At 43.5% G+C, this 124,993-nt stretch overlaps 2 protein-coding genes across 5 annotated transcripts; one reads left to right on the forward strand and one right to left on the reverse strand.

Annotated features, from left to right (window-relative positions):
• Positions 1 to 5,258: 5,258 nt before the first annotated feature.
• TRMT44 (tRNA methyltransferase 44 homolog) lies at positions 5,259 to 38,000 on the reverse strand. Of its 3 annotated transcripts, none has more exons than XM_059721541.1 (11): positions 37,673 to 38,000; positions 30,026 to 30,143; positions 28,354 to 28,573; positions 25,404 to 25,472; positions 19,494 to 19,601; positions 16,656 to 16,727; positions 11,457 to 11,563; positions 10,230 to 10,413; positions 8,746 to 9,037; positions 7,827 to 7,943; positions 5,259 to 5,745 (listed from the first exon to the last, which is right to left on the reverse strand). In XM_059721541.1, the coding sequence occupies exons 1-11, from the start codon at positions 37,998 to 38,000 to the stop codon at positions 5,513 to 5,515; spliced, it is 1,848 nt and encodes a 615-aa protein (XP_059577524.1). In that variant the 3' UTR covers positions 5,259 to 5,512. The 3 variants fall into 3 exon arrangements, with proteins under 3 accessions (XP_059577524.1, XP_059577523.1, XP_059577525.1); XM_059721540.1 differs by having other exon boundaries at positions 8,746 to 9,148; XM_059721542.1 differs by lacking the exon at positions 37,673 to 38,000 and having other exon boundaries at positions 8,746 to 9,148; positions 28,354 to 28,544; positions 30,026 to 30,112.
• Positions 37,984 to 121,294, forward strand: LOC102569403 (peroxisomal acyl-coenzyme A oxidase 3). 2 transcript variants are annotated; one of them, XM_059721538.1, is made up of 18 exons: positions 37,984 to 38,095; positions 47,824 to 48,008; positions 51,047 to 51,280; positions 52,599 to 52,673; positions 58,819 to 58,908; positions 66,278 to 66,421; positions 72,265 to 72,353; positions 87,786 to 87,882; positions 88,166 to 88,348; positions 90,217 to 90,339; positions 90,977 to 91,097; positions 91,597 to 91,719; positions 94,005 to 94,118; positions 98,028 to 98,143; positions 101,654 to 101,828; positions 102,685 to 102,752; positions 103,520 to 103,606; positions 118,055 to 121,294. In XM_059721538.1, exons 1-18 carry the CDS (start codon positions 37,999 to 38,001, stop codon positions 118,172 to 118,174), a joined length of 2,241 nt encoding a protein of 746 aa, XP_059577521.1. In that variant the 5' UTR covers positions 37,984 to 37,998; the 3' UTR covers positions 118,175 to 121,294. The 2 variants fall into 2 exon arrangements, with proteins under 2 accessions (XP_059577521.1, XP_059577522.1); XM_059721539.1 differs by lacking the exon at positions 88,166 to 88,348.
• The last annotated feature ends 3,699 nt before the right edge of the window (positions 121,295 to 124,993 follow it).

Consider the following 124,993-nt stretch of genomic DNA (forward strand, 5'->3'; position numbering starts at 1 on the left):
CAAAGCTGAGGAAGGAAAAAGTATTTTTGAAAATATTTAATCCAAGCTAAGAACCAAGGTCTGCTCTTGCCTACAGTATTCCAGGACAACAGTGCATTTCCTACAGTGGGAAGAAAAGCGTATTTCTTTTAAAAGGACAAAATACTGCTTTAGGTGTTACAGTCTATATTCTCCTTGTGGTGGGGAAATGGAAAGGCAGTCAGAAGAAGTGAAGAGTTCAAAAGAAAAGAAGCACAATTTTGTATTAAACATCTATGCAACTTGAAACCCCCATGAACTACTGATGTTTAGGGCCTGAGGTTGGGGGGTGGGGAAAACCCAGACATCTCCTGTCAGATCTGTGTTCACTCATTGAATAATAAAATTACAAAGCCTAAAACGAGGATGGAATCAAACTCGCTTCACAGCTGTTTCCTAGCTGTCTCTGTACTCTTCAGGAAATGCAAATACACAATTAGGAAGGCTTCCATTTAAGGAAAAACAATCCGAGTACTTAACGTTCTAGTGATCCATCTTTAAAAAAAATTGCAACTATCTAGCTGTCAGGCAGCACATTCAATAGAAGCTAGATCAGGTGCGTTTAAAAAGTGCTATGGTGCAACTCTAGCAGCATAAAGAAAGGGGAATTAAGGCATATAAGCTATTTGATTTTTGAAGCCATTATGCTGGGGGGGGGTTTTAATCAACACCTGGTATGTTCTGTTAAAAGCTATAATGCAGATACTTTGTATCTATTTATTTCTGAACCATTAGCAATATATAGCATGTCCATCCATACGTGAAACTGTTAAAATTTCTCTACGCATGGGGGGCGGTAAGAGTCAGAAACACTTTTGTCTATGTAGACTTGTTCAAGCAGTTGTAATGAAGTCCTATGGAGAAAAATGGATCTGGGCTACAATTATCCACTACATTTCATCCTGCAGGGTATTTAAAGAGCCCAATTAGAACTAGCTTAAAGTGATCATTCTAGGAAGATGGTAGTTGAACTCTAAAGCAATTTTGTGTTTTGTTCCATACACAATAAACATAACAAGTTTCTGTCCAATTAACATTCACTAAACCTGCTCACAACATGCAACACCTGGTTACACATATAGACTTTAGACTGCTAGTCTAGGTGGGTTTCACAAGAAATTAAATGCAGTGAACATCACTAAAGAAATACAAAAATTATATAAAGGGTACTATCCAGTTCATATAGTAGAGAAAGGAGTTTAATAATGTGACATTATTGTGTTTTGGGTGCAGCTTCACTCTTTGTATTAAAGTATCCTTTAAGTTTACTTTGCTAAAAGTGTAGACTGGATTGAGCCTATTCCAGAACAGACTTTGATGAAAGCAATGTCTTTGGCTTCAGAAGCTATTTGTCCCAATATCTCCTTTACTTGCCATATAGTACCCTCTGATATCTACTCAGTTTTGACATCTTTATCCTGACTGCTGATTGTGAAATATTTTCTATTATAATGCCTTTGTCAAAGTTATTAATCATTCACTATTTTACAATTTATTGACAGCTTTATTCAGCTAAAAAAAATGTGGTTCAAAGATTCTTTATAATACGGACATAGATCCAGCTGGTTTGGCATGGAATCTGAAACACAAGTGGCATTCTTTCATTACGCCTACCTTGGAGCCAGTAGTTGCTGTCAAGCTGTCTGCAATCATTCTGGGAAGTACTGTTCCTAAATCTGTGGTATCTAATAATTTATATCATACAGTAATGATGGTTGACAGCAATATCATAAACACAGATCATCAAAGAGACACAATAGCAACTTTCATTAGTTTGAAACATGTTGGTAAGGAAGCTATCATGAAAATACATATAGTCACCCAGTTAATGTAAGTGTTCCCTATTGGTATTTTTTCTCTCTTCTCTTTGGACCTGATCCAAAAGTTGTGATAAACCCCAATGAATACAGTATAAGTCCTAAAATAGGAAATAAGTGACACCCATTTTCACATAATATGTATACCTATATTACTGGTTTTATATGCACATTTGTAAAACTGGATAATGTGCTAATCAGGCATCTCCTAACCAGGTTGTTTCTGAACTTAACTGGTGAGATTTCTAGTGATAGGTGACAAGACATTATCTGCAGGAAGAAAAAAAAAAATGAAATTTTCCTTTAACAGTATAATTCAAATAAGGTCATTAACAAAGCAAGTAGAGATGGTAGCAGAAAATATAATGGAAAAATATCTAGTCAGCTTAGGGGGACGTTTAAATCCTTTCTTTTTTACGGTTGTCTTCAGTCTTTGCAGATGGAAGCGCTATCCCCTATGTAATCTCTCTGATTCTTGCCAAAGTTGAGTGCTCTATTAAAAAAAATAAACATTCGGAGATGGTGGACCATGGACAAAGTGATGGGTGAGATAAAGCAACTTTCTGTCCTGAACAGCCCCTGATCTACATCTGGGAATTATTTATGAGACTAACCTTTTGATAAAAGCATGTGAAGAGGGAGTGTGTTTCCCCCAACACTTTTCAAGTCAACAGGGAAGTTTCTGTAATTGGAGGAGATTTGTTGACTGTTTTGTCACCTGCAGCGATGCCAGGCAGGGAGGCAGAGAGCTATCATGCATTCTTGATGATGACACAGGCTTATGGATTGGTATGTGGGAGAGTGTTGGTAACAAAGACATATATAGAGGAAGTTGTTCTTTACAGCTCACCAATTATAAGACTCAAAAAGGGGTGAAAAAATACATTTAAAAATACCTCTTGCTAATCTAATCCTGTATATATATCCTTGTACCCTGATAAGACCTCAGCATCCCATCCCCTCCTTAATTTCCTGTTCTTCAGAAACCTGACTTCCTAACCTACCAACCCCAAACTTAGGCAAGCCTTTCTGCATGAAATCACTATTCTGGTTTCTGAATATGTGGTCCCAACCTAGGCAAACACTTAAATACTTGTTTAAGATTAAGCAGGTGCTTAATATATTTCCTGATGTGGCCTTAGAGCAGGGGTGGGCAAAATGGTCGATCCAGCCAGCAGCCAGACTCCCATTTCCCAGCCGCCCCTGTACATGGCTGGGGCCGGTCTCCATGAAGACCCCAGCCACAGCTGTGCATGGCTCTGCCTGTACCCCAGACCAGGCTGCCACCACTGCAAGGAGCTGGGGCAGAGCGCAGTCACCTGCCCAGAGCATGCAGGCTACAGATTACAGCTCTGCCCTGGCTCCAAAGCAAGCTGTCCCCATCACAGTATCCCAGCAGCTCCAGGGCAGGCCTCTGCACTGCTCTGCTATGCACCCTGCCAGCATGGCTGGGGTATCTATAAAGACAGGCCCCTGCCATTCGCAGGGACGGCTGGGAAATGGTGTCCATTGCTGACTGGGTCTGGCCTGCGAGCCAGACTTTGCCCATCCCTGCCCTAGAGAAACTTGGGTGTAGGGAAGTGGCAAAACCTGAAGGAGTTGCACTCTACCATTTCTAGGATTTTCTTGCAATATCCTCCTCAAATCCCACTATGTGGTAGAGATGCAGTTTAGGGAGCGCACCCACAACTTGAACTGCATGTTGCCAGGACTGAACATTAGTGATCCAAACAGAAAAAGAGTGAGAGGCCCAATGCAGTATATGCTGCTGAACAAGAAGGGGAACACTCGCAATATCCACATTCCCTAGAAATGGAAGGTAGCAAGGGAAAGATTATTTGTCTGACTTTCCCACTAAGATGGCGCCTGGCTTTTTCTGCAAACAGGGGCCTGTGACACTCTGATTGAAGGGAAAGTGTTTTCAGAGTAGTTTTGGAAAATGTTGTCACCTCTTGCATCCTCCATTTTATCTTACACTAACTCCATGATTCATCTTCTTTTAAATTATCACTCACATAGCACTGCTCCCACCACTCACACTGGCATTCACTTTTTTGCTGTACCCCCTCCTTCCACTCAGTCAGGTGTGCCCACTTCCACTTCCAGATCCATCTCTCCAATCCCACTCTGCACCTTTACTGTCACAAGCAAATTCTTTTAGTGATACTGCTTTCCTTCTTCCTGCCATTTCTTCAGACCATTGCTCCTCTCAGCAGCAGTTAGTTAAACACAAAATCCTGTCTCAGATGCCCATTCCTTACAGATAATTCAAGAGATCCGTTTCCCAGAACTCTTGATGGAGCACATGTTGTCAGGCCAAGAATTGTTATGGCAACTGGATAGTGAGACCTAAACTCTCAAATCACTTAACAATGGATTATTCCAATACAGGAGCTACAATAAAATGAAACAAAACAAAACAGGACTTTTGCTGCTCAGAGAAAGACTTATTTCACCAGGGAGCACTTTATGCAGTCTGAAGCAGACATGCTCTTGCCATACGATATGCATGCATCCTGTCACTCTATAAACTGTGTGTAATACTCTTCATCAATGATTTTATAGACTTAATCCTGTTCTGAAAATGAAGGACAGATAGTGCTCTAGAAAGCCCCAGAGCAAATGCCTTGGGGTCATTCATATTCATTTCCCAACACTGCAGAGTACCCATTTTGTATTTTACTTCAGGGGTCAGAAATATACAGCCTGTGAGCCACGAGAGCCAGCCTGTGGAGCTTGAAGTCTTTGTCTGTTCCTGTGCCCATGCCTGTACCTGTACCTTTCCCAGGGCCAGGTAGCAAGGAGCTGCACCAGGGCTGGGCAGCTGGAAGCCGTGCCTATAGTGCTTCCTACAGCTCTGCACTCACTAGCTGTGATGTGAGCACAGCTTTTAGGCAGTGGGGAGCTGTGCTGCAGCTTGGGCATAGAGGGGCATGGGCAAGGGAGTGGCATCAACAAGAACTCAACTCCCAGCTGCCTGGCCCCTGCCTGGAAGCCATGCCTATCACAGCTGGGGAGCAGGAGGCTGGGAAAGCAGCAGCGGCCTGGGCGCAGGCAAAGCCCCCCCACTACTAACCTGCTGCCAGAACCACCCGGCTTGCATGCAACGGGAGTGGTTTTGAGGTGTTCTGGCTTGCAGCTTGTTAAAGGTTGCTGGCTGCTGCTTTACTTTAAACCAGTTGAAACTAATGAAGTGGGCAGTGGGACCAATCCCCATGCTCCAAATTCCCCTTTACTTAGAGATGCCATTTAGGAGCTGGAAAACAAGCATCTGCATGGAAAGTCTATCAAGCAAATAGCTGACTTTCTAGGGAATATGGATGACAAGCCACGGAAGCTGAAAGGGGCAAAAAACCCAACTCTTGAGACTGTCCTGAGATTCAACAAAATACGTTGCAAACTAGTGAGCAGACAGATGACACATTTTGAAAAATAGAAAGGGAAATTCTATATTTTTAGTTGCTGAAATAAAGAAAATACATATATCGTACCACTGTTTCTTTCAATGTAACAATCTCCAAATTAAAAAATAAAGATGGTTGTATAAGGAAATAGATTAACAAAATAAATACAAGAGAATTATAAACCATTTATACAGTTCTGCATGTAGTATGCAGTCCCTGAAATTAGTCAGAAAGATATTGATGCTGGTTAAGCATAAAACTGACAGAACTTTATTATTGCATATGCTTTATCTTTTTCAAAATCTGAGATTGTCTCAGCTCCTCAGTCCCATGAGCATACGGGCAGGATTCAGAAGTCAAAGAACAGCCATCAGGGTGATGAATGAAAAACCAACAGAGGCGTGTTTTGAAAGCTTCAGCAGAAAGCCTTCGTTTGATTTCTGGTGGGGTTTTCTTGGCCTGTTTCTTTTCTCTCCAGTCACGGATCTGAACTCTCCCATTTATAACTGAGGTTTGAAAAATAAACAAACATACAAAACATTAATAGAGGGTCATGGGAATTACACTGGCAAAGTGCAAAGTCTCTCTCTTTGTATAACAAATACAAAACAAATGGATCATTTGAGCAAAACCCAGGGCCCAGGTTTAAACTCTTGCAGTTACAGAAATGCATACAGAGCAAATAGAGGTAATTTCTCATAGTAGCCTCTGTACCTGCCCATTCCTGGATGCTTTTATTATTATTATATAAGACAGTCTGAGGGCACCTTACACAGTGGGTATTTGCGTCATGGCCTTCCCTCCTTTCATGCATCTCTTTTGAAGAGCCTGACACTGGACCACTATATGCTGTATGGCCCAATATAAACTTCTAGTGATGCTACTAGTGCTCTTTCAAACAGTGTTGCTATCGAACCTGATTCTGCTCAACAGACATAGCCTAATATAAGGAGCATGGTGGAGAGAAGAATAACCCATCACTCCCCCAAAACATGCACCTTCTATAGTGGTACAGAATTCTCCCAATTCCAGTGGCTGGTATAAGAAAGACAGATTACATGTGGCTGTGCTATCTTAAGTGTGGCCCTCTTTGGAGCTGGCTCCCAGGATGGCTGTTAGTAAGAATCCTTTTCTATACTTACAGCCATATCATAAAAGCAGAATGACTTCGTGGTCTTTAGTGAAGCTGCAAAGGTGAGAAATCTCCCTGCAATTTATCCATGGTTGTGTGCATCTTCTAGTCCTGCATCCAAATCTCTGTTTCTTAGATAGTGTGTAGTGTCCAGGACATTTGGCTTTATGGAAAATAGAAATGCTCCCCCTTTGCTAGGGGTCCTAAATCCTGTCCCACCCTCCCACATAATGGAACTATACCATTTCCACCACAAAAAGATTATATCTGGAAGATGGATGAATTCAATGCAAGATAAGAATGAATTGCCTCCATTCTTCTCAATTTCTGCTTTAATTTTGAAGCATCTCTGACACTGACAGCACTAACATTGGTCACAAAGCTCCACTCATAGTACAAACAATAGAAGTGATAATACAGACAGGATGTAGTTGTGTAGATTCTGGTGTCATCCAACCTGGTTCAGAGCTGTCCAAGTCCACAATCCTAGTGTAGGTGCAACACTGTTTTGGGCTTTTGGTTTTATCCCTCAAAAGTTCCTGTTGCATGGACATATCTAGAGACTTCTCCACCTACTCAACTGAGCCCTGGCAGCAAATATGGCATTTTCTGGCTGTCTACTAAGTAATCTATTGGTACTTGGTGACTTACTGGATGGATAAATTCTTAGGCATGACTTATCATGGGTAAATTCACTTACATATTGCTGCTAACTCATTGCTGGAATCATGAATATAAACACCTTTATAAAAATACCCTAAACTTTTTACTAACCCACATTCCAGCTTTCCAAGTAGCTGGCTTCAAGTGATATTATTCTGCTGCTGGTTATCAATGATGTAAAAATTCTACATTTACAATAGTAAAATGAAATCCTAAGGAAATCAAAATAATAATTAAAAAGGTATTTTGCTGTTAACTTCCTATTCTGCCAGCCTGCTGCAGCCTGTAAAAATCTGTCAAGCCTCATATAATTAGAGGCTCTTGTCTAGGCCAACTCTGCTTTCTGCTGGCAGTTCTCTCTGTAGGGCTTGTTAAGTCCAGACCAAGTCTTAATGAAATGCTCCAGTGCACTTCCTCTGCATCTGACTTCCTTCAACACTGTGGTCACTTTAGAAAACAGAAGTTTCGTGACCTAGTCAAACTGTAGCATCAAGCTGAGAACTCCTGTTAGAAAACAACAGGCATATCGGGCATACCTGATTTATGCAAGAAATATGCCAGACAAAATTACTACACCACCTGGCAAGGTACCAAGCTCATCCTGCCATTCTTGTTTCTACTATTGCCATCTAGGGAAACACAGGGGCAAAAATAGAAAATTCTGTTTGTTATGGCTAGACATCCAGTACTGAGAAGAGTTAATGTTATAATCTTTCAATTAAGTTTATGCTAAAAATAGATCAGGCAAACAAGAGCTGGTTAATGAAAAGAAATAATCTCTCTGTTCTTTACCTTCAAATACCTGATGATTGTTCTTGAGCAGTGTTTGCAGACCCCCATATTCGCTCTTTAGCCTCTTTAATGTCTCTTTGTCCAAATGTTCTGCTACTTCCCTCAAGGGCAGACTATCTGCAGCAAATGATAATATAGTCATTAAAATGAACTGAAAATTTGCCACACACATGATAATTATAGGCAGAATTTAGATAGTTATTGCAGCATAGCAGCTAAGCAGCACCATTTAGATGAAGCTGCCTGCTTTTTAAAAACATACTTTGTTTAGTTTCCCTACAGTGAAACAGATACCCTTTGCTGTTTGCTCTTAAGGGTTCACAGTGAAAATTTCCATAAGTAATGTGAATACAAAAGCTTGTGTATTCCTCAGTTTTACATTGCAGCAGTGCTCAGAGTTCCCAGGGTGCTAAAGACCACGAGCCAGATTCTATTCTACCTGTACATCCACAATCACACAATAACAAACTGGTATTTAAAAAGTAATTCTCTGGGAATCATAACCATTTTATGTAAACTTCCAAAGAATATACTAACACTCTCAACAACAAAATGTAAATTATTTGTTGTTATAGTACAAGCACTTACTTAATATTTAAACATGGAATAGAAAAAGAATTTGGCAATAATACAAGAGAAAAGTTCAAATAAGGAGTGCAAAAATCTAAATAGTACAGTATATAAGGAGGTTAACAAAGAAGTCTTTGCAAATTCCTTTGCAGGTAATTAATATTACTGCAATGTTTTCCAGCAGTCCCCACAATTAGCATGTTAAAAAGTCTCCTAAGAATTATATATTAAATTTAATATAGGAAACTATGACTAGCGAAACAACACTATCTACTGACTGGCAGTTATGAATCTCCGAAGTTTTAATAGGAAGAACCATTACATGTTATTCATATAAGGGCAATCTTACCTCCTCTATTCCAGGTATTCAGACTTCCATCAGGCATATTACAGGGTTTTTCTTGGGTTGCACTTAACAATAAGTTAGCTACATCCAGAACCACATCATCTACAAAATCCCGAGGAAGAGTAGCACAGTTCCTCACTTGTTCTACTTTTTCTCTGGGCCGAAATCCAGATAGCCAGATCCCACTATCATCTATCTTAGTCTCATTTTCAGGAAATTCCAAGTCTGCTGCTTTGTCAACTGCACTCTTTTTTATGTTATGATTGTCACAGTAATTAGATCCAGCTCGTCTGTCCTGTGGGATGACAATGCAAGATTGACGGCTATTGATATACTGTGTCCGCTGCTTATCAATTAGAGATTCTTGAGTAGATGGATATGTTCTGGACTTGCCAATTAGGCATACCTATGTTAGCAAAAAAAAAAAAAAAGTTACTATTTGTACTAGGTGGTGTTTTACATAAAAGTCCTGCCCACCCAATCAGCAAATATTAGAATATGGTTGGATAAACTATTTACCATGAATTTAAAAAGCAGGCCATTATCCTGCTCCAGCTGTTTTGCAGGACTTGGCAGGTACATGCTTTCTTTCCACATCTACACTGCTGTAATCTACCCCTTTTCACTGAAGGATAAGTTACCATGCTTTAACTAGAATTGTACAGAGGTAACCCGAGTCCATTTAGACACCTTATACATAGAAAAAAACCCCCTAACCTATGTGCCCACGTAATAAAATGCAGATTCTGCCCCAAAGAGCTCTTAATCTTAGCACATGACATGAGAAGAGGAGAAAAGCATCTACATTAGAGGAGAAATACATCTACTCTGAAGTAAGAGCATGCAGCATGTGATTACTACAGAGCAGCTGACATGGGGTAAAGTCCCAATGTCCTTTTTCACCTCTGGTAACTATTTTGCCTTTCACGTTTTGAATTCTAAATGGACGTTTACTGTTGGAATGTGATATTCGATAAAGGCTAAGTATTTATTTATTTGCACAGAGCAGGTATGAGTCTCATTCTGGGATGAGCACCCCATCTGTGGTAGGCTCTACGCAAACACAGAACAAAAAGACAGTCCCCGTCCCAAAAAGCGATTGCAGCATCAAGTCTCAAGATCCTTCTGGGATTCAAATAGTGACAAAACCTGTACTGGGCAAACAAAGGCAGTGTGAGACCTTGAAGAGAAAGGGTGTAGAAGAGCAGGTGCATAACAAACTTTTCTCTCAATGCCCATACATATAAAATAGCCATGTAAGAAGGGGGATGCAGCCCCTGGTGCTTATTTGGAGCCCTTTGGTGGGGGGACTAAGCATGCGGTGACAGACTTCCCAGAAGACAGAGGAATGATTTTATCCTCACTTGGAAAACATTGTTGGAAATAATGTAATCCACTGGGACCTAAGCTTCACTGCAGTCATTAGGAATAAAAGTTTGCATGCCTCAGCTAGCAGCATTTTAAAAACAATGTCATCCAAAAATTACCCTTTTTGTTGAGGGAATTCGAAGACTGTCTTCTTCTACATTAAAGCCACATGCGCATCCCACTTGTGTAACAAAATCCAGATACTCTCTGTACTGTGTCTTCTTGCTCTGCCTTCGGTTATATTTTCCATGAAAATCAAAGAAGCAACAAGGCAGTACAAAGTAGCAACAAGAATATGAAGACCTGCAAGAAGGGTATGGCCTTCTGAATAAAATGTTATAGGAAACCATTGCAATGAAAATACATAAAACTTTGTCAACAGCCCCTCAGATACAAGCAACAAAAACATTTTCATGCAGTAATAGAGCTTCCAGGCCAAGCAAGAAGTGTTTCTCCTTTGGAACTCCAAAAGTGAAACAGTCTCTGATTAAACCGAATGTTTGCTCTAGTGATTTACCATACCAGCACAGTTTAATACCTAGGGACCTAGTTCTGCAAACTACACACCACAACTAGTTGCAATGAGAGAATTCAAAGTAACACAAAGTCTGATAATAAATGTTTACTGCAATGGGGCTGAAATTTAAGGAGCAAATACCTTATTGTATTTCTTGTCATCTCACAAGTATGCTCTGTTATTAAGGGTAGCTGTCATGATGGTTATAGTAGTGAAATGCTTCTCAGGCACCTTAATGGAATCCACAAGGGGTCTGCAATGTTTTTGGGCTGAGTGCCAAAAATCCCACAATCTGGATTTCAAAGATGTTGGCATATCAGGGCAGACAGCAGGGGACCCTTGCGGGGGCCTGATCCTTGTTGAGGCTGCGCAGCCCTGTCCCCTTTTCTGCTGTGCTCCCCAAGGCATGCGTGTGGCCGCTGCTGGCAACAAGTCAAGCCAGGGCTCCAGACCACAGTGCACCAGTTGCAGCCTCCCAGCTACCTGCCACAAAGCCTGCCCGCAGCAGGGCTTCCAGCCTCTCCACCACCTGCTGTGAGCAGCCTGTGCTTCGTGGCTGGCAGCAGCTGCCCAGAACCTGGGCCAACGGTGGTGTGCTGAACAAAATGACCTCACATGCCATGCCCTGGCCTGTGTGCCAGGGGCTGCTAACCCTGGGAATATATACTGTTTTGTGCAAGCAATCATTAAACCTGCAAAAAGACATACATAGCTACAGACACAAGCTGCAGACCCAAAAGATATAGTTTTAACAGGTCATAGATGTAGTAAAGTTCCCACTAAAAACAAAACAGAAACAAATACTGCCCCTCCTCTCCCCTTTCCATACCTTGCTGCTATTACAGGTATCCATGGTGTTAGCTCATCTGAATGGTTTCCTATTAGCCAGTCAACATCTGGAAACAGGTAACTCCCACATGGTTTGACGGCACATTCCTATTGAGAGGAAGGTGCATTTTTTGATGGATGCGTTTAAACATAGTAAATTTGATACCACAGCAACAGTATGAAACCCTAAACACAAAGACAGATTTCAGGGTGAACAACAGTAAAATGTGAATGTGCCAATATTTTCCCCAATTGCATTGTAAGAAACACTTTTGCCATGCAAGGATTTTTTTTAAAACTGGTTTCAAAGAATTAATGGTTACACCCAAAATAATAGTCAGGTGTAAAGCTGCACTGACAGTTTAATATGGCTGCACAAACAATCAAATGACCTAGGAGAATTCTCCTGGGTTTGTTCTCCGGGTAGAAAAACTTACCCATAGATGCCTGAACAGACTTTTGAAAAGTTGAGCTGTTGAAGAGAAGCGAGTTTGCAGTGCTGATGCTGCACAGCCATGGGGCCCCTGTGCACACAACTCAGGGTGCTGTGCAGGCTCCCAAGTCAGCCTGGCAACAGATAGCAACAGTGCACAAGGAAGCCCTGATTGGCTGACCCAGATTGCTCAGGGTCAGCCTGCGTCTCCTGCAGCACAATGTGCGATTGTGAACGGGACATGTTCTGTTCCTTGCTGGAGCAGAGGCCAGTGAGCAAAACATTGTTTTCTGCAGGCGGAATAGGGACAGAAGCAAAGCACCCTGGCATGCCAAAGGACTGTGTTGTGGCTTCTCTCAGAGAAGAACATGTACTAATATTCACTCTTCCAGGAGAAACTCTCCTGGAAGTAGTTTAACCCCGGTTGTCCCCAAGTTATCTTTTTGCTGCTGCAGTGGCCATTTTTGCTCGGAGAAATAAAAGTCCTGAACATCTATATACTTGTTGTTTCTCCTGGTACAGAATGGTAAAATGTGACTGTACTTCTCTACCATTCTTCTGGTGTCAGTTATCCTTTCGTACCTTAATCTTCCAACTGCACCATTTCAATTGCAGCCCTTCAGGATACATACATTTGCCCACAGCCTAGTGCACGATTCAGCCTAGTAGAGATTCTCTGTTCTGCTTCTCCCAAAAAAGGACTCCTATTTCCTTAAACATATGTTTTTCCTACCAAGCAGTCCCTTTCATATGTCTCTACGGATGCTATTCACTGCTGCTTCAACTTGCCTCAGAGCAGTTGCACAGTGCACCAAATCACAGGGCTACTTGTGTGTGTGCCCATGCAGAGAAACAGACTTTGATTTGGGAGCCCTGATAGAGTGTGAGGACAGCTATGTGGTGGAGAGCTGGCAAAGAGGAGAGAGAAAACTGGATTTTTTTTTGAGAAATATGGATATTGAGCTGGAGAAACAAACAGGGATGGGAAGTGCTAAGTTTAGAAAAAAATATACATTTTAAGTATATATCAAGGACGTTTGAAGGGGAATCGGGGTAGATTTGGAAATTAAAAAAAAAAAAAAAAAAAAATCAGTCAGTGAAGTATGAAACAAGGATTTTAAGCCTGCTTTACCTGCAGAGTCTGGTGAGCTCTGGAGCCACTACCCCTACGTCCATTTAATATGTAATGCATGCTTTTTATTTATATAGACATGAATTTTATTTACCTAGACTAGATGCACGTATAGACACACATACTACGCAGAGCTTCAGAACCTAATGGTAAAATGGTTGCCTACACTGTAGGTCTGTGACAAAGTGGGAAACTACATAGCACTGGGGAACACCAATGGTGGCACTGTCAAATATACCCATAGTTTATAACTATGCAGAGAAGTAATGGGGGTCTAGTAAATGACCAATGCAAACAAAATGGTTTTATTTCAAAACTGCCATTATTTTCTGAAACATCCTTGTATAAGCACACAGTAAACCCTTAACAGTTGTTATGCTTAAGATATGATTAACTGGTTAATCACGTCTTAAATAGTGACCTGACCACACATTCATTCATTCAACGGACTGAGAAAACAGCCACAAAACAGGGAATAAGCCGCAAACTTCATAGGAGCACTGGCCACACCTTCAGGTTAAGGTGTGATGGGAACCAGCCACAAAATGTGTTTAATAGCATTATTGCTGTTTCCCATCACGCCTTAACCTAAATGTGTGGCTCCCAGCCTCAGGAGTACACTGGAGCCATTCAAGACTCTGGTGGGCTCCTGAGGCTGGGAGTACCAGTCAGCTGATCAAGGCTTCCAGCTCACTGGGAGTGCACTGGAACGCTCAACTCCCATGGCTGGGAACCCTGGTCAGCTGATGATTGGCTCCCAACCATGGGAGCGCATAGAGCCCTTGGTTCCGAAGTGCTCTTTCATTTAAGCACTGATTGGCTGACCGGGGTTTCCAGCCAGGGAGCCCTTGGAAAGGCTTCATGCATAGCTGTAGCAGACAAGGGCTCCAATGTGCTCCCCCTAATGGGATCCCCCCCACCCCCCCAGCATGGGGAATGCAGGGAACCTCTTGGCTCCCATGGCTCAGAAAGGCAATTACTCAGTGCTCCCAGATGGAAGAGAACCCATCGGCTGACCAGCACTCCCAGCCATGGGAGTAGATGGGAGCCAAGGCACTCCTTCAGCTGGGAGCCATAATCACCTGACCAGTGCTCCCAGCCACAGGACTACACAGGAGCCAAGCTTGCTCATTATCCTGAGCTGGACTGGCAATATGGCATGATTGGAATGTGATCCTCAAACCCTCATTTATGCCTTCTGCAATGCATGTGTAGCATGGCAGGTGGCACGACTGTTGGGACTGCACATCAGATCCCATAGTGCCTTAATTTAATGTCTGTCAATGGCCTTTAACACATGCACACATCTTCCTGCTCACCAGGTGGTTGTATGTAAATCCAGGTGTACTAAGCCAAAGTATTAGGTAAATGTTTTTATGGTCTGTGAACAAATTACCACCTACAGCAGATTTCAGTTTTGATTGTTCGTTGCTGAACTAGTATAGATTAGCAACACTGTACTCTGCATTTAGATAATTGTACATAATCAGATTTTTATTCATCACATTTGACACCAGTTCGGTGCTGTGATGTGCCACCTGTTACACTCGAATATAATTTCAGTATTGGCACTGAATGCTACAGATTGTAGTATTTGTCCCATAACATGTGCTTTTAAAGAAGTCACACAATATGAAAAAAACTTCTGAAGGTAACAGAAAGGTACTATGAACAGGTGTTTTCTTCTTTTACAGATCCTGTTGTTTAAGATTCTCTTAGGCACAAATGGAGGTGATAACATTTGGTTTTGTCTCTTATTCCTACACAAAATAATCCTTATATGGCAGGTCTATTGGTTTTCTGTCTGACTTATATCTTAATTGGTGTATGTTTATTTAACCAAGACTAATAAACAATATGAAAACTAATAATGATTATGTAACGGAAAAAAAGAAAAAGCAAACACTTTTCCTCTTTGTCCTATTACTATGCAGTTAAGAGCCTGATACTTCCAAGCACTGACTCTCAATGTAACTCAGGAGAGACAGGGTTCTTGGCATCTAGAGGGACAGTGCCATATGGACATGATCCTCTCCAAATGAACTGGCAAAACTCCCAAAGATGAAAACTCCATGATGCTAAGACAGGACCTAAATGAATAACTATCACTAGAACAAACAGAACCTTTGTTAGCTGTGACATTGGCACAAACATAGCTTAAAGAGAATTAAAAACACAGTAACTTGCTGCACTAGCCTTTCAGACCAAGAACAAGGAACTTAAAGAATCCTTTAATAAAATGCATAAGCAGTATTTGGAGCATAGACTGCAACAAAAGATTCTTCCCGTCTCAGACATACGCTTCACTGGGCTAGAATCATATTCCCTCTTGGTCCTATTCATTTTGCATGTTTGGCTGTACAGTTGAAACAGCTTTAAGCAGAGGGATGATAAATGCTGCCTCTTCCTCTCCTGTTGGATCAGGGGCACCACCTTGGGTGACTTGGGTTGTAATCCTTCCCTCAACCTCACATCTCCATCTCCAACTTCCTTGTCATATGCTCCAACTAGACCGCTCCATAAAATACCACGAGCACCACCTCCACCTACTTCTGCCCACTCTCTCCCCAACCTTAAAAAAGAAAAAAAAAGAAAAAGGAAAAAGAAAATGGCTATTCTGCTGTGCTTTGTGCTGAACACAGTTGTTCTCAGGGCATGCTAGGTTTACTGTAAGCACTCCTTCCAGATCACGCCTCTTAAACTTAAGCATGCTGATGCCTTAGTTGTTTGTCCCAAATGGACAGAAGGATGAAAGAGGCACTGAGATTTGCTTCACCTCAGGGTATGTGCAGTGGCATAATTTTAGGTGCCAACAGAACTTCATTGGTGAAAACAGGCATATAAGCAATACTTTTTAGTAGGAAGACAGTCAGGAGTCTAGAGAAAAGGAAATGGGGAAAACAAGAAAAAAAGGCAACTGTCCATCACTAGGAAGATTTGATAAATGCTAACAATGCGTGGCTGGATTTAAAGTGAATGTTCCTGTGCTGCAATTGTTCCTGTTCTCATAAAAATGCTAATGTGGAGTTTGAAAGATAATCCCTCTTTCAGACTCACTTTCCTGTCCAGTTTTCTAGAGGTTATTATTGTAATGACTTACTACAAATTGACTATAGCAGATGATTGTTCCCTTTAAGATTCAGCAACAATGCCCCTCAAAAATGGCACTTATCACTGTGAAAGGCTAGAGACCAGAATAACTTTCAGAGTAATTCCATTAATAACTTCTAGAAAAAAAATGCATGATTCCTGATCTTTAACATCCTTTATGATAGCAATATATGGTGCTGTCGCCCTAATACTATATATACTAAATAGGATTTGACTGAAATATCAATGGGTGTCTACGCATGTTAAGATATCACACTAATCCCCAACTAAAAGTATAAGAAAATTGAGAATATGCAATAAATAAATATCAAATAAATAAGGGTCACCTGCCCCTCAGGCCCTCAACAAGGGCCTCAATATGTTTGTCCCACAAAACATCCCCATGTTGAACTGAACTCATTGTAGCTGGCTGGTCAATAGATGTATGTGCTAATCTGTATTTGCACTAAATTTGTTTGTTGCAATAAATGACAAATTAATTAATAAAATAGTTAATGTATGATTGACCCAGGTTTTAACAATACCTCTAAATGTGTTTGAGGTCCATACATGTCCCATATTTTTCTTCGTCTCACATCAATTCCTTTGCCTGGATGCTGAAATATATAGTTAATAGTTAAAAATTAAAATACTATCTTACATTCTTTTCATCACAGATTTTCAAAGAAATTTACCCAGTCATTTCACAAACAACATGCAAAAGTCAGACCATCCACAACAAAATTAATCTATTTCTGTGAAACAGGGTACTGCTTCACTATGTAGGCCAGAAACTGAACAGCAGGTCAAACAGAGAGAGGCAAAGTAGGTAGTCAGAAAGCACCCAGTTTGAAATTTGCCCAGGGTGTAATGTTAAGAAAATGCCATAGATACTTATATGAACAAAAGTAACAAAGGTTTTGGTTCTGTGTGAAAACCTAATATGTAATGCAATAATGCTAAGCCCTTGTTCAAGAAATGAGTGTTACCTATGGAATCCTACCTAAACAGCGCCAGCTTATAGTACAGGCTCGTCCGAAACACATTTACCATTGGCAATTCACAGGACAAAGTTAGGAAATAGGAAAAAGTCTTGGGTCCTTATATGAATTTAAGGAGGCATAGTATAGCTTTTTGTTTGTTTGTTTGTTTGTTTAATCAAAACTTATCAGGTTAGCAATCTTGCCCTGGGTTCTGGAGAAATGCTACCTGTTTCATTCTCAAAGACGGGCACAGCTGGGCAGTTTTGCATCCTGGGCAGCAAGGGCACAAGAGGCAGTGGCACCCAGGACTGGTGTCCTGCTCGCCACCCCTCTTTCCCAGTTATGCTATTGCCCAAAAAGCACTGACTTTAAATACCGATTCATCCAAACATGTTTACTGTATGACAATCAATGGAATCTTTACATAAGGTGCCATGGCTGCAACCTGAACCAAGAAATAAATTAACAACCCAACTTTTGTTCTGAGACTCCTATTTACATTGGATAGACAAAATAAAGACATGAATGGAAAAAATAAAAAAAAAATAAATAAATAAATAAAAAATCAATAAATGTTTCATGGAATTCCTACAGTCTATAAGGGTGTACCAACACATCAGTCCCATGCCGGATTGGCACCAATATAAGGAAAATTGACAGTATCGGCAATCGGCTTTTTTTGGCTGATGTGACCGAGAATTTCATCGATAAACACCCCGTGCATGTACGCAGTCACAATGCAGCATGCAGGCGGCCAAGAGCACAGCCTGGCAGTGTGGAGAGCAGACAGGTCTGGCTGGTAAGTCTGTTATGAGGGAAGAGGTGTGGGCATGAATGACATGTGCCCCCGGCAGCTGGGGAGGCACGGCGGCGGTGGGAGTGTGGCAGCAGTAAGCTGGGGAGCTCCCACAGATGCCGCCAGCAGGGGGGAGGAGGGGGAAGGGGATGGCGAGTGCTGACCAAGGGTTGGTGACCACCCACAGCAGTGGCCAGCGGGGATTGTGGACCGCCCACAGACACCGCTGGCAGCAGGGTGGTGAGTGTCAGCGGAGCCTTTTTGTAGGGGGTGCACCACCATGCTCAAGGGGTGCATGTGCACCCCCTACATGTTGCCCCTGGGTGGGGGGGGGCAGATCGAGGCCCCCATGGTGAAGGAGGGAGTGGGGCTAGGGCAGGTGTTGCACAGCCAGGGCGGGGTGCAGAATGGGACAGAGCTGAGTTGCTGGTTTGGGGGGTGCAGCAAAGATGTGGCCAGCTCCTGTTGTTCCATGCACCCTGGGAGGGCACGAGGCGGAGGGGAGGATGCCCCCAGATCTGTGTGCAGGACAAGGGTGAGCTACCACTGCAGGCTGGGACTGGGCTGGGCTCTTCCTGGCAGGAGGCTGGGCCAGACTGCATTTAGGGTGGGTGGTCGCAGGATTGGGAGGGGAATTATAGGGGGCCTATGGCGAATTTTGGGGTGGCTGCAGCCACCCTCCCATAGCCCCCTCCCAGCACTGCTGCCGCCCACCCTGAGCGCAGCCTGGGACCAGCCCCCCGCTGGGAAAAGCCTGGCGCCGCCATAGCCTGTAATGGTAGCACACCCCTGCCCCAGCTGTGTAGTGCCTGCCTCTGCCCCAGCCCCACTCCCTCCCTCACTGTGGGGGCCTCAGGATACCCCCCACACCCCTTCCCTCTTCCCCCACAATAGGCTTACCAGCTGGACGCTACTCTCCAAGCTGCCCGGCTGCATATCAGCAATATCAGTATCGGCTGATATGGCTCGTTAAAAATCAGCCATCGGTATCAGCCCAAAAAATCTCTGTCTGTGCACCCCTAACAGTCTTATACATTTTTTATAACAATTAACATTCTTGCAGAAGTTTTCCTAACGACAAAGAATTTTATGAGATGAAAAAGAAAGAGCAATTCCCCTAGGTTTTGATAAAACTCACTGAACTTGTTTGTTCCATATATTTCTGATATCAAATAGCCTCAAGAACCTAAATGTTGTTGTGCCTCCTTTCTTTCTATGCACAAACAGAAATTTATTGTTTTCACAATTAAAAATTAAGGCTTTGATTTTTTGCTTTTGTTATCCCTGGGGTTCCCCCCCCCCAATATCAGTGAAGGTATGGAAAAATCTCTTGTAGCCTTGTGGAATAAACTGTAGCTTTATGTTTTAATTACTTAATTTACATTAGTCCTAAGCCAGCAACATGTTCATTTCAGAGACAAACATGTCTTCTACAAATGAATAATAAGCCAGTAATAATTTTTGTTCCTGATGACTAGGGAGGTTCACAAATATGCTCTAGTAGTACTACTGAAGTACAGTCTGTTATCAAACTCTTGGATAAATGGAACACAGAATTAGAAAAATGACCATCTCCAGTTGTATTTAAAAATAATTATACTTACCCCTTCTCTGCTTAGAATGTGAACCAGCAAACCATTTCCACATCCAAGATCCACAAAAGACTGTTTTTTAGACAAGCCTTTTTCTGCTCGCTCCTCCTCCCAAAGGATCTAAGCAAAGACAAAAATGACAGCAAATCTGTCATCTTTTGGAGCATTTTATAGCAACTAAGGGCTAGGTCCAATTAAGACTGGGTCACGTAGCCCCAGAGTGGAATCCAGAACCTTCCCGTAGATTTCTAAGCTCCTTATATAGTGCATGGACAAAGGGTGGACCTCTGGATAGGATCCTCAATAATTAACACACTGCTCAATGAGCTCCCTAAGACAGACAATAGGAAATGATGAGGAAAAAGGTACACCTGAAAGCCCACACAGTCTGGGGGCTTTAGGTACCTTATTTTATGTAGCAGAAAGACACTTCTAGCCACTTGGGATTCATATCCCAAAATCTGTTCCCCAAATCTGACCTTTCAAAGGTATGAGCAAGGCTTTTTTTAAATGACAGCACATAAAAGGAGTAGTCATGCCCCTTTTATATAGCATTCTACTGGTAAGAGCACTCCTGCCCCCATGAGCTTACTAGCTCAATGCTGCTTGGGATCAACAACAGGGTGGAAGGAGAAGTGGCATGGGGCTTTTCATGGGAGAAAAGAGAAAGAACATGATCTTACAAAGAGCCAGGTGCTTTTGTGAACTGCTACGCACCCCCAATTGCATCAAAAACAACAGAAGTTGAGATTTTTCAAGGCTATGCAGATGGGACCCAACGGACGCATTAGTATGAGATTGGGGTGTACTTGGTACTATAGTGTGAAATAGGGGTGTACTTGGTACTTCAGACAGAGAAGGAATTCTTTCTGAGCTACACATCAAAGAGCTTCTTGGCACAGTTCACAGACACTCTCATGGACCCAGAGGGACAGCCTTCCATCTTCAGTTCCCTCTGTGCAAAAATGAAGTTTATTTCCTATCCATGGGGATTTTTTACCATTTTGTACCATCTATACTTTTCCCAGAGCTGACAAAGCGACTTTGATCCCAAAAGCTTCCAGAAAAGGACAATTTTCTTGTGATTTTCCAGTTGGTTTAATAAAAGGTATCATTTTGGAACCAAGAGTTCTAGTTTTTTGTATGTCTTAGTGTGAGATAAGATCACAAACTGCAAGCAGGAGAAACTCCACAGCACCTGGTGAGAGGCACAAATGAAGCATACCCTAAGCCAGTGGTTTTCAACCAGGTCCATGGGGCGCATCTAGGGAGTCTGCAAAAGGTAAAGATGGCTGTAAAGACGGTGGCACTGACTGAAGGGGAAGTGCCCCAGTGCCGCTGCTCCAGCTCCCTCCACTGCCTGAGACTGCCTGAGTACCAGCAGAAGGCAGCCCAGTGCCAGCAGGCAAAGCATGTGCTGCTGCTGGTGCTCCAGCTCCTCCCTGTGGCCAGAGGCCACCCTAGCATCAGCAGCAGGCAGTCTGGAGCCACAAAGGGAGCTCTGCCTGCTGCAGGTGCTTGGGAGGCCTCTGACCATGGGGGAGCTGGAGCACCAACAACAGACAGATAGTAGGCAGGGTGTGGTTGGGTAGCATCACCTCATCCTGTCCCTGCCTCAAGTGAAATCCAGTGCCACTGTGAAAGGAAGATCCAAAGAGGGTCCATACCCCCATTCTCCATTTTTAGACTAAATAAAAGCTGACAACCACTGCCCTAAAGTAATATAGCAGGCTTGTTTGGCAATCAGAAAATTGTCCCAGAGGCTGAAAGGGCAGAAAATCGTTGCAGCTAATCTCAGCAGTTGTCCATGCTGTGTCAGTAAGTGGCTCTGTAATGACAGGCCCCTATTTGGGGGAAAGCCTGAGAGTAACAATGTGGAAAGTCTTAATGAAGTGAGAAGAGCTGAGCAAGGACTGGGCAACAATGTAACCAGTATAATTAGACGGGACAAGCTGTGGGAATTAGCATGCTTACACCATTTTGAGTGGTGCAATTAATACTGAAATCCCTGGAATTTGGCAAATGGCTAGTGCAGTGGCACTCAACCTTCTACCACTTGTGGGCCAGATCTGGCCCCCAAAGTGACTACATCAGGCCCATGGTACAGGGCATCAGCAACAGGCAGCTCACCCCTACACATCCCCTTCCTTAACCTGTGCTATGCTGCTGATTCTCCTCCACAGCCATCCCTGCTCTCTCCCTCAAATGAATTTTACAAAAGGTACCTCAGTCAATCAGATAGCTATTTTTTGCCTACAAAAAAAAATATTAGGACTGCTTTGAATATAGAATTGATATTTGTGCCTTGGATTCTTGTTGTATTGGCTGGTTTCAGGAATATTCACAAGCACCTTCCCTTCTGTAAATTGTTATTTTGGTGTAATTCCATCAAAATACCAGCTTGTATTTATATTTTAAAGTTTATAGATCATGATGCAAAACGTGGGCATGGTAAGCCCATTACTGCAAGGTGCCAATCATAGCTTACATAGATCAAGCTCCAGAACAGATCTTCAAAATGCAAACAGGGCAAGTGTCTAGTATACATGCTAATCTGCAAAAACACCACTGGTTAAATTTACAACCAACACTACAAAGTATATCTTTAGAAAGTGTTTCCTTAGCGATTCTGTCAATTCTGATGTTCTTAGCCTGTAGTAATAAAGCTGCATCCCCCCTAGTCCTGGTAATGCTTTTGTTGACTATTAAATTATAACACAGTTGCATTTTTATAACACTTTATCAAGTATCACAAACACCATTTTACAAATGAGGTAAAAAACAAAAGGGAGCACACAGAGGTTATAGCCCAGCTTTTGTTAAGCCACTTACGATATTTTTTAACTTTTTCCTGATGAAGTTTAAAATGTCTGAACAACTTAGGAAACCTAGGACCATTTTCATATTACCTACATTTACCCCATAAATAAGACATGCCCCTTGCTTTGGGAAGGCAAAATAAAGGAAAAAGATTTTTCCAGAATATGAACTGCTACAGCCCAGGCTCACCATAGCTAAATGCTCTTGACCAAATGCAGGGGCAGAGTCCACTCCAAATTGTCACTGACCTTCTAGCTGCAGTTCCACACTTGGAGGTTTAACCCACAGCCATAAATGGACTGGCTGCAACCTTTGGCTACTCAGTCAAAGAGTATTATCACAGCCACTACTAAATTGATGGGGAGTAAACCTGTAGCTATGGAACAGCAGCTACAGGGTGAACTCCATTCATCCATATGTGGGCTCTACACAAAGCCCAACCCAGCCCAGCATCCCTCCCAACCCCCCACCCCCATCCTGTTCCCCCTCCAGCAGCCATTCCAGTATCCTCATGCTTTTATTCTGGTGAAGAAATCAGTTTCATTACTTAAAATAAGCATTCCTATTTTGGAAGTTTCTTTTTGGGAAAAAGGTGTGTGTGGTAAATGACTAAGTGCAGTAGTTTCTGTTCTTAGAGTGTGTCCACGCTGCCAAGAAGTAGGGGGCACTAACTCAGAGCAGGTAAAGTACTTCAATCCCCAAGCTAGCTCATGTGGTTATCTCCACATTGCATTGGACACAGCTCTAGTTATGGCAGTGCAGATGGTCAGCAAAATTTGCCAAAATGCTTAAGTAATGTATGGCCCAATTTTTGAAAGGCATTATTTGGTGACACAGAGAAATGAATCACTATACTCCATTTGTCATCCCTGGCCTCCTGAACCTTACCTCTTCCAATATTCTGTTAATCTATTTCAATCCATGAACAGACTTTTTTCCTTCCCCCTGCCAGGTCCCAGATCAGTGGGGCTGGGCAGGGGTCAACCCACAAGTCTTAGACACAACCACCGCCTGCCTGAGGCCCCAGTGTCACAGCCTCTAAAGCATGGGTTCTTGCCTGTGCTCTGACAGCTGGGGCAAGAAGCCCTGCCCTGGTAGCTGAAACACCAGCAAGAGTGAGTGGCTTTGAGAACCAGCCTGGTTGATGTGGGGTGGGGGGGGTCAACCACCAGAGCTACCCCGTACTTCCCTATCAGAGAACTCCAGTACTGTGCAAAGGGTGGCCTGACTCCCCCTGCCCTTTGAACAGTATCAGGGATCTTTAGTACTGTTCGGAAGATGGTGCAGATTCTGCCATTTGAGCAGCCCTGGAGATTTCCAGGGATGCTTACAAGGTGTCTAGATTCTAGGTGCCCCTTAAAACAGTCTTAGGACAGTTCTCCTCACCCTGCCACCTTTGCAGGGTGGAAAGATGTCCTTGAACAGGGGCTGCTTTGTGGCAGTTGCCAGCTGCTCCTTGACAGCCTCCCAGAGGGCTGGGAAGACCCAAGAAGCAGCCCTCTATTGTCCCCTGGCTGCAGAGCTCTTCTCTGAGGAGTTTCTGTAACTCTCCAGCCAGGGGAATGGAAAGTCTGCACACCTCCCTTTAAGACACTTTCCTAGCTTATCCATACCCTAAGTCAACAACAACCTCTTGTTGTAGAGAACAACAAAGGCTGACCAAACACTCTTTGAAGTAGTTCTTTTTAATTGTTAATTGTTTTGTATTTATTGGTTAGTAATGCTGTCCCTTTCTTGTGTTATGAAGCAGCATAAAAATGGATTAATCAGCTTTCAATGTAGTTCTGATAAGCTTGAAAATCTGAAGTCCTATCTAAACCCTTTTCTTTCCATGACAAGTATTTAAGCTTTTGTGATCACTCATATGCAAATCCTACTATTCTAACCGTCTTTGTTGCCATTCCCTAAGCCAGGAGTGGGCAAAAATACAGTCAGCAGACTGGATGTGGCCTGCCAACTGAGTTTACTCAGCCCACAGGCTGGCAGCAGCACTCTACAGCAGGCCCTGGCCTCTATAGCTGCTACCCAGCACCAGCTCCAGCCTTTGCTGGCACTGCGGGGGATCCTGGGTGGAAGCAGCCCTACCCATCTGCCTGCCTGGGAGACAGAGTTCAACCCACCCAAAGCCTGTAGGACTGGAATACATCTCCCAGAAGCCACAGAGGACACTGGATGGAAGCAGCCCTACCTGCTGTCCCGGCATCATACAGCACCAGCATAGGCCACAGCTGAAGCACTGCTCATCCAGGGCCTGCTGTGCAGGTGGGGCTGCTTTTGCCCAGCATCCCCAATGCAGCACCTGGGACATGCAGCACCCTGGGCCTGCAAAGCCAGACTGCATTTCCCAAGTGTTGCAGGGGACACTGGGCAGAACCAGCTCCACCCACCTTGTACTGCATAGCAGGCCCTGAACAAGCCACGGGAGACAGGCTGGCCACAGGTCTCCACACTGTCTCATCCCACACCACCATCACGGTTCCTGGGAGCCATGTGAGTGTGTCTGTGTGCACGCACGTGTGCGTGTGTGTTTAAATGCATGCATCAGAAGACTGAATGGCAAGGTGGGACAGCACCAAGGCCCAAAGTCAGGTGAAAACCCGTTCCCCCAGCTGCGCACATGACTGCATACGCAGGGCTTGGGAAGTGGGGACCAGAGCATGCTACAGCCCTGGGTAGGCTTATGTCTTATGCTCTGGCACCAGCCCTGGCCCTACCGCAGGGGGCGTGCATGCATCTACGCATGCATACATGTGCGCATGTTTGTGTGTGAGGCCCTCAACAACTCACTGAAACTCACTAAGTGCCCCCCAGCCGAAATAATTGCCCAAGCTGCTCTAAGCTTTCTCTCAATCTTAGCTTAAAATAAGCAATTGCCTCATATTCTAGGCTCTTTTAAAGCTTTGAGAATTTACCATGAACATTATGTACACCCGTTTCCTTTTTATAGATTTGTAAAACCTATGAAGCTCTCAGTCATTCAATTATCAATGTACCAATGCATTGGCTTTGAACCCATTTAAAAAAATCTTTAAAAAGAACAAAATTCTGGCCTTATGAGGTATTCTGATATCTATATTGCATGTATGTTGAGAAGTCACTTACAAGAAGATATGCAGCAATGGCAACATCTTCATATACAAATTTTTCAGGATCAGTTACTTCAGGCCACACCTGCAGATAAACAAGGAAAAATAATCTATTACTCTGCCATTGTTATAAACTGTCAGTTTAGAGAGTGCATTCAAATACCCAGATTTTCATAGTCCTTTAGTCCAGTGGTTCTCAACCTTTTTTGTATTAGGACCCACTTATAAATACCAGTGGCCAGACCCAACCCAGTGCCCCTCACTCCCGTCCCTCACTGGAACTCTGCCAGCCTGCAAGAGAAAAACCACAGTTTACTGCATTTTTCTCCTTTAAAGGAGAATCCATTTTTAAAGTCTTTTCACGACCCTTTCATATATTTTTGCAACCCACTTTTGGGTCTCGACCCATGGGTTGAGAAATGCTGCTCTAGTCTTTAACCCATTCAGTACCTTGTGGACTTTAACCTTCCAGTAGGCCTGTGTGAGTAGGCAGCTATTCAATCCGGCTTCGGATCTGGCCGCTTCAGATGCCAGTGATCCGATCCAGAGCTCCGGATCAGTTTCCTGCTTGGATCCGGCCAAAGTGGCTCCAAAGCTTTGGAGCCACCTCAGAGATCCAGCCATAGGATATAATGGGGAAATCAATGAAGTATCTATAACTTTGTTGTTTTTTCTCTGATTTGGATGACACTTGCAGGGGTGGTAGTCTCTGCTGACAGCATAAAAGCTGCCAGCTTTCAAGAAGATAGGTGCAGGGGCTTGGGGGGAGCTGCAGCCCAAATTCTTAAAAGCAAAGCTGCAGGCCTGCTAGCCCCTGCTGCAGCCACGAAGCCTGACAGGTGTCAAGGAGATGGGTGCAGGGGTTCTGGGGTCCCTCTAGCTGCTGACAGGCAAAACTTGTGACATGGGTGCTTGTGCAACTGACTGTCTCCATCTTGGGGCAGTTGATTGTCTGTATTGATTAACACAAAAAACACCAAAGTTATAGATATTTCATTGATTTCCCATTATACCCTATGGCTAGATCTCCGAAGCTTTTCTGAAGCAGTTCAGAAGCTCCTAACTGGTTCGGAAAGCCTAAAGAAGCCAGCACTTCGATCCAGACATGCTGTTTCGGACGCCGAAGTGTCCGAATATTCTCCGGATCTGAAGCACGGTCCGAAGCCTCGCATAGCCCTACCTTCCAGCTCAATTAAAAAAGTATTATTCAATCTTAGGAACATGAACGAGAGACTACGTGATTTTTTTGGGAGTTGCCCAATGGAGTAATTGGCACGTGAACTTGGAGAGAGAGAGAGAGAGAGAGATAGAGAGAGAATATCTTTCATTATTCAACTCAAACAAGTTTTCAGGAAAGAGAGTTCTGAATATACAACTTGCAATGACCAAACAAAAGCACATGCCCTCTAGTAGAGAATACATGTGTTTGTTTGTTTATTGCATTACTCAGAAAGAAATCACATAGGCATAACTGAAAGAGCCAACCATTGCAAAGATTATGTGGCATTGTTTTATTACAAAAAAGTAGAATTTAGTTTAACAGAATTCTGAAGAATAAAAAATAAATAAACATAAAAAGGAAGTTAAGGGGTAGGAGACAGGATGTAGTTTTACCTCCACTTCACACCTGAGAAACTGAGGTACAGAAAAGGTTAAGCGATTTTTCATAGTCAGAATTTTCATATGAAGAAAGTCTATCACAAAGCTGGGAATTGAACCCAGATTCCCTGAGCGATAATCCACTATTTTAAATCATAAAATGAACATTTCTCTTTCTTTTATACTGATATCTGCACACCACTGGAAAGAATGTCCCTTCAACATTTGTACTGGTTGAAAAAGCACTTGTTGAATCTTCTCTGGTGTGACTTTTGAGCCATGAGTTCCAAAAAGCTAAACCCCTTTTTCAAAAAGCTTAGACAGCAATTTATGTAGATATCTTAAAGCAGCAGCACTTATAATACTAACCGAGTCTAATGACTAGCAAAACAACAAAAGAAAGGCAGTGCTTCTGTCAACAATTGCAAAGGCATCTGAGTAAATTAGGGTGAGCCTCCCTTGCACTGCACTAGCCTGGAGCAACCTAGTCACACTATGCTCTTTTCACCCTGGAGAATTAGTCCTCACAGAGATCTGTACTAATGCACTTGGGACTACATCTGGTAGAGCAACTAGTACATTTAGACTGTGTAGGACAGATGTACACACTGAAAAGCAACCATGGCATGTAAGAAACTAAGGCCATGTACAGGCGTTATATTTCTACCAGGAGAATCACCATTCTTCTGGTAGAAACGACAAGTGTATAAACAGTTGTTCAATTTTCCATAGGGGAAATATGTCCCCACCCAGAAGACCTTCAAGGTGTCGACCTGAAATATCTCTCTTGTGAGAGAGTTTCTCTTGGAACAATTAATGCTTCTGTATTCATCTCCCAGTCTGGTCCAGGACGGGAGCAGCAGTGACTACCCAGCCTGAGGACTTTGCACTGTTGTTCCCCTCCCCACCATGACCCATCTGGGAATGGAGAAAAGCAATAAGGAAATGCTCTCCACCCTTTCCACAGACCAGGGCCTGCCTGGGAGGGGAGGGGGCCTGTAGGCAGCAGCCACACGGGAGAGAAACTCATCCTTGCACAGCACCTTAAAGCCAGGACCTACAGCCCAGACCTGTCTCAGAACAATTTCTAACAGGTGAGATTTCTTTAAAATGTCCACCTGCTAGAAATGAATATCTGTTCAAGGCTTAAGTCTCAGTCGTTATCAATTTTATTCCTCCAAACAAAGATCAGTAATATAGAACTACATTGAACTCTCTTTCATATGCCCAATACATCTTTAAATCAAGAACAAATTTTAATTTTATGAAATAAAACTTTTTTCTTTTAAGTAAAATCCAGGTTCACTAAGGTATCAACCCTTGTTCTGACAGAATATAACTCTGGGATTTATGGTCTTTACACTTACCTTCACCATCTCTTTGTATTTTTCCTTTAGTTCTTGATAAATCTTGCTGTATTTTGCCACAGAAATGAGTGAGAGTGTGCTTTTAAACTCACTCTGTTTTTGCTCTAGGGACCACTTAGCCAGTTTGGACAACAGTTCATTTCCCAACCATGTTGTTTTGGGATACACAATTCCATCTGAAACCCAGCTTTCTGGAGACGAAGTTATAACAGAGATAGACCTTTAAAATACATATTAAAAAAAAAAAAAATCAAAATAAAATTTTCAAGGATTAAACCAACTTAATAAGGTATTTCAAGAAAAAGAATCAGAAGTCATTCTAAACTTAAGCTGTAGTACATTTATTTTTACATGAATCTTAGTCCTCACTTAGTCCTAACCAACTTCAGTAGAAATGAGTCAGACTAACACTAAGTACTCCTAAAAATCCTTCCACAAGCATTGGGGACAGGAACTGGAGGAGGAGAAAAACAATTGATATTGACTGGGGTGTTCAACCTTTTGGTACAGCAGGCCAGATGGGACCTCATGCGTCAGGATGAGACCCCATACCACCTCCATTCTGCCCACTGCCAAATGGGGCCCTGCACTGCCTCCCTCAACCCCTCGCCAAAGGATCAGGCTCTGCATTGCCAGATTGGGGCCCTGCACCACCTCCTTGGGCCATGCGCTGCCAGATCCTCTGCTGCCAAATTTTCAGACCCCTGGGCCAGATGGCATTTCTCCACAGGTTGAATCTGGCCCTCATGTTGGGGCTTGAGTACCCCTGATATTTATAATTTGGCTATAGGACCACAGGAAAGTAAGTTTGGAAGGGGCCTCATGAGGTCAAGCAAGAAGAGAGAGAGAGATCTGGCTGGAAGCAGAGAGCAGAGCAACCGATTGGGCAAGGAGAAGACAGTAGAGCAACAGACTGGGCAGGGAGCAGAGAGAAAGAGCAACACAGCAACAGGTCAGACAGGGGAAGGGGATTGGAGTTTCACTTGGGGAGGGCATGAGGATTACTTAGCAGCACACCTGACAAAAAGACCCCCACTGACATATGTAATCCACTTGGTTTCCAATACTCATGACTTTATCATCCCATGTTCTAGCTGGTAGCTCCGACCCCACAAGCACTTGACTTTCTCATACAACTAAACTTCAGAAGATACTCTCTTTGGCCAGATTATATGGGGATTTTTAAAATCTGAAATCAGATGAAGCGATTCAGAGTCCTATTTCATGAAAACTGGAACAGGTATATTCTACAATTTTTTTAATAGCAATTATTAAACACTATTATTGAGGAATACTAAATATCTGCTAATTCAACTAAGACTACACTATAAATACACAAAGAAAGAATGTAATTCAGTTTAAAAAGATTATTCTCATAAAGGAGTAGGGTGAAACTCCCATTGACTTCAACAATGTAAGATGAAGCACAATAAAGAACTGGATAAGCAGAATACACTCAAGACAGATCTTTGAGAACAATATGCTAATAATACTAAGTTAAAGATTAATTTAGATATGAAAACACTGACCTAGGACAATCAGTGAATATCTATCCCATGAATATAGGTGTAGGGTTAAGCTTTATAGTATGCAAACTATAATTCAGACCTGTAATACCAGAGGATAGTTAAATCTCAAGCTAGTGTAAGTGTTAGCTTCCACTGGCACTTACCATTCATTATCTTTTATGTGTTTAAGTCGAATTTGATAAATGTTGCATTTTTTCAGCTGGTATTTCCCGTCATCACTTTCTTCCAATGGTAAAAATGTCACAGTTCCATTTAAAACATCTGAAAAGATTGGTAAATGGTAGAATGTTATTTAAGATGTAGAGAAAGGATCTCATACCAAACTTCTACCCTTGTTATGTAAAGCTACTGAAGTGGTACACAATTTGCAGTATCTAGCATGCTGCTAGAAGATGTTTTATACAATTTCTAACCCCTATCCTACAAATTCTTAGGCATGTGATTAACCTGGCTGATGACAGCATCCTGAGGGATAGCCAGCACAGGTTTGTTGCAGATAGGTCACCTGGTTGTAAAAGGAAATAAGATTGGTCAAGCAAGACCTATCACCTGGACAAGGGAGAAGAGATTGAGGTCATATATCTTGACTTTAAAAAAGCCTTCGATCCGGTATCCCATGATCACCTCTTAGCAAAACTGACCAACTGCAGCCTCGGCTTCACCACGATCCGCTGGCTGAGAAATTGGCACCTTGGTCAGACCCAGAGGGTGGTGGTCAACGGAAGTCCATCGTCATGGTGCACTGTGACCAGTGAGGTCCCTCAAGGCTCTGTCCTTGGGCCAACACTATTCAACATCTTCATTAATGATGTGGGCATTGGTATCAGAAGTGGACTGACCAAGTTCGCCGATGACACCAAACTTTGGGGTAAAGCGTCCTCACCTGAGGACAGGAGGGTGATCCAGGCTGACCCCGACAGGCTCAGGAAATGGGCGGACGAGAAGCTGATGGTGTTTAACACCGAAAAATGCAAGGTTCTCCACCTTGGGAAGAAAAACCCACAGCATGCTTATTGGCTTGGCAGTGCTACGCTGGCTAGCACTACGGACGAAAAGTACTTGGGGGGTCATGACTGACCACAAGATGAACATGAGCCTTCAATGTGATGCTGCTGTTAGTAAAGCGAGCAAACCGCTGGCTTGCATCCATAGATGCTTCTCAAGCAAATCCCAGGACATCATTCTCCTGTTGTACTCTGCAGCTGGAGTACTGCATCCAGTTTTGGGCTCCACAATTCAAAAAGGATGTGGAAAAGGTTGAGAGAGTCCAGAGAAGAGCCAGCTGCATGACCAGAGGTCAGGAAAACAGACCTTATGATGAGAGGCTGAGAGCTATGGGACTCTTCAGCCTAGAAAAGTGTAGGCTCAATGTGATCTGGTAGCCGCCTATAAGTTTATCAGGGATGCTCACCAGGATCTGGGGGAACGTCTGTTCACCAGAGCACCCCAAGGGATGACAAGGTCAAATGGCCACAAACTCCTCCATAACCATTTCAGGCTGGACATAAGAAAGAACTTCTTTACTGTCCAAGCCCCCAAGGTTTGGAATAGACTGCCGCCAGAGCTGGTTCAAGCACCTACTTTGAACATCTTCAAGAGACATTTGGATGTTTATCTTGCTGGGATCCTATGACCCCTTCCAATTTCCTGCCCCTGGGGTAGGGGGTTGGACTCGATGATCTTCCGAGGTCCCTTCCAGCCCTAATGTCTGAAATCTATGAAAAAAACCCTTAACACGTGATTACTCCCATTGAAGTTAATCCTTCGTAATAAGGGTGCACCAATATATAAATCTTATCCGATACTGATAGCCAATGATTAACTAACCGTATCGGCTGATGCTGATCCAATAACCTATATTTAGTAATGGTGCAAGGCATTTTAAACTACTGGCATAAATAAATCTTTTTTTGTTTGATTTGCATTTAACCACACACATACACACACGCCTCCTGCCTGCTTTGGCCCTCGATGAGGAAGGTGGTGACTGCCTTATTCCTACACAAGTCACCCCTTCGCCCACAGCTCCTATCCACAACCCTGTTTCCGCACCCTCTGTGCTGTGTAAATTGAGGTAAAGAAGGAACAGGCCTGTGCTGAACAGCATTGCACAATCCAAGACACCTTCCAAGTCCACAAAACATCTGGTTCAGTCCAGTTCCAAAAGTTTCAGTGAAACAAAGACATTTAAATTAAACTCACAGGAGATCACTTATTAGAATATTAGAAGCAGCCATTTATAAAATTGGGTAAAGGCTGGAGGAAAATAAGGAGAACTCAGCAAATTCAAGAAGACTTGCTGCTAATCTACATGCTATCCTCCTCCCACCTCTTGAGTCTCCCCAGTGGGTATAGGTGAGAATCCATATTGTGCTGTAACGGGTGAAAATAATGGGTAAAATAGGCAGATTTTCTTTTTACAGTTTCACTTCTACAGTAGTACTAAGTGCAATGAGTAATACTAAATGAGCAAGGGCCCAAGGGGTGACTAAATGAGCAGTACTGTAGTGACTGCATTGACTTCTTTTGTTCAGGAGGATCCATCCTCAACATACAGGATTCTGACTATCCATCTTCAACACCATCAACACTGTCTACAATTACAGAGTTATCTGCTAATGATACCCATGTTCCAGTAAAATGCATAGTATATCACCTGTAGCAAAAAGAAAAAATCTCCATCATCCAGAAACAACCACAGATATATTTGTAATAAGAATCAGCAGATTAAGCAAGAGGTAACTGATGAAAAAATTGCTTGGTTTGTTTATGCAACAAACACTCCTTTCCATATGGCTGAGACCACACATTTCATTGACATGGTTCAGTCACTTGAACCAGGATACGGTTCAGCCAACAGAGCAGATACAGCAGCAGATAATTGCTGGATAAAGTGTATGAGAAAGAAATTGAACAGCGTGCAAAGAGTCTAGAGGGGAAAACTGTTAACCCAAGTCTTGATGGGCGGAGCAATATCCACAATGATCCAGCAATATGTGCTTTTGACAACAGAAGAAGGGACTGTCTTTCTTACAGAAACAACTGATACATCAGAACATGCACACAGCAGAATACTTACAAGCAGCAGCAGTAAATGTATAACAAACTGTGAAAACAAATCAAATGTCTAGTACACAGCTGTCAGAGAGAATGCTGCAAATGTATCAAAAAATTATAAGAAATCTAGAAGAAAATGAAGAAAGCCCCAAACTAATGGCAGCACTCATTTGATGCACCTCTTAGCCAAAGACTTCAGTGCTTCAGAAATAAAGGCTACTGTTGTTGAAATTGCAAAATACATCCAGAACAACTACTTGGCAGCAGCTGCTCTGAAGAAAGCAGGAGGAACCAACCTAACTCTCCCACAAGACATGTGATGGAACTCAGTAGTGGACTGTTTTGAGCAACTTATTGAGAATGGGCCTAATCTGATCACAATTTGTGAACAAAGTCATGACAAAACTGACCTGTCATAGCCAAAGTTCTCAATGTTGAGCTAAAGAGAAACGTAGAATGTCTGCTGACTATCCTGAAGGCTATTTCCGTAGCCTTATACAAAGTGCAGGGAAATCATTGTTTTATTGCTGATGCTGTTGAAATTTGGAAGGAACCAAGTAAGACCGTGAAAAAAAAATGCAGTGACAGAGTTAAATTACAAGCATTAAAAAAAATGAATGTATCAAGCACTATCTCTAGCTCCTTTTCTTGCCAATATTCTCAATACTTGGTACCAGGTTAATCTTTAACTGCTGAAGAAGAGGAGTTGGCTATAAAATGGGCATCATTCCTCCAGAATACCAACTATAATAAATTACAGGGCTAAAGTTGAACCATTCAAGAAATATATGTTTGCTGATGAGGTTTTAAAGAAAGTCACCCCAGTGAACTGGCAGAAGTCTCTTAAGCACCTGGATCTATCAGAGACTACTGAAGTGACAATCCAGCTTTTAACAGCACTATTTTCTTCTGCAGGTGTAGAAAGAATATTATCTTCCTTTGGACTAATTTATTCTAAATTGAGAAGCCGCTTGGGAACTGATAAAGCAGGAAAGCTCCTCTTCCTGTTTATTCATAGACTGGAAAAGAAAGCTGAAGACCAAATTTGCTGCATAAACCAGTATTTTAAGTCTCTCATGCTGACCTGGCTGAAATAATCTATTTAACTTTTTTTTAAAAACACATTTCACATTTATAACTAAAATAGTTAACAATTCAGAAATGCATATATTTGCTTTGTTAAAATAATTATACGCTTGTTGTTGAAGAAAAATATCCAAAATACATAAGCTTGTTGTTTTAGTTAAATAAAACAATTTAAGCATCTCTTGTTTTTGGTGATGGTTAATGTTGTCCTTCTCTTACTACAGCATGGCAAACATATTCCCCAAATATCCGAGATTAATCTAGTGAAGTGGAGATAGTTCACCTCCCAGTGACTTCACAAGTACCAGTTTCATTTAGCTTTGGTAAATAAAATAACCAAATGATGATTCATTACATAATTAATGAATTTATTAATGAATAGCTAATTCCTACATAACTTAAAAGTGTTCTACCTTCAAATTTCCTGTCAATGAAAAAAACAAAAAAACAAAAGGGAAAAAAACATAACCTGCATCATAAAAGATAATTCTCACATGCTACTGATCTTACAAATCCTAATATATTCCATAAGCCTTTTTAATGTCACCTATAAAATGCTTAGTGAGTACTATATGTTATTACTATAAACCAATTATTACTGATGCTCCTGAGGTACACAGGCTTGTTAGTTGGTAAATAAGAATAACTAGTCTAGTGGTGCTCAACTGCTCACTTGCAGACCAGATCCAGCTCACACAGTTGTATCATGTGGCCTGTGGGGCTCCTTATGGGTCCAGGAATTTTGCAGTGAAGAAGCAGGAGCAGCATTAATTCCTCCCACATTCTCAGCAATAAGGGTGCACCGAAAGAGATTTTTTGGGTTGATACCGATGGCTGATTTTTAACAAGCCATATCGGCCAATACTGATCCGATTACCAATATGTGGCTTGGCACCTTGGAGACCAGTGTCCAGCTGGTAAATCTGTTCTGGGGGAAGGGATGAGGGGGAAGGGAAAGGGTGTAGGGGGGCAGATCGAGGCTGCTGTGGTGAGGGAGGGAGTGAGTGAGGCCAGAGCAGGAGTAGGTGCAGAGGCAGGTGCTACCCAGCCGGGGCAGGATGGGGCTCAGGGAGAGGGGGAGCTCCTGCGGCTGCATGCACCCCGGGAAGGCATGGGGGCATGTGCCTCCCAGATCTGTGCGTAGGGTGAGGGCAGGCTGCTTCTCAGGGCTGGGGCCGGTGCTGGGCTCTTCCCGGGAGGGGGGCTCAGTCAGGCTGAGCTTGGGGAGGGCAGCAGTAGTGCTGGGAGGGGCTACAGCAAATTTTGGGGTGGCTTCAGTGCCCCCATAGCTCGCCTCCCAGTGCTGCTGCCTGCCTTGGGCACAGCCCAGCCTCCTCCTGCCCCCTGCCAGGACAGCCTGGCCCCAGCCCACATGTACCAGGGCACTTCTACTCAGCAACTGACTGCTACCACTGCCCTGCCGCCAAAGTTCTGAACCTGTGGGGACATGGCCAGATTGTGCCAGTTTGCGCTCACTCCATTGCCAGATCCAGTGCACAGGGTCGCACCAGTGTACCGGACCAAACCCCCATGGGATCCAACCTGTGGGCTCACCTTGTACCACACATCCAGCCCATAGGGCCTCAGAGGTACACCAGTAACCCTAGGCAATGTTTAACTATGGTCTTCCTTCTCTACACTCTTCTGACTGTAGCAGTACAGAGTAAATCAACAAAAGTTACTTTGTCAACATCCACTTGTAAATATTTTCTATCAACTTTCATGAAGGCAAAACATGCCAACAAAACAATGACATTACAAGGCTCCAGATCAGGCACGCTGTGGCCAAGGTAGAGTATTCAAGACCTACTCCTTCACTCCTCATTCAATCCAACTTGCCTAAAGACAGCAATGGGAATCCTAAGTGAGATAAGAATGCCTGATCTATAGATCTGGTCACCATAACTTTGATTACTTTAGTTCATCTTTAACCAATCTCCTATCAGATCCCATTATAAGCTTATTTCAAGCTAGATTTTCCAAAATAATCTCTTTTTTTTTTTTACTCCTAAAACAAAAGTCTACCAAGCTAATCCATAAGACTAGTAGTCCACAGGGGAAGTTTTCAAACAGACAGACATAGGACAGCTGATTAATTAATAAAAATGTGAAATGGTCGATAGCCTTTCCCCATCCACCCAAGCCATTGTTTAAACTGCAAATTACACTTTAAATGGATTTCAATAAATTACTAAGAAACCATTCCAAAGTAGCCATTCCCAAATCAATGTGAATAGCTTAGATAAGGGTTGTTGGTTGTAGCTGTGTTGGTCTAAGGACATAGGCAGGCTAGTTTCTTTGGGTAAATGTGACATCTTTTATTACACCAACTAAATAGTTGGAAAAAATGTTCCTTGCAAGCTTTCTGGCATAAGCACCCTTCTTCCCTATGCCCAAAGAAGGATTTTTTTTTGCCCAAAATTTTGCAAAGAACATTTTTTCCAACTCTTTAGTTGGTCTAATAAAATATATCACATTTACTCAAGGGACCTAGCGTAGATAAGTTAACTTATTTGCTTATTTCAAATCTGTCCATCAATATAACCCATAGTCATTCATAGCCACGTGTATTTCTGTCCCTCGACAGCATCCAGAAAAGTGTTACCCTGCCTGTCTGACCTCTGCCGCTGTTCTCTGGCCTGGGCTCAGCCCAGAGAAGAGCAGCAGCCAGGTGACAAGGGGAAAGACAGGTGGGCAGCCACAAGCAAGGGGGAGGAAACCTGAGGGGAACCGAAGAAAAAGCTTGGAATGGAGCCGGGGGGGGGGGGAATGGAGGGGAGATTCTTACCTTTCAGTCCTCCAGGAACTCGCCTGCCTGGATGCGCAACTGCTCCGAAATGGAGGTAATGCTAACACCTGCCATTTAAGTGGCTCATGCAGACCTGTGTGACCAGGCCGGGTTCACATTTGAAAAGCAGTCGATGGGACTGTGAAGGGGGAACTCCCTGACTAGGAGCAGTGGAGGGAGGACAGTGCTGCGGGTGGACAAAGCGAAGGGAGAAGTCTTTCTAGCTTGCTCCTGCAGCCATGAACAACGCGTGTCCCCAGAGGCTGGGGGGACATGGCGACTGCCCACAGGCGATGGCAGGAGTGTCAGTGGCATGGCAGCAGCGAGCGGGGACTGCCTGCAGGCAGCTGTGGCAATGTCGGCAGCAAGAGCAGGGACCATGCACAGGCAGCCACAGCAGGGTGGCGCACGGGGACTGGCCGCAGTCGCTGTCTACTCTGTTGGTGGCGGCAAGCGGGGACCATGTGCAGCCGTGTCTCCAACAAAGCGAGAGCAGCAACCGCGTGCAAAAATTGGCGGCAGCTGCCAATCTCATGGGAGGGGGGGGCACGTGCCTCCCTGTGCCCCACCTTATGTGTTGCCTATGCCTGCAGCCATACAGCAAACTCGGGGGCATCCGAACCCCAAGTCTCCAGGCTTGGGCCCGCACACAGGACGCCCACCAAAGGATCTGGAAGCCAGGGAGGATGCTTGCCAGGCGGTAGCAGATCCTGAATGACTCGCGGGTTTGGGTTCGAGGTGGGCGCTGACAGAAACAACTTCTCTCATTAAAACAAAATAAATAGAAAAGGGCGGCGGGAGGGGAGGGCGGCAGAGCTGCAGCAGGGAGCGCCAAGCAGCCCCCCGGGGCCCCACTCACCTTTGAGCACGAGCTCGGTGCGGGGCGCGGCGCGGGCGCGGGCCTTGGGCAGCAGGGTGCGGAGCGCGGCGGGCCGGGCCGGGCCGGGCCAGGCGCCGAGGAAGGGCGGCAGAGGCCCGGGCTGGCGCAGCGCGCTCCAGGCCGCCGCCAGCGCCGCGGGGCCCGCGCCGTCCGCCGGGGGCAGCACGCCCTCCGCGCCCAGCAGGCAGCCGCACAGCCGCCGGTTCAGCACGTGCGGCTTCTCCAGCCACACGCCCGCCGCCGCCCAGAAACCGCCAGGCAGCCGCGAGCCACAGTCCTGCAGCCACACCTCCCCGGCCACCGCCATGGCCCGGCCTGGCCCCGCCCCCTCACGTCTATTTCCGGGGCGGGGCGTCGCCGTTTCCCCTAGCACTTCCTGCAGCTGCCGCCGTCGCCGGGCAGGTGAGCGCAGAGCAGGGCCTGGGAGATTGGAGGCGTTGGGCCCCTCCCTCCTCCAACGGTCGCTGACGGGTCGCTCGCTGCGGGGCATGCGCCCCCGACTGAGGTGGCACCAGTCGCCCGTGGGTCGGGCACCTCCCCCGCCCCGCACGCCGAGGGCAGGGGCAGCCGGGCGGGAGTGCAGGCGCCAGCAGGGCTGGAGGGCAGGGGGGACCGTGTTTGGGGGGTGAGGAGCTGCTCAGGGCCACAAAGCAGAGGGGGCCCTCTGCCCTTGGTGAGCGAAGGGGGCAGGGGGATTTTCCACAGTAAAAAAAAAAAAATTAAAAAAAATAAACACCGAAGTATGTAGGTCTTTACAGTTAGTTTTATTATAATGATTATAATAAAGCCACTGACAGGCTTCCAAACTGCTTTAAAGTTGTGTTCAACTGATACTGCTATATATATAGATATAGATATATATATCTATAGATATATTAGTGGTGTTTTATTTTAATTGCAGAGAAACGCCGATTTGTGGGGGTTTCAATCGCAGAGCGATGGATTTTTGTCAGGGGTGTAGGTTGTAGCCTTGTTGACCCAAGGACGCTGGCAGACAAAGTTCTTTGGGTAAATGTGATGTCTTTTGTTAAACCAACTCAGATAGCTGGAAAGAGAGTTTGGGATTGTTTTAACACAGACAACCGGGATCCCTGTTGTAGGCTGCTTGCTGTTTTCCTCTTAAGCTATGGGTACTGTGGGGAGTCCCTCTCCCCTCCTCCTAGGTCCTCCCTGCTTCCTTCTGGTTCCTTCTGGGGCACCCGCAGCTTCCCTTCACCCCTCCCTGCAACACTGCCCAGCCCCAGGCTAAAGGATAGGTGGTTATCGCAGCATTTGTCAGTTAAATGTTTAACCTTTCACATCCCTAAAGCGAATCTTACTTTGCTTGATCACTTAGTTTATAGGTGAGGGGCCAACCCAGAGAAACAGTGCATTTGGAGAAAAATTATACAGATAAAGACAAAAAAATTGAAAAGTCTGAATGAAAAAAGTTGTGTAGGGGAAGGTAAAGCATAAAATGAAATGGTCAGAAGGGGAAAAAGCAAAGAAGATGGGACATGATTTTAAATATGGAGTTAGCTTTAGATGTCTCTCTATAGCTATGACCTGATAGCACTGATGTGACTATGAGGGACAGTGTATATTTACACGCACAGAAATTGCGAAACGGGTGATACCTTTCCCAGAGTTTCCTGTCCAATTGGAAACTATAGTTTGTCTTTCTTGGCTTCCGGACAACTAAAGTATATATGTTTAGGTCCTGTCCCACCTTGCCTCCTCCATGTTACTAATTCTTATTATTTTCATCTTGAGTCTTACTATACTTACAATTTTTTTCTGAAAATTTCACCTCAAGTGGGAAGCAAAGGTGTTTTGGTTATGGTGTACTTCTTTCTTTTATTTCTTTTTCTGTTGTTTGGTTTGGTTTGGGGGTTTTTTTTGGTTGTTGTATAAGACAGCTAAGTTTTTAACCCTTACAGCTGCAGAGAAAAATGTGCTCTGTGTACTGCAATGAGGACATGAAGAAAGATGGAAATTTACAGGAAAAGCAGATCTGCCTTTGCTACTCTCTCATGGCCTACTGCATGCCCTAAAGATTTTGGAAGTTAGGAATTTGAGGAGCTGATTGACAGCTCTGGTGATTTTTATATCACTCTCTTTTATTCAGATTTAATCTGAAGCCTATTTCATGGCCCACAGCAGGCAGGTCTTCTTCCTGTTCCCTTCCTTGAAGGTCCCCAGAGCTCTTGTCCCCTGCTCTCTTTTGCATCTGTGATTCTATTGGGAGAGTCCTCCTTCCTCAAGTTTTGATGCAACCTGAATAAGTAATTATAAGAACAAGAACAGGAGCCTCTTTAATTGATGGAGTGGTGAATGAGGAGGGGAACGAAGATCAACATGGTTATCTGTTGTTTTGAATCAAGCTGCTATTAGGTAAACTGTTTAACTTGATGCTGCTTTCTCTTAGGTCAGCCAGCCGGAGTCATTCAGGCCCAGGCTCCGTGGCTCATTAACTGTTTCTGTGTTAATAAGCTTGTTGGCCTTTGGTCCATAAATTTCTTCAGCTCTGAATCTAGCACTTGGCTCATAAACCAAAAGGATTCAGATTATTATGTGCCAGATTTATGTCCTGTCTCTGAAGCAGATCCTTTCCTAGTGAAACCTTTCATAGCTCTGCTCACTTACGTGTTATAGCTTCATTCATTTCAGTGGTGTTATGATAATTTGTATTAGCAGGGAATCTGCACTCCAAGCCTGACTGTCACTTGTGGACACACAACTGGAGTAAAGGTTATATAGTGCTTCCCTCTGGTTTTCCCTAGTTTCCCCACTACCTGCAGTTGCAGCCTCAGGGATGGGTATATCAAGTAGGATTAGTAACCTGAAGAGGAAATGGAGATAGAGTTGATGGGCTGTGGAAGCCAAGTGTCATGCACCTAGGAAGGTATGCAACACCAGATGTTTCCCCTCAAGGAGAACATCCCTCAAGGAGGTATGCTCTCAAGGAGTCTAGGACTTGAACTTGGATCTACCATGTGGTAGACAGAAACACTGCCACACAGCCACCAGTGCTGTACACTCAGTGGTACACCTCTACCTAATAGAATCCTATGAACTTTGACTTTAAATGAGTCCTTTTAAAAAAAAAAAAAAAAAAAAAGAGTAGTGCTTATCAGCAGGTATCCTAGTTTTCGCTGATAAAAAATTGCAAATTCTCTAATTAAAATCGCCCCAAAATCCATGTTTTTCCACAATTAAAATAAAACACCACTATATATAGGTATCAGTTGAACACAATGTTTAGTGATATATTTACAATGTTAAAGCCACTTGAAAGCCTACCAGTGCCTCAATCACTATAATAAAATTAATTCTAAATACCTGTAAATATTGGCATTTGATATTAAGTTTTTTATCATGGGAAATCGGAGCTCCTGCTGCCTGCTTCATTCACCAGGATGCAGGTCCAGTTGCAGTTGTCCCCTCTCCTCCATCCCGCACGGTTTTTTGATACTGAGCAGCCAGTGCCCTGCCCATGCCATTGCCCCTCACTGCTGACCAAAGCCCCCTAGTGCTGCTGGTGCAGCTTACTTCCCACCCACAGCCCCCTGGGCCCTGCTGTTGCCCCTCACTCCCCACCCACAGCCCCCTGGCCCTGTTGGTGCCCTTCATTTCCCACCCAACCCCCACAACCCTTCCATCATTCCCCCTCACTCCTTAACCAATCCTCCCCCCCCCCCCCGCTGGTGCTTCTCACTCCCCACCTACTGCCCCCCAACCCTAGTGGAGGGTCCCCCAGCTGCCAGGGGTATAGGGCCAGGGACCTGGGTATGAGACCCCTTACCCCATGCAGCAGCTCCCAAGCCCTGGCTGCTGCCTGTGGGAAGCAGCTGCTGCTACAGCAGAGCAGAATGTGGAGCCTGGCTCCCCCCTCCCCCATGGGTGACATGGCCGGAGTAGAGCCCATGCGGGGTAGGTCATGGATGCAAGCTGCCCGCTATGGGCTCGGGATGTTACACAAATTGCCAATTGCTCAAATCACGAGCGAGAACTTATAAGGGGGAATAAGGTAAAATGCCGCGTTTATTGATTACATGAATTAGACATAGAGGTTCAGACACACCACTCATATAGATGCACACAGATCATCATGCACAACACTTGCACACAGGTATACACAAACACAAAACAACCATTCCATTCAAACATTATAAATGCAGATAGCAGGTAGGATGGTTATTATGAGAGAAAGATCCTGTAGATAACAGCTTGGAGTGGGGTGAAACAGATGAATCTGTGCTCTGACGAAACAGCAGTTGAGAGAGCCTTGCCCAACTTGGCATTCTCAAAGTTCTCTTCTATAGGGGTTGGTGTCCTTTGTTTCAGTGCTTTGGGGTTTTTCCTTACATAGCTTCTGTTTTTGCAGTTGTTCTTTTCCCTCTTCAGCTTATTTCAGCCCAAGGTCATTTTGGTCGTCAAAGTTGGTATCTTAGCCTTGGAGTGTCCTTGCTGCCCATCTGGCAGGATCGGCGCGTTCTTTCTCCTCATCTTCTTTGTGCCCTAGGCCTGAAAGGGATTCTTCAGCCATAATTAGTTTACTGACTGATAACTGTGCGGGCCAGGTGTGATCCGGGCCCTTTTCGAACCGCGCGGGCTGTGGCCAGCAGCCCGGGCACGCTGGATCGGAGAAAACGGGCGACGTACTAGAATTAGTCACGGACGCGTAGTGGTTGATTCAAGATTGTTTACTTACACCAAAGATGTTCGCGGTGTAGGCTGGACAGTTTTCCAGGCACAACTCTGATTAAATCCTCGTTTGAGGACTACGACAAGCTCAGGTCTCTCCCACGGAGTGGTTGAGGCTCCATGGATCCTTTTGCGCGCAGGGAGAGGGATACGTCGAGGATTGCGAACGGCGACGGGGAGAGGTTAGAGGCTGATCAGACCTCTGTTGCCTGCTTGAGATGCGCTGGGTCCGGTAGGCTCTGCAGCGCTTAGAGATCTTCACACAGCGTGAAGATCCCTCCTCCTGGTGTTCGTGGAGTCCTCCAACTTGGGCGGAAACCACTCGAGCTTTTTATACGGCTAGCAAGCCAATCACTAGCCGCCACGTGTGAATAATTTCACACGAGCCAATAATGGGGCTCGAATTAGAATACAAATGGTGGGAACTCCTTGCAACGTGCATTTCTTAGCTGCAAAGAAGAAATGCACACTGCAAAGAAAGCTACAAATTGGGCCGGAAGATAATTCAGTGGCGCCAAAGCGCACACAAAACAAAAATCACACCCTTGGGTTGTGACAATAACTTACATTTGGCACCTTGTTGCTTACATAAATCTTCTCTCGTCATTCTCTCACCATTCACCCTTTTACACACACTCATACGTAAAGACTATGCAGAGTTCATTCACTTACATCAAACAGAAAGATGCAAAATGGAGTTTTCAAGTTGCTAATAAGACAAGACTAACATGGTTACATTTCTCTATTATTACACTTTATGTTAACATCAGCTGTATTCGTTCAGTTCAAACTACAGGAGGCTCCTTGCCCTGCTGCTCTCTACCTGGGGCCTCCTTGGCCCACTGGGCAAGACCCAATGCGAAAGGGCAGAGCAGGGCCAGATGGGGAAGCTCTTTGCTGCTTCTGGGAGCTCTGCACTGCCATGATGAGGCACCCCTTGCACACCCAGCAGCAGCTCCATACCACCACCCCTGCTTCTGCTGGGCGTGCAGGGGGATGCTTCACCATGGTGGCATGGGGCTCACAGCGGCAACACTGAGTTTCCCTGCCCTGCTTTGTCCTACCACACTAGGTCTTATCTGCTGGTCCACAGAGGCCCTGCAGGGAGGATAGCAGGGCAGGGAGCCCAAGCTTGCAGTGGGCAGCCCTGCCCCACACACAAATTTGGGGGGGCACATGCTTCCCATGCCACCCCCTGTGAGTGTGCAGTGGTGGGAGCCAGTTCCCCCCACCACCCGCCAACCCCCGAAAAAGCTGCCCACGGCCCCATCCCACTCCCTGCTTGGCCCTACAGCCACACATGGCCCTGGGTCCCAAACCCCACACACTACCCTGATTGGGCAGCAGCCCCAGCCCTACTTAACTCCCTTCCTCCCTCACTATGGTGGCCTCAATCTCCCCCTCCCCCCCTCCCCCACCACGACAGACTTAATTATGGGAAGCTGTTCTCCAGGGTACTTGGCAGCCATGCACATGTGTAGATGTGCACATGCACAAGGCATCTCCTCCCTGACCACCTTCCTCCCGCTCCATCCCCTAGCAGGCTGGAACTCTGCTAGCCTGCAGGGGGAAACCCACCATTTCTCACATTTTTCTCCTTAAAATGAGAAAATCCAGGTTTTGCCACATTTTTCCATAGTGAACAGAAAACCTGGATTCCTGTTTATCAGGTATAGAGCACTACATGTTACAGCTCTGTTTGTACAGGCCTGTCCAATGCAAGAAGCCATATTCGATTTGGATTCGGCCTGGATCGGGGACAGCGATTCAATTAGTTGATTCGGATTGCTGTCTCTGATTCAGTTTGGCCGAATCTGAAAATATTTGGCCGTAGACACAGCTTTAAATGTTTTTTCTACATACCTCGAGGTACTAGGTGCAGCTTGTGAACGCTGCGATGCTGGGGCAGATGGAGCATCGTACAGGCATGGGCGGAGCACGCCGCATGCTTGGCAGCAAACCCAGAAGTGGACCAGAAGTACTTCTGGTCCACTTCCAGGTCTGCTGGGAAGCGTGCGGGGGGCCTCCCGTGTCCCCTCCCCCAGCTCGGCGATTGGCTGAAGGGAGACCCCAGGTGCTCCCCACCCCCCAGACTCAGGAGGCACCATTTACCAAGTTGGAGGGGCCTGTGAGGGAGCCCCTCCCCCGTGCACTCCCCGGTGGACCTGGAAGTAGACCAGAAATGCTTCTGGTCCACTTCCAGGTTTGCTGCTGAGCACGCTGGGGACCCCCCTCCCCCTGTGCTTCTGAGAGACACTCCATGCACCCCAGCATCACAGCATTCACAAGCTGCCTGGTACCTTGAAATACATATAGGGTCAGCGAGGACCTAGTCTGGGAACTTATGGAGGGACTAGATGTGTTCTAATCAGCAGGTCCTGATGATCTCCACCCCAGAGCGCTGAGGGAACTGGCAGAGGTCATTGCAGGACCCCTGGCACAGCTTTACGAGCACTTGTGGTCCTCTGGTGAGGTGCCTGACAACTGGAAAAGGGCCAATGTGGTCCCCACTTTCAAAAAAGGGAGGAAAGAGGACCCAAAAAACTATAGGCCTGTTAGTCTTACCTTGGTCCTGGGGAAGCTCTTTGCGAAAATTATCCAGGAGCACATCTGCGAGGGGCCAGCAGGGGAGTTTATGCTTAGGGGCAATTAACACGGGTTCATTAGAGGCAGGTCCTGTCAGACCAACCTGGTGGCCTTCTCTGACCAGCTCACAAAAGCCTTGGACGCAGGTGTCGCGGTGAATGTAGTCTTCCTGGACTTTAGCAAGGCCTTCGACACTGTCTCTCACCCCATCCTCATTAAAAAATTAGGTGTCTGTGGTGTACATGCCTACACAGTCAGATGGGTTGCAAATTGGCTGGAGGGCCGCACCCAGAGAGTGGTGGTGGACGAGTCATTTTCGACCTGGAGGGATGTGGGCAGTGGGGTTCCCCAGGGCTCGGTCCTCGGGCCCACACTGTTCAACATCTTCATCAGCGATTTGGATGAGGGGGTGAAAAGCACCTTGTTCAAGTTCACAGATGACACTAAGATGTGGGGAGAAGTGAGCACGCTAGAAGAGAGGGACAGGCTACAGCTAGATCTCGACAGGTTACAGAGGTGGGCGGATGAGAATAGGATGGGTTTCAATATGGACAAATGCAAGGTGTTGCACCTGGGGAGGAAGAACCAGCAGCATACCTACAGGCTGGGGAACTTCTTTCTCATCAGCAGAGAGGCAGAAAGGGATCTTGGAGTCATTGATTCCAAAATGAACATGGGCCACCAATGTGGGGACGCGGTCAGGAAGGTAACCGCACCTTGCCATGCATCCACAGATGCATCACGAGCAGGTCCAAGGAGGTGATCCTCCCCCTCTATGCGACACTGGTCAGGCCGCAGTTGGAGTACTGCATCCAGTTCTGGGCACCGCACTTCAAGGTCCCTTCTGACCCTACCAACTATGAAACTGTAGAAAAAACATTTAAAGCTGTGTCTCTGTCTGAATCCCCAAATCAATTCAGAGAAATTAAGGGTCTCCTGATTTGATTCGGATTTGGAGATTGGGCCACCAAATCAGGCTGAATTGAATCGAGGATTGAAGCTTCGCACAGCCCTACTGTCTAGCTACACTGAGATTAAGGCTGGTATTAGTGAGATTTCACATTGTGTTACAAGCACCGTATAGAAAATTATTGCTTCTAAAAGAAATGATAGTTAAGATGAGTTTGAAATCCAGACCCTGGACTTTTGACACTTTACTGATTATATGAGATAAGTTTTTTGGACTATGAACAGAGCAAAAGGGGTGAGTACAGACAAAGTCCTTGTTTGCAGACAAAATGCTAATGTGCATTAGCTTATATATAAAACTATCTTTTGTAGCAGTTTATTGTAGTGAGGGAAAAGGAAATACCAAAGACCTGTAAGCTACAGACTGGTATTTATTTAATTTATTTAAGAATTTGTAACAGTCCTCCATTACCTCCACATCTGGGTGGGTTACCTCAGTTAAAAAACATTAACTGAGATAACCTATATTCAACTATCAGACTTAGTAATAAAATCTCTTTTCTGAGCCAAATGGTCTAGATGCATTAGTACAAAGTAGCATAATTTACTAGATATATTACAAATGTTAGAAAAGTACATTTTGATGGAAAAAGGTTTATCTTTTAACTGGGAAATTCTTTTATGTATACATAGAACCAGGGAGCAGATAGATTGGTAGTGAAAAGGGAATATTGTATCATTTTCTTTAAAATAAATCACTTAATACATATGAAGTTTCAGCCCCAAAGAGGGGTTTCTGCAAAGAGTTATGAGCAAAAGGAAAAGCAGGATTCTGAATAGTAATGTATTCTTAACTTTAACTAAGTCATCACTCCATTTTGTTGTGTTCAGTTATCTGGACCCAGGTTCAGACAATCAGAGTAACAACTTATAGATTTTTAGTGAAAATTGAACCCATAGTTTGCTGGATCAACAACGATCATAGAAACATCATTTTAGTTTCTAGCCAAGGCCAAAGCAGCTTGTCTAGTTTGAAAGAACCTTTGCACTTAAGTGAGAGGGGTCTTGTGCGTTTCTGAGAGATGGGCCTGATTACAATTGCAGGGAAAGCCTGCCATATCTTGTGGGTGGAAGATGCCTGATCCTGTGCTGCCTTAGCAGATCTTTTCCCCTTCCCATTTACTGCAGCTGTTCAGTCATACTGTACTGATATGGTGACATTTAGCAATGATGTACTGTGTGTACTTTGCAGAGGTGTGTGGGTGCCCTAACAACTTGAGGCTAGGTGCTTCAGTGGAAGATGAGGGTAGAGCTCCTGCCTATTCCCCAAACTGCTTCTCTCTGCCTTTGGTTTATGCATGACTTTTGCATTTGCAGTGCCACCGATCACTTGGAAGAATAAAGGGTGAATAAAGCCTAACTGAAAAATGTTTTTTGCCTATAGGTTATTTCAACATTAAGTGGGAGGAAACATAATGTCCTTCTTCATTTTAAGCCTTTTTACATGTATGAATCCATTGATATTTGCATAGTTTCATTTGGAAGTGAGGCCAATTAATTATTCACATATTGTTTAAAGCATGGTACTTTTTATTGGACTTTTAAAATCTAAATCTCCCTTTTAGTCATGAAATAGTACACAGAAGTGGAGGCATGTATCTTATTTGAAAATGTTCTGCTCACATTTTAATAACAGAAGGTGAACTATCCATAAGCATTGGCACAAAGACAGTTGTTTCACTTGTACCAAACCCATTGCATTACAAAAAGGTAAGACCAGTTTGAACAGGTGCATCTGCCTTGCCTGTCTCCATGCCTTTTGAACAGCTCTGTATGGATTTAATTAAGAATCCTAGTCATAGTCATTCCTTCTTTTAGAAATATATGTGAGAAATTAAGCCTTTGCAGTGTTTTAGTTCATTGCAGATTTGTTCTTGTTTGCCCTGCAGAAGTGCTTAGCTTGAAAATGGCAACCACCACTGACCTGAAGGAAGCTAGTGGTACCCAAAACTCTGGGGACATTTTGCTGCCAGACTTCCCTAAGGGACCACTTTGTGTGTACCGCAAGAAGGCTTCCTTCAACTGGAAAGAGATGGCAGTGTTTTTAGAGGGAAAAGAACTCCTCCAATATAAGGTAAGCTTTGCAAACACTGGCAAAGATTTGCTTCTTTCTAAACATCTGTGAGGTTACCTTTTGGAAAGAAAGTGTCCATTGAACTAAGATTGGGCAGATGTTGGGAACTGTTTCGTGGCCAATTTATAGTGAATTTCAGAACAAAAGTTCTTTAGCTGAACTACTCCAATATAAAGAGTTTGGTCTCCCTGCTAATGGTGGATAGTAGGAAGATGAGTAAAGACTAACTTCCAGGATTCCAGTCCTTCCTGCAAATTGAGAAGGCGGTGACCTCTTGTACCTGCATAAAACTATACTCAGATACAAGTATCTCTGGGTCTCTCAGACATACACATTTTAGAAGGTAGATCACAGAAATATTAAGTACCTTGATGTGCATCTGGCTTAGCTAGTTAAATATTAAAGAAAAATAGGTATGTTTATACAGTTTAGTCTAGTGCCAGGCAGAAACTGTGCTAGGTCCAGTACTAAAAGCAGCATATCCATGTTGCTTCAGCGAAGCACCCAGGCAGGTAAGCTCTGTTTCTGAGCAGTTAATTAACTGGGGTGCAGCACTATCCCCATAGAGCTACGCTGCTTCTGACCTCAGAGCTGGCATGCACAACACTAGCTCAATGTGGATCTACACCAGTGATTCTCGAGCAGGGTGCTGTAGGATCCTTTTAAGGGTGCTGTGGGCTGCCACACAGCATTAGCATTGTTAGGTATGCCAAAACCTACACATGATTCACATCATAAACCCAGAGATTTCAGATAGGACCCTGTAGTGCCAAAATATTCTGACCTGTTGTACTCTTTCTGAGTTCTCCATGACAACAGAACTGCTTCCCCCACCCCCAGTCAAGAAAATAGTAAAAACGAAGAGCTGGCATTTTCTGAGGGGTGTCTCGAATCTAATGAGGGATTCCTTGAGTCTAACACAGTTGAGAACCACTGCTCTACACAGTGCTGCTTTGCTCCATACAGATATATGCCCAAACTTTCTGTATGCTAGAGAGCTGCAGCGCTGTACAGGCAAACACCACTGTTCATTTGACAACATAATATAGTTGCTGATTGCCAGAGAAGTATAGGAAGAACCATCTCACTACCAGAGACCCTTTCCATTGAGACCAGGGAAAGACATCTCTTTAGCCCAAGGCACTATTTCTTCTAGATTACACAAATTAAATTTTATTTTAAGTAATCTTAGCTGTAAGCCCCAAAGCCCCGTTAAAAATCTTCCGTGGATGATAAGTCAGCTAGGGAAGAATCATTCCATGTAACAACACCAGTCACCTAAGATTAAGCCCTGATGGTTGTAGATGGTAGTTGGGCAAGATAGAATAGTTGTCTGCTTTACTTGGAAGAAGAGTGGCATTACTCAGCTACTACTAGCTGCTGAAGAATGCGATTTTGACTGAAGGTTACCCTTAAATCTCTACATTGATGGTCAAATGTGGACTAGAACAAGAAATATATTTAGACACCTACCAGGAGTTTAGATATAAAATAATGAAGCAACTATAAAAAGCAACAAGGTAAGGAAATGGAGGCTTAATAGTAGAGGCGTGGTGATACATCAGTCACTTATCAAATTGGCACCTATAACAGGAAAATTAACGTTATTGGCAATTGGCGTCTTTTAGCCGATAACATCACTGATAAATGTTGCATGCATGCACACAGCCAGGAATGCATCCCACCAGCGTGGAGAGCAGTGCCCTACCAATAAATTTTAGGGAAGGGAAGAAGCGTGGAGGGGGTGCAGACTGAGGCCCCCACATGAGGGAGGGAGTGGGGCAGGGGCAGGTGCTGCCCAGCCAAGACAGTGAATGCAACTCCAGGGCGGGATGCAGGGCAAAGCCGCAGGCAACTCATCCTGAGGCGGGTGTGGGGGGGGGGGGGAGTGAGTGGCTCCCCGCTGCTGCATGCACTCCTGGGAGAGGCATGGGAGGCATGTTTCCCCTCCCCCCCCCCGGCCCAATTTGTGCAGGGGGCTAAGGCAGGCTGCCACCCTGCAGGCTTGGGGCCATGGGCTGCACTAGCCTCTTCCCAGCAGTGGGGGCTGGGCTGGGGCTTCACTCGGGGAGGGGCAGGCTCAGCAGCTTGGTGCAGGTAACGACAGCACTGGGAAGGGTGTTTACAAGGGGGCTACAGGGAATTTTAGGGTGACCATAACCCCCCAACCCTCCCTAGCACAATCCCTGCTCAGAGCACTCTGCTGCTTTTCCCTGGAGAGCCATGCACTGGCTCCGCTGCCCACCCCACAGCAGGGGTCTCCCAAAGGAAAAGCAGCAGAGCAAGTGCCCTGAACGGGGTAGGTTTGGGAGGCTGTGGCCGCCCCAAAATTCCCCATAGCCGCCCCTCCCAGCATCGCCCCCCGGTCCCATGCAGCCGAACCTGCCCTGCCCTGCCTGCCCTGAGTGCAGCCTGGCCCAGCACCCCCGACTGGGCAGTTCCTGCCCCTGCCCCACTCCCTCCCTCACCGTGGGGGGCCTCGATCTGCAACCCCCATAACTTTTCCCTCCCCCATGCCCCCTCCCCCTCCCCCTGACTTACCAGCAGGGCGCTGCTTTCCACGCTGCTGGGCTGCATTCCTGTAAATCAGCTGTCAGATTGGTATCAGCCAAAATGGATGGTTAATTATCGGCTATTGTTTTTGGCCAAGAATATCTTTATTGGTGCACCCCTACTTAAAAGTGTTTCTCGGATAGGTTGACTTATCCAGTGCACTTGAGATTTAATTTTGAGAAATTGCCAGATACATCTTTCAAAGTGGTGCAGCCACTTAGCACTTCATGAGTCAGCAGCTCTCATAAAGTGCAGTCACATTTTCCATGTATTAACACATTTCTATATATATTTTTCTTGTATATTTCAATTTTTAAGTTCTGCCTTTTGGCTTTTTTAGATTTTATTAGTATATTAAACTTTGTGAGCAAACTACTCTTGTGACAGGAAGCCTAACTGAGCCACAGAGGAAAATGAACATGATTCCTTAATTGTTTCACCGCTTTGGTTTTACATTTCTATTGTCATTTTTTTCCCCTATCAAGAATGGAATCTTCTCTACTTTGGAAAATGATCCACTCTTTGCTCGTCATCATGGAGAAGATATAACCCAAGAGAAACTTCGTGAGCTGACATTCCTGCGTTGCAAGAAGCTCTTTGAATATGAGTTTGTAAATATGGAAGATCTCATAGTGAATCCATTAAAACTTATGATATTGTTACAGTGCCTTGGGATGTATGATTGGTCTGTCTGTCTCAAATACCTCTTAAATCACCAAGTGAGTATAGCTCATAAAAAGTTTTTTTTTAAATAGCTAAACTCAAGTAATCTGCAACTTCAATGCCTTTCTACTGATTATTTTTTCCTTTTGAGGAAAACTTTCTAAAAATGTGATGTCTTCACACACATTTTCTCTTTAAATAAGGAACCTGAGTCAAACTGTTTAAAAGTGCCAGATTGGATAGCCTTAGGGTGACATGACGATTCCTTTGAAATCAATGAGAGCTTTGCCATTGACTTAATGAGGCCAGGATGTAATTCCTAAAGAATACTACAATTGTAGCATTGCCTTGGTAATGCAAGCCTCCCCTTATTAGCTTGCCAGTGTAACTTAGCTTCCTCTTGGATGGACTATAGCTGTGTGTGAGAGGAAAAATAATCTCTATGTTCTATGAGAACATGGTTTAAAATCCATGGAAGCCCCCAGAAAGATTCTTCTTGATTTCTGTGAGCCTTAGATGTGACTTTCAGTGATTTGCCCTTCATTTGAAGCAGAAGGCTAATAGAGCAGATTAAATAGCATTGGCGTATCTTACTATTTCCATTAAATGATATACTTGAACAAATTTTTTTCCTGATATTTGGTGAGCACTACTGCTCAGTACCAATTGTGTTGGGGCTGGTGGTTCTGTAAATACCAGGCCAAGAGAGACTAAATTGAGGCCACCAACTCTTTTCTAATTAGAACACCACTAGAAGGGAAAAACCTTCTAGGGAGATACTAATTTGGCTTGTGTTTGAACCACCCACTCGTATGTCCAGACCCATTCATCTAAAAACTTGCTGGGTGCAAGGAGTTTATAAACTTTCAAAAGTTTGGAGCCCCCTGAAAGGGCTTTGGTTTCCCGAACTGCAGGTACAAGTGGAAAATGAGCACACCTAAAGCACTTATGCATGAGACTGTAACTAGGGTCCAGCAAATTGAGGCTGCCCAAAGCTGAACCTATCATAGATTTCATAGACATTGGGGCAGGAAGGGACCTTGCGAGATCATTGGGTTCAGCCCCCTGGCCAAGGGGCAGTAAGTCAGCTGGGATCACTCCATCATGAGTATTCTTGACTGATTTAGTCCTTGCATGACACAGAAAAAAGGCCAATGAATTTTCTCTGGATGACAATCACTCCAGTTCAGAGAAGCCAGGACCAGAATCATTCGTCATTTAATCCCTTAAAAGTACAGTTCAAGAGGGATTTAAGTGTTGCATAAGCCCCTGCTGGGGTAGCCGTCACCCATAAAGTTTCTTTTACCTACTCAAGCTCTCTTTCCAGTGTTGGGACATAATTTCACTCTCAGTTCCTTCATCTTCTATTTTCAGAATTTCAAGAATATGATCGAAAGTGCTGGATCTGAGAGGCATAAGGAATTGGTGAGACAAGTCGATAATATGGAGGTAATTTTTTTGTGTAACTTTCCAAAGCTGTGTTTTATATTGTTTATTGGGCTAACTGTATCTCTTCATCTTTTCTGGTCTCTCTGAATACTCCCTTCAACATGTTCAGTCTCTTTCCCTCATCTTTCTCGTAGAAAAATGTTGCTGTTCTTCCACTCTTAGACCTGGATCTGGCTACACCATCTTGAATATAATAAGAAGTTGGTATCTTTGCAGGTTTGACTGGGTCCCTGTCTACAGTTTAGTTTGCCGGTACAACCACAGCAAACCACACTGTCAGTAGAGATGCAGCTTATAAGAAAGAGTTCTTTTGTTAGTGTAGCATAAACCACCTCCCTGAACAAAATAAGCTATATTAGCAAAAAGGCATTTGTTCCAATAAAAGCATCGGTAATAGGATTTCTGACAGCATAGCTGTTAGAGACATGTATTTGGTGTTGTTTCTTTTTCTTTTTACATTCCTAACTAACAGAACTATGCCAGAAAAATTCTCAAGTTTAAACTAAGTCTGAATCTTGGGCACTGACATTTTTTCATGGGTAGGGGTCTACCCAGTTTGAGAAGGCAAGCAGCTGATTTCATGGGGAGATTATTGGGCCAGCCACCATTTTTGTGGGCTGATTGCAGCAGGGTCCTCATGTCTCTGATAGACCAAGGCAGTCCTGACCCTCCCCACAGATTGGCAGATGGCCTGAAATCACAGCTTAATTACTCTGATTAAACCTGGGGAAAGACATTAATCCATGCATTAATTCCACCATCTTGGGCCATCTCCAATCTAAGCATTCAATTAAACTGTACATGCATCTCAGGGCAGACAGCAGGGAAGGGGCCGGGGGCAGCGCAGCCCTGGTCCTGGCCCCTTCCCTGCCATCTACCCTCAGGTGCAAGTGTACCTGCCAGCAGCAGCGAGGTGGGCCGGGGCTCCATGAACCTGGATGCACCTGCTTGCAGCCCCCCTGCCACTTGCACTGAGCAGCCTGGGCTCTGTGGCCGGCAGCAGAGGCTTGTCCAGAGCCTGCGTCCTGGGCGGCTGTGGCGGGGGAAAGTGGGGGACCCACTTCACACTTATAGGCTTGGCAGTGCTACACTCGATAGCACCATAACTGGAAGAGACTTGGGGGTCATGATTGACCACAAGATGAGTATGAGCCACCAATGTGATGCCGTAGCTGGCAAAGCAAACAAAACTCTGGCTTGCATCTACCGATACATCTTGAGCAAGACCCAGGATGTCATCCTCCTGCTATACTTGACCTTGGTGAGGCTTCAGCTGGAGTATTGCATCCAATTCTGGGCTCCACAATTCAGGACAGATGTGGAGAAGCTTGAAAGGGTCCAGAGGAGAGCCACGCACATGATCACAGGGCAAGAGAACAGGCCTTATGAAGAGAGGCTGCAAGCTATGAGACTCTTCAGTCTGGAGAAGCGCAGGCTCAGAGGTGACTTGGTGGCAGCCTATAAGTACGTAATGGGTGCGCATCAGGATCTGGGGAAACGCCTGTTCACCAGACCACCCCAAGGGATGACAAGGTCTTAACGGTCACAAACTCCTGCAAGACCGTTTTAGGCTGGACATAAGGAAACACTTTACTGTCCGAGCCCCTGAGGCCTGGAACAAACTCCCCCCCAGAAGTGGTGCAAGCATCTACTCTGGACACTTTTAAGAAACACTTGGATGCCTGTCTTGCTGGGATCATTTGACCCCTGCTGACTTCCTGCCCCTTGGGCAGGGGGCTGGACCCGATGATCTAACGAGGTACCTTCCAGCCCTAATGTCTATGAAATCTATGAAAATCATGAAGCCCACTGTTTTTCATGGAAAATGCATGATTTAGCATTTTCTGCGAAAAACCTAAAATTGCAATTTCATTAGGTCTCTACTCATGGGGAACCTGAGACCCCACAATATTAACCAGTTAACCAATATTAACCTTCTTAAATCAAAGTATTTTTATTTAGCCATTGGGACAAAGCAGAGGTATCCAGCTGGCAGCTTGTGGGCTATGAGTGGTTAACTTAAAATCTACAGGCTCCTGCTGCTTTTACTTCCTCAGGTTCCCACACTTTTCCCCATGAGTCTGGGTGCTGCTCCCCCAGCCATCACTGCCTCCATTGCCTGCTTCTGCTGCCATTGCCATCTTCCAGCCAGGGTCTCAGTTTTCCCCTAATCCCCTTCCTCCAGTTTCTGCTTTCTGCAGCCCATGGCAAAGACAGTGATGGAGTAATGTAGCCCACAGGGGAAGCAACTACGGGGTGGTGTAGCCCCCAGCCGCTCAGAAGCTGGACAGCCCTGGAATAAAGGATGGGACAAAAACGGGTTTTAGAACAGCAAACAACCAGTCTATATTTTTCTTCCCATCTAATTATACGCTTCCCTACAAGTTAAGTTTTTATCTTTCCTGGAAGTTAAGCTTTCCTTTTAAGTTTCAGGAATAGAACAGAGTTCACTCAGTGTCTCTCAGGATTTCTCTACACTTGAACTTGTCACTATGGTTAAGCCAGCAGAGCCCCCTTCTGGAGATGGAGCATATCACGATAGAAGGATTTTTCTTTCAGGCACAGCCATACCTCCTCCATGAACAATATTAATTAAATGCCAAAAACAGCATAGCTTTTGCTTATGTAGTTTATTTAAACCAGGGGTGTCCAATCTTTTTGAATGTGGGGCCAGATCATGAACTTTTTATCACCCAGTGGGCCGGCGAGCCATATTCAAAGATCTCGCAGGAAGCGTTATCACATCACCACCTCTCCCCCCCGAAACGAAAGTACAGTGTTTACTTTCGTTTCCCGTCACAGCACCTAGGGCCTCAGAAAACAGCTTGGAGGGCCGCATGGCAGCCCGCGGGCCACATGTTGGACAAGCCTGATCTAAACCATGTGTTGGGTTTTTTTTCCATCGTAACTATCCTGCTTACAAGGTGTGATTTTTCTTTTTTTTTCCTTAATGCTCCTAGCTGGCATAGCTTTTGGAGAAGTTTTGGTTAAGACCAGGTTTATACTACCATTTATGTCCCCCTGAGTTGGTGGTACTCTTTCTGACTCATTCTACTGAAACTGGTTTTAGTGTTCCCCCCCATGAGGGGCTGGAGCCAGGAAGGGTATGTCTATGCTGCTGCCACAGAATGCTTAGTGAGCACCACTTTTAAACATGCTTCAACCATCTAGCCCCACTCATGCATGCCAAACCCAGAAAAGAAGTGGTGAAGCAACTCTGGGGGTACTACCTGTCCCTGCTCTTGAGATCTCTACTTCTGGCCTACTTGCGAGTTGCAGCAGGAGGTATCTTCAGTGGGTTTTGCTATCTCATTTGTAAGAGCACTGGGGCGTGCTGTAGAACTATCCTAAGGGTTTGGCATTGTCCCTAAACGGATCTTAAGAAAAAGCTTTTTTACCTATTTACTTTCTTTCATGAGCTGGGCAGGCTCTGCTCCTCAGTCAGCCCTTTAAAGTGAATTATCTATTCCATTGTAATCCAGAAACAACACAATGGGTGCATCTACACGAGACCCTACTGCGTAGTTCATTACTACCGTGCAGTAGCATTGCTGGGCACTAATCATGACTCAACACTACGCTGCAGTAGTAACCAGCTACTGTGTGGTAGCATTGGAAAAAAAGATGTGCAGGGATGGTACTGCACAATTACTGCAAAATCATTTCTTATTTACATAAGCAAGTACTAAATGCATAAGTACTTGCTGCGGGTACTAATTGCATAAATACTTGCATAAGCAGAGTTCTAGCCTGCAAAAAGGCTGGGAGGGAGCGGAAGGAGGGCTCAGGCAGGGGATGTCACGTACATGTGTACACACATGGCCCCAGGCAGCCTGGAGAGCAGCTCCCACAGACAAGTGGTGGAGGGGGGTGGAGATTGAGGCTGCCAGAAGGAGGGAGGGAGTTGGGCAGGGCTGGGGTTGAGGGTACAGCCTAGCCAGGTGGTGTGTGGGGATTGGGGCCCGGGGCTACAATGCATGGCTGCAGGACCCTGGCAGGGAGCCGGACAGGGCTGTGGGAAGCTTATGCGGAAAGCATGGGCAACTGGAGCCTCTTGAGTCGGGGGAGGGAGACCCCCATGGCCAATCTCACTGACTGGGGAGGGATCCCCTGCGACTGATCATGCCAACCAGGAAGCACGAGTGGCACTCCCGGAATTATCAGCAACACTTCTCCTGGTGCCCCCACTCTGTGACCTGTACTCGCAGGGGGGGCACTGGCATTCCTGTCTGCCCCCCCTGCCCATCGCCTAAGCAGGGAAAGCTTGCTTTCGGGGGTGCACTAACATCCCTGTGCACCCCCTACATGTCGGCACTGGTGGGAAGTGGGGGCAGCTCTCCTCTACCACACACACTCCTGGGAGGGTATGGGGGACCTGTGTCCCCAGATCTGTGTGCGGGGCAGGTTCAGGGCAGGCTGCCCACTCTGGTCTCAGACTTCCTGCTCTGCTGCCCTCCGCAACCCAGAGTAAAGTTATCAGTAGCCTCAGCATCAGGAAAAGCCTTAAGTTCTGCATCTGTTATAGTAATTTTATCTTCCATTTCAGTCTAATTTAAGCTTTTATTTTTTTACTTTTTTAAAATGTTTGTTTCTGGTTATATTTAGCCCTAGGTTGAGGGAATGCAATCCACTAACTTCATTAGAGCTTCAATCAGGTGGAATTCCCACACAATTCTATGAAAATAATTTATACATTCTAGAGTGAGTCCATATTTATCTCTTTCCATGGGCTTCAGTTATTAGTTACTTTTAAATAGAACATAGACTTGCATTATCTTTCTTCCTAAACTTTTCTGTTCTAAAGGTTTCCCTGTATAGAAAAAATCAATCATCCTCTTAGGCAACAGTTCCCTATGCCCAAAGAATCATCCCTGCTTATACAATGGATGGCATTTAATGACCCATACTTTTACTATAAGTCAAAATCTCCATAAAGCATGAGTGGGCAAAATACAGCCTGCGGGCCATATCCAGCCTACTAATTGGTCATTTCTGGTTTGCCAGCTGCCATTGAGAGGTTGAGGAGGGATAGCTGTGCCACACACTGCTGTGCTGTGCTGCAGCTAGGGCCAGGCTGGGCCACAAAGCATGCAGGATTCGCAACCTCACCCCACACCTGGTTTCCTGTTGGCACTGTGGGTGTTGGACCCACACGGAATGGAGTGCAGTGCAGTGCACCAAGTAGCTGTCTCACCTACCCGCCCACCATGGTGAGCCACTGTCCCCACAGCACTGCTAGGAAGTCAGTTCATGCTGGCCATGGAGGGGGTTCAGCCTGGGACAGCTATTCCTGACTTTCCCAGTGTGGTGCAGCAGCTCATTGCATTGGGTAGACAGGGTGGCTACTCAGTACACTGCATCACACCCCATCCCCTGCAGGCCCTGCAGCCACGGTACCAGCACTGCACAGTGTCAACATGAAACTCAGCAGCGGGGAAAATGTATGTGGGGAGGGTGGAGGAGTCTGCTTACTGCCCTGCCCAGCCCTGGCTATGGCAGAGTGGTGTGGCACAGGATGCAGTCGTCCTTCCTCAGGCTCCCTGCGGTGGCCAATGAACTGGATAGGATCAATTGGAATGTCCCGCTGCATCCCTCTCCCCTGGCTCTCAGCAGGTCATCAAAACTCATTAAGTGGACCTCCATCACAAATAATTGCCCATCCCTTTTCTAAAGGCTTCCAAAACATACCAGGAGAATGAAGCAACAGAAAGGCCCTGCCCCCTTGGTGCAGAATTTATGCTTATTTACACCAGTGATGAATTTAGCTTAATGCCTGGAACTGTAACCCCCTCTTAAGCACCTGGATTTTCGTTTACTTTCATTTTTATAGCCATAATGTATAATACTGGCCACATCTACATGAGATGCTGACTGCGCAGTCATTACTGTGCAGGCATTTGGTACTAAATGACTGTACACTAACCAGATTTACTGGGTAGTAACGCCTGGGAACAGCTTTTTTGTGATGCTGTCTGCACAGTAGCTCACGCCTACTGTGCAGTAGCATTGTATCACGTTTCCTGTCACATGACGCTACTGTTCTGTAGTCATGGACTGCTAAGCAGTCAGCATCTCGTGTAGATGCAGCCACTGTAATGCTATTCAAGTTGTTACGCTCATCTTGATTTGCTTTGCTTCTGTTCAGATTTTTGGATGTTTTGCTCTGACTGAACTTAGCCATGGAACCAATACAAAGGCTATCCGGACAACTGCCCGATATGACCCCAGTACTCAGGTCAGTCTGTAGTCTGCAGCCATAATTAGCTCTTAATATGTTACTGTATGAATTATTTTATAAAAATATTGGAACAAATTTATTCTAAGTTTTATAATAATGCTAATTAACACCTAGCTGAGTGCAGCCTGGAATTTCCCTCCATCAGAATATGTCACAGGTATGTTTCCTGCTAATCAGACCACCAAACTCATGAAACCTGAGTTGTTAGGAAATCAGGTTGATTAGCCTGCCATTTAGCTTGTCTGCCTGCCTACTGTCAAAAGTTTGAATCAGCATGCTTCACCAGAACATTTTAAGTCCATGGAATTGGTGTTTTCCAACAGAAAAATGTGTCACAAATTTTTTACCAGTCTAATCAGCAGGTTAGGTCTCAAAGCACTTTATAGAAGAGGTAAACAGAAAGGGAAGCTTGAGCATAGAGACGTGAAGTATTCATTTGTATATGTAAATATTTGTAAGCAAAGGTCCTGCTTAGTAAAGGTTTATATGCATAGCCTGCTTCACTTAACTGGTCATTTCTCTTGCATTTTCTTCAGTCTATTCATTTCTCTTCCCTGATAAAACTTGCTATTGAACATTTTGTGGATATGAAATAGAATAAGTCTAATATCTTTCTTTTTTTGTTATATTCCTTAAAGAAGGGTCAGAGTTGTAACCTTTTTGATCTGTCATCTCTATTTGTATAAAAATACCGAGCTCTTGTAAAGTGCTTTCTGTCAGTGTATCTCATAAAAGAGTGTCAGCCCTCCACTTTATAGACGGAGTAACTGAGGAATAGAAATATCATGTAACTTGTCCAGGGTCATAGAATCATAGAAAAGGTCATCATGTAGGTTAGCACAATTGCCAAGAATAAAATCCAGCCTTGTGCTGTTTATTCCAACCTAGTGCTCTGTTCAGTAGGTCAATTTACTTAAAAATAATACATTGCACTTATCTTTTCTTCTTCTTTAGCAATCCATCACAGTTTAGGATTATTGTCTTCCATGATTGCCTTATCTGTCTGTCTGAAGATGGCTGATGTGGCCTATTTGTGATTGACAGACTCTACTGCAGTTTAGACATTTGTTTCTGTGTCAGGTGGGTGGCGCTGGATTCTTGATTTGGTCCAGGGCACACTGTTTTAGACGCTTCCCTTTTCCATCTCCTCGTTGTCATAAGGTTTCAAAGCACTGAGATCTCTGCAGCTGATTCTTCCTCCATATGGGGTGGTCCTGGGTGATAGTCTCCCACAAGCTGACATTGATGTTGCATTTTTTTTTAATTTGGCTTTGGGGACATTCCTGAAACGCTTTCTCTGCCATCCTCTTGAGCGTACGCCTTGATTGACCTGGGAGAATAAAACTTGCTTCAGGATTCTGGAGTTGGACATCTGGATGACATGACTTGCCCAACAAAGTTGATGTTGGATGATCATCGCCTCAGTACTCATGATGTTTGCTTGCAGGAGAACACTAACATTGGTGCGTCTGTCTTCCACTGGATTTGGAGGATCTTCCTCAGGCAGCATTGATGGCACTTCACCAGCAACTTGAGGTGTCTTCTGTATGTTTGTGTGTCTCAGCTCCTTACAGCCCGGTAGGGATCATGACTGCTTGATAAACCATGAGCTTGGTTTCGTGTCTGATGTTGCGATCTTCATACACCCATTTGTTGAGGCATCCAAAGGTTGCACTTGCGCATTTGAGGCAATGTTGGATTTCTTCATCTATGTCAGCCTTCTGTGAGAGATGGCTTCTAGGGTCTGGGAAATACTAAGCGCTCTCCAGAGTCTCCAGAATTGTGGACCTGGATTACCAGAGGTGGGGACTGTTTTATAGTTTCATAGTTGTTAGGGGCTGGAAGGGACCTTGCAGATCATCGGGTCCATCTCCCCCTGCACTTGGGCAGGAAAGACTGCTGGGATCAGATGACCCCAGCAATATGGGCGTCAAGACATTTTTTGAAGATCACCAGGGTAGATGTCTGTACCACCTCTGCGGGGAGTCTGTTCCAAATCCTCAGCACTCACCTTGTAAATGTTCACTAGGAACTTGTTGATGGAAGACCTTAGTCTTATGAAAGTTAAGTGTCAATCCCATTTTCTTGTACGCCTCAGTAAAAAGTGTGCGGGCCGGGAGCGATCCGGGCCCTTTTGCGCATGCGGGCCGTGGCCAGCAGCCCGGGCACGCGGGGTCGGAGAAGACCGGGGGCGAGCTAGAGTTAGTCACAGACGCGTAGTGGTTGATTTAAAGATTGTTTACTTACACCAAAGGTGGTCGTGGTGTGGGCTGGACAGTTTTCCAGGCACAGCTTCGCTTAAATCCTCGTTTGAGGATTACAACAAGTTCGCTCTCTCCCACGGAGTTGTTGAACCTCCGTGGGTCCGTCTCTTTTGTGCGCAGGAAGGGATACATCTAGGAATTTATCGGCGACGGGGAAAGGCCAGAGGCTGGTCAGGCCCCTGTTGCCTTTTAAGAAATGCATTGGGTCCATAAGGATCCGCAGCGCTTAGAGATCTTCACACAGCGTGAAGTCTCCTCCTCCTGGTGTTTGTGGAGTCCTCCCTTGTGGGGGTCTCCTTGGAGTTCTCCAACTTGGGCGAAAACCACACAAGCTTTTTATATGGCTAGCAAGCCAATCGCTAGCCGCCACATGTGCATAATTTCACGTGAACCAATAATGTGGCTCGAATTTCAATACAAATGGCGGGAACTCTTTGCACCGAGCATTTCTTAGATGCAAAAAGAAATGCACCATGCAAAGAAAGCTACAAATTGGCGGGAAATTCTCCGTTGCACCGGGGTTCTCTTCTGCAGCAGAAAACTCCACCGTGCAAAGAAGCTGCAATTTAGCGGGAAAAAGAATTTAGCAGTGCCAAAGCACACACAAAACAAAAAATCACAACTTTGGGTTGTGACAAAAAGGTTTACGTTACATTACAGCTTCTGTGAGTACATGGATGTCAGATTCACCAGGCTACTGCAAAACATTCGTGTGGTTTTCAGTGTTTTGACTCCATAGTGGCCTAGTAATTAAAGAATAGAATTGACCCATTATGGCAATCTGCTACCCCATTTTATTTCCATATTGAATGAATAAAGAAAGGAATCATTATTAGCATTTACATATAAAAGCTAGTAAGTCCACAAGAAATATTAGCACGCATACAAGTTTTTAACAAAGCTTTAACCACCAACTCACCTGTTTTAAGGATGTCTTGCTTTGCACAACTAGTTTTCTTGTTATTATCTTCTAGTATGGCAGCAGAATGTAGGTTTTCCACAATGGGCATTATCCAATCAAGCATGAATTTAAACATTGATGAAGGCAAACACAAGCAAGGGTGTGATGCAGTTGTCAATGAATGACCCAACTGTAGATGCTTCCAGTATATTCAGTTTTTTTTTCTGGGTTGAGGGGTTTGGACATTAGGAGGGAAAAGGTAACAGTCACAACACGTACTAAAAAGGAATAATAGACAGGCCTTGGAGGATTAAACCAGTACTGTTCTCTGCAGCCATATCTACATGTCGACCCAGGTGAAGATTGTCCACATCATATTTAGATATTATAGTGTTGACCTTAATTTGAAATAAAGGAATGCATAAACTCATCTTTGATTGCCATCTCTGACTTTGTGGTTTCTTTACAGCCACCACATATCATGGATATTAGCAAGATATAGAATCTCCTTCACCTTATCTTCCCACCACCTCTTCTTCGTATTGCAAGTCCTTCTTTGGACTTTTGCCTTGGCTTGTTGGAGATTCATTTTCTTTTGCTTGGAGTTGATATCATTTGGCCAGGCAGAAAAGGCCTTGCGCTTGTCATTGATCAACGTTTGGATATTCCAGTTGTTCTCATCAAACCAGACTTCATGTTTCCTGGTAGAGAATCCAAGTTTATCTTCACAGGTGCTGATGACAGTGGTTTTGAGGGCACCCCACATGCTGCTGGCATTCTTCTATTTTCGTTCATAGGAATCCACCAGTTTTTCACTTAGGCACTGGTGACAGAGGTCTTGCTTGCTTGGGTCTTTGAGTCATTCAACGTTGATCTTCCGTCAGCATTGCTTTTGCTGCAGCCATCATTTGGGAGCCAGTTTGAGTGACATAAGTGAATGGATGAGTTGATGATCAGTCCAGCAGTCATCAGCTCCTAGCATAGCTCAGGTGATGTAGACCAGCAGTTTGCAACCTTTTGCACCTTATGTCCCACCAACCATTTCATCAAAAAACTCTGGTCCCACCATGATAAAAGCAAATCCCTACAAAACTGCACTGTTTGAGGTATCTGTTGATTCATTTATTTGAAGTGCAAACAACTGATTTTTTCAATCGGGCAATGAGTTGAAGTCCCACCTACACGACCTTCACATCCCACCAGTGGGAGGCGTCCCACTGGTTGAGAAACACTGATGTAGACGTCTTTGTGGTCATAGGCATGGACAGTTATATAGTCAATCAGCTGCCAATACTTAGGTTGTGGGGTGTTACTGTGATGTTTTGTGCCTTTTTTTCTGGTGGAACAGTGTCGGTGATGGTGAGTCCATGTTCTATGCATTTAGTTAACAGGAGAGTGCTGTTGGAGTTGACCTTTGCTACTCCTTCCCTGCTGATGGTTCCATTCCAGAGGTTAGAGTCCCATTCAACTCCGCAATTGAGATCACTCAGGATAATGTCTGTCTCCCTTCGGAACATCAGAAAGGACTTGGTCAAGGTTGGCGTAGAATTTCTCTTTGGTTTTATCAGTGGCATCAAGAATCAGGACATATGCATGGATGACAGTAGCAGATGATTGGAAAAGGTCAGGAGAGGTCCCGGGTGATTGGAAAAGGGCAAACATAGTGCCCATATTTAAGAAAGGGAAGAAGGAGGATTCAGGGAACTACAGACCAGTCAGCTTCACCTCAGTCCCTGGAAAAATCATGGAGCAGATCCTTAAGGAATCCATTTCTAAGCACTTGGTAGACAAAAGTGTAATTAGGAACAGTCAGCATTGATTCACCAAGGGCAAGTTGTCCCTGACCAAACTGATTGCCTTCTATGAGAGAGGACTGGCTCTGTGGATGTGGAGAGACCAGTGGATCTGGTGTACCTTAATTTTAGCAAGACTTTCGATTCAGTCTCCCATAAAATTCTCACAGGCAAGCTAAGGAAGTGTGGGTTGGATGAATCGACTGTAAGGTGGATAGAAAACTGGCTAGAGCATTGGGCTCAAAGAGTAGCCATCAATGACTCCATGTCTAGCTGGCAGCTCTGGTATCAAGTGCAGTGCCCCAGGGGTCAGTCCTGGGGCTGGTTTTGTTCAATGTCTTCATCGACAACCTGGAAGATGGCATAGAGTGCACCCTCAGGAAGTCTGAAGATTACACCAAGCTGGGGGAGTAGTAAATATGCTGGAGGGTATGTCTAGGATTCAGAGTGACCTAGGCAAAGCGGAGAATTGGGCCAAAAGGAATCTCATGAGGTTCAACAAGGACAAGTGCAAAGTCCTGCACTTAGGACGGAACAGTCCCATGCACTAGTGCAGGCTGGGGGCTGACTGGCTGGGCAACAGCTCTGCAGAAAAGGACCTGTGGGTTACAGTGGACAGCAGGCTGAATATGAACCAGCAGTGTGCCCTTGTTGTCAAGAATGCCAACGGCATACTGGGCTGCATTGGTAGGTGTGTTGCCAGTAGATCAAGGGAAGTGATTATTCCCCTCTATTCAGTACTGGTGAGGCCACATCTGGAGTACTATGTTCATTTTGGGCACCCCGCTACAGAAAGGATGTGGACAAATTGGAGCGAGTCCAGCAGAGGGCAACAAAAATGGTGAGGGGGCTGGGGCATATGACTTATGAGGAGAAGCTGAGGGAACTGGGCTTATTTAGTCTAGAGAAGAGAGAGAGAGGATTTAATAGCAGCCTTCAACTACCTGGAGAGGGGTTCCAAAGAGGATGGAACTAGACTGTTGTCAGTGGTAGCAGATGATAGAACAAGGACCAACGATCTCAAGTTGCAGCAAGGGAACTTTAGGTTAGCTATTAGGCATAACTTTCTCACTAGAAGGGTAGTAAAACAGTGGAACAGATTACCCAGAGGGGGGATGGAATCTCCATCCTTGGAAGTTTTCAAGACCTGGCTAGACAAAGCTTTGTGTGGGATGATCTAGTTGGGGATGGTCCTGCTTTGAGCAGGGGGTTGGACTAGATGACTTCCTGTCATCCCTTCCAACCCTCATTTTTTATGATTCTATGATTCCATAATCTGCGACCTGTGGACACACTAGATAGCAGTACAGCGCTGCCCCACAGATTGCATTTATAGTCCCTTGTAGAATCAATGAGCATGGAAAAAGTTAATTGTCATCTTAACAGTTCTGTTAGGTCATTAGGTAGATAGATAGCAACTATTCTCATGTAAGCGATTAGGGACATTAAGATAAGAGTGATGCATTCAAGACAAGTTCTTTTTTCCTATCACTATAGCCTGGATTCGTGGTACATTTCTTACAATATTTTAGATATTATTTGGCGTCCAGAATATATAGACTACTCACTTTGGCTACCTTACTCTTATATCTTTTGTTGAAACACAGTTAATACTCCAGTATCAAAAATGGGAGATGTTAGCATAATATTCCAAACTGTTTGTTAGTTACTTCTTGTTGCCAAGCAAATTGTAAAGTCACAAACATTCCCCCTCTTTTCTACATATCATAAAGTGGATTTAAAAGAATAGAAGTATGGACTCATAGAATTCAAATTTAAGAATGCTTAAGTATGCTACTTTGTAGGCCAAAATTCCAGTCTCTCCAACAGGTCTTCATTTTTCTGTAAGTAGAATAAAACAAGACATTTTTCGGTTTAGGTCAATTAGGCAAAATGCAGACATCAGGTACCTGTCTTTGAGTAAACTCAATGAAGGCACAACCTGTCTTACCATACCAAGCTTCATAGCGGTAAATATGAATGTTTGAGTGGGCAGATCATATTGCAGGAAAGGGGGCTGAAATGTCTACATTGCTAATAGCATCCAAAAGTTCGGGGCTCAAACACCTTTTGTTTTAATAAAAATAGCAGCCATTTCCTGCAAATCAAGACTTTAGAATCTCCAAGTCACTTCTTCCCCAACTTTCATTGGTTAAATTTGAGGTCTGAAATTGAGAATCACATTTTTGTCTGTCCTTTATCTATCCTATATATCTCTAGATATGCATCTTCTAAAATAAGTTTAGAATATTCAAAAATGATTACATTTTTATTGTTGTGAAGATGTTGATACAGGCAACAACCTGTCTTTTCAAAATGCTACTCTTACAGTGAATACAAATTAATAAAAGATGACTATTCATTGGCGTGTATGATTCATATGGCATTCTTCTTTTTGGCCCCCATAGGAATTTGTCATCAACACTCCAGATTTTGAAGCTGCCAAGTTTTGGATTGGTAACATGGGAAAAAATGCTACTCATGCAGTTGTGTATGCCCAGCTCTATACTTCTGATGGAAAATGCCATGGATTGCATACTTTTGTTGTACAGGTGGGAAATATATGCTTCTTTAACACACCAAGTTGCATCCGGTTTTCTAATTAAATGAAGGCTTTAACACTCATGCAGTTAGCAAACTTTCTGAATTTAAATAATTGCTATATTTTTGAGACAAGAATACATTCCATTTTATAGCAGCAAGAAATGATCCAAATCTCCCTTATTATAATATTATAGATGCAATTTGAAATAGATATGCAATGTGTGAAATACATTAGCTTGCAAATTCCCCAGAGGGAAGAATTATCTTCAGTATTTTAAAAGCGCCAACCCATAACAGATATTATTGCAATAAGTAATATATAACAAATACTATGTTGTGACAGTATATGTGGATTTATCTTGGCTATAATGTATGTGAAACTGGTCCAATCCATTTGACATCAATGGAAACATATTCCCATTGCTTTCCATGACATTGGTAAGATATTATGTTTCTAATCTGACTCATCTTCAGATCCACATCCTCTCTACACTGACTTTAGTGGAACTCCAAATGTAGCCAAAAATGAGACATTTAATTTCAGCATCATATTTCAACTGGTCTGGGTTCAGTGAAGTAGGTACAGATTTATTTTACTGTTTCTTTTTGAGCATCATGTATGAGTGAACAAAATAGAATGGAATTTATATACCCAGGATATGAGAGAGTTGTGGCATTTCAAAGGGCAGTTTGTGTGTCAATGAAATGCAGACAGACACTTTTTACAGCTGTGATATATTACTAGACTCTGATGTACTGTTGCTAATGCACAGAAACATACAATCTGTGGTCACAACCACAAACTTCTGAAACTCCAGTTTGTGGGCTGATCATCATCTTAGATGACATAGGACTGAATAGAATTTCCAGAGCTAATACAGTAGAACCAAGATCACTTACATCTGGGTGATTTACAACATACTTAATTTGCAGAAGGTTGCCAAACGAAGGACAAGCCACTCAACTGTTTTGCTCTAGACTTGCTTCTGCTCCAGAAAATGCCACCTCTCCAATCAGCTAGGCTCAAACGTTCTCCCATATAGTGTTACCAGATTTGCCCATTACTTTGGGGTGTGCTCATTTATTAGGGATACATTTCTAGGGTCTTGGTAATTCTGTCAATGTGCTGCTTGTGTTACTTGTGTTTCTATACGGAGCTGTATATCTTCCTTCTGCAAGTCCTCACCCTAAAAGGAGCTATCTTGTAGGACTCAGTTTCAATGGGGCTGGGTTCCTCTATTCACCAAATCAGTCATACACACAAACACACACAAATTAACGTGACATGCCTGACCCGGCCGGGTTGATCAGCATGGACAGGCTGACACCCTCATATGCCAAGAATCAGTTAATCAGAGCAACAATAAACTGCAGTCAGACACAAGCACACAGGTGAACAGAATCCCTCTGAATCCAGCTGGGTGTCCAGCTGACACCCTCATGGGCCAGCATTCAGTTCATAAGGGCAATTCTGAGTTAAACTGGGTCAATCAGCCTATACAAGCTGATCCCCTTATGTGTTTCGAACTCAGAATGTCCCAATCTTTGGCTTCTTGATGAGTAGACCCCACAGTATTTTGGGGCTTCACAGGGATCTTTAGCTTAGGTAAAAGAAGCGTTGCTGCAGAGCACGGGAGGAAAGAGAAGCAGAGAAGGAAAAATATACCCAGTTACTACCAGTTTGATTATAAAAGTTATTTATTGCTAAGCATATGAAATATATAATGGTACTAATAGTAATAGACATGCAAAAGAAAAAAACAAACACAAACAATTACAGTACTACCCTGGTTTCACTAAGTATTTGGGGAAACTTAGCTCAAGTTTAACTAATACAGTTCAGGTTCAGAAATGTATGCCTAGAGAGAGAGAGAGAGAGAGCTGGGATCTCACCAGTCCAAGGTACTCGAGTCTCAAAGCTGACAGGTAAAATTCCTAGCACAGTCCTTGAAGGGAGACGATCTGTTCTTCCAGCGTCCCAAGAACAACGGGATGGTGTCAGCACACAAGTTTTCTTCTTGAAGCACCCACACTGCTGCTTTTTACAGATTTTTATACCTCAGTTCAGCTGCTTCGAAGCATTCTCAATAGTGTAAATCATTGTCTTTTCTCTTGACAAAGGGTTATCTGGTTTGGAACATCTCAACAAACTGATTGATAATCAGGAAACACATAAGCTTAGGGAGTACCCAGACACTTGGGAGCCAGCTTGAAATTCCTATGGATAGCAGATATACTGATGGGGTATCTCATGGTTTCTTCAGAAACAATAGATAACTTGCAGCATCAGGATTTTGGATTTTTACTTGTGTACAAGCCTCAGCATAGCATGACTTTTCCAAATCTTACTATAGTCTTTTAACAGACTTAAGGCAATTATTGGAGTTTTCATAACCTTTGGGCAGGAGGACTTCTACCAGTCGTCCTGGGAAAAGCATGACAACACCTGCGATTAGGGCTCCAACGGGCTGGACACTGTGATGAACCCTTAACCATTGTTCAAATGTTGCCCATACCCCCTCTGACTCGGTCTCTTGCCTCAGCATTCCCTAACCCAGCAACCGAGTTTTAATCAATCAAGTTTAAATAGGCCTCCCATAGTGGGACCGGGGAATGTACAGCCCGAGATGCCTGTTAAACTTAGAGGTGTGTGTATGTCTGGGGGGGAAAAGTCCTTTGTAAATCCAGATTAGAACTGGTCTGATAAATGCTGAGCTGGGTGTGTGTGAACGTGGGTTGATTAGCATTTGGAGCACAGATTCCACATCATGCAGTGTTCCCCTGCTTCTCTGGTCCCAGAATTCACTGCAGTCTCTGCTTCAGGTTTTCTGTTCTCCATCTCATGTAAATGAATGGTCATCTGGTTCCATCTCGGATGCAAATGACACCTAGGACAGTTGTTTCACTCTGGTCACCCTTATCTGGAGAGTTTTAGGTGCGTCTCTCACTGCATCTTAACCAGTTCCATTTAGGTGGGGGGGAAATTGTTTGTGAGTCAGACAGGCTGCGTCCTGTGCCCCAAGAACACAGAGCTGAGACATAGCAATTGTTGTTTGCTATAGTTCTGTATACCTCTGACAAGTTTCCAAACTCTCATCTTTGCAGCAGAGTTAGGCATCTAGTTCTGCAATGAATCCAACTTCAATTCTAGTCTAAACCAGGGGTGGGCAAAATGTGGCCCACGGACTGGATGCAGCCCGCCAAGCCGTTCTATCCGACTCCCGGGACCCCTAAACAATTTAGAAAATTAGTATTAATCTGCTCTGGGCTGCCTGTCATGCAGCCCTCAATGGCTTGCCAAAACTGAGTAAGCAGCCCTCTGCCCAAAATAATTGCCCACCCCTGGTCTAAACCCTGAGCTGAAGAAACAGACTCAATAGCTGGTACTGTGACAGACTTGTACTCAGAGGGCATGTCCAGACAAGTGCGCACATGCGGTTTGCAGCACCTCAAACCTGATTGTGACACTGCAAACTGTACATGGCGAATGTGCAACTGTGTGCTGCACTAGTACCAGAATTACATACCGGGACATCCCAGTATTAACCAAAAAAAAAATAGCACAAAATGCAGCATGATGCATGTGGAAGCAGCATGCGCTACCAGAAATGGAGCCTGGACATCCAGAGCCATGGTCTGGCTGTTGACTAGACTCTGTGCAGCTGGATTGGCACCACTGATGCCTCAGGAGGTCCACAGGACCCCAGGTAAGGCTGCTGGGGCCAGCCCCAACCTCCCTTAGCCTACGTGGGACAACTTAATACATGCTGAAATGCATGTGCAGGGGTATGCCCCTTGAAATGCATGTCTCTGCACATGGAGATGCACCCAGAGAGGGTTATATAAGGCACATTCATCAGTGCTTTCCATGCTTTCATGTGTAGCCTAAGCGCTTGATGACAGGAAACAGCCTGATAGGAGACCAGAAGTATCGGTAGACCTATTAGTGACATGACTATATTTGATAAATTTTTGTCAGCATTGCTGACAATAGCATTTTCAAAAGGAACCAAAACTGTTTGTAAATTTGGATTGAATTTGGTGACTTTAATGGGCTTTGGAGATGACCACTTGCATACAAAGCAAAGGCAGAGAAAGTTCAACTGAAAAATAGGGAACTAAATCCTCCTGACTTTTTGATTTGATATGATGGCATATTTCATTTCAAAATTGGTCTTTTCAGTTAAAAAAAAAAAAAAAAAAAAGTGAAATGATCTGAAAACAATACGTTTTGCTTTGACCAGCAAACCGTTTTGGGTTGTCCCAAAATGGAATATTTGGGGCTGTTTATTTTGCTGAAGAAGTGAAATTTTTCCATTTCTGGTTGATCAAATGAGACAGACAGTTTCGCTGTTGTGGCTTGTGATGTTTTTCATTTTGTCATTGGAACAAAAAAAGTCTGTTGTTCACACAGTTGTTCATGTTACATTTTCAGAAAATGTTGTGGTACAGCATCCACCATCTACAATCTCTTACTGTCTGTGGATGTTATATAGTGGTCTACAGTCAGTACTGCCTTCTGGCCCCTAAATAACCATAACAGACAAAGGAGGCACAGACAAGCCTAGAATAAGGATTAATGATACATCAGTGGGGGGGTTCTTGAGTAACTACAACAACTTTCCAGAAAACACATGATATTTTTCTGTTTTCCTTAGCTTTTCTTTGTATGCAAGTAGTCCATTAAAGTCAATGCAGAGTCTACCACTGACTTCAGTAGCCTTTGAATCCGATTCTACTCTTAATAATACAGGACCATCAAAGGCAGTGGAAGTTCTGCTATTGCCATTATTAGGGTTAGAAATAAGGCCTTATTTTTAAGCCCAACTCTCACTAGGTCACCCCAGAGCAGTTTGTGACCTTTTGGGGCAATGGTCAGGGAAGTGTCAAAGTGAAAAAGAACTTCAACATCATACTTTAAGAAATTAAGATTTATGAATGGTTACTGAATTATACCTGTCAATAAAGGAAGAAGGTTGCTTACAAAAATGAAATAAATGCAAATAAAGGACCTGATGCTAGGAGAAGTGCATTAATGTATGTGCAGTTTTCATTTGGAAAGTCATCTTCATAATACTAAGGATTATCCCACTTTATTTTTTTAATGGAAGTATAGACTGCAGAACTTGTGGCCAGTCCTCTGGGGAAGTTTCCTCCTGCATACGAGCCAATATTTCAAGCCTGACTGTAGGGTACTTATACTCATCCTTATGTTACAAGCTAATCTGAAAGAATAGTGTTCTATGCACGGAGCTCAGCATAGAGGACCAGAGCTACTGCCACTAAAAAACTTGCAGATTCAATGACACATTCTTAAACTGACTGGTTGCTGACTGGATGGAATGCGTCTCACATCCCTTGGAAAGATAGGAAACTAACAGCTATATGAAAAGAGTCAGATTTATTGATTTTTAGCCACGTCCACACAGACCAGAACGTTTTCATTGCAAAATATTTTCAGATTTTTAGGAATACAACTGTGAAAGTGCTTGTTCTGAGAGGCATAAGGAGTTTCTGAAACAAATTAATCACATGGAGGTATTTTTTTTGTGTGTAAATTAGAGGGTTCATTCAGAGAGGTACACGTTTGGGCCATGATAGCATAATTAGAGGCACATAATCCAAGAAACTAAAAGACATCCAAGTTATTTTCGTTACTTGTTCCCAGCTGTGGATGAGAGTGAATCATAAAGATCGCATTCTGCTGTACGTATATGGTAAATAATGGGATATTTAAAAAAATGCTAATTACCCAGTATAGATTAGAAATATTTTCACTGTTTGAAAGAAGTCACTGAGAATTTTAATTTTTCCAGTGACTAAAATGTTGTTTCATTTAATTTCCACACAGATTCGAGATACAAAAACATTGCTGCCAATGCCTGGAGTGATGGTAGGTGACATAGGAAAGAAACTTGGGCAGAATGGTTTGGATAATGGGTAAGTCAATAAAAAAAAGCACCATATTAACATATCTTCTGCTTCAGCAATTCCTCATAGTCAAGGATGGTTGTCTTCAATGATTGCCTTATCTGTCAGTCTAAAGATGGCTGAGGAGGCCAATCTGGGATCAACAGACTCTGTTGCAACTTGGGCACGTGTTTCTGTGTGGGGTGGGTGACAGTGGATTCTTAATTTGGTCCATGACGCACTGTTTCTGTCACTCTCACTTATCCATCTCCTGTTGTTGTCATAAGATTTCAAAGTACTGAGATCCTTGCAAGAGACTCTTCCTCTGTTTGGGGCGGTCCTGACCAATAGTCTCTCATAAGTCGATGTTGCATTTTTTCAAGTTGGTCTTTAGGAGGTCCTTGAAGAGCTTTCCATGCCCTCCTCTTCAGCATATGCCTTGGCTAAGCTGGGAAAATAGAACTTGCTTCAGGAGTCTACAGTCAAACATCCAGATGGCATAGCCAACCCAACAAAGATGATGTCAGATGATCATCATCTTAATGCTCGTGGTGTTTGCTTGCAAGAGGATATTAATGTTGGCACATCTATCTTTCCACTGGATTTGAAAGATCTTCCACAGGTGGTGTTGATGGTACTTCTCCAGCAATTTGAGGTGTCTCTTTATACATTGTCCACGTTTCAGTTCCATATGGTAAGGTTGGGATCACAACTGCTTGATAAATCTTGAGCTTTGTTTCAGATCTGATGTTGCAATATTTGAACACCCATTTCCTCAGGTGTCCAAAGGCTGCACTTGCACATTTGAAACAATGTTGGATTTCTTTGTCAATGTCAGCCTTCTGTGAGAGATGGCTTCTGAGGTTTGGGAAATACACAGTGTTCTCTAGAGTCTCACCGTGAATCTAAATTACCAGACCTGGAGACTTCTCATTAAGAGCTTGTTGGTGAAGGACCTTAGTCTTCTGAATTTTAAGTGTCAATCCCAGTTTTTTGTATGCCTCGATAAAGACACTGATGATTGCCTGAAGGCTTGCTTCTGAGTGAGCCCTCATGGCAGTATCATCAGCATACTGGAGCTCAATGATAGTGGTCAGAGTAGTCTTCATTTTAGCTTAGAGTTGGCTGAGACTAAACAGCTTACCATCCATTTGGTAGTTTAGCTCCACTCTGGCTGGAAGCTTGTTGGTGACCAGATGTAGCATTGCAGTAAGGAATATCAAGAAGAGTCATAGCGATGATGCAGCCTTGCTTAACCTCAAAGAGATCTGTGATAGATCTGTTACTGAGAACCAGTGCTCTCATACCATCATGGAGCAGGAAAAGAACAATGACAAATTTTGGTGGGAACCCATGAAGGATCACCCATGAAGGATCCTCCACAGTGCTTCTTGGTTGACAGTCCAAGGCTTTTGTGAGGTCAAAAAATGCCATATAGAGAAGTTTGTTGTTGGCATTTTTCCTGCAGCTTGCAAGCTGTGAAGACCATCTGCTGTGACTCTTGATGCCCTAAACCCACACTGAGATTGCAGGAAGAACTCTTCAGCAAGTGGAAGGAGGTGACTAAAGAGAATTCTCACAATGGTCTTCCCTGTGGAGGATAGCAAGGCTCTCTAATTTCCTCTAATTTCCACAGTTGGACTTGTTTCCTTTCTTGAAGATTATCACAGTCATGGCTTCCCTAAAGTCATCTGGGATATCCTCATCATTCCAAATTCTTAGGATGCAGGCATGGAGCTGTGCTGTGAGCTCCTGTCCCCTCTGCTTGAAGATTTTGGCAGGGATTCCACCAGTTCCAGAAGCCTTGCCGTTCTCCATCTGCTTGATTGCTTTCCTCACCTTGTCAAGGGTTGTAGGGATTCTGAGAGTCTCTGACTGGGTGTTGTGGGATGGAAGTGAGAATACTCTTGTCAACAACAGTGTTTCGATTGAGAAAGTCTTCAAAATGCTTCCTCCAACAGGCATTAATGGCTCCCCTTTCCTTGATCTCCTCCATCCTTGGGTCTCAAGAGTATTGGTCCCTGAGTGCTCGGGCAGTAGATGACTTTGATGGTATTGAAAAAACTGTGCATATCATGGGTGTCATCAAGATGTAAAATCTTTTTCTCTTTGTCTTCCCACTATCTGTTCTTCATATTGCAAGTCCTTCTTTGAACCTCTGTCTTGGGTTGTTGAAGATTCAATTTCTTTTGCTTGGAGTTGATATAATTTTGCCAAGCACAAAAAGTCATGAACTTGTGGTTGATCAATGCTTCCAGTCATTCTCATTAAACCAGTCTTCATGTTTCCTAGTAGAGAATCAAAGTGTCTCTTTGCAGGTGCTAATGACAGTGGACTTGAAGGCCCCCAAGCGCTGCTGACATTCTCCTATTATTGTTAATTTGAATTTGCCAGTTTTCTGTTGAGGCACCGGTGGAAGAGGTCTTTCTGGATTGGGTCCTTGATTCCTTTGATGTTGATCTTCCATTGGCATTGTCATTGTTGATCTTCCATTGGCATTGCCATTGTTTGGGCATCAGTTTGAGTAAGATAAGCAAGTGGATGTGTCGGTGATTGGTCCAGCAATCATCACTCCTAAGCATAGATCAGGTGATATGGACATTATGATTGTCAATGCATGTTCTGCACATTTGGTCAAAAAGAGGATGTTGTTGGAGTTTACCTTTCCTATTCCTTTCTTGCTGCTTGTTCCATTCCAGAGGTTTGAGTTCCTTCTGACTCTGGTGTTGAAATCACCGAGAAGAGTAAATCTGTTTCCCTCCAAAATGTCAGAAAGAACTTGCTCCATGGGGCTACTGCAGAACATCATTCTTATAGCTTGTGTTTTGACTCCATAGTGGCCTAGTAATTAAGGAATAGAATTGACCCATTATGGCAATCTGCTACCCCATTTTATTTCAGTATTGAATGAATAGGGAAAGGGGAGTCCATTATTAGCATTTACATATAAAAGGTAGTAGTCACAAGAAATATCAGTGCGCGCACACGTTTTTAACAAAGCTTTAACCACCAGCTCTCCTGCGTTCCTGGATGTCCTGTTTTGCTCTTCTAGTTTTCTTGTTATCGTCTCCTAGCACGGCAGTGAATGTAGGTTTTCCACAGTGGGCATAATCTGATCAAGCTTGAATTTAAACATCTATCCAAGCAAACAAAAGCAAGGGCTTCATGCAGTTGTAAGTGAATGACCCAGGTGTAGATGACTACAGAGTATTCAGTCTGTTTACTGAATTGTGGGGTTTGGGAATTAGAAGGAAAAAGGTAACAGTCACAGCAAGCTCTCAAAAGGAATAGCAGACAAGCCTTGGAGGACTAGGCCAGCACTATTCTCTGCAATCAAATCTACATATCAAGCCAGGTGAAGATTATCCTCATAATATTTAGATATAATAGTGTTGACTTTAATTTGAAATGAATGAATGCATAAGCTCAACTTTGACTGACATCTCCACCCCAGAGTAGCATTGGCATTTTAATTCTCATTAAAGCAAGGGCAAAACTAAACATACAAGACTGAATGACAGATGCACTAAAACCAAGAGAATAAAGCTCAGAAACCCCAATATAGCAGTCTGAAACAGTACTGGCTAAAGACCTAGACAATTTCAGGAGTAATACTTCCTTTTAATTCACTTGAGAAAACGAGGATACAAATTCAACTTTGGGACAACGAGTGTACCTTACCAGATGACAGCCTTTGAAATTTTGACTACTGATGGTCAAGTGATAATGTATTACCTTCTTGTTTGCCAACACTGAGACTGGTATTAGTAATCTTTGTCCAGGATTAGTAGGCATCAAGAAAAGTTCAATGGGGCAATGCCTCTGAATGGGCGGCAGGAAAAGAGGTAATGCAAAAATTTGGTTAGATTCAGTAAATACCCTAAAACCTACTGTTCCACATACAGAGAAAATGATGTTATGATGAAAATTGCTGTAAAACAGTGAGGCTTTATTTATTTTATGTCTTAGCGTGCACTTCAAGTACATGCCAGCAGATGGTAGTGAAAGGCAGGAAATAAGTTCCACCTATATGGAGAAATGAAATAATGATGCTCATATTTGTTTTTGAGCTGCAGAGGAGGTTTGAAGCACAGAGCCACAAATTATTGAATCTGGCAAATTTATTTGGTAACAGCGTATAATTTACATATATAAGTGTAACTATGGAAGGACATGCTTATTGGATAGCTGTTTGTCTTTAGGTATATAGAATATTGGAATCTTTTTGTTCTGCATGTTTTTTTCGTAATATTAAAAAATATTTAGTAGGCAGTGCTTCAGTGTAAAATGTATGTGGTATGTTTGAATGGGAAGTCCATAGAATACATGTTAAATAAGAACTGTGTGCAACATGATGTGCGGATTTCATGAGGAGTTTCTGTTTTGGATACAGGTAATTTAACATAATGGTGTGATAGGCTAATCTTTTTTTTCTAGTTTGTTTTCCCTATACCCTTTGGACTAGCAGTTCTAGAATTATTATTTTTATTATGTATTGTTTGTTTTACAGTAGTGCATAAAAGCACCAACCATGGCCTAGGACATTATTTTATAGAAAGTATTCAACAATGACGGTCCTTGACTCATATAGGGTCATGCCAACAGACTAATGAGGGGGCACTGCATTAATTCACCACCTGCCAAACTATAAGAAGAAATATTTAAATAAGAACAGAGCTCAGTAAAGGTAGCATGATAAAGACCAAAGAGAAAAAAGCAATTAATTAGCCCTCCAATCTACAGGAAAATCAACCCTGCAAAATAGTTGTAGTAGTTCCACTCTGTGCTGCCTGATATGAAAGTACTCAGGTGAGGCCTGATTCTGACCTCATTTAAACTGATATAAACCATAGTCAAGGGAGTACTGCTGATGTAAACTTGCAAGATTAGAACTGCAAGTGTAAAAAGAGGTAATGCTGCACTTTTAAATGCTGTTCTTGAAGTTTGCTTCAGGGCTGCCAAGAGTTACAATTGGGTTCATACTGTCGAGCTTCTCAGAAAATTCATAGGCACTCAAGGACATGGCAGGGAAATTAAAGAAATAGCTAGGTGAAAGATAATGATAATATAATGCTAACAATGTCTTCTGGCTTCAAACCTAAAGCTTTCCAGTAGAGGCAAATTTAGTTTACTTACAATGCAGACTATGCTTTCATTAGACATGGCATCTGACTTCACAACATGATTCCCAGTGGAAGTCATTGGCTGCTCGCATTAGCTCTCTGTCTTCTTAACTAACTTAGATGATCCCAGTCACTACGCTGTCTGAAAGCTTCTCTGTCCCAGTCAGTGATTATCAGCCAGGGTGCTGAGGCCACCCTTATGTGCCACCTTCTGGAGGGTACCATGATCTGTGAGGAGGTAAACAGATAAGCATGCACATAGACTTGTCCCTGTGTAGATGATCCTTCATCCCCACTGCGAGGCCCTTCTGTAAAGAAGTAAGAAGTGTAATATATATAATTTTTGAAAGTGGGTGCCACTCAATTTACAGAAGTTATGGAAGGGGCCGCAAATCCGGTGAGGGGTGCCTTGAGTCCAAAAATGTTGAGGACCACTGATGTAGGGACACATGGTTCTCCAGGGGAACAAAGCTTTTGACAATCTCCCTTGAAGAAGATAACTTTAGGTACCAATTAAAAACATCTTATTTTCTATATATCATAGATTTCATAGGCATTAGGGCTGGAAGGGACCTCGCAAGTAATATGACATTTAGTTTATATAAATTACTGCATGCTGTAATCCAGTGATGCTCAGCCAGACTGCTGTATCACACTGCGGTGCCTTGAGATCCTTTCAAGGGTGCATCAGGGTGCCATACAATGGTAATGTTAGGTTGTGAACATAATTCACAAGATAAACCCTGTGTTTTCCCATAGCATTCATAGTGCTAAAAATATTCTGTCCTATTGTGATCTTTCTGAGCTCTTTGCAACAGAATTGCTGTATTATTTTTCTGTAGCCAAATAAAAGAGTAGAAACTAAAAACTGACATTTTTGAGGTATTCCTTTAATTTAAAATAGTTGAGAGTCACTGCTATACTCTCTCCAGATTGCAGGCTGAGATTGCTTCCTTCATCTTGCTCATTGAGAAACACCGTGCAGCCACCAGAGGGTGCAGCTGCTTCAGTCTTACTGTCATTTGTGTAGTAGAGCATGATCCATCTGGAACTGGAACTGCTAGATTCGAAAGTGTACATTGTTACATTGTTGCTTTGCCTGCTCCATATAGGGAGGAAGTAAAAAAATGTAGTGTAACGGAGTATGGGTAACAGCTCATATCTTAAAGGTGCAGAGATCACTGCATCATTATGAAAGACTTACCAAGATTTTTCCCAAGAGCTAGTTATTAAAATAAATTGGTGATAACAACCTCCTATATCATCTCCTCCACAAAAGATATAAAAGTAAATTTAAGTTAGATTTAAAATAAAATTTAGGCGAGGCAGAGTGCCATGTAGTAATCCCCCCCCCCCCCCCCCCCCCGAGCCTGTCAGCTGTGGAAAACTATCGCTTTCTTCTATACTAACTAAAATTTGCCTTGCAATGATTGCAACTGATGAACAAGTTAAAGCACAGAAGTAACTGCAGGCAAACTGTTTAGCATTATTTTGGAAAACCTGTTTGCCACTGCAAATGGTGTCATTGAATCTGAGTTGTGAACATGTTAGCTGCATGTTGAACAGTCGTAACTGTGCTTTCTGGTGTACTAAACATGATGCATCATTGGCTATAAATAAACCTAATGTTGGTTCAGGTGTACCCATTGCTGACTCCTCTAATTTTGTTAGCCTAAACTAATGGTGGCTGAAGAACTAGTAAAGTTATGGAAGTGAAAGTATACCATCTGAAAGGAGATGGGAGTCTGTTTAAGACTGTTCAAAGCACTTTATTTTTATGTGATGGAAGGGTTGGGATCAATTGTGTTACCACACACCTATTTTCAGTGACATCTATCCAAATCATTGTGGGCCAGACTCAGATTCTACAGTGAACTAACAACCAGCAGTAGGCAAACATTGGTGAAAAAGTAGAAGTGATTATAAGTGCAGCTTATTGGTTTTCTCTCTGCTTTGTCTCCAGAAAATAGGAGTTTACTATGTATCTAGATAGGGAGCATTATCTCTTTACCTTAATCGTGGCATCTCATACTTTTAGTTCTGGGAATCCCTGGCTCAAGTTTACATCTTATTGCCCAAGCATACAACAGCTTAATTCCTTTGTAAGATAGTTTTAGCCAAATTAATAGTAAATGAATTTGTTGTTCATATAATGCAGTACTTTGGTGCTTCAGTAGTGGATGAAAACTACACCGTGTTAAATATTGTACGAACACCAAGATGGAAATTTCCACCCCCAAATAATTATGATATCACTTTTCCCCAGTCTTACAATACCAGCCACCCATCTTTTACTTTAGGCTAAGAGAATTGAAAAAAAACATCACTCAAATATTTCCAATATACTCAGAACCATAAGTTGGAATAAAAAAGGATATGAGCAGGTTTGAAATTCCTCCAAGTACATTCTTGCCCTTTGTACTGCAGGTAACAGCTAATTAATTTAGTGCTGGCAAAGGAAGTGGACAGCTTTTCCAGCTGTTTCTTTTTATCAGTCCCATTGCACATCAGGTTAATTATTACAGCATGATATAAGGGAAGTCAGATCAACTTTGCTTGAAATGTTCCGTATATCGCTAACCAGACATCTGACAGTGAGACTGCTCTTGACTTATTGCTTCACCCTACCCAATGATTATACTGCTGGCCTACATAGAAATGTGTATAGTACAGTTGTTCTGCATCAGTGTATAGTGAATGATGGAAATCTATAGATTACACTTGCTGTTTGGTGGGACCTTGCTTGCCAGTGGAGCACCAATGGGATTAGGTTGCTCTAGCACTATGACAGATTCTGTTAGGCAGATGTGACCGTTCCCTTCTCAACTAGGACTCCTGTGTGTGAAAGCCATACTGCAGTGATCATGACTGGCAAAAGTAATAAGTGACAACAAATTGTGAAGAGCAGCAAAATTGTAGAAATAAGTCTAGTTTTATTAGCAGCCAAGCAATAAATAAAGTACATGTTTTTAACAAGAACAGGTGGTTAACTATTGGGACAAACTGCTTAGGGTGGGCTTCACATTGATACAACATGACTTCCTGGGAGAACTGCTTTAGTCCAATATATTATCAACTCCAGTGCAAGGTTGGATGAAAAACTGTGGCCGGTTCTATGTAAGGTTTCACATCAGATCATTGGTTTCTAAGGTCTTTAGATTAAGTGCACACCTTCAATATGCTTTTTTAAATTTAGCAGCACTCTGGTCACAGCACAGAGTACTGCCTCAGTGGGTCTCAGCCGGGATGCTGACAGGTCAAACTGCCATATGTGCATTGTGTGGAGACAGATCAGGAAGGGCTGAGGCTGAGGCAGGAGAGAGCACATGCTTCTGCCTACATTAGTGTTATCTGATAAACCTCAAACAGGCAAGAGTGCCTGCTCTTTGTGCGGGCCGGGAGTGGTCCGAGGCCCTCGGGGCCGCGCAGCGGGCTGTGGCCAGCAGCCCTGTCATGCGGGTCGGGGAATGCAGGCCGGCGGACTAGAATTAGGCACGGACGCTTAGCAGTTGATTAAAGATTATTTTACTTACACCGTGGATGGTCGCGGTGCAGGCAGGGAAACTTGCTTGAGTTGCAGTTACAGACAGGAAAGAAGAAAAGCGGACCAGAGTTCCTTCCACGCGAACTCTAGCCCAATCCGGTTGAAGGCTCTAAAAACATGAGCTCGTCATGTCAGCCGAAGAAAACAACTCGGAGAAGAGCTCTGGATACACTCACACGAAGTTTGCTAGGCTCCGTGGAACTTGCGTGCAGGGAAGGGGTTCGTCGAGGGATCGTTCGGCGACAGGGAGAGGCCAGAGGTTGATCAGACCCCTATAGCCTTCTTAAGGTACACGCTGGGTCCGTTAGGCTCCGCACCGCTTAGAGTTCTTCACGAGACGTGAAGTCCTCCTCCTCCAGATGGTTGTGGAGTCCTCCCTTGCGGGGTTCTCCTTGGAGTTCTCCAACTTGGGCGGAAACCGCTCAAGCCTCTTATACAGCTAGCAAGCCAATCACTAGCCGCCACGTGGGAATAATTTAGAACTGGCCAATAGTGGGACACAAATTTGCATGCGGGTGGCGGGAACTCCTTTGCACCGGGGTTTTCTCTTTGCAACTGAGAAATGCACCCTGCAAAGAAAGCTCCTCGTGGCGGGAAATAATTTAGCAGTGCCGAAGCGCGCACACACAAAATCACACCCTTGGGTTGTGACACTCTTGCCACGGCCCTTCCAGGTCAGACACTACATATGCCTCCCAGAAACAGATGTGTGGGACAGTTCCCCTCCAATACTGTTTTATAGATAAATGTCATTCATCAGAACAAGGGGAGGGTCATGCCCCTCTTCCATTAACCCCTATGCAAAAGTGGCTGTGACTGTGCGTTTGCAGTTCCACACTAAGCTATTTGTGCACTCTTTCCATTCATTTAAGGGAGATTTTGCCATAACTGTGTTGACTGATCTGAGCTGCATCTATTTGTTATGGCATCTGTCATAACCACTCAAAAAGTGAGCTTCTATTTTATGAAGTACCACTTTTAAATATGCATTTCAAATGGACCTATATTATTAGCTATTAACAAAATTAGATTTCAAATACTATAAAAGTTAATGGCAGCTAGCAGTAGTTTCACAGGCGCATCCAGCTCCTATTTGCTTCTACTTATACTATATATATGATGAAAATTAAATCTCACTTCTTCACTCACTTTGTCGGTATACTTTTTTCCTTCCTGCTTATTCAGGCTTCTTAAAGGTTTTACCATTTGCTGTATGATTTTATTTTCATAGCAGCTAGGAGAAAAAACAGAAATGTGTAGCCCATAGAGTACAAAACCAAGAGAGAACTTTAGAAAAGCTGTAGTATATTTTAGTTAAAGAAAGCAAAGCTCCATTTATTCTCTTTTTATTCATTTTTCCCCCCAATAGAACATTTGCTACAAGAACTGTGATTGTATGGATATATTTTCTTTTTCTTTTCCTGCTGATAATCTTTTCCATTCCAGGTAACTTTAATCTTATGCAATATAGAGGTGGTCAAATGACATTTCAGATGTCAGACATTTTGTTTTTTTATATCTAATCTCCTAAAACTATGAGACTTGCTTTCTGTATCTTTTTACCACTCATTGCAACAAATGATGATGGAATAAGAACATTTCAGTCACTTCTATAACCATTTAAGGGCAAATCTTGACTATGGTTCTGTGAAAGGGGCTCACTGTGTTTTCAGTTGTTTACTAAGAGCTCAATTCTGCAACCACTTATCTAGTTGATGAACTTATCACAAGGATTCTGTCCCATTGAAGCAAATGCACTTGTTAGTAAAGTTTTTGACAGGTATAAATCTGTGTAGAAAAGTTCCCTAATGCTACATTTATTTTAATGCAAATCAGTTTAGGTCTGTGTATTTAAAAGGTTGACACTGAGACTGGATTTTGAGAGAAATTGCATTTCATTGGATCTTTGTAATTTTCCATTGTTACATTTATTTGTGTGCACATCAGGCTCCCAATTGGGATTAAGCTAATGCAGCATTCATTAGTCATGAGATTTAGCAGCATACATCAGAGCTATGTTGCGGGAAATGATGCAATGGGGTGGAATTATCCTTGGCTTCAAAGCATTGTTTGAGTCAATGAGTTATTGACCATCACTTTTCAAATATTTGCTGTCTCAGTTATCTCCTCTTGTCAAGCATTATAGCTGCTGCTAATCTGGTCTCTATCTCTTCACAACTCTTGACAAAGGGAGTAACTCTCTAAGCAGTGGCATGGAAGCAGTAAGCAATAAGCAGAAGTAGTAAGTGAAATAACTACTGTGCTTGGTGTTTTGGTCAAAGCAGATAACTCATATAGGTGAATAAGCAGTAGTATGAACCTGTGCATGTAGAGAGAGTTAGTCTTGTCCACTGGGATTACTACCAGAGATATTCATTCACTTAATTCAGCCTCTATTAAGTAAGCATTGCAGCTCAGAGTGAGTCTTTGCAAGAGGCGATTCGTAGTATCAAGGTCAATTAAAGGTCTTCTCAGCCTATTCCTGCCCTGTGCAGGAACAGGTCAGTACTGTCCTGTGATTGGCCCATGATGCAGGCTTCCATTGTGTGCCAATTAGATATTCAAGCAGGTACCTTTGTGCTCTCCTCAGTGCCATCCCTCTGCTTGGGAGTTGCTGCCTGCAAGCCTCTGCAAAACTACCTCACAAACCTCCTTCAAATCCTTCCTTAAAGCTGCTGTTTAATCTTAATGCCCCCCAAAATTTGGCTGCTGATGTGTTTCAGTTACTGGCATTTTCATGGGCTTCACTAACTACTTGAATTTATTTGTTGCTTCTTGTAAGCATTTTATATTTTTATTTTGTGTTTGGACAACCTGTAGCACAAGGGGGTTCTGATCCATGGTTTGACTCCTAAGATCTACCATAATATAAACAGTAAATATAAATAAATGTTATACCTTTACCTGGCATATCTAATTCATGACTAACACATATCAGAGCTGGGGCTAATGTAGAGTTTAGTTTTTCTGAATATTATTTTGGAGGTGGAGATTGAGGAATGTCATTTAAGATCTGTTGTTTCAAATAACCTTTTTTGTACACAACCAAATGGAGATTAGTTTAGATGAACATATGATTTCTGCAACTCGAAGGTAGATCTTACTACCCTAACTTAGACATTGAGTTGTGCTATATTCCTTTCACTGAAGTCAGTGGGACTTAATGCAGAGCAGAGCACTTCTCAGGGACCGCATCTACATAAGACATTTACTGCGGAGTTAATTCACTCCGCAATAAACGTCTCAGCGTCTACAAGTGTGGTCTTATTAAGCTGCAGGAAATTAATAAACTCAAGAGGAGGTTAGTAGTTGTAAATACACAAGTACTGTCTTGCTGCGTGTTTTTTTGTGCACAGCAGCACACGTGTAGATGGGTCGTGTAGATGGGTGGGTCATGAGGGTGCTCCACTGTGGGGCTAACCTGCAGGCTGTCCCTGCACTGAAGCACCCTTGTGCTCCAGCCAGCCTTGTCAGCATCTGCGCGTGTGTTACTGTAGAGTAAAAAACTCCACTGTGAGATGGCGCTTATAATTACAAGTACTAACCTGCAGCATAGTGTATTCATTTACTCCAATCTAATAGCCCTGCACATGTAAAATCTGAGCTATTTACTGCAGTGCTAATAAGGCAACTCCACAGTAAACATCTCGTGTAGATGTGCCTGTATCTCTGAAGCAGAATAAACACAATATGCAAATATGTTTCCTTGGAAACTATTTATATTTTCAAAGTACCTGTAGCATTGCAAAGCTTATGTAATTTATTAATGTGAAAGACCTGGTCTCTTGGGCGTTATTAAATATACATGCCTGTATTGGCAAGCATAAGGAATTTGCTTTGATTACTAACACAGATTTTCAAGCACCATTGGATGCAGAGATATCCAGAAATGGAGTTGATATTATGCTGTTGTTCCAAGCCTTACTGCCCATTTGGCTAAAATGACTACTCTTTTCCAAGGAATATAAATAAGCATGCCTGCCTAAAATTGCAACCAGCCCCTTTCAGTTTTACTGTTCAGATGCCACAGGTTAAAAATCTATTTTCTTTCTCAGATTTATGAGATACAGCATTACATATTAGAGATGTATTTCCATCCTTGGAAACAGCAAAATAGACCAGATGGTTCTCCTGTGGTTCCATCCAGCCCTATTTATCTATGATTCTAGGTGTTCACAGAAAACAAAGCACCATAGCCTAAACTCCCGATCGGGGAACTTTTCCTGTACATTTCCAGTGTACTGATTCTGTATTCTTCTTCTTATTTGTATTATTGTATAAATTGTAGCCCGCTTTGCTGGGGCTATACAGGCACACAGTAATGGACAGGCCTTGCTACAAAGTAGTTTCAGACCAGATCCTGATTTTCTGTGTAGCTCTTGAGTCCTTGAGTCATTTAGTTCATTAAGATAAATTGTGCACTATGGACCTTTGAGGTTTTTGGAGGGTTTTTTGTCATGACAGGAGTGTCAAAATTTGCCCCCAGATAGGCAAAGGCAAAGTTAATGAGGGAATAATGTTCCATTGGCCTCTCTGTTAATGGATGGGTGGCTGAGGAGCAAAGGTAAGTGTCTTGATTATGTTCAGGGATGTTGATTATAAGGGCTGTGTGAAACAGCACCGTTCCATTTCGACTTGAGTTTAGAGGTTTCAACGGAACAGTATTTCATTTTGAATTTCATTTTGATTCAAAACAGCTGTTCCATTTCACTGTTTCGATGTTTCACCCATTCGCTATTATGGGGAGATTGAAACAGCCTCTCTCATCTGGCAGGCAGATGGGGGCCCACAACCCCAGGAGGGCTATGGGGGCCGGGCCAGTCCTCCTGGGGCTGTGGGCCCCCGATATGCCTGCCACATGAGGGAGAGAAGCTGGGTGCTACCGCCTGGGACCGGGAAGCTGGAGAAGGGAACTGAGCCCAATTGCCAAGTTCCCCTCCCCAGCACTAGGATCGGGCTGAGGATGGGAAATCCCCAGTGCTAGATCGGGGAGGGGAACAGGGCCAATTTCAGAGGGGCATAAGCCCCCCCCTCCCCTGTTCCTCCTCTCTGTGTTGCTTGTGCTCCTCAGTGAAATACAAACCACCATATACAAGAAACCCACAGACCAACATACATATCTCACAGAACCACCTTAAACACACCAAGAGAGCTGTAATATACAGCCAGGCCCTCTGATACCACCGAAACAGCACTGAGGAGAACACTTGCAGTTGTCACCCCACAAATCTCAAAAGGGCTTTCACTCAATGAGGTCATTCCTCCAGAGAGAGAGATCACACTTTTGAAAGAGCTACCCGGATACCACTTGAAGAATTGCTGCAGTACAAAAAGGAAATCTCCACGAATCACACACCATTAATTATGACATACCATCCTTCCCTGGAACCTACACAGAAAATCCTCAAACATTTGCAACCCATACTACAAGAAGACCCAATTCTTAAATAGATCTTTCTAGAACAACCCATCTTAACCTTTAAACAGACAGCGAACCTTGCCAAACTCATAGCCAGTAGAAAACTTCCTATGGCCCAAAGCACACCAAATGGATCCAGACCATGCCCGAACAAGAAATGTAAAACCTGCCAACACATCTACACCACTCCCACAATAACTACACCCCACAACAGAGCTATCAACATGCCTGGATTTTTTACCTACATCTCCAGAAATGTAATACATCTTATCCAGTGCGCTGAATGCCCAGATGGAAAATACATGGGAGAAACAAAAAGCAACTGCATGCCAGAATGAATGCACATCAAAAATCTATCCAGGACAAAACTACCCAGTTATCTGTAGGTGCACATTTCTCACAAGACAATCACTCTCTCTCTAATCTCTCAGTTTTCATCCTCAAAGGGAATTTACAATACACCCTTTGTAGATGAACCTATGAACATCACTTCATAAATTACTGGATTCAAAAAATCATGGACTAAATATAGACATTAGACTTATGGCATGCTATAACCTGCCTGACATCTGATAACCCCAGGTAACCTCTCTACATCTTACCAGCTTCAGTCTATCACCAGGTTAACATTCCCATCTCCCCCACAACACCTACCTGTCTCGCACCTGTTAAATCACATCTCCTATGATCTTCCCTGCCACACATTTGCATTTTCGCAGACCTACATTTTGCATATTGACTTAAGCTTCTATTTCACCCAAGAGACCATGCAAACACCAGTAGACTCTCCCTATGCCTGAAGAACGGTGCTTGTGCCCCAAAGCTTGTAAAGAACAATTTTTCCAGCTATTTAGTTGGTCCAATAAAAGATACCTCATTTTACCCAAAGAACCTCGTTTGCATATGTTCATGCAGGGAGCTTATGGCAAGCTGGAAGTTAAACTATAATCTGAGTCCATGGTCCATGCAAGACTATCTGTCCTCTCTGAAGGTATTCAGTGTTCTTTAAAATCTCTTACTTCTGTAAATAAGCACAGGATTTCATATTTAAATATAAGCTGATGGAATCAGTGAGTGGAAAGAAAATGTGTGCGCAGTCCAGAAGGACTTTTCCTAATGCTATTGCGTTTAATTCCAAAAACGAAGTCATAAATACAAGTGAATAACAAAAAACATCCCCAGTCCTAGCTTTTCCCTGTAGCTTTGTGTGTTGAGTTCTCCCCCAGCCCCCCCTCCCCCCGAATACCTGCATTATGTTAATACTGTTTTCCCCTTACAACGATACCCTGAGTTCAATATGGCCATCCACTTATAGTGCATTTGCCTCAAACTGTATTATGAGGAAGTTCATATTATGAATATATTTCTTTGGACAGATTTGCCATGTTTCACAAGGTCAGGATACCTAAAGAAAACTTACTGAATAATACTGGAGATGTCACAGAGGAGGGAGTATACACAAGCTCATTTAAGGTATGAACTACATGTTTAATGCATCCAGTCTATTAAATATATTATGATGAAATTTCACAAATTCATGACCTACACATTTAAATCATGGTCAGGGTACTCCAGGCATTTTATTATGCATTTGCCAATAAAGCCAGTATGACATGTAGAAGCAACTCTCTAACAAGCCTTTTGGAAATGTAACACTTGGTGTAGCTGTCAGAACTTGCTGGAAATTTAATTGCGCATAGTATTGGTGAATGGCAAGTTAACTGGTCAGTTCAGTTTGTGTCTTTTATTTCCTTAGGATCTCAAACATCGTCTTGGTGCCTCTCTTGGGTCTTTATCCGTTGGCAGAATTTGTATAGTACAAATGTCTGTTGCTAATTTAAAGCTCGCTTTATCGATAGCTATTCGTTTCTCTGCAACACGCCATCAATTTGGGCCAACAGATGGTGAAGAAATACCAGTCCTTGAATACCAAATGCAGGTATAAACTATTCAGTTTAATCTTTCATTCAAATCTAGAGATTTTTCTTTTAATTATAGTATTTTTAAATATAAACAGTTCCTCAGCTGATGTAAATCAGCATTACTGTGTTGAACTTGGTTAAGTTCTGTTAGCTTAACCAGTTGAAAAGCTGGCTCTATATATTTGTGAGGTTTTGATTTTCATTTGAGGTCTCTTTACCCCCCATTCAGCAGAGGAGTAAGTGGACCTCAGGGTAAATGAAAATCAGGTTTTATCATGGTGAAATCCAAAATACAGTGTAGAAATCTGAAAAATACATTTCTAAGACTGGTAGGAAGGAATGTGTTACAGTGTAGAAACACTGGTTTCATATCAACTTTCTTCCATGCTGGTTTCCCTAATACTGACATCACCAGTTCCACCCCATTCCAACCACAGTCACCTGGACCATCCTTCTTGTATGTTTTTCTGAACATGCACCAGACTGTATCGATGTCCTGGCTTTACTTATCTACTCATCAGATTAAAGATTTTCTTCCTATCTTCAAGATTCTTCTTTATTTATGAAATCTTTCTCTTACCCCACTTCTTTCAAATTTAGAAAGAGAGCCTTTCTTTGACTTTTCCCTTGTCCACATCTCCCATGACCATTCCTTCTTGTCACCTACTCACGGAGCATCAACCCTCAGCAGAGAACTCCACCATGGGTGCATCTACACATGAAATTAAGGTGATTCAATAAACTCCAGAGCAGTTTGCACCAGAGTCAACTTCTCCTGGGCACAATGTCTACATGTGTGCCTAGGATAGCAGCAATTTGAGCTAAGGTGGAGTAAGCCCCCAGCTAGCTGGGCTGACCTGGTGTAATTTACAACCCCGATCACTGTCTACACATGCCTTTCAGCACAGTAAAGTACTCCCCAACAGTACTATCCTATGGCAGAGATAATTAGTTTACCATGCCCTAATACCGGCACAGGTGTAGTTTTTGACACTTAACTGTGGAGCTGCTTAGTCAACTCAGTAAACTGTGCATGTAGATGTAGATGTACCCACTCTCATCTAAATTGTCTTCAAGACCCTGGAGGCACTCAAAGATGCCAATTGGTAAATGGGTCATGGATGCGACAGGGGTACTTTCGTATTGCTGAAATAATTTATGTAAACAAGAAAAATAGAATTGTTATAAAAAGCTGTGTGTCTTTTTATTATATTTTTATTTCTTTATTATATTTCCATTCTTTATTTTATACCGTTGGTATGTTTTACTTTTTTCAGATAGTCAGCTCTTTGGGGTAAAAACTGTCCTTTTATGTTGTTAGCTTTTATGTGAATATACTGCCTTCTTCATTGCAGGCAGTAGAAAGAAACGTAATTTACATACTAACATGGATTTAAAAGACTATTGTTACACACTTTAATGTCATATTTGTGCTCTTTTTCTATTTTCTACTCTTGCAAAATATAGAAGGAATTATAGCTATTAAGGTAGGGCCCCTGTCCTAGACCAGGATCCCACTGTGCAAGGTATTGTCCATAAACAAGAGGGGAAAAAAGTCTCAACCCCAAAGACTTTCAGTGATTATGTGGTGGTTCATGCTGTTTGTCACAAATTAATAAGACCTGTGAACTTGATTAATTTCACCAGAACCATCCCGTGAAGTGAATCCATTTCATTCTTGATATACAGGGTCTTTATAAATTTATCGTAACCATAAAAAACTGTGTGTATTAGGATAGAAGGGGAATGAGTTATTAGTTAAAAGTTCATGTCTAAAAATGTTAATTTGCCAGAAACTTTAAAAATATACTAAAAGAGGTATTAAATAGATCTTGTAATATTTATGTATCAATCATTCTTCAAATGGATTTAATTTTCATTACAGCAATGGCGCCTTCTTCCCTATCTGGCAGCTAGCTATGCCTTAGACCATTTTGTCAAGACTTTGTTCATGAACTTTGTAGAATTTAAAATAGGTGTTGTGATGAAGGAAAAGAGCCTAAGACAGGTAAGATGTTTATAAATATCCTCTTAGATTTTTTGCGATTATTTTTTCAATTTTGTATACTATGGCCTATCTGCAAGCACTACACTGTCTTATAATTAAGAAAGATAGGCCAGTGGCTGAAGTATTGAAATGACCACATCAATATTTAAGGCCCCGAGTCAAGAAACCACTTAAGCTTAACTTAATTATGTACCTTGAGTTCTACTGATTACAGTATACTCACAGTGTTGACTGTGTACATTATTTTCAGGTGCTTTCCTGAATGATAGCTTAAGCAGTCCGTTACTAGACAGGGATGATTTTAGTCAGAGCTGAACTTCATTTGGTACCTGCCAACCCTACTTTCCTATGATTACCTTAATGCAAATTCAGTTGTTGTCTACTATAAATAAGATTGCATGAGATACCTCTTAAAAAAAACCCCTTTGATGTGTAATGTGCTGGCTTTTGATAGATATTGCTATTCAAATTTATGCGCTTAGAAAGACTTTAATAGTAAAAATTAACAATTACAAATATTGGCAAAACGGAAGTTGGGTGATTTTGTTTTGTGTTCTCTTTCTGGACCTAGATTTTAGGTTCTCTTGTTTTGTTTTGTCTAAACACATTACTCACTAGTCACTCATTTACCACAAAGGCTGAACTTGGACGTGAACTTCATGCTTTGGCTGCTGCTGGCAAACCACTGGCCTCCTGGACTGCACAGCAGGCAGCCCAGGAGTGTCGAGAAGCTTGTGGAGGACATGGCTACCTATCCAGTAAGCTACAAATTACTGAATAAGTGTGGTCAGATAAAACGTGTTTCTTTTGTTTATCACAGTTGTTATTGGGAAAAGAAATATTTATGAAGATAAGTTTTCAGGGGGCCTTGGGTTGGTCTTCCTTGTTACATATTGAATTTGGACCTGTAAAATATGCTTCTGCAGAGTGAGTTCCAGGTGCAACGTGAAGTAGTGGACCAGCAAATGAAACGGGTGGAGCCAGAACTGGCAAGTCTTTATACGCAAATTGAGTTCAATCCAGAAATGCAAATACTGCTATTGCAGATGAAAAATATACTCACAAACTGGATACTTTTGAAAAGTAACCCTCCTGTGTTTGTTTTCAGAACCATGTCACTATATGTAAGAATACCCATCCTGTATAGCATATCAATTGCTTTTTACCCTTGATCATAGGTTACATCTTTTTGAGCCTTAATCACATTTTGGGTAGGTTATAAGATGTTGAAATTTGTGACTTTTTTTGTTTCTTAAGTAAATCGTCTAGGTGATATCCGCAATGAGAATGATCCAAACTGCACATACGAAGGAGACAATAATGTCCTGCTTCAGCAAACTAGCAACTACTTGTTGAGTTGGGTGACTGTGAAACACCAAGGTTAGTGGGCAATTCTGCATTTTGTGTTGGGCGTGTTGATGATGTAGTGATGAGATTAGGAGGTAATCTCATGCTGACAGAATATATTCAGCTTCCAGCCCATGGAGCCTTGTCACCTGGCCGGTAGGGACTCCCCACAGGTGTGGAAATTTACCAGCAAGTACCAGTTGCTCTCAGAGCTGTGGCAACACTGCCACAGCTCCCCTACTGGAAAATTTTAGAACCCCAAGGGAGAATGCTGTGCTTTAGATGACATGGCCCCACGTGCCAGATTGTGCCAGCACATAGTCACACCACAGCCAGAACGAATGCACATGGTTGCACAGGCACACAGGGTCATGCCACTGCTGGATTCTGCGTGAAGGATCATACCCATGCTGCACAGGGGATCTGGCCCATGGACCAACCCCTGTGTATGGGATGTGGCTTACAGGTTGGCACAGTGTCACTCATCCTGCCCATAGAGCTGGAGAGGTGGAGCACCCCTGATCTCACCTAAATCCAATGCTAGGTACTTCATGAACAGTTATTATGACCCCTGCTATATTTGCATTCCTGTTATATCAGTCACCCTAACTCCTAGACTTTGGTAGCCAGTTTTTATTCTTTGTTTTAGATATAATTTATGAAAAAATAACACTACAAATATACTATAGGGCCTCAGGCCACCTCTGCAAAGTGTTCAGGCTCCCTGAAATTTATTGGAAATCACTGTAAGTTTTGTACTCAAGAAGGCTCCAACTATTTTGGTACCTGTACCATAAAGCTTAGATTCTGTCACTCTCCTGAAGTTAATGGTGCCTCATTCCAGTGTAGCAGAAAGCCCCCTTTTCCTCTAATGTATCAGAAAGCCCCCTTTTTCTCTTGCCTGCATTTGCTCTCCCCTCTTTGGATATGTTTCTCTTTTTCTACCTTTTCTTCCTTCCTCTCTCTTTCACTTTAAGATAAGGAATTGTGTTTTAAAATGTGTATGTGTGCATTTTATATCTCCCCTTGTAGTTTGGTATTTTTATCTATTTGTGTGCCATGGCATTTGTAGCTTATATTTTATACTCCTCACCTTTCAACTTTCAACTAAATGTGTTTTAGTAAGTTATTCATTGTAACATTGTTAACAAAGGCAGGAATCAAACTGCCCTTCCCTGTATCAGGCTGGCCTCTGAAAGAGTGAGTGAATCAGTGATTGAATGTGTAACATGGAAGCAGGCAGCAATTATCACCTGGAAGCTGAACTCAATAGAAGACAGTGTAACAACCGGGAAATCTCTATACCTCACTGATCAAGGGCTAGAAGCCCTGGCCTGACTTAATCAACACCAGAGACCAACTTTTGGGCTGAATATCTCCAGATCGACCACTCCCAGAGCCCTATTCTGAATTCATCAACGGACTCCCAAACCTGCACGTACATGCGGACGACCCCTGGGGCTGACAGATGCTGTCCAGTAGCCATCGAGGGGGGGGGGAAGTCCCACGAGGGTCAATGACCCCTGGATTGGGCAAACCAGAAAACTGGGGAGTCACCAAAGTCTGCCAAAGACAGATAAAAGGCAGTGAAAAGTGACCCTCAGTGGCGCCCTCTTGATCTCCAACTCGACCAGACCTGTCCAGCCAGAAGGACCAGCCGGCGACCCCCTTCTGGAAGATAACACCACGCTGAAAGAAGCCTCAACGACAGACTCCAGCGCTTGTAGGATAGGTATACCTATCCTCTGTAGCCTGCTACTGTGTGTGTGTATGTGTGTGCATGTGTGCATGTGTGTGTGTGGACCAGCCCCAAGGTTTATGATTACAGTGTTTCAATCCGCCTAATAAACTAGAATTTTAAGGATCCCGAGTTGGACATTTGTAGCCAACACCAGAGGACATGTCATTCATTTTACTGAAACCACTCAGGGCATGAGAAATCGCTACTTGTTAAGTGTGCGTTGTAATACTGCAAATACATCCTAACCTAATAATTATTATTATTTCGTTGTTGTTTTGTTGTTTGCTGGATAAAAGACTACTAAACAAGTTGCTGTCACAGATGCTAACCAAAATCCTCCATGTTTGGAAAACCCACTGACAGTGATTGAAGTGGCCTGAACGCATAAGCAACCACATCAGATTCTTAGGCCTTGACCACCTGTTCTCATGCAGCTCACTTATCCATAATAAACTAACTATTTTGGCCTCCCTGCACCTGATCTCTTATGAAAGCACAAACGTAGCTCCCAGGAAGTGTTTCACATCCAAATACACTTGATTTATAACAAATCAATTTATTTTCCTTTGTATTTCAGATAAAGCACCTATTGAATCCCCTTTTGGAACAGTAAACTTTTTGGAAGATTACCATTATATTCTGAGCCAAAAATTTACAGCCTCTAGTGCTGAAGATTGCATGAACTCTTCAGGTAATCATTTTCTTATCTTTCTTAATGCCAATAGTTCCAGACCCATAATATTCATGCAAACTCACACTGAAGCACAGCCCTAATATGCAGTATGAAAAAAGTGCTACTATTTATTTTCTGTGTCACCGATGACATTTGCTGAGGGTTTTTTCACTACGAAAGGGTGAAGGCTGAATGAATCAACTCAGGTTAAAATGTGAACTAACCCCCTCATAACTTGAGGTGGGCCAGTTTGAGGTTCAAAACAGAATTAGCTTTTTCATTGTACAGTGGTTTTTATGCCTACTTTCAATCAGATCTTCACTTCTTAGTTTCTTACCATGATAGACGTCAAGAGGCTATTCTGGTGTTGCCTGTGACCAGGCTTGAGTGGGGGAAGTACTTTATTCTTGAAAGATTTACAGACCTGCAGTTTGCTGAACTAACCCCCATTTTTGCTGCCATATTAGCATTTTTATTTCCCTTCTGGACATGGGCTTTGGTGGCAAAAAATGGAGTGAAAATTATCCCCAGCAGCAGCACACTCCACTGTCAATCTGCAGGACTACAATTCCCTGAACACCTTGCAGCCCATGAAACTGCCCAGCTCTCCGTTCTATTCCTGCTTCTGCAATCAAGAAGGGGTAGAAGAGGAGCTGGGGGGAAGGTGAGAGATGGCTACCCAGGGCACATTTTTTCCATGGTATGCATCTGCAGTTAAAACAGTTTCCCACAGTCTTGTATTAAAGGATGTCACTATTTTACCTTTGGTTTGGACAGGGTAATCTTTGGTTTGGCTAGAGAAAGTACAGTAACACTGAGCAAAAAGCCTCAGCAGTTTTCTAAGCTTTTTCTTCTCTAATCAACTCAGTATAATGTTTCATGCCATTCCCACTGTTTTGTTGCCATTTCCTTAAATTGAAAAGGTAATGAGATCTGTGTGGAGAATCAAGACAAAAGTGGGTCTATGAAACTGGAACTATTTTATGGGTAAAAATTCAACCTTAATTTATACATGTCATTAACGGTCAGTCTGCTTATTTCCTGGAATTTAATGACAGCATCAGTGCTCAACCAGCTGACTTGAAGTTCTGTGATTGTTGAAGTCCCAGTAATGATGCAGAATATCAAGTGAGATAATGTCATAGTAACTAGGAGAAAAAACTTGACATCTTACTATCTTCAAAATACAAAAGCTTAAAAGAAGAAGGTGGCTTGCCTGACATGATTTTCTGCTTTGTTCTTCATGGTAAAGCTCCAGTTTGCAAAACACAGGATGGCACAAACTAATAGCTAAGCAGATTTCTGTCTATTCTCTATTCAAACATCAGGAGTGCATTTTTAAATTGTATTTCTCTTAATTGTTTAATAAGACTTACTGAATACTAGCAGGACACATTCTTCACCCAAGTCATTATTTTTGTAATTGCAGTGTTTGTTTATTTTCAAAGAATTTAGTATGACATATTTAGGTAAAAAATTTTGTTTATTTTTAAAGAACATAGTACAACATAGTAAAGATTTAGAGCATAGTACAACATATTTAACATTTAATATTTAACATGGAACAGTATTCCAGATGACATGCAAATGAATTATCTTTGTTGTAGAACTTCTTTGTAAACAGTGTTTGCGGTATTTTCTGTTGGTGCTAGTATATACAACCCTCCTTGACTACCAATTCTGGAGCAAGCCGCATATAACTATCCATGTGAAAAGCTATTCCTGTGACTGTTCTCTTAAATAGTCACTGGAAGCCCCCAAAAAGGTCAAGTGAAAAATAACCCACCTATAATTTTCTACAGGTGGTAGTCAGTGATTTTGGAAGGTTTATTCTAGATAGGACCAGCAATTTTTTAATTTTAAGCGAACATACATACTTACAGCCAGACATACACTTCATTTTATAATAATGACAGTTGAACTGAATTCACTTCATCCAAAATGGAGTGGTACAAGTTTACCTGAGAAGCAAAGTAAGCCCAGTCAGTGGAAGCCCCAAAAAGGGTCAAGTGAAAATAACCTGCCTATAGTTTTCCTTGGGTGGTACTCAGTGATTTTTGGAAGGTTTAGAATAGACCAGCCATTCTTGAATTACAAGCAAACATACATACATACAGACATATACTTCATTTTATATATATAGATTACTGGCTAAAACTTTAGCTAGCATTTAAAGAATCGGAATTTATCAACAAAATTTGTATGTTTGTTGTGGTAGCTTCTTCCCTAAAAATACCAAAGTACTTTAAAAAAATTAATAAACTGATATACTAAGTGATTATTTCACTTCCTTGTTAAATTGGAGTAGGGTACTAGCATGCAATACCACTATAAATCTATCACGGGACTTCAACTGTAAGCTGTGTGCCATCCTCAGTTCCCATAGTATGCTAAGGTTATGCTAGGTACATTTCAGAATTAAGCCTTTAAACAACAGAAAGCAAATACTGACCTTATATAATTAAGCTTGTAGAGGAGTGGAACTTAAATATCAAAAGAAATCTGAAATTACATGGAAATAAGCTAGTTTTCTCAAGAACTAGTTGCATGGTCCTTCTGGCCAACCCTGCTTTTTATTGTGTGAAAGACAACTGGTAGGTTCTCCCGAACTTTTATGGCTGCTTTGTCCATGTCAAACAGAACAAAATTGCAGTTTTCCATAGTGGGCGGCTAGCAGAGCATGAAATAAAAATCTTCACTGGTCTCCCCCTGGGTGAGTTGGCAGGGCTGCCTCCACCTCCAGTACCAGCTGCCCACACCCATCTCCAGAGTCAGGGCAAGCAACGTGAAGAGTACAGCTCTGCTACACCTATCCTTTATTGCTATCTATTGGCCCCAAGAGCATACATTGATTTACTATGAACAATTGCAGTGCTCTGTAGTGATATGCAAATTAAATTAAATTAAATTCTGCCCAGGGACCAGAATAGCTCTATGAACACACAGTGTAGCTTTTTTAGAGGCCTAACAAGGCAACTGTGCCCTAGGCACCATCATCACAGAGCAGGGCTGGCTACCAACACCTTCCTCAGCAATTGATTTTTCACATGTCCCATTCCCAACCCCTTGTCTCAGTCTTGCCCCAGTCACCACCCCCCAGTTACACTACTGCTGTGTTAGCATAGCACAGTGCCTACACTGGTTTACCCTGATCAGAAAACTAATAGAAGGCTATATTGTTTCTGTTCCCTAAGCCACTATATTCAGAGATTGCTCAGGTATCCCTGTGTAGCACTACAATTGCCCTGAAGGGTATTACAACAGCTGGCAAAGTTCAAGCAGTTCCTTATACTAGAATTAGAATTACGGTCAGCTACCTGATGACTTTCCCCCAATGAAGAGAACTCTGTCACCAGGAATAATGTATCTCAGAAGTCAGCAAAGTTTTTAGGCACAGTGTCAAAAACACCTGCAGCCTTGACTTCTAAGGTGTTGGCATGTCAGGAGTACATGGCAGAGGAGCTGTGAGGACCCTGATCCTTGGTGTGGCAGCACAGCCCCAGCCCCTTCCCTGCCATCTGCCCTGAGGCTCACGTGCCAAGCAAAATGCCTTTGCGTGTCATGCTCCTGTGCCAGCGTTTGCCTATCCTTGATATATCTCAAAACGTCCAGAGTGCCCCAAAGAACCAGGCTTGGGGCATTGATTCACTGCTGGCTCAGAGAGCAGGTTCTTCAGTATCACTCCAAGGTTCTCACCCAAGGAAAAGCAACTCTGTTCAACCACATTTTGTTTTATTTATGATAGTGCTATCGTTAAAGATTTTTATTGATGTATTAACACCACCAATAGGGATCCACTTTATTGCATACTAACTTGGGTTTGGAATACAGAAGATGCTTTTTGTGCTATCTAGCAGTGTGAACACTAACATCATGTGTTTCAACTTTCTTCTCTTTCCCACATGGCAATTTTCTTTTGTCTTTCAGTTCCTTTAGCAGCCTACAAATGGCTGGTGTGTTACCTACTCCAAGAAAGTGACCTAAAGTTGAACCAGAAGAAACAGTCTGGATGTAGTGATTTTGAGGCGAGAAACAACAGCCAGGTAGCAATATATTTAGATTCCTTACTTAATTTACTGGTTATTTTTATCCATACTTCCCAGATGCTTTTACTTTTATCCCTTAATGACTTCCAATATAATTTCCAGAAGCATAAAGCAACAAGTCATAGTAATTAATAAAAATGAACTCAGTTCCATTTGCATCATATTAAGCATAACTAAAGGGGATGAATGATCAGTAAAATTTGTCCAAAACCTAGTACCCTGCAGAAAAATGCAGACACACACTTTTATGGTGCTTCTTAATTTAAAACAATTCCTAAAATTGTATCTTCTACTATTAAATCTACTACAGCATATGATTTTTACATCTACATCTGCATATTATGCTGCTTTTATGGCCAAATACATACTGTAGGAAAGAATCCCACTGTGGCTGGTAGATAAACTAGATGACCTAATCAATCTTTTCCAACTCTAATTTATATAATTCAAATCCAGTCATGAAAGATACCAGGCTGACAGCATTGGGGACTGAAAAAGAAATGTTTACAATCCACTAATGGTGGACGTACTGTCTTCCCAACAAGGCTTAGCAGCCAAGCATGGCTCAAACCATCACTTGTAGCCCCAAGCTTCCCAAACGCGCCACAAACGTCAGTGAATAAAATTGGCTGGTCCCCAAGTAAAGAATACTTTGATATTTGTCACTCCAGAGAGATCTCTTGCTCTGGTGACAGCCTGCCTTAACTGCAAAGTGCATTGAAACTCACAACAAGAACAAGAAATACTCAACTCAGTATCAAAGAATTGACAATGTGGCTTTTCCCAGCAATTTACCCCCCAGGATGTCTCCTCATTGGGACTTTGTAAAACCAGTGATGAATGTGAATAAACCCTCTCCACCTGCATCATAGCAGCAGGCAAAGAGAGAAATGTTTTGCTGAATCAAATCAAGAACAACGTGTTGCCTTACTTGTCTTGACAGCCAACAGAGGTATGAACCATACTAAGATTGCATCTGATAGGTCACTGAATGAGACCTTTTCGGAAAGTGGTATATGGCCTAGTATGTTTTAAAAAAAGTTTCTTTACTGCACAGTACAGATGTGTCTTGCCCTGCATCTCCCTTAAACTCGTGGGGTCAAATATTTTGGACTATTAGGCATTCTTCCCATCTTATGCAGGGGAAGGGAAGATTTTTATTGCAAATTGTGTACATTAAAAATATCTGAAAACAATTAACACTCTGGAGTTTTGAAGGCCTTTGCATATTTGATTTCAAATCACTGAGGCATGAAGAAGCCTTTGCTGTCTGCCCACTGGCAGAGACGCAATATAGTGCTCAGTCTTGCTTCAGGAGATCTGGAAGAGATTCCTGGTCTGTCCCAGTGGTTTTAGGGGTTAGAAGTTCAATGGAGACATCCCAGGGCAGCAAGGGAGGAGTGCTTTGTATCACTCATCAGTGATATTTCATGCTGGCTGAACAAGGTTAACAAGCTCAGAGGGACATCCTGTCCATTTGTTCTCAGTCAAATGATTGATGGGAACAATGAAGGGCTACATGAGAGTGTTTATAAAATGGGAAGAAATGGGAAAGAAAAGGGCAAGAATGAGTTTTTCAGGGATCCAACCAGGATATTGAGACCCGCTAGGTTGTGACCAAAAAACTGATTTTAATCTTGACTTTCTGATCCAAGTTAAAGTCTTGCTGTTGAGGAAAATATTTCTTCCACCCCAGAGTTTAAGCATGTTCTGATGTGGCTTGTAACCTTATATCAGACTGTGACATTAATCACAGATGCCACAGAACAGTGGTTTTCCAAGCCATGTTTACTAGGACTGTGCAAAGCTTCGGCAGCTGATTCGATTTGATCCCAATCAAATTAGGAGACCCATTAATCTATCCAAATTCAATTGGAAGCCTCCAAAGTGATTCGGAGAGATTCGGAGATTCGACCATAGACTGTACAGGCAGGCACTAGGCAGTGCTGGTGGGAGTAGCTGCAGGAGCAGCCGGATGAATCCCAACTTGAACCAGCAGCCCCAGGAGAAGCTAAGGCTCATTCAGCTGCTCCCCTGGCTGACCTCCTCCTCTTCCTTCCCCTCCCCTCCCCTGCTGGGGTGAGGCAGGCAGTGCTGGCAGCCCTGGGAGAAGCCGCAGGGGCTGGGGGAAATGATCAGGGAGCTGGGGGAATGATTGGGAGCTGTGGGGAATGATCAGGGAGCTGGCAGATTGATCTGGGAAATGAAACCAGGAGCTGGGGGGGAATCATCAGGGGCTGGGGGAATGAGCAGGTGCTTCCCCCAGCTCATGGTTCGATTCCCCAGCTCCCAATCATTCCCCCAGCTCCCTGATCATTCCCCGCAACCCCTGCGGCTTCTCCCAGGGCTGCTGTCTCAAGCTGCAGCTTGTCTGGCTGCTCCCCTGGCGCCTCCCCGCCGGGGTGAGGCCAACAGTGCTGGCAGCTCGGGGAAAAGCCACAGGGGCTGGGGGGAATGATTGGGAGCTGAGGAATCAAACCAGGAGCTGGAGGAAGCCAAGTGTTCATTTCCCCCAGCCCTCGCAGCTTCTCCCAGGGCTGCCAGCTCAAGCCACGGCTCCCCCAACTGCTCTCCCAGCTTCCCCCTGACCAGGGCAGGGCAGGCAGTTCTGGCAGCCCCAGGAGAAGCCATGGGGGTTGGGGGAATCATAGGGGAGCTGAGGGAATGATTGGGAGCTGAGGGATCAAACTGGGAACTGAGGATTCGAATGGGCAGCTGGGGGGAATGATTGTGGCCTGGGGGAATGAACAGGACCTTCCCCCCAGTTCCTGGCTCAATCCCCCAGCTCCCCAATCATTCCCCCCAGCCCCCGCAGCTTCTCCCGGGGCTGCCAGCTCAAGCTGGGCCTCGTCCGGCTGTTCTCCCAGCTGCTCCTGCTGGCACTGCCTGCCTGTGTAGTCTACAGCCAAATAAGATTCAGCGCTGAATATCTTTGGATTCGGATTCAGCCGAATCGAATCAGGACAGTGATTCAAATCACCATAATGGCATTGCAGTGCACTGATCTCAGTGTAGACACTTTTCCTAAGGAATGAATGTGCAGAAATACATTGGGTGTAGGGAGTACAAACAGTGATATTTTGCAGGTAAAAGGGCATGTGGCCAAAATAGTTTGAAAACCACTGCCTTAAATTAGTTATAGAGTTGCATTTTTAAGAATATGCTTTTTTTTAAATGTGTTACATGCACATGAAGTTAGCCATAATTGGTTTGGTTTTCTTTTAAATTTCTGTAACAGACTATATATAATACATAATATATTTATTTATTCATTCTATACATTTCCTGTCTGTTACAGAGATTTAAGACAGCCATACCAATTGCAACTAAGTATATATAGGAAACAAACAAACGACTAATGCAAAATGAATGTAAGAAACAATTTTGATCAGTGTAATAAATTGGCTGTAACACAAGTATTTCCATATCTATCTGTGATTCACTCAGTATAACTCATTTATTCATATAACAACTTTGCAATCTAATCCTCCCTTTCTCTTTCTTAAGGTATACTACTGTCGTTCATTAGCTATAGCTTTTATTGAGCATACAGTCTTACAAAGATACCATGATTACACTCATGATCCCACCACACCATCTACTCTCCAGCCTGTACTAAAGCAACTCAGTGCTCTCTATGGACTATGGTCTTTAAGTAAACATATGGCTGTGCTCTATCAAGGTGAGATCAACTCCCTCTCTATGTTCTGTTGGTCATCGTCTAATGCCCTGAATTGTAATCTTCATTTATTCTATACATTGTCAAGAAGAGACGATTCCAGTCATGGTCTGTTTCTTATTGTCTATATTATGCACTACTGTGGGGTAGATATTCAGGTCTATATACTATGAATGTGGGGTGGCAGGCCCATGCTCACAAGAAAAACTATAGGCCTTCCTTGTCTGAATCTAAAACCATGAGTCTGTACTGTTAATATTAAAAGATTTGGTCTGTCCACTTTAAGGTCATAGTGAACTTAAGCATATATGTGATCCACTGTGGGAGAGAATGAGGAATATGTAACCACATGAAGAAGGCAGAGTTTTGCAGCTTCATGAGTAAGACTATCACTATGGTTGCTTGCAGACGTGAAAAGAAAAAAATAAAACAAAACAGTGCTATACTGGAAGAAGAAGCATGTTAGTTTGACCTAGATCCCCAGCCTCTGTATAGATCAGGTGCTTTAGCAGAGCTTTTGGGGTTTTTTTATCCAATAGCTGATTCAATCAGCTTAGATAAAAGAGCCAAAAAGCCCCACTTAAGTTCCCAATCTATACAGTTGTTGAGCAAGCTGGGTTTACCTAATGCAGTGCCTCTTCTGGGCATGCGCTGAGCTTGGCACAGAAGTGTGCCAAGCTGAAACGAAAGTGTCATTCTTTTTTTAAGTCTGTAAGCAGCCTGTGATTCCCAAAAGAGGCTGTATGTAATCTTCAGTGCTGCTAAACGAATAAACAGTGTGTTTTGTAAAAGGAATATATCAGTACAATCCTAATTGATTTTACTTCACAGTTTCATTTCTCCATCAATATATTTGCAGGTGGATATATTTCAGGTGAACAACCTAGTAGGTTCATCCAAAATGCTATTCTGGAACTTTGCTCCAAGGTAAGCTTCTGGTATTGTTTTGGTCTGGTTGGATAGCAATATAAAACTAATACCAAAAAGAAACATTACCAGTTATTCTACACTTCAAGAGCTCATTGACTAGGATGCTATACTATTAGCAACTGAACAGCTTTTTTTTTTACAGGGCAGGTTAGTGGCATAAATAGTGGGATAAATCCTGAAGGTTATTCACCAAGAGCCTAGATAAAGTGATATTTCATATTTTAGAGAAAATGCTTGGCAGGTATTGCTCTGGGTTTCATTTGTCATCTGAAGCCTTATTAAAAGTTGAAGTTATCTGAAGTTTGTTAAAAGGGCAGGCCAGTAAGAACACTTGGCAGCTGTAATACAGTTCTATTTCTTTCGTTATCATCTTGGCTCATAAATATTGGCTATGTTTTATTCTTTTTCAACGCATAGTTTTTCAAACTGAAGTACACTTTTGCCCAAGAAATATATGAAATTATGAAGAAAAGAATTCCAGAAGACTTATTTAAAAGAATGAATTACAAAATTAATATTTTATGATACTGCCTAGATGAAAATATGTCTTAAAAGCAGTCACTAAAGTACAGAATGTTGTGGGTTTCTTATCTAGAGGGGAAAAAAATCTACATGGTTTTAATTGATAAATTAATCTTTAAAATATAAGTTTTTTAATTACTCTTGGCTGATAACTAGAGCAAGAATTCAGCTTCTCTGTTGTTCACAGGTAACTATAGAAATCAGTATGAGCTTCCAAAATTATGCCCTTTGTTTTTGAACAGTTGAAAGATGATGCTGTTGCCTTGGTTGATGTCATTGCTCCTCCTGACTTCATTCTGAACTCACCCATTGGCAGATCTGATGGAGAGGTAAATAACATCCCCGTGTTTGTAAAACCAATCATTGAAACGGTATGTCTGTAAGTGTACTCATATCTTATGCTGAAGAAGTTTCACAGGCTAGAAATAAGGGAGATAGTTCCTTGGTACATGCTGCTGCAACTAATTTGACTTAAGTTGATCTACAACAATTTATACTAGCTCCAATGTATAGTAAAAAAAGTCAGTGTTATTACTCAGGATGTTTTCTGTTGTGAAAATCCCTGCATACCCAGAACTAAAAATGATTATATTTAAAGAACCCCATGATTCTTTGAAGAAAAATCTATTTTCTAGGTATTGTAATATTTGGAGGAACTTCACTTTCCTCCTAATTTTTCTCTTCATTCTGATTCCAAAAAGCATTGGTTCAGTTTCCACGATGGAACTGCATATGGACCCAAAGCTAGACTACTTTTTTTTTTGTTTGTTTTTTACTTCTGTATCATATTGCCCAGTTAATTTAATCTGCCACCCATTATCACTTTGGGAATGAAATCCTGGCTTCACTGACTAAACTCCCATTGACTCTGAGGCCAGTATTTCATCTTAACTGTGCTTTTGGTGAATCTTTCCCCATAATATTGTGGTTTCAGATTATTGTCTAACCAGATGTATTATTCTCTGTACTTGTCCAGTTTGAAACTTGTGCTCATATCTCTGGCTCCATTTCTAAATAGCCTAAGATTGTTCCAGTGACTTAACTGATGTTCACATCCCCCCAAGTTTAGTGTCGTTTATGGACCTAATTAACATGAAAGTTCATCTTCACTTTCAGACACTTGGTGAAAGTGTTATATATAGTAAGAGAAAAGTAAATTTAAAACTTGTTCCAAGTAGGAATTACATTGCATCACAGCAAAAAATCATTCTCAGTCAGTATTTAACATGTCAGTAAAAACCTTATAAAGGATTGAGATGGCTCTTAGCTTGAAGAATGTCATAAAAACACATCAGTGACCAGTTATAATAACTCTGTGCTTTGCCTTCAAATAAGAGTATTTAAAGGGCCTTCAAGTGCTTCACAAAAAATTAACTCAGCTTCAAACTAAGTTTGTTAACACAAGGTCAGCGCCTTCAAAAGTAACTAGTGTTTTTGGCAAACCAACCTGAAACACCAGGAGGGGCCCCAGTTTTCAGAGGGTGAGTGCTTAGCACAGAGGTTGTCAAATTGGGGTATGCGTACCCCCGGACGTACTTGGAAAAGTGCTAGGAGTTACCCAGATGTGGCGGGGCAGAGGGAGTTCACATGCAGCAGCTGCCATTACCATTCACCACCCCACGATGCTGCCACCACCGCGTGCAAACTCCCCATCAGCATCTGGTCTCCGTCACCCACACCTAACTCCACACTGGCTGCTGCCACCATAAGGGGTACACATTCCTTAAAAAGGGTGCAAAATCCCTGGCTTAGCACATTCTGAACATCAAAGCACCCAGAACTGCTTGGAAACACGCTAGCTAAGATTTTAAAATGTGTTTCTTCACGCTAGTGTCCCAGCGCCTGTTTTGGCAATAACATTCTGCTATGAGACCTGGAAATGTTGCTGACTTACAAATATCCCTAGAAGCAGTTTGTTCTGTGCTTGCCAAATTGAATAAGGGATATGTGAGTCAGTCTCTCCCTTGGTCCAAGAGAGCAAAGAGTTTTGGAAAAGTGTCTGTATTACAGGTGGATATAATATAAGATCATGATCAAATGTTTATATCTTTTTGATTAGAAAGTCATATTACAATAAATGTCTGAGACTGAACAAAGTAGAATACACAGTTGTCCCATGGCTATAATTATTGTGCCTGATAATGATATATCAGAGACAAGAATTGAATACAGATCTGTACTTCAGCAGAGAGAGAAGTAGAAAATATTCAGAATGCCTCCAGGAGTTCTCTAGTTTGCAGCAGAAAGCACCTAGTATTATTATACCCACTTTCTCAGAGTGATTCCCCCTACACTAATCCTGTTCTGTTGCCCTGCCCCCCATAGATCTCCAATATTGTTTTTTCCACATAACAGTAAAGAAACGTGACTGTTCTTTGAATATTGGGCCAGGCACAAGGCTTGCTGAAGTCAGTGGACTGAATTCGACTGATTCTGAATCAGTTCCCCTGCCCTCCACTTGGTTTGTGTGGATGAGGCCTCAGAAGCATTTGTTTCAATGCCATTTGATATTAAACCCATTTTAAAAACATGTTATTCCTTCTAGAAAAAATTTTAACATTATGAATCTGCAGCATTTTTTAAATTGACAGCTCCATTTCAGGAACACTGCATAGTATTTTCAGCTTTATTTCATGCAGATGTCAGGTAAAAAATATATGAGAAGCATCATCAAAATTTTAAAGACAGATGGACTTGTTTTGTTCCACTCTCTTGTTACTGTTTGAGAGATCAGTGACATAAAATGAAGTATTCTGACTGGAAGAGCCACCCTCTTCCTAGATCAAGTGTTTATATCTGCAAAATGAAAGCATTAGCTTCTAATTTATTTCTGTGGACATGCACAGACTTGATCTGTTAAGTATTAAAAATATTTTTTCCAAGGCAAAACAGTGTTTCCTAACAGCATCCAGCAATATGTCATGTATTCCAGGCTACAAATAAAGCCAGCCTGGTTTCAAATCAAAATGGAATTTCTGGTGTATGTGGGTGGTTCAGGGAACGCCAATGCTCACTTTTGATATCATACTGCTAGCAAGCCAGCTGAGTTTGGCAAATGTTCTTTTTATTAGACACTCTGTAAAGTACTAGCATTACATCTAAAATGGTTCATTTCTCCAGTCTGTTGGGAAAACTTAGCTGTAACAGGACATCTGCTATGGTGCCTGTTACTGGAGGGAAAAAGGGACACATCACACAGAGAATGGGGGGGAAGAAAACTTACCTATGTCTGAGCCAAGGCGGGACAGCGCAGAGCACCAGGAGCCTAGGTGTTCCTAATTGAGTTCCATCCAGCTCCAGCAGAGAAATGCATGGGAGCCAGCCTGGGGAGGATTGGCTCCCAGGGGAGGAGCCAGGAGGAAAAAGGGACACGGGTCTAGAGGAGAGACCTGTGAGGGCGGGGGCCACCAACCAGTGGAGCAGAGACTGGGGCCTCGTCCTTCCAGAGTGCTGATGCAGCCCCAAAAGTAAAGGTACTTACCGAATGCTGGGAGGTGGCGGAGACATCCTCGGCAGGAAGAGACCAGTATGGGCGAGTGACGAACCAATGCGGGGCTTCTCCTGTGGGAAGAAAAGACAGAAGGAGCTGGTTCCCAAAGCAGAGGGAATTGAGCAATTCCCTTCTCTGTCCAAGGGAGCCCTGGGAAGGCTGGACTCCAGGAAAGAACGATAAGTGGGTCGGCAAATGTCCATGTTGAGCAGGGTGAGAGGACACTAGGACCCTGAAGAGACGAGGGCCAGCCATTAATGCTGCCACTTATCACTCAGGGATAACAGAAGGGCTGTGAAGAGAACAGCTTGCAAAGGAGTGCAAGCCCACTATAGGCAGCAGCAGCAGCGAGCTAGGTAAAGGGATAGCTGAAAGGGTGCAATATCAGGATCAACCAGAGGGAGAGGAAGACCTCCGGAGAGGCATGGATGGCCAGAACATCACAGATGTGGTCAAGACAAGGTGTAGGGGTTGGAGGCACCCTGTGAAGAGGCCCACAGTCACAATCCAGATACTGACTAGGACGGCCACCTCCCAATCTCCATTTTCCTTCTTCATCTATCAGTTTTCCATGAGGGTATGGCAGGTGAGTAAAGGAGGACAATGCAACTACAAGCCAGATAGTGATCACAACACCAAGGGTATCAGCACAAATTCTACAGTGGTACATTGTCCAGGAAGCCATGGAGGCAACCAACCCAACAGCAGGAATCTGGAGGTTTGGCAGCAGGTGCATAAACTAGTGTTACAACTACTGCAGGGACAGCAGATGCAAATCGAAGAGTTGGTCAGGGTACAGGAGGCTGAGGCAAGAATTGCCATGCTAAACCGGCGGCAGGAACTCAGCAAGACAATCAAGACACAGCAAGCTGTCATGTTAATGTCCACAGAAAGTTTGAGAGTTCTCAAGATGACAGTGGAGGATGATATAGAGGCCTACTTGGAGGCCTTTGAGAGGGCTGTACTAGCTGCTGGCTGGGACCAGAGAAGGTAGGCACACCCATTAGGTCCCTTACTAATTGAGAAGGCCAAGGCAGCCTACAGGGAGCTAGTGCAAGACGAGGCTAATGACTACCAAACGATGAAGAAGGCAGTTCTGTACCTCTTCAAGATTGCCCCAGAATTCTGTCGCCAGCAGTTCTGGGCAAAGAAGATTTCAGAAGAGCAGTGGCCTAGGCTGTTAGCCCGGACCCACAGAGACTTCATTGAATGATGGGTTCAAAATGAAGGCAAGACAGTGGCTGAGGTTTTGGACTTATTCATGCTGGAACAATTCCTGGAAGACCTGGAAGAGGGCACCCAGTGTTTGGTAAGGAGGCATCAACCCCAAGGTATGGAGGAGGCTCTTACACTGGCTGAGGCATTCACGGCTGCAGAGAAGGTAGGGACCTGGGGGAAAGGCCACAAGATCGCTGGACCCCTGGTATGTGCTGAGGCCACAAGTAAGAAGACAGAAGAGGCTAAGACCAGCAATTAGGGCAGTGCAGAGTGGAACCACAAGAGGTAACCTGCTACAGGTGTGGTGCCTCAGAGCATATTGCCTGATATTGCACCCATAGGCTTGAGGAGTGACGCCTGTGGGATAGGGGACCAGAAGCCTTGAGAGCAACTACCCAAGCACGGCCCCAAGGGAAAGATGGACTGCGGCTTTGGGAGACTGAAGGTTATGAGTTGAATACCTAAACCAATGGTGGATGTGAAGGTGGGTTCCCATATCATTCCCACAATAATCACTCTGGATGTACCCAAACCATGATAAAGGAGGGAGTAGTTGACCCCCATATGGGAGAAGAAGATGCAGAGATCAGTATGGTTTTCATACATGGTGCCTCCTATACATATCCAGGATGCTGGATCAATGCTGGTGATGGGGAAAACAGAAGAGCTAACTGTGGGATTTGCTTGCACACTACCCTGCCAAATGCTACTTGGGAGTGACTGGCCTTATTTCTGTGAAGTAATGGAACAGGCCCATGATCACAGAAAGAGATATTGGAGACCTCAGAGGAAGGCTTTGTGGGAGATAACAGGGCCCATGACAAAGCTGAAAAAGTCATTGACCTGGTTGAGGTGATCAGGGAAGCAAATTTCAGGGAAGAACAAGAGAAGGAACCTACCTTCCATCAGGTGTATACCAAGAACCTAGCCAAGCAGGAGGGTGAGGTACTGTGCCCAGATTTGATGACCAGATGGCCTCGGTTTGAGGTAAGTGATGGCATATTATATTGGCTCAAAAAGAGGAAAACCAATGGGATGGAAGTGGCCCAAGTATTAGTACCACAAAGGTATTGGAGGAAATTGGTTTAGATGGGACATGTCTTAAGGGTCAGACAAGACGGTGGGCCGCCTCACTCAGCGCGTGTATTGGCCTGGGCTACATAAAAAGGTCAGGCAGTTTTGCAGGACATGTCCAGAATTCCTATGGTACTTGGTTATCAAACCTGCCAAAGGTACCCTTACAACTGCTGCCCATCATTACCAAGCCTTTCGATAGGGTGGCTTTAGATATCTTGGGACCCTTTCCAAAGAGTGACATGGGTTACCAGTTCATGCTGGTAATAATGAACTATGCCACTCACTACCCCAAAGCAGTGCCTATGCAAACAGTGACCAAGGAGTTAATTAAATGGATAACAAGGGTGAGAATCCCCCGTGAAATCCTAACTGACCAAGGTACAAATTTTGTGTTGAAGGGGGTCTGTGTGATCTTAAAAATTAGGCAGCTGCGCACATTAGTGTATCACCCACAAACAGATGGCCTTGTAGAGTGGTTTAACCACACTCTGAAGGTGATGATCAAAACGGGCATCCAAGGAGATGCCTACAAGTGGAGACTTAGCATTCTGCCACTAACGTTCACTACCCAGAAGGTGCCCCAGGCATCCTTAGGTTACTCACCATTTCAGTTAATATGTGGTCGTAGACCCCAAGGCCTATTGGACTTGATCTGTGAGGGCTGGCAAGAAAACAAGTCAACAAGTTGGAGGAGAATGTGGTAGGTATTGGAATTAAGGCAACGCTTGGAGAGGGTGAGAAAAAGAGCCCAGGGCAATTTGGAGAAAAGCCAGGAATGGCAAAAGCAGTACTATGAGAGAGGGTCTAAGGACTGGGAGTTTCAAATGGGAAACCAGATGTTAGTCATGTTGAGAGATCATCTGAGTAAGATGATTGCTTGATGGCAAGGGTCCTTTAGGGTAGTCTGGAAGCTAAATCCAATAGACTACAAAATAGAGCAACTAGGATTGAGGAAACCTACCTAGGTATACCACATTAATCTGCTAAAGAAGTGGGAAAGCCTAGAAGCGGGATTCCTAGATCTATGGGGAATGGAACCTAAACTGGGACTTAGAGGAGGAGGCTCTAGTCCCAGGGGTGACAAGGCAGGACCTGTAGTTAGAATATGAATCCCCAAGGGTGGTTGGGACCAGATAAAACAATTGATCAGAGACTTCAAAGACATCTTGATGAAAGAACTGGGTAGAGCCAAAGATGTGCAACATAGAATAATTACTCCCTCAGAGAGCATAGTGAGAGAATATTGGAGGAGATTACCCCACTCCTTATACGAGCCCGTACGGAAGGAATTGGATGTGATGCTGGAGAGGGGTATTATCAAGGAATTGCAGAATCCATGGAGAACTCCGCTGGTGGTAATAGCCAAACCAAATGCAAACATGAGGCTATGTATAGACTTCTGGAAGGTCAATATGATCTCCTCTCAACGCGTTCTCAATACCAAACAGAGGAAATGCTAGAAAAAATCGGGCAGGCAAGGTACATCTCTACTTTGGACCTAACAAAAGACTATTGACAAATATCCATGGCCAGGGAAGACAGGATAAAAAACAGCTTTCAGGACCCCATGGGAGCTGTATCAGTTCACGCACATGCTCTTCAGTCTGCATGTGACAGCTGCTTTGTTCCAACGTCTAATGGACCGCATATTGACCCCACATCAAGCGTACACTGCTGAATATATAGATGACATAATAATTTATTCCAAGACCTCGGAACAACACATGCAGCATTTCAAACATGTATTAAGGGAATTAAGAAGTAATGGTCTGACAGCAACCCTGGAAAATACTCCTTAGGCCAGAGAGCGCCAAAATATCTGGGGTTCAAGGTAGGCCAAGGGCCAATTTAGCCACTCACAGATAAAGTGGAGGCCATCTGATGTTATAGCCTCCCTAGAACTAAGAAACAAAAATATGCTTTCCTTGGTTTAGTAAATTATTATAGAAGGTTTCTTCCTTGATTCTGAGAGTTGACTGTCCTGTTAACAGATTTAATCAAAGGCTCACGAATGGGGCCAGTACACCGGGACCTGCCAGCTTAGAAATTCTTCAAGATCAAGGAAGCCCTGTGCCAGGCCCCAGTACTGTTCACACTGGACTTTAAACAGACCTTTGGCTTACAGACTGATGCCCCCTCTGTGGCTGTAGGGGCCGTCCTGACACAGCGAGTAAAAGGGGAGGAACACCCTGTATCTTTAGCTAGCCTCAGATTATCAGGGGCAAAAACATGCTACTCAACAATGGAAAGAAAATGCCTAATGGTTAAGTGGGGAGTTGAACTCTTCTGATACTATCTGCTAGGGCTGAATTTTGTTTTAGCAATGGATCACATCCTTCTTAGGTGGTTACAGTCAGCAAAAACAGAAAACACTAGATGTGGTAGGCTACAGCTCTACAGCCATTCTCTTTTTTCATACAACATTGCCCCGGAAAATTAGAAATCATGGCAGATTTCCTATTACGGATGCAGAAGGAAGTGGCGAGGGCAACCATCAACCAATAGGACTTTGAAGACTGTTGTAGAGCACACTGGAAAAGGTGTTTCAGGCCTGTAAAAGACCAGGCCGTCACACTGGGGAGGTTTGTAACAGGACACCTGCTGTGGTGTCTGTTTATAGATTCATAGATGCTAGGGTCGGAAGGGACCTCAATAGATCATCGAGTCCGACCCCCTGCATAAGCAGGAAAGAGTGCTGGGTCTAGATGACCCCAGCTAGATACTCATCTAACCTCCTCTTGAAGATCCCCAGGGTTGGGGAGAGCACCACCTCCCTTGGGAGCCCATTCCAGACCTTGGCCACTCGAACTGTGAAGAAGTTCTTCCTAATGTCCAATCTAAATCTGCTCTCTGCTAGCTTGTGGCCATTATTTCTTGTAACCCCCGGGGGCGCCTTGATGAATAAATACTCACCTATTCCCTTCTGTGCCCCCGTGATGAACTTATAGGCAGCCACAAGGTAGCCTCTCAGCCTTCTCTTGTGGAGGCTGAAAAGGTCCAGTTTCTCTAGTCTCTCCTCGTAGGGCTTGGTCTTCAGGCCCTTAACCATACGAGTGGCCCTTCTCTGGACCCTCTCCAAGTTATCCGCATCCTTCTTGAAGTGTGGTGCCCAGAATTGCACGCAGTACTCCAACTGCGGTCTGACCAGTGCCCGATAGAGGGGAAGTATCACCTCCTTGGACCTATTTGTCATGCATCTGCTGATGCATGATAAAGTGCCATTGGCTTTTCTGATGGCTTCGTCACACTGCCAGCTCATGTTCATCTTGGAGTCCGCACTTCCGTGCCACCCAGCAGGTCAGGCTGTAGGTGTGCTGGACATTTTTCCTCCCTAGGTGCAGCACTTTGCATTTCTCCTTGTTGAACTGCATTCTGTTGTTTTCTGCCCATTTGTCCAATCTGTCCAGGTCTGCTTGCAGCTGTTCCCTGCCCTCCGGCGTGTCCACTTCTCCCCATAGCTTTGTGTCATCTGCAAACTTGGACAGAGTACATTTCACTCCCTCGTCCAAGTCACTGATGAAGACATTAAAGAGTATCGGTCCAAGGACCGAGCCCTGCGGGACCCCACTGCCCACACCCTTCCAGGTCGAAACCGACCCATCTACCACGAGTCTCTGGGTGCGGCCCTCCAGCCAATTCGCCACCCACCAGACTGTGTAGTCATCCAAGTCACAGCCTCTTAACTTGTTCACCAGTATGGGGTGGGATACCATATCAAAGGCCTTCCTGAAGTCCAAGTATATGACATCCACCCCTCCTCCTGTGTCCAGGCATTTCATAACCTGGTCATAAAAAGAGACTAGATTGGTCAGGCACGATCTGCCTGCTACGAACCCGTGCTGGTTTCCCCTCAGCATAATTTGTCCTGCTGGGCTCTCACAAATGTGAGCCTTGATAATTTTTTCAAAGACTTTGCCAAGGATGGAGGTGAGACTGACTGGCCTATAGTTGCCCGGGTCCTCCTTCCTCCCCTTCTTGAAAATGGGGACCACGTTAGCCCTTTTCCGGTCCTCCGGGACTTGGCCCGTGCGCCACGAGCATTCAAATATTCCCGCCAGTGGCTCTGCAATGATGTCGGCCAGTGCCTTCAGTACCCTCAGATGGAGTTCATCCGGGCCTGCCAACTTAAAGGCATCCAGTTCTTCCAAGTGACTCTGCACCATCTCAGGGTCTATGCATGGAAGTCTGGCGCCTTGCTGCTGCCTCTGTACAACCCCAGTGAGAGACTTGTTACTGGGCAGGAAAAAGGGACACATCACATGGAAAGGAGAGGAAGAAAACTTACGCATGTCTGAGCTGCAGTGGGAAAGGTGAGACAGCACAGAGCACCGGGAACCCAGGTGTTCCCAATCAGGTTCCACCCAGGCTCCTGCATAGAACCACGTGAGAGCCAGGCTGGGGAGGATTGCCTCCTGGGGGAGGAAGCAGGAGGTAAAAGGAATGCAGGTCAAGAGGAGAGACCCAAGGCGGGGGGGAGAACCGCCAGAGTGAGGGGCCACTCCAAATGACAGTGCAGAGACTGGGGCCAAGTCATTCCAGAGTGCTGACGTAGTCCCGAGCGTGCTTACCAGATGCCAGGAAGCAGCGGAAATGTCCTTGACGGGGAAGACAGTGGCATGGGTGAGTGATGAACTGACACGGGGCTTCTCCTGCAGGAAGAAAAGACAAGAGGAGACAGTTCGTGAAGCAGAGGGAATTGGGTGATTCCCCTCTCCCTCCAAGGGAGCCCCATGAAGTCTGGACTCTGTGTGGGGGGATAAGTGTTTCAGTGAATGCACACACTGAGAAGAGTCAGAGGACACTGGGACCCAGAAGAGACGAGGACCAGCCATTAATGCAGCTGTCAAACCACTAGCCAATTATCAGGGATAACAGAAGGGCTGTGAAGAGAACCACCTAAAGAAAAAAGCAAGCAGAGGACTGCAAGCCCACTATAGGCAGCATCAGTGAGCTAGTTAAAGGGATAGCTGAAAGAGTGCAATATTGTGATCAACCAGAGGGAGATAGACAGATGCTGCAACATCACAGGTGTGCATAGGACAGGGTGTAGGGGTTGAAGGTGCTCTGTAAAGAGGCCCACAGTAACGACCCAGATGCTTACTAGGAAGATCACCTCCCACTGTAATTTCCTTCTGCATCTATCTGTTTGCCATCAAGGTGTGGCGGAAAAGTAAAGAAGGACAATATGACTACAAGCCAAATAGCAACTGTAACACCAAGGGTATCAGCATGATTTCTACATTGACATATTTTTAATTTGTATTTTGACCATGCCTTTTCTTCCAGAGTTCTTGCAAACTTCTCAAAGCAATTAGTGGATGTTAGTAAATTAAACCTCCCACCAGGCTGTAACAGTCAAATACCATCTCCTCTTTTTTACTACCTAGGAGCTTTGGTTAAATTCCCAGATTAAGTTCCTGATTTAAATTGTGTTCCAACCAGTAGACTATACTGCCTTAGGGAATACTAGAGACAGCGTGAAGCAGCAGAATAGAACAGACTTTTAAAAGCAATGGCTTTTATTTCCATTTACTTTAGCAATGATGGACTCATGCCAGTTAAGACAATCGTGCTCTACCTTTTGGCCCCAGAGGCCAGATGGGTGGCCTGGAGTCTGTCTGTGGGCTAAATTGGGCCCTGGGGCATGGCACCACCCTCTCTCTGCCCCTCACACCAGATTTGGGTCCCAGGGGGTCAGTGTGGCTTCATCCTGTTTCCCTGCACTGGGATTCAGTTCCAGGGGGCTGGCACCACCCCCTCATACACAATTGGGTTCCAGAGGATTGGAACCTCCCCCTCCCAACCTCTCCTGTCATAATTAGGTCCCAGGGCGGGGGGTCCAGGAATCCTTCCCCCATCCCTTCCAGCCCTCCACATCAGGACTGGGCCCTGGGGCATGGTAGTGCCCCCACCTGGCCCTGTGTGTTGGGATCAGGTGCTGGATCCAGCATGCAGGACCCAAGGCTTCCCATGGATCTGGAAGTTTGGCAGCAAGGGAGAGGTGCCACCACTCCCCTCACTGCCAAATTCCCAGATGTGTGAGCAGCCCCACAGACAGGTGACTTGCAGCTGTGGACTGGATCTGGCCCACACGCCAGAAGTTAAGTACCTCTGGGTTAGGATATTGCCCTCACTTCAGTCCCTTAGCTCTGCTTTCTCTGGCATGAAGTATTTCCAATGTGTCATTGAGCCAACCAGCCTGACATCACTTCCCAGCATTACTGCAGTATTGGACTGGAGGGGATGCTAACATTCTGCAGCTATTCCCAGGTCACTTAAGGGAGAGAAGGTGAGGAATAGCTTGGGGAAATGACAACAAGAGGCTGGAGATGGTAGTAGCAGTGTAAAGAGAAAAACTTCAGGAGTAGAAGTGGAAAAGGTTCGTGGTAGTTCCCTGCCTGTGTTACTGCAGTTTATTCTAGACAATTGGGGCATTTTTTAACATACAAGCACCATAACACCAGGCACTTTGAAAGGCAGCCAGCACTGCGATGCATACAGTTGTGTAGGTGGCGAAATGTGCATCAGCACTGAGAAAATGATCGTAGTGCACTTTTGAACTTTTGAAAATGGTCGTAGAGCACACACCAACTGCTGAAACTTCCTTAGCCTGATGAAGGGTTTTTGAACCCAAAAGCTTGCTTAATAATTGTTTTCCAACTATTTAAGTTGGTCTAATAAAAGATATCAGATTCACCCAAAGAAACTTGTCTGCCTTTTGAACTAAAACACTTCAGAGGTGCTTTAGTTCAAAAGCACACCAATGCCATTTTCTGCACACTGGTGTGCATTTCACCACTTATACAACTGCACGTGGCACAGTGCAGTTTGCCTTCGCTCATGCGTGGAGCAGACTTGATTAATCAATTAATTGAGTCTTCTCCAAAGTGTTGGGACAGAAAAGTATGTGCATAAATGCCCATGGAAGCAAACATCATTATCAAACCACTCTATTGCAATGGATCTTTCAGAGTTGTAACCTAGTTCAGCAGCAAGATAAAAGCATGACATTACGTTAGATTTCATGAATGCTGGCAGATTAGAGAGAATTTTGGTAGAAATGTGTCAGTTTTGATAAAAGATTTGGTAGTGAAGGCTCCTTGGGTTAAGAATGGAAAGTTTGTTTTGAAACCTCCAAAATATATGTGTATATACAACGGCCTTAAAAAAAAATCAATGAAACAGATTTTAAAAGTATTAATGAAAAAAACAGAGGGAAGTAGTATGTATATCATAAACTGACATTCTTATTTTCCATCTAGGCTTATTCAGCAGAACCAAACTACAGGGTAACTATAATATAATAACTGGCTGTCCTCTTATATGAATTTGCTGGTGAGGAATGGGCCTGAAAGCAAATTTCAATGCTCTGGGGTGTTTGCCAAGAATTTGAGAAAGGAATGCTGAATAGAGCACACCCATACTTTTCAATACTTTGACCTCAACCTCCGGAAATCTACAGTTATCTTATTGCTTACTATGTGACCAAGACATAGAGAATAACACAATACTTTTAGAGAGTTAATATAAGTATTATATTGTGTACAAAGGGAAAAACATTCCTGACTCCAGGCTTAAGGACTAATTCTACCTCTTGAGCCATATCAGGGGTTACTAGTGATTGGAAAAAGTTTTCTGGTGACAGCCCTTAATGGACAGCCCTTACTTACAAGTGGACTTACCCAAGCCCAGTATGGAATAACGTTTAAGAGACATCTTTTTTATTGAGTCAATTTTTGCATTCTTACAAAAAAAAAAATCAGAGCCTGCCAATGTGAGGGAGAGGGTGCTAGGAAATGTGTAAGTTATTCTTTAGTAATAAGAGCAATGCAAAAGAATCTGGACTAAATCATGCCATATACTCCCTTCACAAACTGTTTTACCCCATTAATCCTAGTGGGAGCTATTCCAGAACCTCATCCCGCTGCTTCTGTGAAATCCTCTGGATGTTTGAAACCTAAATACACAATTTTGATTGTGATGTCAAACTAACCTTTGAATGGATACTAGAGTCTCATTTAACAGTGGCCCAGGCAATCAAGGTTCCAGTGCATTTAATATATTGAATATTCTTTACAATTTTTGTTTAAAAATGGACTTGAGGCCAAACTCTTAAACAGTGTAAATAAGTATTGTGCAAGCAATCAGAGTTAATATACTGATTGGAATTAGCTGAAGAGCTGGCTTCTCTTACCTTCATTTCCATAATAGTATTAAGAGTTTAAGTTTAAATTAAATGTGAAATTGTCAAATAACTCCAAATTGAAAAAGGTATAACCTGACTAGTACCCAACCTAGTCTACACTATTAAAATTGACTTTTGCAGAATATATTTCCCATTTAATCCTTTTAACTGGGCTGTATAAAATAACAAATTGGAAAAGTCTGATGAATTAATGAAGTGCTGATAGATAAAAGAGGAATTTCTGATGCTCAATCATAAACATCCACATCTGGGAGAGAAATTGTAAAACTTTCCAGAAACATAAGAAATAAAAGGATAAAAACAGACATAATTAGGTTTCCTCAAATATAGTCTTCTAGGTGTGGACATAATAAGAAAGGGCTTCATTTAATGTTTCCTCTAGTAACTACACATGTGAAAATGATTAATATCCAGTTGCAATAAAGAAAGTCCCCAAAAATCAAGGACCCCAGAGTTTTCACTCCTCTCCTGTTTCTTCATGCTGGTTTGTAGCAGTTAAAAAGGCAGAGCTTCAGCTCGCATAAAACTGTTTAGTAGTGTAGATTTACAGCAGTTAAAGCTCCAAAGCCTATATGCTTTTGTTGTTGGATTTTTTTTTGTTTTATTTTATGTTTTGGCTTTCACATGGTTTAGGCACATTTTTATTTTGTGTTTATTTTTAAAACTTGAAATAAAGCTCCATTTCTATTTCAGTGTTTTTCTTTGGACTGTTTTAACATATGCAAAATACAAAATGATTTCTGTATTTGGTTTATGTTAATCCACTCTGTTTTTTGTTTTTTGCAGCTATATAAAAATCTCTGGAATGCAGTCTTGCAAGGCAGTGAAGTCCTGCAGAGACCATCATGGTGGGCAGAATTTTGTACCAATAAGCCCAATGTAGGCAGGCTGAGATCAAGACTATAATTCAAATAAGCTGTTAAAATGGCCTAAGAAGGGATAACCTAAATGAAACATTTCAAAGGGTTGCAAATGAAGGTTTTCATACTAAGATGTCAAGAACTGGAACAACTTTGAAATCAAATCCAGCCTGGTTGTTTCAAGGACTGTTGACATCATAATGGCAAGATTATTTCAGCACTTCCTATTAGTTTTGCTATTAACCAGTCAAAAATCTCCATTAATATTATTTGCTTATCACAGCTTTAACATATATGTTCAATAAGTGAAAATTAAATATTACTTCTGTCATCGTTACTCATCAGAATCTTCCAGTTCTGTAAATATTGGCATGCTGAAGACTTTGACCATCCAAATAATTGTCCTACTTCGAGCCATAAATGCATGTTTCTCAACCAGGGCACTGTAAGATTCTCTTAAGGGTGGCACAGGGCACCACACAATGTTACTCTTACTTTTACTGAATTCTTTGCAACAGAAGAATTGCTCTTACCGTATTTACCAAAATCCAAGATGACGCCCAATAACTAGATTCTGTACAGTATGTGGAAAATTTATAAACTTATCATAATGTTCAACATCTAGAATCCAGTTATTGGAAAGTCATCTTCAGTTCATCTCCCACCACTACAGTTGCGCAAGCAGTGGTAGGGGGCAGGTAAGAGAGAAGTCAAGTGTCTCACCCCTGCTTCTTGACTCCACCCCCTTCACCTTGTCCCCCCTGCTGCCTTTTCCCACCACCACTTGTCCCCCCCTGCTGATTTCCCCATCCCCAGTGCCTATGTACTCTGGTGCTTGCCCCCCTGCCAACATCTGCTCTTCCTGCTGTTTTCTCTCCATGTCTGTGCCCCCATGTTACCAACCCCCCCCCGAAGTGCTTGCACCCATTAACAGTTGACACCCCCCCCACCACTTGCCCTCTTTCCACCTCCCCACTTCCACCACTGCCTTTGCAACTTTTCCCTCTGCTGCTGCTTCTATCCCTTCCCCAGCTCCAGCCTTGCTCTAGCCCAGGACTTGGAGCACACAGTCACTCTGGCCCCTGCCCAGCCATACAACAATGGTTGCAGCAGCACCAGCTCTGACCCTGGAGGAAGAGGCTGTGGGGGAAGATGTGATTGTGTGTTGGGGGACAGTTGGGAAGCAGCTGCAGCTTCAACCCCAAGGCTGGAGTTGGAGCAACAACAGCTGCCTGACCCTCTACTCTGTGTGTAAGAGGGAAGGCAAAAGGCCCCCCAGTATATCCCAAACCCTTGTCCGACATGCCCCGATACTCCCCGTAGGAGCCAGGATGAGCAGCAGCCAAAAGGAAACGCCGATGCAGGCTCAGCAGTTCTGCAGCTGCCTGAGCCTGCATATCAGCGAACAGTGGGGGTGTGGCTCCTGATAAGTGTGGGCTGCTCAAAAGGCAGCCGGAGATCCAGCTGTGCCGGGCAGCGGGGAGTGGAACCCTGGCCGAGAGATGCCGGCTGCAGAACCACAATGCTCAAACCCTGGATGCCAGAGGAAGGAGCCGGGAGCCTGCCAAAGGACCCAGTCAGGCAAGGCAGAGAGCAGCCTTGGGAGCTGACAGGGACAAGGGAGCCCCAACAGGGAGCAGCAGCCTTATGGGATGCTGCAGGAGAACAGTAGGGCTCCAACTGGGAGCTCAGACGCCGTGGCCAGGGACAGCCCCTCAAGACCACAGACATCCTTTGGCAGCCCTGCACAAGCAGAGCACGGGGGATCGCAGACCCCCGGGAAGGGGAAGTAAACGATTCTGGCTGACTGGTGGGACCAGGACAGCTTGACCACAGATCAGACGGACCCCATGGAGGTCATGCTGGAAGAACCAGCAGAGGCTGGGCACAGGGTGGTTGCCTGTCCCCATGCCTACTAGGATACAAGGGACGGGCGAGTCCCCCAAGGAACCAAGGGCCCAGACGCCAGTCATTTTTCAGTTAAGTTTTCTTCAGTTACAGTCTAGCTTCGGATGGGGCAGGTTTAATTGCCCAGGGTGAGGGGAGCTGACCCTAAGATGAGGGATGGACCCGGAAAGACTGACAGCCAGGCAGACCCAACCCTTTTGAAGCGAGCAGTGTGGATGAGGTGAAATCATCCAGGGGAATACCTGCGGTGAGCAGTATCTACCCAGGCCAAGGACGTGGTAAGAGTGGGGTAAAGGGAAGGTTTGAAGCCTCATGAAGACAGCCCAGGTCCGAGAGCCCCTTGGGCTACCTACAGGGAACTGCCTCCCCAACAATGAACATCAAAGATGTGGCAGGAAAGAACGGGCAGCACCCAAAACATCTAGGTGGCATCAAAACCTGATCTTACCCTGACATAGCTGGGGGGCAAGGCACCGATCAAAAGGGGCCTACAACACCCATAACACCTACAAGCAACACTACTTTAAAACAAGGAGCTTCCCCACATCCTGTATTAGATGGGGGAAAAAACTCATCTTGGTTTCAAGTAAATGTGGTATTTTTCTAAAGTCCAAAAGTCAAAAAATGAGTGAAAGCTAAGAGCTGGTATTTTCCAAGGGGTGTCACGAGTCTAACAAGGGGTGTTTCGAGTCTAATAAGGTTAACAACCACTAACAGACAACTAGACCACCATAAACTTACCAAGCTTGTGGAGGAAACAAAGGAGAAGGTAAAAAAAAGGAGGAGAAGATCACTATTAGGGGTAAACTATTATAACATCATTGTTGCTAACTAAAGTGGCCCTTTTGAGGCCCATGAAGCTACTCTGATTTATGCTATTTTGTTCACAGTGTTTAATGTATGTGATTGTTCTTTCAGTGCAAATGAAGTAATACGTTGTTTTTCATTTTGAGATTTTGATTGATCCTTCCTTTAAGTTTTATGTCTCCCTGCAACTACAGTTAATTCAAAGCATCTTGTTCACTTGTGTGATGAATGCCCACTCACACTTGAAACTATTGTATATTTTCATTAGCGATTATAATGGTATTGCCACCTTCTCACCTCCCCCCAGTACTGTTTCAGCTTTTAAGTTGAATAAGCCAAAATCTGACCTGATGTACTTCAGTGTCTGTTGAAACTGTGCCTCTTGCTTCAGATCTGATTGGGCAACTAACTGGTCAATAGATTTTTATAAATAAACAGTGTTTTATGGTGATATTGTAATTATTAGGTCTGTAACGAAATATTATAGTTATATATAACTGAAAGAGATCAATTGTTATGTATGTTTAATAAATATTCCCCAAGTTATGAATATTTTCCTTTGCATATTGAGGTAAGTTAACATAATTTTTTTAATAACAGATAATGATATCTATTTTAAATAAAATTCAGGTTAAATGCCTGCTTGCCTTTCCTGTATCATTTTTCCATTACTGTGAATGGATCTAGCACAAAATCCTCCTCGCTTTACTCAAATGAACATACCCTTTCAAGCCAAAGAGACTATCAATGTTAGAAATGTTTTGTTAGATGAGTAAGACTCAAGGCTAGATTCTTTACTATTATAAAGGGAAACACGATCACACCCTTGGATTTTTTTGGCATTATTGCCATTCCATTAGATGTTTCTCATGCCATCTTTATTGTCTAGTACTTTTATTAATCAAGTAGATTTAATGTTTCGTTAAAATGAAAACATGGAAAATATCCACTGAAAATGCATTTAATTTTTAACAGCAAGCATCAGAATCCTTTCCCAAAGCTTCATTTTCCTTTCTAGTTCTGTGGCAAAATATCTGAGTTTACTCTTTCCTAAACCTGCTTTTTTTTTATCCCTTCTTACATCCTTTTCTAATGGATTACCTTTATTCTGTATATCTAATAGAAACCTTTTAAGAATTTAGATGTTCCTAGCTTTTAAAAAGACTCTTGTATATTTTTTTTTCTTTTGAGTTGCTTCACCTCATTATTTCTAGAAATATCCAGTAGATGGCATTATTTTATGGACAAAATTATAACTGTTACAATTAATCAGAAATAAAATAACCATATTAAGATTTGATCTTTGTCCCATATACATAGAAAACTGGGACTCCAGCAATTGGATTGCTATTTTTACTAGAATCCAGGACAAGTTTTTTTTCCCCATTCAAAATGTGGGGAGCAGGTGAAGGCTGGCCCTCTATCCCACACCCATTTTCCTCCCACTACCTCTGTACCCCTTCCCCCCAACTCCTGCCTCAGGAATATCCTGTCAACATTTACTCTCTGGCTCCTGCTCCACCGCACGGCACAGAGCATGTCATTGCTCTAACCCCTGCACAGCTGTGAAGCAACAGCAGTGGTGGTGGCAGCTCTGGTCCTGGGTCCAAGGCTGGGGTTTGAGGTGCCATCACTGCAAGGTGCTGGGACATGCAGGCACTGAGGGAGAAGGCTAAATGGGGGGCTAGTGATGGTAGGAACAGGTAACAAGGGGAAAGTGTCAGGCCACTAGCCTCCCTTGCTGCCTATCCCCTTGCTGCTTGCCCCCCCACGGCCATTTGCTCTGTTGCAGCAGTGGGGGGCATACATTTAAGACAGCACACCAATAATTAGAATCTACACACAGAAAATTATAACAGCTTTATAAATTTTCCATGAATAGAATCTAATTATTGGGGGAGTTACCTTCAAATCAAAGTTATCTTGGATTTAGGTGAATATGGTATTTGTGTTTTTAAAAGATGTTTTAACTTTAAATATACACATGATTTGGCTTTTGGTTTAGAACCATCAGCAAGGTTCATACTATGTTCCCCCTATATTAAAAAGTACATATTGGAAAGAGTAGTAAGATTGTTCTACATCCGTGTTCATCTTATTAATTTGGCTTGCATGCTTGGCTTCAGTGAGAGGAAGGTGGGGAGAAATGGATACATCAAACTTTGCTGTCTTCAGATATGGCCTGCAAAGGTCCTTCATAGTCTCCAGGTTCTTTGTCTGGATGCTGTTCCAGGCTCTTGGTGCTGCGTGCTGGCTGAGCCTCTGCTTCCTGCCCTGTGCCTGGGGGTGAAGAAGTACAACCCAGGGAGCCCAAGGCTCGTGGGGACAGGGGCCCCTGTGCAGCATGGCTCAGTGTAGCAGGCAAGTCCATATGGTACAATGGGGATGGTGGCCTCGGTAGGGGGGTGCCTGCTGTGTTGGGAGAAGGAGGGATCATGCCACACATCCTGCAGCTCTTGACCACATTCATCTCAGGGGATGTGCACCCGCAGACTACTCAGATATGTGACATCCCTGTTCTACCGCACGATGTTCTCAGAGAAGTTCACCAGTAGTCTGCATCAGTGCTTCCCATTCCATACTCAGCAGTAGGTCATCAGTATAGCTAATTGAACTGAACCAATATGTTGTGTCACTGTGTTGTCCCCAGGATATAAACAAGTCATTTTTGGAGGGGATGTGTCTTGGCATGGCTGATTTACTTTAATGGCACCTACAGACATTGCATGGGGCTGTTATCCTTCATGGTTAGGCTCCTGCTGCTCCTGGGGCTTCAGGGGCCCAAGCCTGTGAAACAACATGTGATTTCCCTCCATGTACTATATGCACCATGCAAATTCCCTCCGCTGCACTTGCAGACCACGCCCCTGCCCAGGGCATGGCAGCATGAAATGTACACCCCAAGGATCCCGCTGAAGTGGATCCCAAGCATGCATTTCAACCTACTGCCAACTGCATCTGCAAGCAGGGGATTTCCCCTGCTGGTAGACAGGTGCCTGGGAATCTCCCTGCAGGAGAGCCATAGGGCCCCTCTGTGCTTGCAGATGTGTGGCCTGGGCTTTCCCCTGCAGGTGTAAGGCAGAGAACTGGGGTTCCCCCCTCCATGTCTGCAGAGGAATTCCCAGGGTCTGTGTCTGCATGTGTGGAATGGGGAAACCCTGCCCTGGGCCTGCAGTTTGTGCCCTGGGTTGTGGTGCCCAAGGCTACTGTTCCTCAGGTGCCTGGGGCAGCTATAGGGTGTAGGCAGTCCAGGGCTGCCTGCACTCTTGCACCATAAGCAAATAGATGTTCACTGTAAAAAAAGACAGCACAATTACTTCTACAAATTACTACGATGTTGGGCAGTTTGTGTGGATGTGTGTTTTCCTGGGTTTTGTACTGCCATTACATTTTTTATAGCAGCACAGGGGCAGTCTGTTTTCAGTCCCAGAGGCCTGTGTGGGTATGGCTTTTTGGCTTTGGCTTTGTTCACTTGACTAGAATTGGGTCCTGAATGAGCTGTTTGTTTAAGAGGAGCTTAAGATCCAGGCAAATGTACCTTTCTAAATATGTAGTATAGGGAAGATTCCTATGGCAGGATGGTCCCCTTAGTTTGAGGAGTTCTCTCTGGGCAAAGAAAGGCAGTGAAGGAGGCGTACATTGTCTGCCCCTTTCAGGAGCTCTCAGTTGGAGTTAATGATAGGAGGAAAAGTGCTCCCCTTCTCCAACTCTTTGAATCAGGGGACCCTAAAAATAGATATTGTTTAGTGGGTACATCTACACAAGACACTAACTGCACAATAGCCTATTAATACCACGCAGTAGCTTTTCAGAGCACAAATAGTGCTAATACACCACTGCTTAGTAGTATTAGGCTCCTCCACAGTAGCATTACCAAAAAGGCATGTGCTGGTGCTACTGCATAGTAACTCTGGTTACTGAGGATTTCCCTAGTACTTGATTATAGAAATACTAAATTAAATGTCCAGGAACCCCTGTGCATTAGTGAGCATGTAGACATGCCCAGCCTGAATATTTCATCCACCCACCAGGATGAACTGAACCTCAAAAGAACACATGCAAAGAAGGGCTCTGGGAAAGCAGCAAACTATTCTGTTCAACTTTTATGCCTGACTATGCAGCTAGGGCCTTTCTTGCCTCAAAAGGAGTG

This window comes from Alligator mississippiensis, chromosome 2, assembly GCF_030867095.1.
Source record: "Alligator mississippiensis isolate rAllMis1 chromosome 2, rAllMis1, whole genome shotgun sequence".
Classification (NCBI taxonomy): domain Eukaryota; kingdom Metazoa; phylum Chordata; order Crocodylia; family Alligatoridae; genus Alligator; species Alligator mississippiensis.

What these genes read in the sequence shown, in the direction of transcription:
- LOC102569403 (XM_059721538.1), top strand. Translation starts at nt 37,999, where the DNA reads ATGGCCCGGCCTGGCCCCGCCCCCTCACGTCTATTTCCGGGGCGGGGC. An exon ending in TGCATACTTTTGTTGTACAG is followed by an intron (nt 66,422 to 72,264) that starts GTGGGAAATATA and finishes ATTTCCACACAG; the next exon opens with ATTCGAGATACAAAAACATT. An exon ending in TTCTGGAACTTTGCTCCAAG is followed by an intron (nt 102,753 to 103,519) that starts GTAAGCTTCTGG and finishes GTTTTTGAACAG; the next exon opens with TTGAAAGATGATGCTGTTGC.
- TRMT44 (XM_059721540.1), bottom strand. Translation starts at nt 38,000, where the DNA reads ATGGCGGTGGCCGGGGAGGTGTGGCTGCAGGACTGTGGCTCGCGGCTG. An exon ending in CACATAAAAGATAATGAATG is followed by an intron (nt 28,574 to 30,025) that starts GTAAGTGCCAGT and finishes TGTATTTTAAAG; the next exon opens with GTCTATCTCTGTTATAACTT. An exon ending in CAATCATCAGGTATTTGAAG is followed by an intron (nt 5,746 to 7,826) that starts GTAAAGAACAGA and finishes TTCAAACCTCAG; the next exon opens with TTATAAATGGGAGAGTTCAG.